General features: G+C 32.7%; 6 protein-coding genes, 4 long non-coding RNA genes and 1 pseudogene across 11 annotated transcripts; 4 read left to right on the forward strand and 7 right to left on the reverse strand.

The window, feature by feature from the left end:
• The first annotated feature begins 8,712 nt into the window (after window positions 1-8,712).
• LOC108484384 (molybdopterin synthase sulfur carrier subunit) lies at window positions 8,713-10,668 on the forward strand. The gene is made up of 2 exons (XM_017788155.2): window positions 8,713-8,916; window positions 9,782-10,668. The coding sequence occupies exon 2, from the start codon at window positions 9,833-9,835 to the stop codon at window positions 10,136-10,138; it is 306 nt and encodes a 101-aa protein (XP_017643644.1). The 5' UTR covers window positions 8,713-8,916; window positions 9,782-9,832; the 3' UTR covers window positions 10,139-10,668.
• Window positions 10,669-27,209: 16,541 nt separating this feature from the next.
• Window positions 27,210-29,793, reverse strand: LOC108484647 (uncharacterized). The gene is made up of 4 exons (XM_017788515.2): window positions 29,570-29,793; window positions 28,643-28,857; window positions 27,668-27,794; window positions 27,210-27,508 (listed from the first exon to the last, which is right to left on the reverse strand). The coding sequence occupies exons 2-4, from the start codon at window positions 28,834-28,836 to the stop codon at window positions 27,431-27,433; spliced, it is 399 nt and encodes a 132-aa protein (XP_017644004.1). The 5' UTR covers window positions 28,837-28,857; window positions 29,570-29,793; the 3' UTR covers window positions 27,210-27,430.
• A 6,467-nt stretch (window positions 29,794-36,260) lies between these two features.
• LOC128293925 (uncharacterized) lies at window positions 36,261-48,850 on the reverse strand. Its single transcript, XR_008284077.1, has 3 exons — window positions 48,737-48,850; window positions 37,123-37,205; window positions 36,261-36,427 (listed from the first exon to the last, which is right to left on the reverse strand). It is a non-coding gene; the product is annotated as an uncharacterized LOC128293925 (long non-coding RNA).
• LOC128293926 (uncharacterized) lies at window positions 39,040-47,995 on the forward strand. The gene is made up of 3 exons (XR_008284078.1): window positions 39,040-39,081; window positions 46,965-47,046; window positions 47,738-47,995. It is a non-coding gene; the product is annotated as an uncharacterized LOC128293926 (long non-coding RNA).
• Window positions 48,851-66,163: 17,313 nt separating the features above from the next.
• LOC108485053 (protein ENHANCED DISEASE RESISTANCE 2-like) lies at window positions 66,164-73,011 on the forward strand. Of its 2 annotated transcripts, none has more exons than XM_017788913.2 (21): window positions 66,164-66,679; window positions 67,521-67,595; window positions 67,701-67,754; window positions 67,985-68,050; window positions 68,136-68,197; window positions 68,474-68,604; window positions 68,679-68,725; window positions 68,812-68,912; window positions 69,029-69,124; window positions 69,193-69,257; window positions 69,351-69,422; window positions 69,674-69,820; window positions 69,916-70,229; window positions 70,392-70,455; window positions 70,545-70,720; window positions 71,100-71,201; window positions 71,347-71,397; window positions 71,488-71,631; window positions 72,003-72,098; window positions 72,243-72,344; window positions 72,609-73,011. In XM_017788913.2, exons 1-21 carry the CDS (start codon window positions 66,527-66,529, stop codon window positions 72,699-72,701), a joined length of 2,211 nt encoding a protein of 736 aa, XP_017644402.1. In that variant the 5' UTR covers window positions 66,164-66,526; the 3' UTR covers window positions 72,702-73,011. The 2 variants fall into 2 exon arrangements, with proteins under 2 accessions (XP_017644402.1, XP_052885865.1); XM_053029905.1 differs by having other exon boundaries at window positions 70,404-70,455.
• LOC128293958 (uncharacterized) lies at window positions 70,445-71,056 on the reverse strand. Its single transcript, XR_008284118.1, has 2 exons — window positions 70,920-71,056; window positions 70,445-70,702 (listed from the first exon to the last, which is right to left on the reverse strand). It is a non-coding gene; the product is annotated as an uncharacterized LOC128293958 (long non-coding RNA).
• Window positions 73,012-74,745: 1,734 nt separating the features above from the next.
• Window positions 74,746-75,215, reverse strand: LOC108485489 (ubiquitin-like protein 5). The gene has a single exon (XM_017789337.2). The coding sequence runs from the start codon at window positions 75,113-75,115 to the stop codon at window positions 74,894-74,896; it is 222 nt and encodes a 73-aa protein (XP_017644826.1). The 5' UTR covers window positions 75,116-75,215; the 3' UTR covers window positions 74,746-74,893.
• A 3,069-nt stretch (window positions 75,216-78,284) lies between these two features.
• Window positions 78,285-78,739, reverse strand: LOC108484561 (ubiquitin-like protein 5). Its single transcript, XM_017788381.2, has one exon. The coding sequence runs from the start codon at window positions 78,629-78,631 to the stop codon at window positions 78,410-78,412; it is 222 nt and encodes a 73-aa protein (XP_017643870.1). The 5' UTR covers window positions 78,632-78,739; the 3' UTR covers window positions 78,285-78,409.
• Window positions 78,740-79,793: 1,054 nt separating this feature from the next.
• Window positions 79,794-83,734, forward strand: LOC108485054 (uncharacterized). The gene is made up of 4 exons (XM_017788914.2): window positions 79,794-82,441; window positions 83,049-83,175; window positions 83,504-83,605; window positions 83,687-83,734. The coding sequence occupies exons 1-4, from the start codon at window positions 79,794-79,796 to the stop codon at window positions 83,732-83,734; spliced, it is 2,925 nt and encodes a 974-aa protein (XP_017644403.2).
• Window positions 83,735-84,043: 309 nt separating this feature from the next.
• Window positions 84,044-84,976, reverse strand: LOC108485875 (uncharacterized). Its single transcript, XR_001871372.2, has 2 exons — window positions 84,812-84,976; window positions 84,044-84,513 (listed from the first exon to the last, which is right to left on the reverse strand). It is a non-coding gene; the product is annotated as an uncharacterized LOC108485875 (long non-coding RNA).
• Window positions 84,977-98,982: 14,006 nt separating this feature from the next.
• The window catches only part of LOC108485186 (MLO-like protein 12), a 64,196-nt pseudogene continuing 18,999 nt past the window's right edge, over window positions 98,983-144,179 (reverse strand).

Here is a 144,179-nt window from a genome sequence, read left to right on the forward strand (position 1 = left end):
TACTCTATTTCATTGTCCCTGTTTTATAGTAATTCAGAAGCTCATTGGATTGGAAGCTTGGTAGAGATATCTCACATTATCCATCAGCTTATTTCGGTATAAATAGAAAATTAATTTTGGTTATAATGGCATGTATAGGTTAATTAGCCAATGTTGGAATGTAAATGTTTTGGTTGTATGTGGTAATATGTCATGTTTAAGACATGATTTTGGCTTGTTTTGAGTGCTTTGATATGGTTTGTGAATGTGCAAATTATTGTGTTAGGTTGATGCCAAATTTGGGTGAGAAATGTGGCTTGGAAATGACCTGTTTTCATCCACATGGGCAGAGACACCGAGTCGTGTGTGACACACGGCCTAGCACTTAGGCGTGTGTTTTATCCATGTGTCCCCTACATCATTTAAATTGCAAAAAAGAATACTCAAAATTTTTCACACGGCCTGGCACGCGGGCTTGTGGCTTGGTCGTGTGACCACTGCACCTATTTAATACAAGTCAATATGCTTACATGGCCTAGCACACGGGCGTGTGGCTTGGCTGTGTGACCCAAGTCAGAGAGTACCCTAATTTGGACACGGCTGAGACACAGTTGTGTGCCCCTATTTTGAATGCCCACATGGCCTGACTAGACAGGTGTGTGTCCCTTGCACATTGGAAAAATTTTGATATTTTACGAAAAATTCTTTGAGTACCCAGTTTAGTCTCGATTTGTTTCTAATTCATATTTTGGGCCTCGAGGGCTCATAAAAAGGACAATATGATTAATTATGATTAGTTTCTGATATGAAATTTAAAAGATATTAAATGTCTGCATTTGATCTGTAAATTTCGGTAATACTCTGTAACCCTGTTCCAGCGAAAGATATGGGTTGGGGGTATTACAAGTTCCTTTTAAAGTGTGCTTAAATGGTTTGAAAGTTTATGCATGAAATGGTCTGAAATGGCTTGGTTTTAGGTAAATTTTTAGGTTCACACGATCTGAGACATGGACGTGTGACTCAGCCGTGTGAGGCACACGATCTGGTGACACGACCGTATGTCATTTGGGATTTTCTTAAGGTTCAAGTCAGTAAGTTACACGATCCAATACACGGCCTGACACACGAGCATATGGGGCAACTCAGAGAGTTACTCGGCTTGGCACACCGTTTTTAAATCGATCACTCGAATTATTCAATATAATAATAGAAAGATGGTAATTATTAATACTTTTAGTTTTTGTGGGAACGATATTTTTGTTCACTGTTGCTATGCTATTAATTGATAAGTGCACTTGCCTTAGTCAAATTTTTAGTTAGTTTACGATGCATCGCCTGGCAACTAAGCATAACAACCATTATCGGTTAACTTGAAGATATTCAAACCTTAAGACCAGCAATCCATAAATATACAAAAACTTTTTGAGAATTCTTTATTATTCTCTTTCCTCTAATCCACAAGTACAGAGAGGCTTAGGGCTTACCAGCTTGTCGAATTCTCGGCTTCCTAGGCTTTGAACACCATATTTACCATCTCATGCAGAGCTTTCTTGAACCTCCTCTTCTCTTTCGAAACACCCAAAGAAGACATTGCAAATAAAAATGAGATTACCAACTAAATTCAGGAGAAATCTTTCCTCTCCACACACACATATATATAGCCAAAGTTTGCACAGTCTCCTTAATCCTTTATAACCAATAGCCAAAGTTTGCACAGTCTCCTTAATCCTTTATAGCCAATCACTACTAATTGTTTTGTCTCCCATTAAGGAGATAACTGGTTCCAAACTAACTAAACCAAAATTGTGATCCAACTATCCCAATTCGGTCACTAAAATTTCTAAAATTTCCAATGGAACCCAAAAATTCATCAATCTATTCAATTTAATCCTAATTTTCCTTCGATTTTGGGACTTAAAGATAATCGGGTGTGATAGGAAGAGAAGAGGAAGAAGGGAAAGAAAGGGAAAGCAAACAGGTGCTATTGTTAAGGTTTGTAACTAGCCATCAAGAGAAGAGAAAACATAAAAAGGAAGGGCATGGGAGGGGGCAGACGGCCCAAAGCCATTGCTTGACATCAAAATGGCTCACCTCAAGAAAACAAAATGAGAAAGAAAAGTATGTAGAGAAAAAATTATTTTTTTTAAACAAGTAGAAATTGGGAGTAAGCTCCCTTTCTATACTAAAATGATGGAACTTAAAAAGAATTATAATAATTATAAAGGGGTGTTTGGTTCACTGAATCTTAGATTACGTTTCATAATAAGATTATGAGAATGTAATATTAAGAGTGAAATGTGAAATTACCTTGTTCTGTTCTTTTAGCTAGAATATAAAATTCGAATGTTTAGACGTTGACGGATTGTAAGATTGTTTAAAAATAAGTTTTACTATATTTTGCACAGAATCATACCAACTAAAGAACTAGTTCTTACGTAATGCATACCAACTTTTCGGCCTAAATTATGGCAATCAAATAAAAAAAGGGTAAACTATTAAAATAATCACTTTTGTTTACCTCAGGTTTACGTTTTAATCACTTACGTTATCCCGTTGTAACATTTTAGTCACTGAGCCGTTAATTATCGTTAATAGTGTAATGGTAAGCTGACGTGGCACGTTAAATCATCATTTCAAATAAAAATTTTAGGTTAATTTATACAATCGGTCCCCATATTTTTTCATTTTGAGTAATTTAATTTTTTATTTTATTTCCTTTTAAATTTCTTTTATTTTCTTTATTTTTCATTCTCTTCTGCTTCTCCCTCTGTTTTCCTCCTTTCTCCATTTCTTTTAACATAGTTTTTCTATGTTTTCTGTTTGTTAAAACTAGTACCTATATTTTTATTTTTTTGAACAATTTAATTTTTTTCGAGTGAAGCGAGCTTATGGATTAGTTTTAACAAATGGAAAACATAGAAAAACTACGTTAAAAGAAATGAAGAAGAGAGGAAAATAGAGGGGAAGCATAATAGAATGGATAATAAAGAAAAAAGGAAAGTTAAAAAATATAAAATAAAAAAATTAAATTGCTCAAAATGAAAAAATATAAAGACAAATTGCATAATTTAACCTAAAATTTTCGTTTGAAATAATGATTTAACATGCCATACTAGCTTTTCATTACACCGTTAATGATAATTAACAGCTCAGTGACTAAAATGTTACAACATAATATTTTAAGTGACTAAAAGGTAACATTTCAAATATAAATAATTAAATCGTAACTTGAGACAAATAAAAATGACTATTTTAACAATTTGTCCAATAAAAAAACAGCACACTATTTTAGTCAATATACGACTTTTGAATGTTTCATCGAAATTATAAATTGATCTGCAAGATAGTTGTGCGTATATAAAAATGTTTTACCACCACTGAAATCAATTATCACAAATTTTTGTTTCACTAGAAATAGGGGAGTTACTTTGAGTAATGGCCGAAGCAGAAAGGAAAAGAAAAAGAGGGTGAATGTCTTAAAATTCAGATTCTGCACGTAATTTCAGATTATGTAAAAAAGATATTGTAGTGAGATTACATCCTATATTATAGTATGATTTTAATACGAGATTACTGGATGTCTAAAATTTTAAAATTCAAACACCATAATTTCATTCTAAAATGTAATATTCTAGTCCGTAATGTTATTTTCGATGAACCAAACACCCACTAATTAGTATGATTTTTACTCATGTTTCACATTGGGTTGATTTTTGGATTAAATTATAAAGTAACAAATTTAAATGTTACAAATTTATAATATGCATCAAGTTATTGTATTCTTTTTATATATTTGAAATTTAGTTTTCAAATTTTTATTTTTAAGAATTTAGTCCTCTAGTTTTAAATTTAAAAATTTAGGTCTAGTTGTTAACACCATTAAAATGTGTCTTTTAAATTCGTTGGTGTTAAATTTTGAAATTTAAAAAAAATACTTACTTGGTAGTTATGTGAAAAAATAGTATTGTAATAGACCTAAATTTAACAAAGAATTTTAATGATAGTAACAATTCTTAAAATTCAAATCAACATTTTAATTGGAATAAAGTATTTAGACTAACTAATGACATTGTAAAAGTTAAAGTACCAAATTATGTCAAAAATTAAAGTATAGAAATTAAATATCTAATTTGAGCATATTATAAGGACCAAATTTGAAATTTAACCATTATCTTATTATATTAAAAACACTTAGACATGTGTCATGTAAGGAAGACTTTAGGTAACAAGTTATAAACAATAAAGTGTTTGTTATATAAAAAGAAAGTATAAAGATAAAATTTTGAGTATATAATATAGGGATGAACACTAAAATTGATAATTTTTCTATTAGTTCTTGTATTTTTTGAGAGTTATAAATTTAGTTCCTATACTGTAATTTGATAAATTTTAGTTTTTATATTTTTCAAATTAGTCAATTTTAGCTCTTATACTTTTTGAATTGGTCAATTTTAGTCCTGACCTAAACATTAATGATTAAATTTAATTACTAGTCATGTTGTGTGTAAAATTGTATATTCAGTTCATATTCTCTAATTTAATCATTTTAAGTCTTTATATTTTTCAAAATTTGAAATTTTAGTTTTGACTCAAATGATAGCAGTTAATCCATTAACTTATTTTTTAGTAGGTAATATGAAGAAATAACAAGCTAACATGACATTACATATATAGTAATATATTTTCCGTATCATATTTTGGAAATTGCAATAATGATTAAATTTTATAGATAATAAACTTTGATTTGCTTTTCTTAAATCTAAATAAGAACAAAAAAACCTAAACTATTTGACTATTACGAATTATAATTAAATAAAATATTTACTAAAATATAAATTTTAAAATAAAATAAATAATAAATTCAAATATAGTACTAATTATTATCCATAAATATAATAATTAGAATACTTGAATTCAAATATTATCTAAATTTAAACTTATAAAAAATTAACATTCGCCGATATTTTAATTACTAAAATGGAAAATATAGTTTTTTTTTAAAATACTTTTAATCGGGTTAGTTGAAACGTAAATGAATGGGTTAATATTTTTAAAAAATCTACAAATAAAATATTAATAATAATAATAACTCAGTTTCATTATTAAAATATTCAATAAAATAATATATTTAAAAATAAAATAAATTTAAATCTATTAAATAAAAATAATAATTTACTACTCTTATTTAAAATTATGTTTGCTTTAAATTGATAAGAATTAGAACATATACTGTTAAAAGCAAACTTTGCAGTCAATTAAGAGAGATTAACATAAGCATTCACATCTTTAGCCGCCACTTACAAAATATCTTATTTTCTCTAGCAAAACCAAAACAGAATTCTTCATCAGCTTGCCGCAAAAGGAAACCACACAAGAAGTGCTGTCTACAGAGAAGGGATGACCACCGGGGGTCCGAACAAAAAGAGGCAAAAGATGGACGCTTGCATGATTCACAAGAAATATCCGATTGCATGCAGGTTTTTGAATCATCAAACATTTGATGATCAAGAACTGAATGGCATTCTTCAGTCTAGATGGAAATCTTTGAAGGATTATTGGCATCATAATCCACAAAATCTAACTGTTCCATTGAATTCATCGGACAAGGTTGAGTTTCTTAAACCGAGACAGGATCCTGTTAGGAAATTGGCAAGAAAAGACATGACCAGTAATTGTAGAAGTCGATCTATTGGCGACCCTGAACTGCCATCGAGCCAAGGAGCCTGCAAATGCAATTCATGTGGCAGCATTAAGTGTCAGTGAACTAAATCAGACCATGAATCAATGGGTGGAAAATCAGCTGCAGATGCCTCCAATTAACCGGATTTCCAACACAAATGCAGGGCAATAAGCGGGTATGATCGACATTGTGCTTCGGATAATGCTCGTCTCATCTCTCAACTTAAGATTGCTGCAACTGTAACAGATGAGACATCTGGTGAAGCCTTGATAACATTTCCTCATCCTACTATCCCCTTGCCAATGTCACGGAAGAAGGCTGATCGAGTGAAGAAGCAACATGAAAAGAAGTTGTTACGAAGATTGTGTAAAGAGGAGGCAAAGGTTCAAGATCTTATCCGAGCTATCGAAGCTGCTGAGAAAACAATACGGGATCGAGAAAGAGAAGCAGCTAGGATTGCATTGCAAAAGATGGGAAACACAGCCGGGATTGAATTGAATTTGGAGACGCAAAAGGAGCTCATGATTCTGTGTGGAGGCTCTCTTTCTGGTCCGAATCCACTGCATCGGCTAGGCTTGTTCCTCAAACACGACTACTAGGAAGACACTGATCTGTATGAGGATACTGAAGATCATATCCAAGCTGTGAAAACAATACGGGATCGAGGTAGAGAAGCAGCTAGGATTGCATTGCAAAAGATGAGAAACACAGCTGGGATTGAATTTGGAGACACAAAAGGAGCTCCTGATTCTGCGTGGAGGCTCTCTTTGGGGTCCGAGTCCGCTGCATCGGCTAGGCTTGTTCCTCAAACATGACTACAGGGAAGACGAAACCAAAGGCAATGACCTGTATGATGATATTGAAGAAGGAGAAATTGTGTCACAATTAAGCTTTGATTAAGAGATTTTTCGAGTTGACAGCAAGTCAGCAACTGTTATTCATTTTGTAAATGCGATATCTGACAAAAATCAGTATATATATAAATGAAGCATTATATATTGCATTTAATGAGAAAGAGAATTCAAGAAGAAGGAAGGAAGAATTGATTCAATCATATCTAGCTGAATAACCAGCTGCTGTGTTTATACAGAATTAAACAAGCTAACTGCTAACAACTAATTAACTGCTAACAGCTAATATTAACTACCAGTAATCATAACTATTTTCTTTATTCCTTAATATGCCTCCGGCTACTTGACCTCTGCTGGTGGTTCTTGTTTGGAAACAACTTTGAGACACGATCGAAATTTTGTAAACATAGGAGCAGACAAGGGCTTGGTGAAAATATCTGCTACTTGATCCTGAGCTGGGACATGCCCCACAGTTAACTGTCCAGCAGCAACCTTTTCCCTCCTTCCTCGACCTCTGCCTCGAGAAAATCTTCCATTACCTCTGTAAGATGGTCGAGACCCCCTATCACTTTTACTGGTGGTGTCATCAGTGCTACCACGCTGCTGAACAATATTAGCCTGAAAAGACACGTTTGAAACTAACTCTTGTTGTCGAGCTTCACAATCAGAGAGCATTTCTGCAAGAAGATCAAGGGAAACCCTCATTGGAGAAGCCACAATCCTAATCGACTCAAACTCCACAGGCAGACCAGCAAGAATAATACTAATCTGCTCTTGTTCAGAAACATTATTTCCTGCAGCTCTCAGAGTATCACACAAACTCTTAATCTTTGCCAAGTATTCTTTCACAGTTAATTGGCCCTTTTTCTGATAATACAAAGATTGTCTCAAGGTAGAGACTGTCTAAGTGGATTTCGAAACGAAACGACGGACAACAGTATTCCAAACATCAAAACTAGACCGAGCATCAGTGAGATGAACCAGGATCTCATCACAAATGGTAGATAGCAACCAAGAGGCTAACAGCTTGTCTTGCTGTTTATGAAATAAGAATTCAGGATTGGAAACAAGATTACCATCCTTATCAACAACTGATTGTGGAGGAACACTCACAGTACCAAGAACAAACTCATGCAGACCATATCCTTCAAGAATCAACAGAACTTGTTGCTTCCACAAAAGAAAATTATGCTCACCAAGTTTCACAGTATCATGCTTAGGAAACTGCTGAATCCTCCTCAAAGAAGCATTGCCAAGATCGTGTGAAGAACCATCTGCGTGAACAGCAGTATTAAACGACTGCCGATTCTCATCATCATTACCCGAAACAGCTTCAGTTGCCATGAGAAGAGAAAAGAGAAAAAAAAAATTATGGCTCAGATACCATAATGAGAAAGACAATTCAAGAAGAAGGAAGGAAGAATTGATTCAATCACAGCTGCTGTATTTATACAGAATTAAACAAGCTAAGTGCTAACAACTAATTAACTGCTAACAGCTAATATTAACTACCAGTAATCATAACTATTTTCTTTATTCCTTAATAGCATTTGAGAGATCAGATTATGGATTTTATTGCATGATTATTTCAGAATTGTTTATTAGCTCCAATATGCTTAAAAATACTTAAAACTCATAGAGAAATGATTATATAAATCTGTAATTCAACCTCAGATTTTTCCTTGTTGGAAAGAATAAAGGATGACGTAAAATCATAATTTCATACAATTTTCACTCTAAACTCATATTTTTGAATTTTAAAATTACTTATATTCTTTTAATTAATATATATTAATTTTTACATTTTTTTATTGATTAAATTTTTTTAATACTTAGTATTAACATTGTAGTATTATATATATATTATATATTTAATTTTCATGCATTTTAATTTATATAATATATAAAAATAGTATAATACTTACATAAAAAATAGGTCGAACTAAACTAGGATTAGGTTATTAAATATTTAAGCCTAAAATTGACTTGTATTTTAAATAAGCTATTTTTAGATCTAATTTTTTACTAAACTCGTAAATAAGTCTTGAACCGACTTAAAATAAATATATTATAAAATATATATTTAAAATAAATATATGGCTTAACCAACTTATATATTACTATAAAATATAAATAATTATAAAAATATAAAACATTAAATGGATTAAATTGATGGATTTAATTCTAAAATATTATCAATATAATCAAATAAACCCACTGTATAGCCTGGACGAACCCTTAAGAAATAACTTCCTCTCTTATCCTCTACCAATCAGTTCTCCAGTGTTAGCAGCAAACCTAAGACCATTGGTCAACATTTTAATTTCTAATTTACTGTTTAAAAACACTATCAAGTATCAATATTCGATCTGATTCTGAATCCTGTAATTTTCAGACTCCCTCCAGGTATCGATTTCTTTCTAATCTCCCAACTGCTCTTTTGTAATCTGAATTTACAATCTAATTTGAATTGAATCCTTGCATAATCGATTAATTCCTTAGAAACCCATTTCGGGTTTTAGTTTTCAGTAATCGCCTTCCTGCTAAATGAGTTCATAATCTAGAATCTTGAAAATTTATGTAAGTTTGGTGGATTGCGCTGAATTTTAGGTTATTTGGGGGGCGATTTGTGGTCTGATTGCTGTATAAAACCATCGACTTGTTAGTTCAAATCCCTGATATGTATTGTTCATCTGATTCTTTATGCAGACAAATGCTATTATTCCCAATACTTTAGGGATATTAGGACGAATGTACGATGATCTAACAGATTTAAATATAAATTGCGTAAAGAATAGAAATTGCTATACTTGTAGTATCATGTTTCAACCCATTAATTCAAATTTCTGATCTTTATTTTTCATCTGAATTATGTACTTGTAGTTCTGTTCAAGTATTTCATGAATCCTGCTTTCTAGTAGATATCGGTGCTGTACTTAATATTTGGATCAATAGTTGGTGTATTATTGGTGCTGATTTGCTGTTCCAACGGAATGCTGTTATCGTCTATTGATTTGAATGTAGATGGCAGAGAAACTGAATTCGTGTTTCGACCCCGTAATTTGAATTTCTGACATGTAGTGCTCACCTGATTTATGTACTTATGATTCTGTTCTAGTATTACATGAATCAAGGTTATTAACAGATATTTACTGCTGAACCAGTATCTGGCTTGGTCGTTGGTTTATGATCTGTGCTTGAAGATCAAGATTTGAATTTCCTTTTCCCCGAATACTAATGGTGGTTTAAAGTCAATTTTATTCTTTTGCAGCATCAACAGGTTCAATTTGTGATAAATCAAGTGCTGCGTCCCATTGTTAACATGAAAACTAAGGAGGATAATCTTCCTGCAGTGCAATCAGTTGTCAAAGATGAATCATTCGTTCAGATAAAGGTGCTGTTCTTCGCCAAAGCTCGAGATATAACAGGGTTGACCGAATTATCAATGGAGGTTTCATCTGGTAGCACTACTCAAGATTGTCTGAACAAGCTTGTTGCAAAGTTTCCTAACTTGGACGAGATTCGTCAGTGTATTGTTCTTGCTCTCAATGAAGAATACACAACCGAGTCAGCTGTTGTTAAAGACAAAGATGAATTGGCCATTATTCCTCCTATAAGTGGTGGGTAAGCATTTTCTGTTTCATATTTCTTAAAGGCACTCAAAGAATAAAGCACAAGCTTCATCTGTATAATGTTTGTTGGAGCACTCAAATTTGCAATATTTTGAGTCGTTAATGTTAATTCTGCATGGTACTGCATTCTATGTTACTCAAAATTTCATTTTCTTAAAATAAATTATGTTCGACATTTGTGTCTTACACCAATGTTACTTGAATTCGAGTGTGAGTGTTAGGTATGGTTATATGCCTGACTCTAGTATGTAGTAATATGCATTAGACACTGGTGTTGGGCACAAATACTTAGAGAAAAATGAAAAGTTGGACTAATATACTCCGACATAAACTCTAACAGGGATATGGGAGTCTCATCTTCTAAAATATTTAGGAAAAAGTAAGACTACTCATGTCGGACATATACTTGTATCTAGCATTTACTGCGAATTTGGGTAACATAGATTGCACTTTGTTCGTTGAGAGGATGAGGTTGGCGTTGTAAGTTCAAGTTGTGGAAAATACAGTAGTCATTTATGTTATAGAATCATCTCTCATTGATGGAGCACCTAAATTTGCAACATTTTGAGTCATTTATGTTAATGTTTCTATGCTACCGCAATTTATGTTATTCAGATTTTCATTTTTATTATATTTGATACATCTGAATATGGGTATGAGAAAATGACTTAATATTTAAAAATATTAACACAAATTTCAGGATACTTGTGTCGAATATACATGTATTCTACTGAGTAATATACATTGCAATTTGGTTGTTTGAAGGATGGTGTTGTAGGTTCAAATTTGTGGAAAATACAATAGTCATTAGGTCACAAAGTAGTCTCTACTAGACCTATTATAGGGTCAACTTTAAGAGTCTGCTCGAAACTTTAAAAGATTTAGATAAAAGTATTAGATTAGAATGATGTTTTTAAGAAAAAAATTTATTCAACATAAAATTTAGATTTAAATAATTATGTATGATATTAATATCATGCATAAATTCAGTACGAACTAAACTTGATTTGACTGACCATAATACACTTAAGCTTTCAAAAAGAATGGTACACTTTAATCGAGTAATGCCGATTGCAATTGTCTTGTAATACTATTGGGAACAAGCAACCTTGGTAATGGACGATATATGTATCCCTCCAAAAATAATTCAATGATCATGTCTAAGATCATTGAAGAAAATGAGGTTAAATTATTAATAGATAAAATAATTAAAATAAGATACAATAATTAATATAAAAATATAATATCTTTATCAATTTTGAATTATATAAAAAGTCATTTTAGTCTATTTTTATATTTTATTTAATTATTAATTTTTATTGTTTATCAAATTACTCATAATTGGTTGAAAGAATTTTCACTTTTCTCTAACTTCTTGTGGCAGTTCAAAACAATAATCAAAATTATGAAAATTAACACACAAAATTTCTTTTGCTTTGAACAAAAAAATTGAATCGATTATTGAGGTAAGGGGTTTGGCTTGAATGAATCAATTTTTATATTTATAATTTGTAAATAATTTTTTATTATATATTTTTCTAATTGTTTTACAATTTTTAATATTTTTAATAATTTTATTATTTGTATTTTTTATTTTTATAAGTTCTAATTTTTTGAGAAGTTCAATAATTTTTCAATTTTACAGTTTTTCAATTTTTATAATTTAATAATTTTAAATATTTTATGTTTTAATAATTTATTAAATTTTAATTAATTGTTAGTATAGTATATATGACAAAATAGTAACACATTAGCAGTGAATACATGTTAACTACCATGTAAAATAATATGTATATGCTTGGCTGCCACGTTAGTACCATTTATAGAAAACTTAAAACTTTTCCGCTATGAGTAATTTTACAAATGATAGAAGTTTACTGGTCTAGAAAAGTGTGAAGAAAAAAAAGGTAAAATGATTTTTTAAGGTAAAAAAGATTATTATTCTAAGAAAATATAAAAATGTGCAAAATACATACCATGAGAATTATTAATATGTAAACATTTATAATAAAAATATTTTAAAGCAGACTATGTCAAGAAAAAAGATAATATAAATATACTGAATTAATAGTATTATTACTACAATTACAAAAATATCCACCTTAACTTTTACAAAAACTTTCATATGGTAGGGACTAAATTAGTCTCTCTATTATTAAATGAGTCAATTTAGTTTTTATATTATTAAAAGAATCAAACAAGTCCCAATTGTTACAGAATTAATATTTATTATATAATAAATATCTTCAAAACTATTTTTTAATTGCAGTTAAATTATAAATAAAATATTTTATTTACAGAACTATAAAAACTTTAAACTATTAACTTTGTTAAAAATAAATATTAACTTTATTTAAATTTGACATTATTTGATTTTTTTAATAATACAAGGACTAAACTAAATCATTTAATAGTAAATGGACTAATTTTATCATGTTCCTATAATAGAGGACCTCTCAAATATATTCACCAAAAAATACATATAACAAATTATCAAGTCTATAACATTAGTGAGGAATAATTCTATCATATTTTCTCTTTTTACAAATTATTTTATTTATTATTTTATGGGTTAGTGACGGTATATTTTTTATTTCACAAACAATCTTTTTTTTTAAATATTTTACTGTACCTTTATTAATCCTTTAACCCTTTTGTAAAGTCTAAAATCTTTATTGATAGTGTATCAAATATTTCTTTTATTTTACATTAACTAAATTGAATCGAATAATCAAATCTAAACATCATTTAGAAAAATAATTGCAAGAAATTTTTACAAAATCATTTGCATACTATTTTATATCCTTTTAAGATTTTACTTTAGATTATAAAATTTTTCGATATATTCTTTACAAAATTTCTTAAGCAAAATTCTATCAGCTCTAAAAACAAGAGAACATATAGCAAAATGTTTAATTAAAATATTAAAATTTTAATATTGATATAATCATAGAAATTTTGATATAACGTTACGCATACAACAAAACTACATATCTTTTAATCGTTAAAACATTCCGACATATTCGAACAAAATCTTTTATATATTAATTTACGGGTTAATATTTGGTACATTGACTGTATATTTTTATATTTTACAGGTAACTTTCAAAAATTGTTATGTGTCTATCTTTTAATATTTTACAATACCATTAAAACCCTTGTTAATCTCTTATCCCTATTTATGTAGTCTAAAATTTCTATCGGTAGCGTATCAACTATTTTTCTTTATTTTACATTAATTAAGATAAATCGAATAATCAAATTTAAACATCAATTAAAAACCAATTGCAAGAAATTCTTTACAAAATCGTTTACATGTTATTTTATATCCTTTCTAAAACTTTATTTTAAATTATAAAATCTTTTATATATTCTTTACAAAATCTCTTTAAGTAAAATTCTATAGCTCTAATAAAAAGAGCATATAACAAAATAAATTTTAATATAATGTTACGTACAACAAAATTACATATCTCTTAATCATTAAAACATTCCAGCATATTCGGAGCAAAATCTTTTACATGCATGTTTGCATCCTTCATTTTCACGAACATCTTGAACGCACTTTGGATAGCAATTTTCTACACAATCACTTTGGGCAATCACAATCAAACCCAGAATCATTAACACTACCAAATAAATAGTTTTTTTGGTAACCATTTTTTATTTATTTTATTTATTTTTATTTTTTTAAATTTTCAATGATGTGAAAATAAGTGGGAAGAATTGGAATATTTATATGGGATTTTAGTTGATATATTTATTAAGTGGTTTTGAGTGAATCATGGAGTAAAATAAGGTTTGGGATTGGTTGCAAGTTTCGAATTTTCTTCAGCTTCGGTTAACCAATACTTAATTGTTTTTCTTTTATTTTTTACATTTACTATATTTTTTACTGGATTCAAAGTAAAGTAGGGTAAACTATATTTAAGGTTATTAAATTATTAATAAATTTTCGTTTTTGTTACTTAATTTTAGAAAGTTACAAAATAGTCATTGAATTATTTGAAAGTTTTTATTTATGTTACTGAGCTGTTAATATCGTTGTTGTATGTCATTTTCCGTTCACATCGCTTGTACCAATAAAAGTTTTTTTTTCTCCTTCTTTTCTACAATTTAATTTTTTTAAATAATTTTAAACGTCACGAATCTTCAAATCAAATCCAAGCAGTTTCATTCTTCAATCTCCGACAGGTTGTCAGATTAACTTGGATCTAGGGTATATATTTCTTAGGGGTGAATGCAAAAGGAGGAGGCAAGGGCCTTGTGCCTTTCGAAAATGAAAAATTACATTTTAGCCCCTTAAAATTATTAAATTATAAATTTTTTATATGGTAAAACTATACTTTAACCCCAAAATAAAAAAAAATATGTTTAATTCTTTTAAAAATGATAAAATCATAAATTAATTGCAGTAATTATATTTTATCTCAAGCCCATATTAAATTTGAATATCTAGTGTCTTTTATATTATTATTGGATAATGTGTTTTAATAATATTATTCCATATTGTTTTATTATTAAAATTATTTATTAATGAATTGATTGAGTATTAGTTCAATTGGCATGAATACTCTTACTAATATAAGAGAATGTGAGTTCGAGTTTGTTGCTTCTATTTATAAGTTGGGAATAGATTATGGGTATGTTAAAAATTAAAATAGGTAAAAGGTGATTTTTTTTTAAAAAGGTTACATGTTATTATTTTTATTGCTTTTTTTACAACAATTAATTTGAAACATTAATAAATTTTATTTAGATTAATAATTTTCTCTAAGAAATAGATTGAATTGTTGTTTTGGTATTTTTGAAGTGTGTAATTAATTTGATGAGAGCTTTGGGTTCTTCCCTTCCCCTATTTTAATGCTTTATTTTCTTTGATTGAGTTGATAAAATTTTTTATTTTAAAAAAATAAAATAAATATTAAGCAGACATTATTCTTGGTGTTACAAAATCATGAGCATCAGCATATAGTAAATTAAAAATTGCATAGGGTGGAAAGTAAAATAACGAAACATTGCAATGGTTGATCCTAAGCCATCAAAGCTAAGCCATCAACAAAGCTTATTGCCTTCCCTGTAGACGTGTTGTATCATCACCTCCCATTCCTTCTTCATGTACATATGTCCCATTCCTTCTTCATGTACATATGAGCTTCGCGACCCAAGTTATGCTTTCCAACCTTAGCACTATCAGTCAACATATTAACAACGTCAATATTATTCAATTCAAGAATAACTCTTCTCTATCTATTCCACCAGGCAACCTAAAGGTCTTCAACAACACCCCAAAGTTCCGCTTCCAATGCCGAACAGGAACCAATGAATCTAGAAAATTTGACAATCCATTTCCCGTTTCAATCCCGTATAACTCCTCCACAAGTGATCATGTAACACCCCGTACCCAAGACCGTTTCCGGAGTCGAACACGAGGTGTTAACGGACTTAATTCATTAATTAAACAGCTCATACAATTCATTTTAAAATTTCCAGACAAGCTGGCTAACTGCATCACAGTCGCTTTAAAAATCATATCTCGAGTTACAAAACTCGAAATCCAATTCCGTAAATTTTTCCTGAAACTAGACTCATATATATATCTACTAATTTTTTCTAGAATTTTGGTTGGGCCAATTAGTACAGTTTATTAGTTAAAGTCTCCCCTGTTTCAGGGTTCAACTACTCTGACCTCTGTATATTACGAATCAGATATCTCCCTGTACAGAGCTTCAATGACTATAACGTTTGTTTCTAATAAAACTAGACTCAATAAGAAATCTGTACATATAAAGCGTGACTTCTAATTATATTTGTAAAATTTATGGTGAATTTCCAAAGTCAGAACAGGGGATCCAGAAATCGCTCTGGCCCTGTTTTACAAAAATTTAAACATCTCATAAAATATAGCTCATATACCTGTTTCGCTTATTCCATATGAAAATAGACTCATCAAGCTTCGATTCCATAACTTATTCATTATTTAATTCCATTTCTACTATTTTTAGTGATTTTTCAAACTCACGTCACTGCTGCTGTCTGAATCTATTTTATGGTAAATTTTACCTATTTCATGGTTTCCATGGATTAGCTAGCAATTTGACATACATAATACCAAATATGATCATGATTAGCCATTCCAATGGCTAATCATTACCAAGCATTTCTATTTCCATACCACTCAATAACCATATCATAAGACCATATATACAAAATGATTATAATGCTATACATGCCATACTCAAAATATACAAGCCATTATGCCAAGATGGTATACGGATAGTGTGAGCGTGCCTCCGACCGTTTCCGATTTCGAGCTGGCTTGTCAACACTACAAGGAATGAAAAGGAGGGAGTAAGCATAAATGCTTAGTAAGCTCACATGCAAATAGCAAGTAACATAACCATATAAGCAAACATAAAACATCATTTGCATAATCATCACCAAGACATTCATATCACCTTTTCATTTATCATCTTACCAATACGTCTCTTTACATCTCGAAATTTTCCTCCATTTGAGTAGAACTTTACCCGTTGAACACATCGGAATATAATTCGGATACATGGAAAGTTTGCACATAAGTGCCACATATGTAGCCAAGCTACCATGTAACCCGCCCATAAGTGAACTCGGACTCAACTCAACGAGCTCGGGCGTTCGCATCCATAAGTGAACTCGGACTCAACTCAACGAGTTCGGATGCCTAGTTACATCTCACGAACTCGGACTCAACTCAACGAGTTCGGACATTCGCATCCATAAGTGAACTCGGACTCAACTCAACGAGTTCGGATGCCCAACCATCCTAGTGACATGTCACTTGTATCCTAATCTATTCCTAAGGTTCAAACGGGCTTTTTCCTCGAACACTTATCCTTGCCGTCTTCCGTAGAATGCCGAAATCAATACTCGGTAACAATTATATTTAACAAATAATACACTTAATTTGCATTTTATTCGAAAATAACCACAAAGCATATATTTCATGATAAAAATCAGCATATCATATATTTAACATCAATAACTTAAAAATAACCATTATGCTACATTATTTACACATGAACTTACCTCGTATGCGAAAATGGCTATTTTACCATTTAAATCCACAACTTGGTATTTTCCCCATTTTAGCCCAATTTCAGTTTTCCTTGCTCTATCATTTAAAATATAGTCTAATTAGGACTCACATTATTCAAATTGACCCAAAATCATATTTTGGAAAAATTACAATTTTGCCCCTAAACTTTTGCATATTTACACTTTTGCCCCAAAGCTCGTAAATTAAAATTCAGCCTATTTTCTTATGTTTTATGACATGCTGATCATTTTTCCTTCTATGGCAACATCAAATTCTCACTCTAACATGTACTAATGACTATTAGGTATTTTTACCGATTAAGCCATTTTGCTCGCTTTTACTTAAAACCGAGTAGCACAAGTTGTCTAACATAATTTAAAACCTCATATTCTATCATAAAACACCAAAATACACAAATTTCACCTATGGGTATTTTTCCAAATATAAACCTAGGTTAAATTATTGCTAGCATAAGCTAAATCGAGCTACGGACTCCAAAACGTAAAAATCATTAAAAACGAGGGTAGAACGGACTTACAATCGAGCTTGGAAGCTTGAAAACCCTAGCCATGGTTTCTCCTTGCTATATTCGGCCATGGGGTTGAAGATGAGCAAAATTGGCTTTTAATTTTGTATTTTAATTCATTTTACCCCTAAATGACCAAAATGCCCTTACTACTAAACTTTCCAAAATTCCATCCATGTCCAATTTTTGTCCATAGACTTAGAAATTGGTAAAATTACTCTTTAAGACCTCCTAATTAATATTTCAAAACAATTTCATACTAGAAACTTCTAGAATGCAAGTTTTGCAAATTATTCGATTTAGTCCCTAATTTCAATTTAAGCACTTTATGCATAAAATTTCTTCACGAAATTTTCACACAATCATGCAATCATATCATAGACCTTAAAATAATCATAAAATAATTATTTCTATCTCGTATTTTGTGGTCACGAAGCCACTATTCCGACTAGGCCCAAAATCAGGATATTACAGATCATATAATTGGTTTACGCGTACCATCAATATTCAACTTGTCCCATCCGAGAAAAGGGCTCTTTCAACTTTGCAGACTCCTTAAAACATTTGTAGTATTACCCTCAGGACACTCCATTGCAAAAGTGTATTGTTGCTGCATTCAATTGAGTTCATAAGTTAACTAGTTTATGTAACAATAAATGGAATTAAGGAGAAAATTATACTATTTTCGTAAATAATAATATTTTTGTATTCTTGAACATGAAACAAAAGTAAGTACTTATTTTACTGTCATTTGCATTCTATTGTCCTCAATTATTTTAAAGTGTTTGTTTCATTCTTAAGGTTATTTTTTTCTTAAATGTTTTACAATTTCATGTTGTGTTAATAGGTTTGGATGTAAATTTTTCATTTTGAGTACGTATTTCTCTCGTTGCAGTTTATGTATGTGTATTGAGGTGTTGAGTATTTGGTTTCCCATTGTTCTCCTCCTCAGTGTTCTTCCCGCAGCTCTCTTTGGTGTGACCAAAACGTCAATAATTGTAACATACTGTTGGTAAAGCCTCCGTATTCACATGTTTGGGTAATGGCGTCAATACTGATCAAGGACAATTGCAGTTCTAGCAAATCTTCCCCTATCGCTCATGGTGGTGCTCCCAACGAATGAGACCCTTAGTATAATTCTTGTATGGTAGATCTGGGAGTCAAATTTTCCAAGGTTGGGTTTCTTCCGTTGAAAAATCCTGGCTCCATGGCTTTACCACCAAATAATGCGCCCACAAACCATCAATGGTCCTCCCCCAAGAACTTCATCATAATCATGTTGCTTAGAAAATTTCACCAGAAAGTAATTGTTATCAAGATACGCTCAATTCCCATAAACTAGCGTTTCATCTTAACAAAGCCCTATACCCAATCGAACGACCAAGCATCAGATCACTAGGGTTTTGCTAATGCTCTGATCAATCCAGGAATGTAAATTCTCTTTCAGAAAAACAGATTTCAGGGTATTTCCCATCCAAAAACACTATCATCTAAAAAGGTATCCTCTTTGTCTTCCCCCACATCCTTAGCCATCAAAATATCCCTAAATGAAGTGCCCTCCCTATCCATACCATCTCCAGAAACACCGTGGAAACATCTTTACGTTTCACCTTTTTGGTTGCTCTCTCCAACTCCGCCGGCAGTGGAGAACCTAGCCACTCAAGGCTAGTGAGAGAGTGGCGAGAAGCCATCCTTAGTTAGATCAAAATTATTATTTGTTTACTTTATATATCCATTTAAATATTAAAAAAATCGAATTATATTTTTGTTACAAAAGGTTCTGAAGGGATTGTATGAAACTGTGATTCCACATCATTCATTTCACTTTCCAATAGGAGTATGACAAATAAAATTTTTTCTCCTAATTCCTCATTCTTCTATTGGAGGGATAGAGATGATATGGAATCATAGTTTCATTCAATCTTTTCTCTTAAAAGTTAGAGGCCTATTTTGATATCTATATATATATATATATATAAAGCACAAGTTTTAAAAATTATTATTTTACTAAATTGATATTATATAAAAATAATTTTTTAAATAATAAAGGTTTTATTCAACTATATTAGTTGAGTTGAAGTTGAATTTAACGTAATATTAATTAATTATTAATAATAGAAAGAAATCATATCAATAATATTTGTTTTATCATAATAATTTATTTGACATTTTAAATTTATGAAAAGAATTATTTTAGTTTCCTATTTATGTTTTTCGTTTCTTTTAGCTTTTGAATTTGAATAAGTTGCATTATTTTCACATCAGTCCAAAATGGATGGAAAAATTAATAAACTTAATTTTTTATTTAGCATCATGACAATCCACACGTATGTAATGTTAGCAATTAATTATTTTTAAAAATTAAAATATTTAAAAATAATTTGATATATTTTATAATTTTTAAATAATATGTCATATCAACAAAGTGAATAGACATTAATTATTTTCATCTATTTTGAGATGATTTGACAAATAACGAAAATTTAAAAGTTAAAATGGACAAAAATTAAATACATAATTAAAAAATTTTAAAAAATAAAACATCAAATAAATTATTATCTCTATGTTTTTCATAGAATTTATAAAGGCTAAACATAATATATATATATATATATATATATATAAATTTAAAGACTAATAGTAAATTCAAATTCCCAAACGTAACGCAACGTTAATTAGAAAAGGATGATACTTTATTTCCATAAAATAAAATTTTATTCAAAGCTAGCTATCCTTCCTTATTATAATTCACTCCAAAGAAAAATAAATAATTAATTATCATCTAAACGCAATTTAATTTTTTAACTTTTCACGAGTTTTTCTAGTAATTTCCTTTTAAATAATTTTATTATAGATTTTGATTATATTTGCTCATTCTAAAATAATGTCTAGAACTACTCCTAACCGCTCTATAATCCATAAATAGGAGGATAATACACTTCAATGTATTCGAACTAACGTCCTTCTATATTAACAACAATGCACATGTCAATCGATTTAAGACTCAATTGGCCTCTAGTAAAGTTAAAAGGAAAAAAAAATGCTATTGATTTATCTGATAATAATCCAAAAAGAATTTTAAAAAATGGAAAAACAAATCAATTCTTGGCTTGAACAAATTCCAGCCATTAAAATCATCACAAAAATCACCATTGTTGTCATATTTTTCTTGGAGGCCATCTCTTTTATATTGAATTTTAATTTTATTTTATTTTTGGTATTTTTGATGTAATATGTGAAAAATGTTTTGGATTAGAGTGTTTAAATAGGTTTACATGAAGGGATTTTTGGTGTAAAAAGACAATGGTTTTGAGTAAAAAATGGAGAAAGAACATGAGGTTTGGATGAAAAATGTTTAATTTTAGAGGGCTTCAACCTTTTTAATCAAATATATTTGGTTACCAAAATTAGATTAAAAATGGGATTTTATGATTTAATAAATAATTAATAATCATACTTCTTCTTCTTTTTTAATACAACTTACACACCTTTCGTTAGAGCAAATCACTACTTCACACACACCACGACTCAAATCCAAGACTTGAAATATGAGATGAATACCCATGACCAACCGGCCAAATATTGGGTTCAATAATTAAAGCTATTTAATTGTTTAACGATTTATCCTCTATTTTCTTAATTGATGCTAGAATCGTGATCCTTATTTAGGGTATGTTTGGAAAGCCACCTATTAATTGTATTTATGTGTAATTGCTTGTGTAACAGGTCAATTTTGTCTGGGCCAGAGAAAAAACAAAAAAAAAGATAAATTAAAAATGAACAAATCTTACAAGCCCAAACTAAGCCCAAAATATATCACCTAACCCAAAGCACACGATCTAAACTTTTCAGAAAACTAAAAAACCCTAGACCACCTATGCGCTGTTGATCCTGGCCACATCAGTGGATGCATCGCCCGAGGATGGCCTCCCCTGCCATCGTTGCATCGAAATGGCAAGGGTGCGACTCCCACCATCATTAACCACAAACACCTGCAAAGAGAAAAGAGAACAAGACAGATGATAAAAAAATCAAAAACAACAAAAGAAAGAAAAGAAAAATATTTGTGTAATCGGCTATAAAAGCCAGAGATTTGAGATGTATTGATTACAAGGAAGAAAATACAAAAGAAAAAAACAAAGGTGATTCTTTTATTTTTATTTTTTATTTCGAAAAAGTATAATAAATAAATAAATAAATCTATTTTACCTGAGTCGCTTCACCTCCCTCTATCGTCGGAGGTCTTCTCCGACAATGAAAACCCCAAAACCCTTTAGAGTTTGGCCTGGGCTTCAACAGAACAGGGCGTGAAAGGCGCGTCGGCTAGGTGAAAGAGCCTAAAGTTTTCTCTTTTGATTTTTGATTTTTGATTTTTTGATTTTTTGATTTTTTGATTTTTTATTTTTGCGAAAAGAAGGCTTTGCCTTCAGATCTAGGTCAAAAAGAGGCTACAAAGGCTTGTTTTTTGTAACTCCGACCACCGAAGGCGACGGTCGTTGTTTCCATCGCCAGTGACCAGTGGCCATGGCAGGCATTTGACGGCCCTATGGTCGGATCCAACGATGCGTTCAGAGAAAAAAGAAGGGGGAAAGGAGAGGTTTTTTTTTTTAAACACAGGAGAAGTGATTTTTTTTCTTGAAAATTTTGACTTATATAGAGCCTCGGTACGATGTCGTTTTGGCCTGGCTTTAGAAGCCCCAAAACAGCGTCGTTTTGAAGCAAGACCCAATTGCCCAACCCGAATCACCCCTAGGATCCCCATGTTTTTTTAGGGGGATATTTGTAGCTTTAGTCCTTCCACCTTTTAGATGCTTTTCAATAGGGTTCTATTTTTGACCTTTTTCCTTTTTAAAAATTATACCACTTAATTTATTTTTTTTATTTTGGTCCTCTGGTCATTTGGTCACTCTTGGAAACGGCACGTTTAATGGGGTTGAGAATAATTTCCCATTTGGTCCTTGTTCCTTTTTGTGCGTCATATTTTAAATTAGCTTGTAATTACACATGTATGACATGTTTAAGTGATCGTTGTAATTAGCAGGTCCTACTGAATTGAGTATAATTAAAGCATTACAATTACAATTTTAAATTCTTATAGGGAGCGTGTAATTACAAAGAATTACACTCAATTCTAATTACCATATGGCTTTCCAAACATATCCGTACATTATTTAAATTTAAGAAGTTATTTATATAATAGTAATAATATTTTAACTTTAGGATATATATTTTTATATATTTTATTTTTAAAAATATAATTATATGTTATTTTACTAATCTTGATTAAATGATCTAAAAAATTCATAGGCTAGAGATAATTTTCCATTAATATTAACCTATTAAATAATTAACTAAATTAAATAGTATTTATTATAAATAAATTATGCTAAATTTAATTAAATTAGTATTTATTATGAATTAATTATAATTGGTCAATGATCATGACAAGGAGTATATGTATAATGTTACAGAGAGAATAACCTAACAAATATAAAATGCCGTGCTAATTAGATAAAATTGTATACAATATTTATTTTTCTTGTTAATTTTATTAGAAGTTGTGTTGTCGAATATCTTTTTAGACTAACATATTGCATACATTGATTTGATTTTAAATTTTGTTACTTGTTCGAAATTTTTTTCTTTGGTATGATTAATCATTTTATGATAATTAATATTTTTATAAAACTAAAGTTATGTATTTTATAATTACAATTTATGTTATTAAACATGACATAAGAAACTACAATGTAATTATATTCGTCACCCAACACATTTAGAGAAATGGAATTTCTTCTAATTACAGCACCCTCATCCAATTACAGTATGGTGTCCAAGCACATTAGTATACAATAAATAAAATAGAAATAATAAATAAAAATATAAAGAAAATAAAGGTCTGTTTTTTTATTAAAATAAGCATAAAATAATGTTAAAATACTCTAAGTCTCTCCATTACATGGATCAGATCAAATTAGTCCATTTAGTATTAAATGGTTCAATTTAATTCATATACTATTTGAAAGTCAAATAAGTCCAAATTGAAATAAAGTTAACATTTACTATTTAAAAAATAACATGAAAATTATTTTTTTCACTTGCAATTTAAATCCAAACAAAATATTTCATCTATAAAATCATAAAAATCTTTTAAAATATACCTTTATTAAATAGTAAATGATATTTTTTTAAACAGTAAAAGTTAACTATATTAAAATTTAACCTTATTTGATTTTTGTAATAATACAAGGACTAAATTGATCAATTTATAGTATAAAGGTTAACTTAATCCGATCTCCATAATAGAGGGACCTACTAAGTGCATTCACTCATAAAATAATATCTAGGGTAGAAAGAAGAAATAATCTGTGGAACATGTGACTTTTTAACCCCGCCTATGAAGTTAAAATATCATTCCATTGATATATCAAATAATATTATATTGTATTCGTATTATTTATCTATATTTTTATTTAAAATTTTATATATCTGTATGGATTTTAGTAGGTAAAAGGCTCGATAATTGGCAAACCTAGTTCTTATCCTCCAAAGGTAAGCTCATATTAACAAAATATGATCGTTTATTATGGTGAATAGTTTGGAGGAGTGTCAAGCAAACATGTATTGTTGATTTTACTATGGAAGCTAAATATGTGGTTGCTTTAGAAGCAACTAAGGAAACATTTGACTTCGACCTCAAAATAATTCCTAATACGAGAAAAGTTATTACATTGTATTGTGATAACAATAAAACAATAGAGTAGACATTTTAAGAGGACTAAACACATCGATCATATTGTCAAAGAGATTGTTAAAGATGGAATAGTGAAAAGTTATTACATTGTATTGTGACAAAATATAAAACAATAGAGTAGGCATTTTAAGAGGACTAAACACATCGATCACATTGTCAAAGAGATTGTTAAATATGGAATAGTTGGTATAGTCAAAATAATATACTAAGACAACCTTACAAATTCATTTAACAAGCTCAGATTCACTTTTGATTTTAGGATCATCACTAACTTCAATTAATTTCAACAAAGTATCTCTTATTTTTGGAGCTTAAAATCTTATAGTTTTAAACTTTCAATACGACTTTCTCAATGTGTTGGTGACGATAATTTAAGAGTTAGGCTTGATATATGATTTTGTAAAATTTTTCATCTTTTCATTGAAGAAGAAAATAATGAATATATTCATTGTAATACTCCAAAAAAAAAAGATGCAGTTTTAGAACAAAAAGAAATCATATCATGAAATACTAAATTTAGACTATAACAACGGCATGGATTGTATAACTTCTAATTAGAAATCCATAAAAATTACTTTCATAAGCCTCATTAATGTTGACTTTTCGGCTTTTAATACTTCATTATATAGTTAATTATGACTATATATATATATATATATATATATATATATATATATTCAGGGCCTAAAGTAAAGGCTTTACTTGTTTTACTCTTAAGGCGTCTCTGAACGGAAAAATCAATTTGTTTCTTTATTTAATAGTATATGAGTTAATTTATTTATTTTTAATTAGAAAGAACAAAATATAATTTAATTCTTAGTACAAGAATCTCAATAATACTTTTACGGATAATTTTTTCCATATTCTAAAATGTAACACTTATGCTTAGAATAAATTTTCACATGTAATTGATGTATTTATGGCTTATGTTTCAGAGAAAATTTTACTGAATAGAATATGTAGTCTAAATACGATTCTCTTAAAGGATGATATAGTATTAAAAGGAAAAATAACGTATTTTCTACTAAGTAATAGATAGTCTTTATTTATTCATTATTTTCTCTTTTTCTATTGAAAAAGTTCTAAAAGGTAATTTTATTATGGAATATCGAAGGCATTTAAAATATTATATCACTGAAATTTTCAATTTTAGTTGATTTAAAATTTTTCAACGAGTTATCAAATAAGCTTTAATCTAAGATTAAATATTATTGTATATTTGAAATTATATATAAAAATATAGATTTCAAATTCACAAATATTTCAAATTTATAGAATTTTAAAATAACTGTAAACATTACATTTATATTTATATAACATAATTACAAATCTATAACTCTAAAATCAATCATAAATTCAGATTTCCAAACATAATCAAGTTTAATTGTGATTTATTCAAAGCTATCCTTTCCCTATTTTTATATCTCGATGCTCCATAAATAATGAAATAAAAATATTCACTTAAGTTTAAGTTACACTATTTACATTACTATTAGAGTTTTATCCTCTTCTTGTGTAACTCACTACCAATATACTCAAATGTCATGCATTTATTCACACATCGCACAAGTTCTAGGCTTGAACTAATTTCTAAAATCACCATTATTGATCTATTTTTCTTGGAGGCCATCTCTGTTTTATTGATTCTTTAATTGGTTTTTTTTTTTTTTGCTTATTTTTTGATGTAATATTATGAAAAAAAAAATTGGATTAGAGGCTTTTAATAGGCTTACATGAAGGGATTTCTTTTTTGTGTAAAGAAACAAGTGGTTTTGAGTAGGAAATGGTGAAAAAAATTAGGATTTGAATGTAATTGTTTAATTTTAGGTTTCTAACCTTTTTTTCATATATTTGATTACTAAAATTAGATTAAATAATGATTTTTTTATGATCCAGCAAATAATTACGAAATGCATTTCATCATTTCTATAATGAATAAAATAAATATAATAAATAAAAATATAAAAAATTATTTTGATTTAAAATATATATATATATAACCTCGAATTTAAAACAAGAAATCATCTTTATATAACTTTTGCATTTAAAAGAAGAAACCATCTTTTGATTTACAAATGATATATTTGTCTTTGATTTACAAGGCGGTGTGAATAGCAAAGAGGCACGATTCATCTTGTTTAGAACAAGGTAAAGAGTCACCAGGTTAGATAACTAGAGATAGTAAGAGAAAGGGAGAGTCGAAGTAGAAGTTGATCATGGTGGAAGGAGGGTGAGGAGGGATTGGCTTTGGTGATCGTCTTTGGGCCTTATATATTCTTAGCCTTGATCCTTAAGCATCATGTATTGACTCTTATAGGAGGGTCAGTGATAAGTAGCCAAGTGGTCTACCATTATAAATCTAGGTCCAATAATGCTATAATATGCTTTCAGTCACCTAGGATGGGACGTAATAAATGAAGTCTGATATGACAATTAATGTGTGGAACCCTCGATTGTTGATTCAGAGGATGTCTCTAAGAAGCTCGGGATTGCTTGAGAGGTCCTTTCGAGGGGAACTCCAAAGGGTTTGTCTAGGCCATTTGTAGGTTCACTGCTCGGTCCAAACAGTTTGAGTATATCAGATTTAAACCAAGAAAACATCCCGAGGTGTAGATTGTAAACTTGAACAACAAGAAAACCTTTTTTCCTGACTGATAACTGAGAAGATGCAAATTAAGTAAGTTGGAAATCAGCTTGCGTATCTCAAGGTGGTAAATATATGATGATTAATCTCAACTACCAAAATTGTGTTTTAAGTTTTCACAACAATCTACAACAACATGAGCAACATATTCTAAGCGGATTTGGATTAAACCTGGGTATTTATCAAGATGCAGCGACCACAATAAAAAAAAAAAAAAAAAAGCACTAAAATCCTAATATTACTGCAAGTTTGAAAGAAACCTTTGGGATTGAGAGCACAAAATATACTAGCCTGAGTTGCCTTCATTTGGCTTCGGAATTTTTTTGTAGTCATAGTTGTCTATATCAACCTTCTGTTGCAAAGCCTACAAAACAGAAGAAAAACCGTCTCACAAAGAGTCTTCATTTTCTCAAAGTACTTATGTTTGATATTCATGTTCGATGCACATTTAAACATGGGTATGGAGATATATCCGGTGATCAGAGCCAAGTTTGAATAACATAAGAATAAAAAAATTGTATACCTTTAATTCTTCCTCTAATGAAATCTTTTTTGGCTTATACGCATCAACGGGTCCTGTTCTTGATAATGCTTTCCTCGTCTCGATAATTTCCCATTCTTGATCATCTTTCACCTTTGCTATATCCTTGCTGAACTACGAAATAGTCTAAAATTTTAGAAGATCGAACGAAATGATGATGGTAAGTACTAACTATGGATTAGAGGTGTTGCAACAGTGATCGAAACAGATAATCATATTGAAAATAGAAGTCCACATAATGATCAGCAGTTTTCAATTGGAACATGCAAACCGAAAGTGTTCTTGTGAACTCTAGATAGACAAAAATGCAGCAGTGATAAGTACTCTTAGTTTAAGCAGTGGCACCTTTCATGGACATCGATCAAGCCCTCGAATTTTCAGTCAGAAAATCAGATAGAAGGTCATCTAACTCGACCAACTAAACTCAACCAAACCAAACTAATAGATGATCAAACTTGAACCTTATGCTCAACACTCAATCGATAAAGAGCCCAACCAAGAATCATACTAAAACATTTTCTTAAACTACTAATTTGGTTGTCTACCTGAAAACCGCAGAAAGATATGTACATACAAGTGAATGTGTGGGTGTAAGAATCATATAGTGCTAGATTAGTTCAAGTCAAACAAGAATGCAAAAATAGCCTTCTATTTCCAATCATATGATTACATCCTATTGTCATTGGAATTCTTTTCTCCAACTTTAAAAATTTACAACTATATACCACCATCAGAACTGACGGCCTAATACCATAGGTCCAACTCCGATCATGAGAAATACACCGTGAACAGAACTGAGCCAATTATTTACGCCATAACATGGTTTGCCCCTCAAAGTTAACATGACATATGCTGTTCTCTGCACAGCAGATATATTCACTGCCAGATGAAACATAGGTCTCATCCACTAAACTGGTTTGGAAAATCAATTTGCAAATCAAGTGTACCGAAACTAACCTGCCCTGCAAGAGATGACCAAGGCCAACTGCCCCAAACACTGTCAACGAAATCATTGGAAGCCCATATCTGATAAAAGGATACTTCCTACCCCACCTTCGGAATGATGATGATGAACTCTGAATCTTAGCAGTGTTAGCAGCCGGATTACTAGTTTTCCGAGGCTCAGCCGTATTTCCCTCAACAGATGTCATTTTCAGCAAATCATGAACAAACTGTATAAGAATGTCAGTTTCAATAGAATTCAAGCTATATTTACTTATCTATTGAGTTCTGATAGCCAAAAAGAACTCAAATGCACTATTCATTGCAAATCAGTCTGTTACTTAGGAGTTAGATACGGGTATGTGCTTGAAACTGGATATGATTGAAGGTCATATCCCATATCCAAGGGTCAGATACCGGTACTGAAGAAATATAAAGATTCGAAATAACATAGATAAGCTAAAACCCTTTGCAATTTATACAGATGAGTGACTTACTCAAGTAAAAGATAGAAGCCTTAAACATATATATCCCATGAAGCTCGAACTCTTCATTTTCCTATAGAATTTTTGTTTGACATTTTTCGCTATCTATTAACACAATATAACAAATTTTCCAAATTCAAACAAATTTAAGTTTCTTTTTTGTTTTAAATAATAATGTTGAATTGAACCCATTGTTTTGCTCAACTAAAATTACAGCTTAATAACCATAAATTCTTATTTTCCAGTAAAAACCCAAATAATTAAAAAAAAAATTCTTTTATTCAACTAATCTCAAAAGATTGTTTTTTTCCAGAAAATTTATTAAACAAATTTCCAGCATAACCTTTTCAATCTACACACAATTTGATACCCAAAATTGCAGTTTAAAGAGGAGAAGGGCAAAATTTAAACATAGTAAAGTAAAATAAAATAAAGGTATAGAAATCAATCTACATACCTTCTTGAGATGGGAATGTTCTGAATCTGCTTGAAAACTCTTCTTGAGATGGGAATGTTCTGAATCTGCTTGAAAATTACTTTGATTTCGGAAAAGGAATAAAAATTAAAATTTGAAAAAGTTTGAGTTGAGAGAAAACACAAGGAGAAAAAGGACGAAATGAATGATTGGGCAGGGACTGCAAGTTAAATTTAAAAGTAGAAGCCCAGAATTCAATACCCAGGTCGGTTCATATCTTAGGTATTCATGGGTAAAATCCAAGCCCAAAATTCAATACCCAGAATTACAAAATAATTTTTTAAATAATAGCGAGTAGAGTATGATAATTTTATTTTTTTTAAAATAAAAAGATTAATGGAGTTTTAAAAAATTAAAATTAAAGTCAAATTAAAAAAAGTAATAAAAAGTTGGGGGGAATCAATATGATAAAGTTGTAGTTAAAGCTAAAATTATCGTTTAATTCATGAGTTTGATCATTGATGAAAATATTATTTTCAATGTTCTTTAATAAACTAGTTATAGTTGTCGATGTCGGGCCTAGTAACCAATCTCTCCTTACTGTTTCGATAACCAAGGGACGGCTCGATTGAAATTATTTTTCTTATCAATAAGCTATCCTATAATTTTCACTTAGTGTTTAACTTAAAAATAGCATTAAAATCGAGATAAACATAATTCTAACCAACAAACACACACTAGTGGAGTCCATTTAAATTAGATTACATGTCTACACAATATAGGATGCATATATTGGTCTTACTCACCTATGATGTTCGTCATAAGTATTAGAATCAATTAAACAATTACAGATTTAGTAATTCTAATTGAGAAGGCAATTATTCTAAGCAATTGAATACATACCTTATATTCAATAAACCTGAATATTTGTAATTAAATAAGAAAAAATGCAAATACTAAATAACAAATAAAAGATTAAGAACAATTAGATCTCAACAACTATCTGAATCAAACTTCGAAATTCCTTTGAATAGAAAAGTGGATTTATCAATCCATAAAATAATAGCGCAAAAACGATAAGTCTGCAATAAGCTAAAAGTTCAATGCAATCAAAAGTTATATTACCCTCTTAAAAAATATTGTATTTATAAAGTTTATTGACCTAAATTAGGGCTACAATACTTTCTTAGACTTTAATATTTGAAAAAGAAAACAGTAGCCTCAAGTCAAAATGGCAAAGGAATCTTATGTCGCACAAGCTTGGTGCCGCAACTCAGTAGCACAATGCTAGGGCTCGCAGGATAATCACACTGAAGCACGGTCTAAGGTGCCGAAGCATACGAATAGTTGAGGTTGAGGCGCCGAATCTAGGCTAGGGTGTGGGTGTTTTGGGCCACAGCCCACTCGTCCTTCTTTGGGCCTCCTTGTAATTGTTCGATTTCACTCCTGATAATTTTGAATGTTGCATTCCAAGCTCATATGCACCTAAAGCTATCAAAAAAAGGTCCAAGTTCAAAAGCCAGTCCATGCTAATCTAAACTCGTAACAATCTAAATTCGAGAATTCGTGTCAAGGTGGAGATTGTTAGAGTTGTGTGATCCAAACCCTTGTTAAAGAAAATACAGTAGTAAAACAATGGGATCTATGTAAGGCTTTTCAACCTTTAAATAGATGTAGTTGAAACACCTCTTGTATCATTCAGTTTTCAACATTAGTGAATTTCTTCTCTTTTGCTTGCGGTTTTTTCCCGAAAGGGTTTCCACGTAAAATCTGTGTGTTTTATTTTTCTTTTCTTATTGTTTATCATTCAGTTTTCAACATTAGTGAATTTCTTCTTCTCTGCCTGTGGTTTTTTTTTCTGAAAGGGTTTCCACATAAAATCTATGTGTTTTATTTTACTTTTCTTATTGTTTTACGATCATTCTATATTGTCATTATTGGCATCTATTTTAACACTATTAATAGGGGTCAATCCACCCACTTGTAACAGTCCGTTTTTTTAGGGTTGATCGGAACAGTGGTTTCGGGGCCACCAAATCCGAACGAGTAGGTTGGTAAATATTATATTTAATATTTACGAGTTAATTGTGATTTTAAAAATGTTTTTGATATTGTGATTTTTATTTTATAAGCGATTTATTAAGTTCAAGTGGTATGACCCTAAGGTCAAGTGGGTTTAGAAAATGAGGTATCGGGACCTTGTTTCTATAAACTGAGTCGTAAATATTTTTATAAATATTTACGTAGTGGCAATAAGATGGTATTAAAGTTCGTTGAAAAATTTTATCGTTTCGATAGTTAATTAAACAAAAAGGACTAAATTGTGTAAAGTTCAAAAGTTGTGTTCTATAACCTAAAGGTATTAAATAGATATAGAACTTAAAAGTAGAAGTCCTTATTTGGTAATTAGCCCATTAAAGAGATAGTGGGATATGATGGCTTGGCATTTGGTGTAATAAATAAAGTGTATAAAGGTTAATATTGTAAATTGGTTAAAAATAATAATAAAATGAATATAATAAAAGAATCAAGGTGTCATCTTTTTCATTCTCTTTTTACCAGCCGAATATGGAGGCTTGAGAAGCCATGGAAGAAGCTTCCAACTTTCAGCTAATGCATGGTAGGCATTTCTAGTCCCGTTTTTAATTATTTTTATATTTTCGAGATCGTTGTTGCTTAATCTATCTAATGAGGGGACTATTTTGCAAAACCATTGAATAGTTTGATATTTTCCATTGATGAGTATAATAGGGCTTTGAAGTTTAATGGAAGAATATGAGTCCTTGTTGATAGTTAAACACTTTTTGTTAAGTGAATTTTTGTGAAATTGACAATTAAGGGCTAAATTGATAAATGTGAAAACTTTGAGGTTAAAATGTCAAATAAATGAAATGTGTGGGCTGATAGAGACACTAGTGATATTCGTCTATAGTATAATTTTACTCAATTTCATGAATTTGCATTTTTATGATATAGGGACTAAATTGTAAAGAAGTTGAAATATTAGGGGCAAAACTATAATTTTGCCATAAAGTGAATTATGGACTGTTTTGATACCATGAACATTTGGCTAAGCTTAATTATGGTTAAAATGGTTAATTTGCATGTTTTGAGCTCGGGGACTAAAATGAATAAAAGTAAAACTTTAGGGTAATTTTGTAAAAATGACAAAATGACCAAATTGATTGAAATGGGTGTTTTAATGTCTAAATTAATATACTGAATGAAATTATTAATTTAGATCAAGATCGGGGAAAATCGAGAAAATGAGAAAATTACCAAAATGCCCTCGAACTTTGGTATCTCTACAATTTAGCCGTGTAAGTTCGTATGCAATAAGCATTGTTAAATTGATGTTTCTAATGCTTTAATATTGTATAAATTGTATATCGTGAATATTTTAATGTCCGACGACATATCGACAAAATGTGGCACTTAGTGTAGGGCAATCAAATATGGTACTCAGTGTACGAAATATTGAGAATGGCACTTAGTGTGCGAGATATTGAGAATGACACTTAGTGTGCAAAATATTGAATGATTCAAAGGGATATTATAAATTGTGATTGAATGATTGAATGATTAAATAGAGCAAAGTAAACAAGTATACATGCTATATTATATGAATTGTTTATGAGACGACTTTATAATGGTGATATTTGGGCTTTGAGCCTAGCAAGCTTTAAGCTGGTGAATAATATTATCGAGTTTAAAACCTAGCAGGCTAAATGCCGGTGATTTGATAAAAGTCTAAGACTATGAGACCTTGTGTTAAATCGGCAATTGAATTTGTTTAATGCATTAAGTTGGCCAGGTATGTGATATATTCTTATGCATGTTAGATCGATTGGAATTGAATCATGAATGTGAAATGAGAAGCATAGGTGAAAATGCCTATGTCATATATGTGAGTAAGGGCAAAACCATCGTAAATTATCGATAAGGGTGGACTATGTGCGGAATCATCTTATAATTGCTAATTTGAATGGTTGTGTGCGAATCATTGAGCATGATGTATTGTATTGAGATTATGCTTGAGTGAAATTATAGATATGTGATGAAATTGATTAGTGATATACATGTTTAAATAATGTGAATGCAAAGAATGTGTGAAAGAGTAAATTTGTAATAAATCTGCTTGGAACAGCAGCAGTAATGTGATTTTGGAAAATCACCATAAATTGTTGGAGTTGAGTTAGAAGCTGAATAAATTATGTAATTAAAGCTTAATGAGTCTAGTTTCTTATAAAAGAAACCGTGTAAGCAAAAGAATTTCTGATAATGAGATATTTGAAGTGGCGTGGGATAGAGTCAAATGACTTCGGGGTCCCCTGTTCTGGTTTTAGAAAATCATTATAATTTGTACAAAAATGGTTATAAGATAAAATTTATATTCTTAGACTCCTTAATGAGTCTAGTTTCAAATGAAATCAAATAGAACATATTTTGAATTCTGTACAATGAGAAATTTGATTCGTAGTGAAGAGTGTTCAGATTAGTCAAACAGTGAAACAGGGGAAACTTTAAGAAAAATATGGTATTGATTGGTCAAACCTAAAATTCTTAAAATTTTATGGATGGAAGATATATGAGTCTATTTTCAGGGAAAATTAACGGCAATTGGTTTGGAGTTTTGTAACTCCAGTTATAAATAATTTAGTGACTATTGCTCAGGAAGACAACTTGTAGTGAATTTGTGATTATGTTGTAAACATTGATAAAACTTGTTAATGAGTTGCTTATTGTTTTCTTATGAACTTACTAAGAGTAAAGCTTACTCCCCTTTTCTTTCCCATATTCCCTAGGGTTGCCAGGTTAGCTCGGGTTGGAGGCCGTCAAAGATATTATCACATTGTCAAGTCTACGCTATCGGCGTAAGTAAATCTTAGTGTTTCGAGTCTATGGCATGTATAGGGTTGTAAAGTTGAGTAAGTAAATGATACAAGACTAAGACATAGGTAAATATTTAATAATGCATCATGAATATTTTGGGCCTTGTAAGCCCGATTAAAGGATAATATACGTGTGTATGAAAAGTTTAAAATTGATCAAAAATTTTTACGGTCTGGTTTTATATAAATGGATAAGTTTAAATCTGGTAGCACCTCGAACCCTGTTCCGGCGAGGGATACGGGCGAAGGGTGTTACACCACTCTTGTACATAGCATAAACCTTGTAATAAAGCATACGAGCATTTTAAACACTATTTTGCAAATACTCTTTCTTTGCCTACGTACGAGCATTCCAAACACCCTTTTGCAACCTTATTATCATTCCTTATTGATGATGCAACATTCATTGTAGAGTTAAATACATGTATGTGCTTGACACGGATAAGATTGAAGTTCATATCCCATATACATGTGTTAGACATTAGTACTCGAGAAAAATAAAGAATCTAAATAACATAGGCAAGCTAAAACCTTTTTCCTTGTTGTAATTTTGTAAAAATGATTGATTATTCAAGTAAAAAATAGAACCTTTTAACACACGCACGGCTTTTTCCTTGTTGCAATTTTGTTAAAATGAGTGATTATTCAAGTAAAGATAGAACCCTTTAACAAACACGCTTATATATCCTATGTTACCAAATTCTTCATTTTCCTATAGTATCTTTGTCTGACACTTGCACTACTATCTATTCAGACATGGGAATGGTGGTCTTTCTAGTTTTTTTTTATGTTGATGACATACTATTTTTTGGGAATGATGTAGAGACGTTATCATCGGTTAAATTGTGACTAATTCAATAGTTTAGCATGAAGAAGTTGGGTGAAGTTAACAATGCTCTGGGAATTTGAATCTTTAGGGATAAAAAAACAAAGTGATAACTTTAATACAAGCTTCATAAAATAGACAATATATTGGAACGTTTTGCCATGGCCGATTCGAATAAAGGTACACATCCTTTTGTATAGGGATTTAATCCTTATTTAGATGACTATATTAAGACAGCAAAAGAAAGAGAACATGCAAAAAAACTTCCTGAAAATTTGGTAGTTGGAAGTCTCATGTATGCGACGTTATGCACATGTCCAAATATTTGTTTTGCAGTAGGATTTGTGAGTCAATATGTAACGCCCCTTACCCGAGACCATTGCCGGAGTCGAGCACAAGGCACTACTAAACTTATTTGAGCACTTAACCAAATTTAGATAATTTATATCATACTTTTCAGACAAGCTGTCCAACTGCGTCATAGTTGCTAAATAATTCATATCTCGAGTTATAAAACACGAAATCCAAATCCGTAAATTTTCCCCGAATTTATACTCATATATCTAGTTACCAATTTTTTTCTAGAATTTTTGGTCAAGCCAATTAGTACAGTTTATTAGTTAAAATCTCCCCTGTTTCAGGGTTTGACTACTCTGACCTTTGTGTATTACGAATCAGATATCTCTCTGTACAGAGCTTCAATGACTATGCCGTTTGTCTCTAATAAAACTAGACTCAATAAGGAATTTGTACATATAAAGTATGACTTCTAATTATCTTTTTAAAATTTATGGTGAATTTCCAAAGTCAGAACAGGGGATCCAGAAATCGCTCTGGCCCTGTTTCACAAAAATTTAAACATCTCATAAAATATAGCTCATATACCTGTTTTTCTTCTTCCATATGAAAATAGACTCATCAAGATTCGATTCCATAACTTATTCATTATTTAATTCTATTTCTACTATTTTTAGTGATTTTTCAAATTCAAACTACTGCTACTTATCAAAAACTGTTTTAGTACAAATATTGTTAACTAGTTTATAACATCTTTACTTCAATTCATTCAAACTCTATACATGCCATATAAATCTTTAAACATAAAACAAAAACTACCGGAATTGATCTGAATAGTGTGCCCTGTTGTGTTGATCCGATCTACCCACTTCACTTCAAGTCAATCTACATAAAAATATTAAACACACACAAGTAAGCTTATTGAAGCTTAGTAAGCTCATAGGCATAAAAACACAAATCATATCAAATATCGTACACAATCATATATCTATTAGTTTAACTATTTCATCCTCCAAATCACAATTTCATTAATAACTCATTGGAATAATTTCCATATGGCTACTCACAATTTAACTCCCTTAGGCCCATTTCTCATTTACTTCATTGTCAAATTAGGGAATAATAAGGGAATTGAGTACTTCATTATCACATTGCCATAGTAAACTATGGACTTTCACATTGTTACGCATCACACACCGAAGCCATAGCCTTGCTATGGTCTTACACGGTTCACATATCATACCAAGCCATATCCTGCATATGGTCTTATACTAATCACATTATCACATTATACCGATGCCATAGCCCAGCGATGGTCTTATACGGAGTCATATTATCACATTGCACCGATGCCATAGCCCAGCTACGGTCTTAAATGGGCGCACTTATCACATATTTTTCGTCAATTCATCAGGGTCACAGAATAGAAGCACTCAAATCCATTGTTCCTACTAATTTGTACTTTTAGTTACACATTATTTATTAGTTAATGCAAATTGATAGTATTCATCAACAATAAAATACTTTAACAATCATAAGATTTTCATAACAAAACATTGAACTTTGCCATATGAACTTACCTGGACTAATTTGCAAAAGTCGTAGAAATTCAGGGACTATTCTTGAATTTTCTCCTTTCCACGATTCAGTTCGTTTTCTTGATCTATAATTATAAAATCATTCCTTCATTAGCATCCATTTCAATTCTATTTCACTTCACAATTTATGCTGTTCAAATTTCGAAATTGCACTTTTACCCCAAAATTACAGTTTTCACAATTTAGTCCCTGCTCAATTCACCCATCAATTGAACTAATTTTTCTTAATTAACACTTTATTTTATCATTATAAACTATTTTAAAACCTTTTATATTCTTAATTTCAACAGAAACCTTCAATTCACAACTTTTTCACAATTAGGTCCTAAATATCATTTCCTATCAAAATCACTTAATAAAACCACCTTAATATGAAATTAGAACTTAAATTTCATAATAATTCATCATAAAATTCCCTTATACATCCAGGGTAACTTCCAATTTCACCCATAAAATCAAAAACTAATGAATTCTACAAGTGGACCTAATTGTAAAAGTCATAAAAACATAAAAATTATCAAGAAAAGTAAGAATTAAACTCACATGATGTAAAAATATGAAAAACCAGCTTTCTCCAGACCTTATATGGCGTTTTGGCTGAGAAAATATGAAGAAATGTCTAGATTTTTCAATTACATCATTATTTAACTATTAACTTTTATGCTATTTCCAATTTTGCCCCTTGTTCACATTGTTTTCTTGCTTATTTCATACCCAAACCGTCCAGCCATTAACCTTTGGGTCTAATTGCTCTTTAAATCCATCTTTTAAATACTTAAGCTATTTACTCACAATTTAACAAATTTTGCGCTATTTTCAATTTAGTCCTTTTAATTAATTAGCCATCCAAACGTTAAAATTTTCTAACTGAAACTTTAATACTAACTCAATGACACTCCATAAATATTTATAAAAATATTTATAGCTCGATTTTCAACTTTGAGGTCTCGATACCTCATTTTTGACCCTTTTGACCTAATAAATTCTTTTAATTCACTAATTTCACCATTTCACAAATTCTTCTAAATTCTTACTTGACTCAGAAATATTAAATTACTATCTTGTTCAATCTTATTTGTCGAATTTAGTGATCTCAAATCACCATTTCCGACACCACTGAAAATTAGGCCGTTACAATATGTCATAACCATGTCATCCAAATTCCCAGACTCAACCAAAACAATATCTCCTGTTTGACATTTCAAGCTAATTCGTTTTTCTCGACAATTCACTACGCGTCATGTTTCATTAACCAGTCCATGCCCAAGATAATATCAAATTCACGAAAGGGTAGCAAAGATCAAATCAATGGGAAATCACAAATTCTTAACTTTCAAAGGATGTTATGACATATTGTAACGGCCAAATTTTCAAGTGGTGTCGAAATGGTGATTTGAGATCACTAAATTTGACAAATAAGATTGAACAAGATAGTAATTTAATATTTATGAGTCAAGTAAGAATTTAGAAGAATTTGTGAAATGGTGAAATTAGTGAATTAAAAGAATTTATTAGGTCAACGGTCAAAAATGAGGTATCGAGACCTCAAAGTTGAAAATCGAGCTATAAATATTTTTATAAATATTTATGGAGTGTCATTGAGTTAGTATTAAAGTTTCATAGAAAATTTTAACGCTTGGATGGCTAATTAATTGAAAAGGATTAAATTGAAAATAGCACAAAATTTGTTAAATTGTGAGTAAATAGCTTAAGTATTTAAAAGATGGATTTAAAGAGCAATTAGACCCAAAGGTTAATGGCTGGACGGTTTGGGTATGAAATAAGCAAGAAAACAATGTGAACAAGGGCAAAATTGAAATAGATAAAGTTAATAGTTAAATAATGATGTAATTGAAAAATCTAGACATTTTCTTCATAATTTCTCAGTCAAAACGCCATAGAAGGTCTGGAGAAAGCTGGTTTTTCATATTTTTACATCATGTGAGTCTAATTTTGCTTTTTCTTGATACTTTTATGTTTTATGACTTTTACAATTAGGTCCACTTGTAGAATTCATTAGTTTTTGATTTTATGGGTGAAATTGAAGTTACCCTGGATGGATAAGGAATTTTATGATGAATTATTATGAAATTTAAGTTCTAATTTCATATTAAGGTGGTTTTATTAAGTGATTTTGATAGGAAATGATATTTAGGACCTAATTGTGAAAAAGTTGTGAATTGAAGGTTGCTGTTGAAATTCAGAATATAAAAGGTTTTGAAATAGTTTATAATGATAAAATAAAGTGTTAATTGAGAAAATTAGTTCAATTGATGGGTGAATTGAGTAGGGACTAAATTGTGAAAATCAGAATTTTGGGGTAAAAGTGCAATTTCGAAATTTGAACAGCATAAATTGTGAAGTGAAATAGAAATCAAATAAATGCTAATGAGTAGAAATATTTTATATTATAGAGCAAGAATCCAAAGAAGAACGAGGAAAAGAAAAGTTATGAATAGTCCCAAAATTTCAATATCTTCTACAAATTAGCGGGTAAGTTCATATGGTTGAATTTAGATGTTTATTTGTGAATGATTGAAGTTTATAATGTGTTATTATATACGAATTTGTTGTGGGATTGTGTAGATTTTGTTAATGAAAGAATAAATGTGGAAATGCAAATTAGGAAAACGCAGGATTGAGTACGCTCAGATCGTGACGTGTGATGAATTGATTGGATAAGACCATGGTTGTTCCATGGCAAAGTGTGAAATGTAGGTATGGTATCATCCATACTGAGTTGTGAAATGTAGGTATGGTATTATCCATACTCGAAATGTGAAATGTAGGTATGGTATTATCAAATCCATACCGAGTTAAAAAATGTAGGTATGGCATTTCCCATACCGAGTTGAAAAATGTAGGTATGGTATTTCAATGAGGAAAACTATACTGAGTTGTGAATCGTGGCATTGAGCAACGACGTACTCAATTTCGTAAGCCGCTTCCTAATTTGATTATAAGAAATAAAGAGAAGTGATCCAAATGGAAGAGATTGAGTAGTTGTTCTTGTTGAGCTCAACTATGTGAATTATTATAACAATGGTTGTGAATCGCAGGAAACTTTAGTAAGTGTTTTGGTATTGTTTGGAAATATTATGTTTGGTAAGCATTACTTTTAACCTATGAACTTACTAAGCTTCAATAAGCTTACTTGTGTGTGTTTAATATTTTTATGTAGATTGACTTGAAGTGAAGTGGGTAGATCGGATCAACACAACAAAGCACACTATCCAGATCAATTCCGTAGCTTTTGTTTTAAGTTTGAAGATTTATATGGCATGTATAGAGTTTGAACGAATTGAAGTAAAGATGTTATAAACTAGTTAACAATATTTGTACTAAAACAGTTTTCGTAAGTAGCAGTAGTTTGACTTTGAAAATCACTAAAATAGTAGAAATGGAATTAAATAATAAATAAATTATATAATCGAATCTCGATGAGTCTATTTTCATATGGAAGAAGCAAAACAGGTATATGAGCTATATTTTATGAGATGTTTAAATTTTTGTGAAACAGGGCCAGAGCGATTTCTGGATCCCTGTTCTGACTTTGGAAATTCACCATAAATTTTACAAAGATAATTAGAAGTCATACTTTATATGTACAGATTCCTTATTGAGTCTAGTTTTATTAGAGACAAACTGCATAGTCATTGAAGCTCTGTACAGAGAGATATCTGATTCGTAATACACAAAGGTCAGAGTAGTCAAACCCTGAAACAGGGGAGATTTTAAATAATAAACTGTACTAATTGGCTTGACCAAAAATTCTAGAAAAAAATTGGTAAGTATATATATGAGTATAAATTCAGAGAAAATTTACGGATTTGGATTTCGAGTTTTGTAACTCGAGATATGATTTTTTTTGCATCTGTAACACAGTTGGACAGCTTATCTGGAAAGTGTGATATAAATTGTTTGAATTTGTTTAAGTGCTCAAATAAGTTTAGTAATGCCTCGTGCTCGACTCCGACGACGGTCTCGGGTAAAGGGGGCGTTACATTTATTGGTATCAGAGCCTGGTTTAGTCGATTCTCGGAACGAATTTGATGTGTAAAGTGTTTAAAAATACATGCCATATAAATCTGTGATAGTGTGATGTGAATGATCCGATCTAATTACTAATTTTTGTTATAGATTGTAAAGATGTCTGATAGACCCGATGGTGCTAGTCAGGAAGAGGAAGTTAATAGTAGAATTCAGACTTCTGAGCAGGGAACAAGTGGTAATGTCCCGATTTCTTTGATGAGAGAGGAAGAACTTAAAAATATGATTTACGGATTAATGAATCAGTGGTATCATGAAACAATACAAGGAAGAAGTCAGCACAACAACCTCCTCCTTCCCCATCTGTACCACCGATTATAACCGGTTGCTCCTCCTTTAATAGATGAATCTAGCAAAAGAACACCAATTGAAAAACTCAGAAAGTTTGGAGCTGAAGAATTTCGAGGGAGATCGGACGATGATCCGGTTAAAGCAGAGTATTGGTTAAAGAGTTTGGAGAGAGTTTTTAAACAGATGATGTGTTCTCCGGAGGACTATTTGGGATGTGCAGTTTCGCTATTGAAAGAAGAAGCGTATAATTGGTGGGAAACCATTGAGGCAAAGGGTACTGCAGATAAACTTACCTGGGAATTCTTCCAAAACGAATTTAAGAAGAAGTATGTGGGAAAGAGATATTTAGATAAGAAGAAGAGAGAATTTCTTGATCTTCGACAAGGGAATAAAACAGTGGCCGAATATGAAAGAGAATTTGTGTATCTCAAGAGATATGCTCGGGATGTTAAAACCGACAGAGGAAGAAATGTGCATTAGATTTGAAGAAGGGCTTAATGATGAAATCAAAATGATGATTGGAGGTACAGAGATTCGAGAATTTGTGATTTCGTCGATCGAGCTCAAAAGATGGAAGAAGTGTATATAATGAAAGATGCAAAGAGAAAGAAGAGGTAAAGAGGTATACAAAAGAAGTTTCTCTAGACCAACTTCGACTTTTTCGCCAAAAGTTCAGAAATGATTTCGTCGACCTGTTATAATCCGAACGATCGAATAACAAAGAAACGACTCAACAAGATGTCGGAGTAACTAAGAAACCAGCACTAGTGTTAGTAGTGTGCAAAATATTCCGAGACTTAGATGTAAAATTGTGATAGATTTCATATTGGTGAGTGTTGGGGAAGAGCCGAGCTTGCTATAAATGTGGTGGAACTGATCATTTTATTCGGACTGTCCTCAATTATTAAAAGAAGATAGAGAACAAGGGAGAAGCAAGCAAATACTCCTCGTAAAGGTAAACGTTCAGTCAAAGTAGTGCTACTGGACTGTTCATTCGGGAACGAGAGATACTGTGACCGATCGAGACAAGAGTACCTGCACGTACATATGCTATCCGGCAAGGAAGAAGCTTCGCTCCAAATGTGATAGCTAGTAATTTCTATCTTTTGATGATTCTCAGATATGCTTTAATTGATCCCGGATCTACACATTCATATATTTGCACCGCATTAGTGTCGTAAAAGAAAATGACCGTTGAGTCCATGACCTTGAATTGCAAGTCACTAATCCACTAGGGCAAAGTGTGTTGGTTAATTTAATATGTCGGAATTGTCCACTTTGAAAATACAAGGCTGTGAATTCTCTGCTGATTTAATGTTGTTACCTTCCAGAATTTGATGTTATTCTTGGAATGGATTGGTTGATTGAACACGATGCCATAGTGAATTGTAGAGAAAAACGGATTGATTTAAAATGTCGATGTGGAAATAGTTTCAGCTGAGTTTGGGGATAAAAAGAATGATGTCAGAATTATTTCAGCCTTTACAGCTCAAAAATTGATTCGGAAAGGTAATGAAGCATTTTTAGCTTATATTCTTGATACTCGGGGTTCTGAATTGAAGATGGAACAATTGTTAGTTGTTAATGAGTTTACTGATGTGTTTCCTGAGGAATTACCTGGTTTACCCCCAGATCGTGAGGTTGAATTCACAATTGATGTAATTCCGGGTACAGCTCCAATATCAATAACACCGTATAGAATGGCACCAGCTGAGTTAAAAGAGTTGAAGACACAGTTGCAAGAGTTATTGGATAAAGGGTTCATCAGACCGAGTACATCACCTTGGGGCGCGCCTGTCTTATTTGTGAAAAAGAAAGATGGTTCGTTGCGATTGTGTATTGATTACAGCGGTTGAATAAGGTAACAATTAAAATAAATATCCATTACCTCAGATCGATGATTTGTTTGATCAACTGAAAGGTGCTGCAGTTGTTCTCAAAAATAGATCTTAGATCCGGGTATTATCGGTGAAGGTTAAAGAGTGTAATGTGCCAAAGACGCTTTTGAACTCGGTATGGTCACTACGAATTTTTGGTAATGCCTTTTAGTTTAACGAATGCCCCTGCTGCATTTATGGATTTAATGAATCGAATTTTTCAGTCTTATTTGGATAGATTTGTGGTGGTATTTATTGATGACATATTGGTCTATTCAAAGACAGAATTCGAACATGCACAGCACTTGAGAATTGTACTACAGACTTTGAGAGAAAAACAGTTATATGCGAAATTTAGTAAATGTGAGTTTTGGCTTCATGAGGTTGGATTTCTGGGTCATATTATATCAGCTAAAGGAATTCGTGTGGATCCAAGTAAAGTTTCTAAGTGATGAATTGGAAAACACCAAGAACGAATCAAGTGCTAAGTTTTCGATTAGCAGGATACTATCGCCGTTTTGTAAAGAATTTTTCCATGATTGCTTCACCAATGACTCGTTTATTACGTAAGAATGTTGAGTTTATGTGGTCTCGATGAATGTCGCAGAGCTTTGATCGATTAAAGAAAATGTTAATGAAGCTCCATCTTAACTCAACCGTAATCGTATACCGTATGTTGTGTACAAGTGATGCATCTTTAAGTGGTTTGGGTTGTGTGTTAATGCAATCGGAAAGGTAGTGGCTTATGCTTCACGGCAATTAAAACCACATGAAAAGAATTACCCTACACATGATCTTGAGTTAATGCAATTGTTTTTGCCTTAAAAATTTGGAGACACTATTTATATGGTGAGAAGTGTTATATGTATACGGATCACAAAAGTTTGAAATACTTAATGACTCGTAGGAACCGAACTTAAGACAGAGACGGTGGTTAGAGTTTTTGAAAGACTATGATTTGGTTATTGACTATCATCCGTGGAAAGCTAATGTAGTTGCTTGATGCAATCGAGTCGAAAGTCATCCTTGTTTGCACTTGGCAATGAATGCTCATTTGGCTCTTAATGAAGAAGGTGTTGTATTAGTAGAATTGAAGGTAAAACCAATGTTTCTTCAACAATTCGAAGTGCAGAATGAAGATCCAAAATTGGTGCTGAAACGACAAATGGTTCGGGATAATTTAGATTCGAGTTCAAGATTGGTGATGAAGGTATATTGCGCTATCATAATAGGATTTGTGTTCTAATAATTTGATTTAAAGAATGATATTCTTTCTGAAGCACATAATAGTATGTATTCTATTCATCCGGTAGTACAAAAATGTATGGTGATCTGAAAAAGACATATTGGTGGCCTCGGTATGAAAAGAGAAATTTCGAATTTATTGCAAAATGTTTGATTTGCCGACAAGTTAAAGCAGAGCATCAAGTGCCAACGGGTTTATTACAACCCATTATGATTCCTGAATGGAAGTGGGAGCATATTTCAATGGATTTTGTGTCGATTGCTGTGACTCAGAAAGAAAGATTCGATATGGGTGATTGTTGATAGATTGACAAAGTCAAGACACTTTATTCCATCGTAATAGATTTTTCACTTAATAAGTTAGTAGAATTGTATGTGTCGAGATTGTGAGACTACATGGAGTTCCAATATCTATCATTTCAGCATCGGATCCGAGGTTTACTTCAAGATTTTGGAATAAATTGCAAGAAGCCTTAGGCACCAGATTGAATTTTAGTACAAGATTTCATCCTCAAACAGATGGACAATCGAGCGAGTGATTCAAATTTTAGAAGATATGTTAAGATGTTGTATACTCGAGTTTGGTGACAGTTGGGAAAGGTATTTACCGCTATTGAGTTTGCTTACAACAATAGCTATCAGCCTAGTATAAAATGACACCATTTGAGGCTCTTTATGGTAGAAAATGCAAGACTCCATTGTGTTGGTCTCGAATTGAGTGAATCAAAATAGTTGGGGTTGATTTGATTCGAGAAACCGGAGAGAAAGTCCGGATTATTCGAGATAGTCTAAAAGTCGCCTGATCGTCGAAGTCATATGCGGATTTAAAACGAAGAGACATAGAATATGCAGTGGGTGATCGAGTATTTTTAAAAGTTTCACCATGGAAAAGGGTGTTACGATTTGGTAAAAGGGAAAATTAAGTCCGAGATTCATAGGGCCATATGAAATTGTGGAAAGGGTTGGTCCTGTGGCTTATCGTTTGGCTTTACCTCCTAACTTGAGAAGATTCATAATGTGTTTCATGTGTCTATGCTAAGGCAAGATAGGTCGATCCTTCACACGTAATTCCCGAAATTGAGCTTCAATCGATATGACTTATTCAAGAACCGGTGAAGATTTTGGCTCGTGAAGTTAAGGAATTGCGGAACAAAAGAGTACCATTGGTTAAAGTATTATGGCATCGACATGGTATGGAGGAGGCAACCTGGGAAACAGAGGAGTCAATAAGATCACAAGATCCAAATCTATTTTCAGTAACAAATTTCAAGACGAAATTTTTAAAGGGGAGAGTTGTAACGACCTAATTTTCAATGGTGTCGGAAATGGTGATTTGAGATCACTAAATTCGACAAATAAGATTGAACAAGATAGTAATTTAATATTTATGAGTCAAGTAAGAATTTAGAAGAATTTGTGAAATGGTGAAATTAGTGAATTAAAAGAATTTATTAGGTCAACGGGTCAAAAATGAGGTATCGAGACCTCAAAGTTGAAAATCGAGCTATAAATATTTTTATAAATATTTATGGAGTGTCATTGAGTTAGTATTAAAGTTTAGTTAGAAAATTTTAACGCTTGGATGGCTAATTAATTGAAAAGGATTAAATTGAAAATAGCACAAAATTTGTTAAATTGTGAGTAAATAGCTTAAGTATTTAAAAGATGGATTTAAAGAGCAATTAGACCCAAAGGTTAATGGCTGGACGGTTTGGGTATGAAATAAGCAAGAAAACAATGTGAACAAGGGGCAAAATTGGAAATAGATAAAAGTTAATAGTTAAATAATGATGTAATTGAAAAATCTAGACATTTTCTTCATAATTTCTCAGTCAAAACGCCATAGAAGGTCTGGAGAAAGCTGGTTTTCATATTTTTACATCATGTGAGTCTAATTCTTGCTTTTCTTGATACTTTTATGTTTTATGACTTTTACAATTAGGTCCACTTGTAGAATTCATTAGTTTTTGATTTTATGGGTGAAATTGGAAGTTACCCTGGATGGATAAGGGAATTTTATGATGAATTATTATGAAATTTAAGTTCTAATTTCATATTAAGGTGGTTTTATTAAGTGATTTTGATAGGAAATGATATTTAGGACCTAATTGTGAAAAAGTTGTGAATTGAAGGTTGCTGTTGAAATTCAGAATATAAAAGGTTTTGAAATAGTTTATAATGATAAAATAAAGTGTTAATTGAGAAAATTAGTTCAATTGATGGGTGAATTGAGTAGGGACTAAATTGTGAAAATCGTAAATTTTGGGGTAAAAGTGCAATTTCGAAATTTGAACAGCATAAATTGTGAAGTGAAATAGAAATCAAATAAATGCTAATGAGTAGAAATATTTTATATTATAGATCAAGAATCCAAAGAAGAACGAGGAAAAGAAAAAGTTGCGGAATAGTCCCAAAATTTCAATATCTTCTACAAATTAGCCGGGTAAGTTCATATGGTTGAATTTAGATGTTTATTTGTGAATGATTGAAGTTTATAATGTGTTATTATATACGAATTTGTTGTGGGATTGTGTAGATTTTGTTAATGAAAGAATAAATGTGGAAATGCAAATTAGGAAAAACGCAGGATTGAGTAACGCTCAGATCGTGGACGTGTGATGAATTGATTGGATAAGACCATGGTTGTTCCATGGCAAAGTGTGAAATGTAGGTATGGTATCATCCATACTGAGTTGTGAAATGTAGGTATGGTATTATCCATACTGAGCTGTGAAATGTAGGTATGGTATTATCAAATCCATACTGAGTTAAAAAAATGTAGGTATGGCATTTCCCATACCGAGTTGAAAAATGTAGGTATGGTATTTCAATGAGGAAAACTATACTGAGTTGTGAATCGTGGCATTGAGCAACGACGTACTCAATTTCGTAAGCCGTTTCCTAATTTGATTATAAGAAATAAAAGAGAAGTGATCCAAATGGAAGAGATTGAGTAGTTGTTACTGTTGAGCTCAACTATGTGAATTATTATAACAATGGTTGTGAATCGCAGGAAACTTTAGTAAGTGTTTTGGTATTGTTTGGAAATATTATGTTTGGTAAGCATTACTTTTAACCTATGAACTTACTAAGCTTCAATAAGCTTACTTGTGTGTGTTTAATATTTTATGTAGATTGACTTGAAGTGAAGTGGGTAGATCGGATCAACACAACAAAGCACACTATCCAGATCAATTCGGTAGCTTTTGTTTTAAGTTTGAAGATTTATATGGCATGTATAGAGTTTGAACGAATTGAAGTAAAGATGTTATAAACTAGTTAACAATATTTGTACTAAAACAGTTTTCGGTAAGTAGCAGTAGTTTGACTTTGAAAAATCACTAAAAATAGTAGAAATGGAATTAAATAATGAATAAATTATAGAATCGAATCTCGATGAGTCTATTTTCATATGGAAGAAGCAAAACAGGTATATGAGCTATATTTTATGAGATGTTTAAATTTTTGTGAAACAGGGCCAGAGCGATTTCTGGATCCCTGTTCTGACTTTGGAAATTCACCATAAATTTTACAAAGATAATTAGAAGTCATACTTTATATGTACAGATTCCTTATTGAGTCTAGTTTTATTAGAGACAAACTGCATAGTCATTGAAGCTCTGTACAGAGAGATATCTGATTCGTAATACACAAAGGTCAGAGTAGTCAAACCCTGAAACAGGGGAGATTTTAAATAATAAACTGTACTAATTGGCTTGACCAAAAATTCTAGAAAAAAATTGGTAAGTATATATATGAGTATAAATTCAGAGAAAATTTACGGATTTGGATTTCGAGTTTTGTAACTCGAGATATGATTTTTTTTGCATCTGTAACACAGTTGGACAGCTTGTCTGGAAAGTGTGATATAAATTGTTTGAATTTGTTTAAGTGCTCAAATAAGTTTAGTAATGCCTCGTGCTCGACTCCGGCGACGGTCTCGGGTAAAGGGGGCGTTACACATATTAAATTAACTACCACACTTTGACCTAACGGATTTGTAACTTGTACATCATAATCAGTAGGCTCAACAAATAAGTTCTTTTCAGATGCTAACATAGTGCAAATATATGAATGAGTAGACCCAGGGTCTATTAAAGCATACACAGGAACATCATAAAGATAGAAAGTACCAGCAATTACATCTGGAGCTGTTGCTTCTTCTCTCGCTCGAATGGCATAAGTACGAGCAGGAGCCCTAACTTCTGATCGGCTAGCAGTATCTTTCATACCCGAACGAGTAGCCCTCAGTAATCGCTTCCCGACAGAGCGTCTTCCTTTTGAGGAAGAATTTTTGCTTTTCTCCTCTGCTCCACTTCTTCTACTTGTAATTGGGGACAATCACGAATAAAGTGATCAGTGGCCCCACATTTATAACAAGCCCCTAACTTACTTCTACATTCACCGGGGTGACTTCTTCCACAATGTTGACACTTAGGCCTTTGGGTATTTTGTACACTACCCACACTAACAGCAGGTCTGTCAGATGCTTTGTAATCGATTGTCTTGGCCTACTTTTTCCGATCTTTCCGTAGATCAAGTGGCTCGATTGAATTCCTCTTTAGATTTCTTCTTTGGTAAAGTCGAAAATGACTTAGATGCACTTCTTTTGAAAGATTCTTTACTTCTTCTATCTCGTTGCATCTTTTTATTATATACTTCTTCAAGCTTCTGAGCACGATCTGATAGAACAACAAATTCTCGTATCTCAATGCCCCCTATCATCATTTTAATCTCATCATTAAGCCCTTCTTCAAATCGATACACATTTCTTCTTCTCAGGGTACTATATCTCGAGCATATTTGCTCGGATAAACAAATTCTCTTTCATATTCAGCCACCGACTTGTTTCCTCGTCGCAAGTCGAGAAATTCTCTTTCTTCTTATCCGATATCTTCTACCGACATATTTATTCTTAAATTCATTTTGAAAAATTCCCAAGTGATCTTCTCAAATTGCATACAATGCCTTCTATTGTTTCCCACCGCTTATAAGCTTCTTCTTTCAATAATGACACGGCACATATTAAGTAATCATCTGGTGAGCACGCCATTTGCTTAAAACCCTCATTATACTTTGTAACCAATATTCAGCTTTTAACGGGTCATCATCTGTTCTTCCCAAATTCTTCACCCCATGTTTTCTGAGCTTTTCAAATGGAGAACGTTTGCCAGATTCAGTTGTCGGAGGAGGTGGAGGAGCAATCGGGGGTACTACAGATGTTGAGATAGGGGGAGGAGGTTGTGTAGTCTGATTTCTTTCTCGCACATTCTTATTATACCATTGATTCATGAATCCATAAATCATATTTTTGAGTTCTTGTTCTCGCATCAATGAAATCGGAGCTTCACTACTTGTTCCTTGTTCAGAGGTTTGTACTCTATTATTAACTTCTTCTTGCTCAGTTTGTCCTGGTCTATCTGACATGTAACGCCCCCACACCCGAGACCGTCGCCGGAGTCGAGTATGAGGTGTTACTAAGCTTAGTTTAACATTTTTAGAACTTTGAATTATTTGTTTCTACATTCATAGCTTTTAAGCTACTTGCGTCACAGTCACAAGAAAAATCATATCTCGAGTTACAAAACTCGAAATTAAGATCCGTAAATTTTCCCTAAATCTAGACTCATAAAACTATCTACTAATTTTTTTCTAGAATTTTTGGTTGGGCCAATTAGTACAGTTTATTAGTTAAAGTTACCCCTGTTTCAGGACTTGACTGGTCTGACCTCTGTTTACTACGAACCATATTTCTCTCTGTACAAACTTCATATGAATATGAGGTTTATTTCTCCTGAAACTAGACTCAATAAGAATTCTGAGAATATAAAACACACTACCTAATTATATCTTTAAAATTTATGGTGAATTTCTAAAGTTGGAACAGGGGATTCAGAAACTGCTATGACCCTGTTTCACTAAAATTATAATATCTTCTAACATATAATTCCTTTTCTTGTTTCATTTATTTCATGTGAAACTAGACATAATAAGATTCAATTTGATATGTATTCCATCACCAAATTCAATTTCTATGATTTTTAGTAAATTTTCAAACTCGCATCAGTGTTGCTGCAGTATCCTGTTTATGGCAAATTTCATCCCTTTTGATGAGTTTTTATACACTAAGTATCTTATTAATTTTCCTTATCATCAAACATAATCTAAACTAACCATTTTCATAATTTATCATTATCAAACATTTCCTCAACCATTCCATTACCATACCATAAGATCATTTACACAAAATAGATATATTGCTATACATGCCATACTTAAATTTACAAGCCTTTACCAAAAGTCTTAGGATAGTGTGATCGAGCCTTGACCTATCCCGACTCTCGAGCTGGCTTGGCCAAAACTACAATGAGTAAGAAGGAGGGAGTAAGCATAAATGCTTAGTAAGTTCATATGCAAATAATAAGTAACATAACAAACAGTCATACCAATCAACATTAGCATGCATCACTAAAACACATGTCACATTTCTAATAATTTTTCATCATCTTATTACCTTATCGTGGTTGTATCAATACTCAACCCGAGGGTTAAATACATACCTGTTCAAAATATCCATTTCACATCACTTACCAATACGTCTCTTTACATCTCGAAATTTTCCTCCATTTGAGTAGAACTTTACCCGTTGAACACATCGGAATATAATTCGGATACATGGATAACTTGCACATAAGTGCCACATATTCAATCAAGCAATCATGTAACCGCCCATAAGTTTAACTCGGACTCAACTCAACGAGCTCGGCGTCAGATCCATAAGTGAACTCGGACTCAACTCAACGAGTTCGATGCCTAGTTACATCTCACGAACTCGGACTCAACTCAACGAGTTCGGACATTCGCATCCATAAGTGAACTCGGACTCAACTCAACGAGTTCGGATGCTCAACCATCCTAGTGACATGTCATTTGTATCCTAATCTATTCCTAAGGTTCAAACGGGCTTTTCCTCTAACACTTATCCTTGCCGCCTTCCGTAGAATGCGAAATCAATACTCAGTAACAATTATATTTAACAAGTAGTTCACATAATTTACATATTATTTGAAATTAACCACAAAGCATACATTTCATAATAAAATTCAGCATAACACATAATTAATATCAATAACTTAAAATAACAATTATGCTACATTATTTACACATGAACTTACCTTGGTACCAAAATACAAAGATTTTGCAATTTAGTCCACAATCTTTTCTTTTCCTCGATTGAGGTCGATTCCACGTCTTTCTTGATCTAAAATAACACATTTAGCTTATTTAATACTCACATTATCAAATTAATCCTTAACTCAAATTTTGGAAAAATTACAATTTTACCCCTAAACTTTTGCATATTTACATTTTTGCCCCTAGGCTCTGGATTAAACTTTATTCCTTATTCTTATGTTTTACAACATGCTGATCACTTTTCTCTTCTATGGCAACATCAAATTCTCACTCTAACATGTACTTGTGACTATTAGGTATTTTTACCAATTAAGCCCTTTTACTCGCTTTTTGCTTAAAATCGAGTAGTACAAGTTGTCTAACATAATTTAAAACTTCATATTCTATCATAAAACATCAAAATACACAAATTTCACCTATGGGTATTTTTCCAAATATAAACCCTAGGTTAAATTATTGCTAACATAAGCTTTATCGAGTTACCGGGATCTCAAAAACGTAAAAATCATTAAAAACGGGGCTTGGAATCACTTACTATGGAGCTTGGAAGCTTGAAACAAACCCTAGCTATGGAGAACCCTTGAAATTTCGGCCTAATGAAGAAGATGGACAAAAATTGGCTTTTAATTTTGTTTTTAATTCATTTTAATAACTAAATGACCAAAATACCCTTACTACTAAACTTTCCAAAAATTCCTTCCATGTCCTAATTTTGTCCATGAACTTAAAATTGGTAAAATTTCTATTTAAGACCTCCTAATTAATATTTCAAAGTAATTTCATACTAAAAACTTCTAGAATGCAAATTTTGCAACTTATTCAATTTAATCCCTAACTTTAAATTAAACTCGTTATGCCCAAAATTTCTTCACGAAATATTCACACAATTATGTATTCATATCATAAACCTCAAAATAATTATAAAATAATTATTTTTATCTCGAATTTGTGGTCACGAAACCACTATTCCGATTAGGCCCTAATTCGGGATATTACAACTCTCCCCCCCTTTTAAAGATTTTCGTCCTCGAAAATCTTACCGGTAAACAGGTGTGGGTATTGGTTTCTCATAGTTTCTTCAGTTTCCCATGTAGTCTCTTCTACCCCATGCTTTTGCCACAACACTTTCACAAGTGCAACACTTTTATTTCTTAGTTGTTTGACTTCTCGAGCTAAAATCTTAATCGGTTCTTCTTCATAAGTCATATCAGGTCGCAGTTCAATTTCTGTCGGTGAAATTATATGTGAAGGATCTGAACGATACCGACGTAACATAGATACGTGAAACACATCATGAATCTTTTCTAATTCGGGTGGTAAAGCTAGCCGATATGCTACAGGTCCAACTTTTTCAATTATTTCATACGGTCCAATAAAACGCGGACTTAACTTGCCCTTTCGTCCAAATCTAAGGACTTTCTTCCATGGAGACACTTTCAAAAATACCTTATCACCAACTTGAAACTCAATGTCCTTTCGCTTTAGGTCTGCATAAGATTTCATCCATCCAAGCGACTTTCAAACAATCTCAATTATCTTCACTTTTCTTGATTTCTTTTATTAAATCAACTCCATAAATCTGATTTTCCTTGAGTTCAGTCCAATACAAAGGCGTTCGACACTTGCGACCATACAATGCTTCATAAGGTGCCATTTTCAAGCTCGTCTGATAGCTATTGTTGTAAGCAAATTCTACCAACGGCAAATATCTTTCCCAACTTCCTTGAAATTCCAATACACAACATCTGAGCATGTCTTCAAGAATCAATTACTCTCTCGATTGTCCATTAGTTTGTGGATGAAAAGCGATCGAAATTTAACCGTACCTAACGTATCTTGCAACTTTTGCCAAAACCGCGAGGTAAACCTTAGATCTCTATCTGAAATAATCGATAATGGTATTCCGTAATCTAACAATTTCTTTAATATACGATTCAGCCAACTTGTTAAGAGAATAATTCATACGCATCGGGATAAAATGAGCCGACTTAGTTAATCATCAACTATTACCCAGATGGCATCTTTCTTTCCTGAGTCAATGGCAATCCCGAAACAAAATCCATAGTAATCGATCCCATTTCCGCTCAGAACCATAATAGGTGGAGTAATCCTCAAGGTACTTGGTGTTCAGCTTTCACCTATTGACAAATTAAGCATTTGGACACAAACTCTGATATATCTCTTTTCATTCCATTCCACCAATACATTTTCTTCAAGTCATTATACATTTTCGTACTACCCAGATGAATCGAGAAATAACCACTATGTGCTTCCTGTAGGATCTTTTGAATCAATTCATCATTCTTCGGTACACAAATCCGATCTTTAAACATTAAGCACCTATCGAACCAATTTCAAATCGATCCCGTGTCGACTTCTTTCGCTTTCTTTTGGCTAGCAAATCTTGATCATTTTCCGAGTTTGAAATCTCTTGTAAAAACATTGGTTTTGCTCTTAACTCTGCTAGAATCGAACCATCATTTGACACTTTCAACTGAGTGTTCATAACTCTCAAAGCAAACAACAACTTTCTGCTCAAAGCATCAGCAACCACATTCGCTTTTCCCGGATGATAATCAATAACAAGCTCGTAATCTTTCAATAACTCCAACCATCTTCGCTGTCTTAAATTCAAGTCTTTTTGTGACATCAAGTACTTAAGACTTTTATGATCGGTATATACCTAGCACTTTTCACCATACAAATAATGTCGCCAAATTTTCAAAGCAAACACCACCGTAGCCAATTCCAAATCGTGAGTAGGATAATTCTCATGAGGTTTTAACTGCCTCGAAGCATATGCCACCACTTTTCCTTCTTGCATGAGCACACACCCCAAACCATTTAGAGAAGCATCACTATACACCACAAATTCTTTACCGATTAAATTTGTACTAACACCGGTGCCTCTGTTAATAACTTTTTCAATTCTTCAAAACTCGTTGACATTCTTCCGTCCATTCAAATTTAACATCCTTTCGAGTAATCTAGTTATAGGAGCAGCAATTATAGAAAATCCATTTACAAACCGCCGATAATACCCAGCTAGCCCCAAGAAACTTCTAACTTCGCCACGTTTTTCGGTGGTTTCCAATCAACAATGGCTGAAATTTTACTAGGATCAACCCGTATACCATCACCAAACAATATGACCCAAAAATCCAACTTCCTGAGCCAAAATTCACTTTTACTAAACTTAGCATACAATTGTTTATCTCTCAAAGTTTGCAAAACTATCCTCAAATGTTCAAAGATGCTCAGTATCATCTTTTGAATAAATTAAAATATCATCTATAAACACCACAACAAATTTGTCCAAATATGGTCGAAATATGTGATTCATTAAATCCATAAACACAGCAGGAGCATTTGTCAACCTGAATGGCATAACTAAAAATTCATAATGACCATACCTTGTTCTAAAAGCGTTTTAGGTACATCCGACTCCTTTACTGCAGCTTGGTAATACCGGATCTCAAGTCAATCTTTGAAAACCATGTCGCTCCTTTTAGTGATCAAACAAATCATCAATTCTTGGCAACGGATACTTGTTTTTGATTGTCACCTTGTTTAACTGGCGATAATCAACACACAACCTCATAGAACCATCCTTCTTTTCACAAATAACACGGAGCACCCCAAGGTGAAAACTCGGTCTCACAAAGCCTTTATCACCAACTCTTGCAATCGCGACTTTAATTCTTTCAACTCTGTTGGTGCCATTCTATATGGAGCAATCGAGATCGAGCTGTTCCGGATCAAATCAATACCAAATTCTACTTCCCCGACCGAGGCAAACCCGCAATTCTTCCGAAATACGTCCCAAATTCACACACAACCCAAGACTGATTCAACTTTCTTTTCAACTTCTTTTGTATTAATTACATACGCCAAATAAGCTTCATAACCCTTTCTCGAGATATCTTTGAGCCGACATTGAAGAAATCACACTAGGCAATGCCTCTCGATTTATCCGATTCAACCCGTAGAGTTTCACCATTTCCACACTTTAATTCTATAACCTTTTCTTTGCAATTTACTATAGCATCATGCAATGTCAACCAATCCATACCCAAAATAACATCAAATTCATCAAACGGCAACAACATCAAGTCGGCCGGAAAGTAATGATCCTGAATCATTAAAGGACATTTCTTACATACTTTATCAACAGTCACACATTTGCCTAACGGATTCGACACTCTAATCATAAATTTCAGATTCTCAACGGTATATTCATACTAGACACCAATTTCATGCACACATATGAATGAGTAGAACCGGGATCAATCAAAGCAATAACATTAACATTATAGAGAGAAAATGTACCGGTAATCACATCAGGTGAGGAAGCATCTTCACGCGCTTTAATAGCATAAGTTCTAGCCGGAGCCCTTCCTTCAGGTCTAACCGGTGCATCCCTGGCTACATTCTTACTGCTTACTTCGCTCCCAGCTTTTCTTGGATATCTTCCTCTCGAATCTATCCCACTTGTTTTTGTATTCTGAAATTTTTCTTTTTCAGCTCTCTCTGGGCAGTCTCTAATAAAATGATCCGGAGAACCACATCGAAAACATTCATTTGCTCTACACGGACCAAAATGATTTCTACCACACCGCTGGCACTCAGGTTTAACAAATCTCGAGTTCCCTACACTGGCTGCCGAAGTAGTCTGGGATTTAGGACCCACATTTTGCTTCTTAAAATTTCCATATGATTGCCCAGCTGAAACTTGGGAACGAGGATTCATATTTCTTGACTTTCCGGTTTGCTGTGAGGGTGCATTACTCATTGGTCTTTTCTTCCAATTTCGTGTTTCAAATTCTACCTTTTCTTTTCCTTCGAATTCTTCACCTTGCAAGCTCGATCGACAAGTACCACCATTTCTTTTAGTTCAAGGATCCCAACAAATACCTTAATGTCTTCGTTAAGCCCGTCTTCAAATCGTCGGCACATCTTGGCTTCAGAGGAACATATTCCCCGCATACTTACTTAATCGAACAAACTCTCTTTCATATTCGAGACTGTCATATTACCTTGCTTCACTCAAGAAACTCTTTACATTTCGATCAATAAATCTTTCACTAATATATTTCTTCCAAACTCTTCTTGAAAGAATTCTGTGTTACCCTCTCTTTCGGTACCACCGAAATCAAAGTCTTCCACCAATTATAGGCTGAATCTCTCAACAAAGATGTAGCACATTTCAAACATTCTTCGTGTACAAGATAATTCATCAAATACCGGATAGAATTTTCAAGCGAACTCGCTTTCCGCATCATCATCAATATTTGCTCTAAATTCTTCAGCCCCTTGTTTACGAATTCTATCAACGGGGGTTCTGTGAAATTTTATCATATCCACTCCTTGAGGCATTGGAGGCATAGGTTGAGGAATTGGGGGAGGTGGGGGAGGTCGTACATTTGGGTTCGTCTGAACGAACTCGATGTACCATGCACTCATCATTTGGAGAAAGGCTTCGATCCCTTTCCCTCCTCCCCGACCAACAGTGAGGGGTGGGTTTCAGTCGGCGCTGCTCCATCAGCGGAGCTGGCGCATTACTCTGTACTTCATCTGCCACAGCTGGATCGGGATCCATTTACTATATAAAAAAATTCATTTAAAAAGGTCAGAAGTCGTCACACTATCACAATTCATACATATGGCATGTATAGCAAAATCCGTACATACAACACGTAGTCCGAGAACCGACTAAACCTGCTCTGATACCACTAAATGTAACGCCCCCACACCCGAGACCGTCACCGGAGTCGAGTATGAGGTGTTACTAAGCTTAGTTTAACATTTTTAGAACTTTGAATTATTTGTTTCTACATTCACAGCTTTTAAGCTACTTGAGTCACAGTCACAAGAAAATCATATCTCGAGTTACAAAACTCGAAATTAAGATCCGTAAATTTTCCTGAATCTAGACTCATAAAACTATCTACTAATTTTTTCTAGAATTTTGGTTGGGCCAATTAGTACAGTTTATTAGTTAAAGTTACCCTGTTTCATTACTTGACTGGTCTGACCTCTGTTTACTACGAACCATATTTCTCTCTGTACAAACTTCATATGAATATGAGGTTTATTTCTCCTGAAACTAGACTCAATAAGAATTCTGAGAATATAAAACACACTACCTAATTATATCTTTAAAATTTATGGTGAATTTCTAAAGTTGGAACAGGGGATTCAGAAACTGCTATGACCCTGTTTCACTAAAATTATAATATCTTCTAACATATAATTCCTTTTCTTGTTTCATTTATTTCATGTGAAACTAGACATAATAAGATTCAATTTGATATGTATTCCATCACCAAATTCAATTTCTATGATTTTTAGTAAATTTTCAAACTCGCATCAGTGTTGCTGCAGTATCCTGTTTATGGCAAATTTCATCCCTTTTGATGAGTTTTTATACACTAAGTATCTTATTAATTTTTCCTTATCATCAAACATAATCTAAACTAACCATTTTCATAATTTATCATTATCAAACATTTCCTCAACCATTCCATTACCATACCATAAGATCATTTACACAAAATAGATATATTGCTATACATGCCATACTTAAATTTACAAGCCTTTACCAAAAGTCTTAGGATAGTGTGGTGAGCCTTGACCTATCCCGACTCTCGAGTGGCTTGGCCAAAACTACAATGAGTAAGAAGGAGGAGTAAGCATAAATGCTTAGTAAGTTCATATGCAAATAATAAGTAACATAACAAACAGTCATACCAATCAACATTAGCATGCATCACTAAAACACATGTCACATTTCTAATAATTTTCATCATCTTATTACCTTATCGTGGTTGTATCAATACTCAACCCGAGGGTTAAATACATACCTGTTCAAAATATCCATTTCACATCACTTACCAATACGTCTCTTTACATCTCGAAATTTTCCTCCATTTGAGTAGAACTTTACCCGTTGAACACATCGGAATATAATTCGGATACATGGATAACTTGCACATAAGTGCCACATATTCAATCAAGCAATCATGTAACCCGCCCATAAGCGAAATCGGACTCAACTCAACGAGCTCGGGCGTTCGCATCCATAAGTGAAATCGGACTCAACTCAACGAGTTCGGATGCCTAGTTACATCTCACGAACTCGGACTCAACTCAACGAGTTCGGACATTCGCATCCATAAGTGAACTCGGACTCAACTCAACGAGTTCGGATGCTCAACCATCCTAGTGACATGTCACTTGTATCCTAATCTATTCCTAAGGTTCAAACGGGCTTTTCCTCGAACACTTATCCTTGCCGTCTTCCGTAGAATGCCAAATCAATACTCGGTAACAATTATATTTAACAAGTAGTTCACATAATTTACATATTATTTGAAATTAACCACAAAGCATACATTTCATAATAAAATTCAGCATAACACATAATTAATATCAATAACTTAAAAATAACAATTATGCTACATTATTTACACATGAACTTACCTTGGTACCAAAATACAAAGATTTTGCAATTTAGTCCACAATCTTTTCTTTTCCTCGATTGAGGTCGATTCCACGTCTTTCTTGATCTAAAATAACACATTTAGCTTATTTAATACTCACATTATCAAATTAATCCTTAACTCAAATTTTGGCAAAATTACAATTTTACCCTAAACTTTTGCATATTTACATTTTTGCCCCTAGGCTCTGGATTAAACTTTATTCCTTATTCTTATGTTTTACAACATGCTGATCACTTTTCTCTTCTATGGCAACATCAAATTCTCACTTTAACATGTACTTGTGACTATTAGGTATTTTTACCGATTAAGCTCTTTTACTCGTTTTTGCTTAAAATCGAGTAGTACAAGTTGTCTAACATAATTTAAAACTTCATATTCTATCATAAAACATCAAAATACACAAATTTCACCTATGGGTATTTTTCCAAATATAAACCCTAGGTTAAATTATTGCTAACATAAGCTTTATCGAGTTAGGGATCTCAAAATGTAAAAATCATTAAAAGCGGGACTTGGAATCACTTACTATGGAGCTTGGAAGCTTGAAACAAACCCTAGCTATGGAGAACCCTTGAAATTTCGGCCTAATGAAGAAGATGGACAAAAATTGGCTTTTAATTTTGTTTTAATTCATTTTAATAACTAAATGACCAAAATACCCTTACTACTAAACTTTCTAAAAATTCCTTCCATGTCCTAATTTTGTCCATGAACTTAAAATTGGTAAAATTTCTATTTAAGACCTCCTAATTAATATTTCAAAGTAATTTCATACTAAAAACTTCTAGAATGCAAATTTTGCAACTTATTCAATTTAATCCCTAACTTTAAATTAAACTCGTTATGCCCAAAATTTCTTCACGGAATCTTCACACAATTATGTATTCATATCATAAACCTCAAAATAATTATAAAATAATTATTTCTATCTCGGATTTGTGGTCACGAAACCACTATTCCGATTAGGCCCTAATTCGGGATATTACATGACATCTTTTCAAATCGTAGATAATCTATAATAAAAACAAGGATTAGATCGGATCATACACAGCACACTATCACAGATTTATATGGCATGTAATTCTAGACACTTTTCACATCATACATATTCCGAGAATCGGCTAAACCGAAGCTCTGATACCAATAAATGTAACGCCCCTTACCCAAGATCGTTGCCGAAGTCGAGCACAAGGCACTACTAAACTTATTTGAGCACTTAACCAAATTTAGATAATTTATATCATACTTTTCAGACAAGCTGTCCAACTGCGTCATAGTTGCTAAATAATTCATATCTCGAGTTATAAAACACGAAATCCAAATCCGTAAATTTTCCCCGAATTTATACTCATATATCTAGTTACCAATTTTTTTCTAGAATTTTTGGTCAAGCCAATTAGTACAGTTTATTAGTTAAAATCTCCCCTGTTTCAGGGTTTGACTACTCTGACCTTTGTGTATTACGAATCAGATATCTCTCTGTACAGAGCTTCAATGACTATGCCGTTTGTCTCTAATAAAACTAGACTCAATAAGGAATCTGTACATATAAAGTATGACTTCTAATTATCTTTTAAAATTTATGGTGAATTTCCAAAGTCAGAACAGGGATCCAGAAATCGCTCTGGCCCTGTTTCACAAAAATTTAAACATCTCATAAAATATAGCTCATATACCTGTTTTTCTTCTTCCATATGAAAATAGACTCATCAAGATTCGATTCCATAACTTATTCATTATTTAATTCTATTTCTACTATTTTAGTGATTTTCAAATTCAAACTACTGCTACTTATCAAAAACTGTTTTAGTACAAATATTGTTAACTAGTTTATAACATCTTTACTTCAATTCATTCAAACTCTATACATGCCATATAAATCTTTAAACATAAAACAAAACTACCGAATTGATCTGAATAGTGTGCCCTGTTGTGTTGATCCGATCTACCCACTTCACTTCAAGTCAATCTACATAAAAATATTAAACACACACAAGTAAGCTTATTGAAGCTTAGTAAGCTCATAGGCATAAAACACAAATCATATCAAATATCGTACACAATCATATATCTATTAGTTTAACTATTTCATCCTCCAAATCACAATTTCATTAATAACTCATTGGAATAATTTCCATATGGCTACTCACAATTTAACTCCCTTAGGCCCATTTCTCATTTACTTCATTGTCAAATTAGGGAATAATAAGGGAATTGAGTACTTCATTATCACATTGCCATAGTAAACTATGGACTTTCACATTGTTACGCATCACACACCGAAGCCATAGCCTTGCTATGGTCTTACACGGTTCACATATCATACCGAAGCCATATCCCAGACATGGTCTTATACGGAATCACATTATCACATTATACCGATGCCATAGCCCAGCGATGGTCTTATACGGAGTCATATTATCACATTGCACCGATGCCATAGCCCAGCTATGGTCTTAAACGGGCGCACTTATCACATATTTTTCGTCAATTCATCAGGGTCACAGAATAGAAGCACTCAAATCCATTGTTCCTACTAATTTGTACTTTTAGTTACACATTATTTATTAGTTAATGCAAATTGATAGTATTCATAAACAATAAAATACTTTAACAATCATAAGATTTTCATAACAAAACATTGAACTTTGCCATATGAACTTACCTGGACTAATTTGCAAAAGTCGAGAAATTGGGGACTATTCTTGAATTTTCTCCTTTCCACGATTCGATTCGTTTTCTTGATCTATAATTATAAAATCATTCCTTCATTAGCATCCATTTCAATTCTATTTCACTTCACAATTTATGCTGTTCAAATTTCGAAATTGCACTTTTACCCCAAAATTATAGTTTTCACAATTTAGTCCCTGCTCAATTCACCCATCAATTTAACTAATTTTTCTTAATTAACACTTTATTTTATCATTATAAACTATTTTAAAACCTTTTATATTCTTAATTTCAACAGAAACCTTCAATTCACAACTTTTTACAATTAGGTCCTAAATATCATTTCCTATCAAAATCACTTAATAAAACCACCTTAATATGAAATTAGAACTTAAATTTCATAATAATTCATCATAAAATTCCCTTATACATCCAGGGTAACTTCCAATTTCACCCATAAAATCAAAAACTAATGAATTCTACAAGTGGACCTAATTGTAAAAGTCATAAAACATAAAATTATCAAGAAAAGTAAGAATTAAACTCACATGATGTAAAAATATGAAAAACCAGCTTTCTCCAGACCTTATATGGCGTTTTTGCTGAGAAAATATGAAGAAATGTCTAGATTTTTCAATTACATCATTATTTAACTATTAACTTTTATGCTATTTCCAATTTTGCCCCTTGTTCACATTGTTTTCTTGCTTATTTCATACCCAAACCGTCCAGACATTAACCTTTGGGTCTAATTGCTCTTTAAATTCATCTTTTTAAATACTTAAGCTATTTACTCACAATTTAACAAATTTTGCGCTATTTTCAATTTAGTCCTTTTTAATTAATTAGCCATCCAAACGTTAAAATTTTCTAACGAAACTTTAATACTAACTCAATGACACTCCATAAATATTTATAAAAATATTTATAGCTCGATTTTCAACTTTGAGGTCTCGATACCTCATTTTTGACCCTTTTGACCTAATAAATTCTTTTAATTCACTAATTTCACCATTTCACAAATTCTTCTAAACTCTTACTTGACTCATAAATATTAAATTACTATCTTGTTCAATCTTATTTGTCGAATTTAGTGATCTCAAATCACCATTTCCGACACCACTGAAAATTAGGCCGTTACACAATATCAACAAGTCTTGATCATAGATACTGGCAAATAATTAAGCATATACTCAAATATTTACAAAAAAATGAGAGATTATATACTAATATATTCCTGAGGGGACTTAACTCTCATCAGATATACTGATTTTGACTTCCAAACATGATGGATTTAAGGAAATCAACATTGAATTGTGTTTTCGTATTAGATGGAGGCTCCATAATGTGGAGAAGTGTTAAGTAGAGTTGTATTGCTAACTCCACTAGGGAGGCCGACTACTTAACTACTTCTAAGACAACAAAAGAAATGGAATTAGCAAGTTGTTTAAAAATATAGTATAGTAATTAAAATTTATTTTATTTAATTTTACTATAATTTAATATAATAATTAAATTGTTTGGGAGAGACTGACTTTTTCTAAAAAAAAGTTTTCGAAGTGTTGCCCGTTTAGAGTTGATGAAAATAGGGTTTGAACTCAAACCATAGTGGCTTATATCTTATAGGTTGGGGCTCCACTTCAAACTTGCAAATGACCATTATTTCTTTTGGTAGATGTTTGTGCACTCCGCACGATCCAACTTGACAAAACGCTATAACTTTATGAACCTACATCTCAAGCAACCTTTTTAAACACTTCGGCTCTTTGCAGAGTTGAGAGACAAACTCCAACATAACATGGGGACAATGCCAACTTATTGAAGGATCGATTAGTTCAAATTCTACCATAGGCAAATGGTCACCATTTCCTTTGATAGGTAAATGCCAACTTATTGAAGGATCTATTAGTTCAAATTCTACCATAGGCAAATGGTCACCATTTCCTTTGATAGGTAATCATGTGCCACGCACGATTTGACTCGGTAAGACACTCTCACTTTATGAACCTACATCCTAAACCTTTTAGGAACATGTATAAATTTAACATATGCATGTTACTATTTATCATGTTTTGTTATCACATAAATTTAAACTTTTACCATATAAATTTTACATTTCTTTAAAATATTATATTATTATGTTACTACTTATTAAAATTTTAAAATAATAAAAAGTAAACTTCAACTTTTATCTCCAAAATCTTCAACTTTTATCTCCAAAATGTCATCAACATATTCTTTCAACCATTAATTTGATTTCAATTGATCTTTTCTACTTTCACATTTCATTTTCAATAAATATGATAAAAATTATTAATATAATGTTTAACCTAAAAGGTACAGAATAAAAATAATTATTTTATTAATAATATTAATAAGAATAATATATGAAAAATTACTTTTATATAATTCTACAACATTAAAAAATTAAAAATTCTTTTATCGAATAAAAATTCATTGAACAAAAAGTTATCTTGAATAGATAACTCAACATGTTTACATAATAATCAATATTATTATTATGGATTTTAATACCTATAATTTAATTCTACTTTTTTCCACAATTTTTTCAGAAAATATGATAAAATATTATTAATATAATTTTTAAACCAAAAATCATAATTATATTTATTTTATTAATAATATTAATTGAGACAAGATAATAATTTATTTTAGATATAATTGCTACGAAACAAAAATATTATTAATAAATAAACAATTTTCTCATTGAATAAAAAATTATCTTAAATATATGGGATAAATATCAAAACTGTACATAAACTTTGATTGAATGTGCGATTGTCATGAGGTTAGAAATTTGTGGCCAATGACACAATGCTATACATGAACTTTGATTGAACGTGCAATTGTCACGAGGTTAGAAATCCGTGGCCCGGGACACAATGCTATACATAAACCTTGGTTTTGTATACTTTTATACATGAAATATTAATTTAATTCAATTGCACAAATTACTAATACAATTATCGATATAACACTATTTTCAGTATACATATTTGTAATACAAAATAATTATATATATCTAATATAAAATACACAAATGCATTTATTCCTTTAAATATGTATAATTGAATTCAAATTAAAGTTTAATGTATACATTTGAACAACAATTGTAGTTTCGTATGTATAATTGCATCAAATCAAAGTTCATATATCGAATTATACATCGAATAAAAATCCATGTATAATTTTGAGATTTATCCCTAAATAGATAACTAAAAGTGTTTACACAATAAATATTTTTATGAAGCATTATTAATATTTTTTATTATTAAAAGTAAATGCATATAATCTAATTTTCCACTTTCATGTTAATTGAGTCTTAGTTCGACTGGAATGAAAATTGTTGTCAATGCATGTGCGCTGAAGTGTATTATCCTCCTATTTATGAGTTCGAAATGGGCTATAAGTAATTCTAAACATTGTGTCACAAAGAACAAATGTAATTAGAATCTATAATGATATTGTTCAAATAAATTTTACTTTTTATATTTTTTCCATAAATATAATAAAATATTAATAATACAATATTTGAGTTAAAATTAATTGTAATTATTTTATGAATAATATTATAAAAACAGTATATTAAAAATTACTTTAGATATGCTTTTATCAAAGTAAAAATATTACTTAACACTTAAATATACATATTATAAATTTTAAAAATATATATACATATTATTTATTTTTATAACTCAAAACAATAATATTATTTAATGCATTTGTAATATAATTAATGTATTTACAATGACTTTTAGAGATTAAAACAATAAAGATTGAATAATAAAATATATATTGATATGTTTGGTCTGTTTTACGATTTATATTCGGAGTTTACGATTGTCTCTTTCAACAATGTCATCTTTAAGATTTAAACCTCTATTGTCCCCGTAAAAGTATAATCGAACCACTTGTTGGTATAACATGTTTATATTTTAAATATTTATATATTTTCCATTAATTATATATTTTATTAAAAGTAAAAATAATTAAATTTATATGAATATACAAAATTAACTATTAAAAATTATCAGGTTTGCTATTTAAAAGTTTAAACCGATTTTCTATTAATTTTAAAATATTTTTAAGTTGTTTTTATAAATATATATATATATATATTTAATTAGTTATATAATTAGTGTTAATATGTCAAAATCTAATGATTATGAGGAAATAAAATACAGGAAAATCAGTGGGATAAAAGCCGTCATCTTCTGTTTATATTCTAAAAACAGAGTTTCAATATTGAAGGGAAAAACTCAAAATAAAACAAACAAAACAGAAACAAAAAATTTAAAAATAAAGAGGAGGAGGAAAGGATAAATTGCTCTGCAAATTTCGAAAGCCTCACTGGTTTTCCCTAATTTGATTCTCTGATTCCATTAGCTGGGATCAGAGGATCAACCCCTCAAAATCTTCATTCAAAACCCAAAGCAAATTAATAAATAAATGATATCCAGTGCCATGCAATAAACGTTCTTCATTGAAGTTGAAGAAATAAAGCTTTGGTTTCTGAGTGATTTTAAAGCAATGGGTGTTTCTCAAAATGAAGCTAAAATGGAAGGCTGGTTATATACAATACGTTCTAATCGTATTGGCTTACAGTTCTCTCGCAAATGTTACTTCATTCTTCATAACAATGTTCTCAAAAGCTATAAAGCCACCCCCATTTCTGAAGAAGAGGTAAACACTTTGTTTCTTTTAATTCCTTTTTTTTTTGAACTTGAACTATGGATCTTTTATATGTTTTTGGAAAGAAAGAACCCCATATTGGAAAATGGAAATGAGAATGCTATGTTCTTTTCTTGCTGGTATTATGACATGTTCTTGTTTTGATGACAAGCATTTTATTTAATGAGGCAAATGCATGTTTGTTTGTTTTTTATTTTTTTATTTTACCTAGAAATATGCAATGAGTTAGGGATGTCTGAGATTCGAAATTCACCTTTGAGACTGCATAAACCAACTAAGTTAAGCCCCATGTTCATTTGATCATGTTTATATATGCATGTTTGTATGTATGCATAAATAACTTTCTGGATTTCAACTTTAAGTGATACTTTAAACCCTATGTTCATTTGATCATGTTTATACATATGTGTGTGGATGTTTGTATATATAGTTTTCTGGATTTCATTTTTGTTTAAGCGGTTGGTTTTTTACATTGATAGCCAATAGTTTCATTAATGTTTCTGCCTATTATCAAATTTCCATTCTAGTAGTTGAAGAAAAAAAAAAAAGAGAATCCAATTTTATACCATATGTCTGGTTTCTTGATAACTTAATTTGAAATTCTGCTTAAGGCTTTAAATAAATCCTCTGCTCTGTAATTGAAGAGTTATTGTAGGATTCGCAATTTCGTTTTTAAAAATCTTGGTGATGTCTTTTATGGTTATGAGCTTTAAAGTTTTTAGTGAACCGGTCTTCTGTAATTGAAATGCAAGAAATCTACCAATTACAGTCCCGTTTAATTTGTAACACCAGCTGAATCAAAGTATAATAATCTGAAACTCTCTTTTTTCAGGAGCCTGTTAGAAGTGCTATAATTGATTCATGCATTCGGGTCAAAGATGACGGAAGGGCAAGCATAAACAAGAAGGTTTGATTATTAAATCCCTTTTTTTTATTTTCCGGGACTTTGGATGTTTCCTTTCGGTGCTGCAATGTCAATATTTAATGCTTATGAAGTGTTCACCTCATGCAGGTCTTCTTCATTTTCACCATTTACAGCACTTCAGTTGATAATGAGCAGCTTAAGGTGTATATACTAATACTGTGAACTGTGTTTATTTTTTATACTAACACCCATGTCTGGAACATATCTGGATGAGGGTATGAGGATACGGCCCTCCAAGGACCTACCAAATACATAGGAAAACATAGAACGGATTGAGCATACCCATGTTGGAGTCTATACCTGACATTCATCCTTGAGTCCCAGTAACCTAACTTATTAGCAAGCAATCTTCTAATATTGAAACATTACAGTTAGGCGCGACTAGCTCAGAGGACGCAGCAAGGTGGATTCGTTGCTTGAAGGATTCAGCGTTAAAGGTTTAATACTATGAACTTAAAAATCTGTGAGTTTAATGGTTATTCTTGCGATGGAAGCCTTACATTTTATAATTTTCTTTTTCAGGAATCTCCATGTCTTGCAAAGAATATTTCAGCTTCTCCTAAGAAGATATGGTCATCTTTGAGGTATTATATTTTATACTCTCCCGATTTGTTTTATTAGTTTAGTTGTAAGAAAAGGCTGAAATGCTTGTTTCATTAGTAACCTATGTTGTTCCGACTCTTCTCTTTCTTGAGGTACCCATATTAGACACATTTTCAGATATGGATAGGGGTATATAACCCTCCACTTACATGTATGAAGTATGCAATTACCTCGTATTTGCCTTATTTAGCTATATTATTAGGACTTGGGTGTTAGTGTTTGTATATATTTTAAATGGCTTATTCCTCTACAAACAGATTGACTAATTCAAAGAGAACACACAGCAAGGACTCTGTCCATTGGCCTTTCCACTCATCTGTTCATTCCGAGGCAATGACATCCGATGTTGTTGCACCCTCACCTTGGAAAATATTTGGTTGTCAGAACGGTACGAAATTAAGTTCAAACCATGTTTCAAGTTCATAAACGCGACACATCATTGACATTGTGTTTCTAACACAGGGTTACGGCTTTTCAAAGAATCAAAAGACAAGAATACTCGTGGATGGGTAGGTTGCTCTTGGGACATTAATCATGAATGCTATTCTCAATCTTTTTTTGTTTTTGTTTGGCTGAAGAAACTTCTTGTTCTCAGCATTGGAATGATATTCCAGCAATAATGGCTGTCGGTGTGGTTGATGGGACCTCAGAGGCAATTTTCCGTGTTGTCATGTCTCTTGGTCCCTCAAGATCAGAGTATGATTGCTGCAAATTTACTTTCCATTCAAGTTCCATCATCATGAATATATACATTCGTATATATATATATATATATATATGAACCAGATGTTAAATATTCGATTGTCTTGCAGATGGGATTTCTGCCTCTACCATGGCAGTGTGGTCGAGCACGTTGATGGTCATACGGATATCATTCACAAGAAGTTATATAGCGACTGGCTACCATGGTTAGATTCTATGCCTTCTTTGAACCTAATTCACATTTTAGATTTCTTATTGATCAGAGTTGTTGCAGGGGAATGAAACGAAGAGATTTATTACTTCAACGCTATTGGAGACGAGAGGATGATGGCACATACGGTACTATAGTCTAACCAAAACGCATGAAGTTTTGGAAATATTATTCTCAAGCTTTAACATCCCATATCTTTTTTTTTTTTTTTTTTGTTGCAGTGATTCTTTACCACTCCGCGTCTCACAAGAAGTGTCCACCTCAAAATGGCTATGTCCGTGCTCGTCTAAAAAGTAATGCATGTTTTACATTAGGAACTTAGAAGTTCATTCTCCTCTAATTAATGCCTTTGAATAAGTTTTCCTATCGAACCTACAGAATCACCATTTGAATGATAAAACAATATAAACCTCCACATGCATTTTTCCACTCATTGCCCTGATTTCATTATATCCCTCTCTGAATTCCTTGTTCCAAAACATGACTCTACTTATATGGTTTGCATATTTACTCGAATTTTAAATTTTTCCTTATAAATACATAGGTGGGGGATATGTTATCACTCCGGTGAACAACGGAAAACAGTCACTTGTGAAACACATGCTTGCTATAGATTGGAAGTTCTGGAAATTTTATCTCCGAACTCCGGCTGCTAGATCTTTGACGATTCGTATGCTTGAGAGAGTTGCAGGTGCCTCTTTGCTCATTAATAATAATTCAATTTCATTCCAGCTAGTTTCCTTTTTCACTGATGTAAAATATTTTATTGAACTTACTGATTTGCAGCCTTACGGGAGCTGTTCAAAGCAAAACAAGGAAATTATCCTCCTGAATGCTTGTCCATGGAGTGGACGAGTGATGCACACTTGCCTCAATTAGAAAAAGAGGATATTAAGATTGATACTCAAAGCCCCGAAGAGACAATAAAGATTGAGGAGGATGTTCTAATGGAGGTTGAGGCAGCAAAACCACCATCCGGGCGTGTAAGTCTATTGCGTCTGAATCAAGAACCGGATGAGTTCTTTGATGTTCCTGAAGCAGATGAATTCTTGGATTATGATCGCTTGGAGAGTGACTGGTCTCCTGAATCAAGTTCTCCGGTACTTTGATCCCCGATTTATCTTTGTTTTTCAAGTAATTGTTATGAATCATGTGGCGAAGGAATTTTATATCGAAGAGACATTTCCGATCTTTGGATTTGTATTGAGTTCATACAATTTATTAACTGTGTTTTTAGCTTTTTCTCATAATCTAACATGCAGAAAATACCACAGCCAAAAATAACATCAGCAGCCGGTCTAGTGAGAAAATTGCATGGTCTTGCAAGTGAGTTCGATTATGCTAACCAAAGTTATTGAGATAATTGATGGATCGAATGCATCTTAGCTGTTTCTAATCTATTATTCATGCTGCAGCTCAAAAGAAAGGTTACACAGAATTACAAGAGGTGGCTCGGGAAGACAGCGTAGTCTTCTCCTACGGAACCTCTCTCCAAAAGGACCCGACCTTTACTTCACCATGCAGTTGGTCAGCCGGAGACCCTTCTTCATTTTTGATACGCAGTAAAACTTACCTGAAAGACAACAGAAAGGTATCCATTCACTTCAATTTCATTTTCAAAATGTATACAGGTTATTTAAAATTTCCATGCTCGACAGCATACATTTTTACATGCATATGATATGCCAGCATGCATGCATTTATACATATATGCATACATGTTACCGACTCTTCATTTTTCTTGAAGTTTCCAAATGCATTAAATAAAACTTGGAAAACATTCAACATACCTGTGTCGGACGAATATATAGCTCAACCGTTCAGCCTGCATTACTCAGCTTGTAAAGTTAGAATTTAAAGCTATTCATAATACATTCAATGGCTTCGAAAGTTATGGTTACTTGCTTTTCAAATCCATGAAATGTAAATTAGCTTCAATCTATGTTCTAAATTTGTATTCTTTGTGGTAGATTAAAGCAAATGGAACGTCGATGCAAATGGTTGGGGCAGACTGGCTAATATCTGACAAACGAGAAGATGATTTAGGCAGTCGAGTTGGTGGTATTGTTCAGGTTTGGACTATAATTTTGTGCTTTACGTTCCGATTTATAAAATCTGATCCATGTTACTACTCATCTATGCAAAACAAAGAAAAACTATGCATTAGATACAAATCATTGATCGAAAAATAAACTTCATTGATATACATTCATGCAGAAATACGCTGAACGCGGTGGACCAGAATTTTTCTTTATCATCAATATGCAGGTGTGTTACGTTTTATACATTTCTTTATTATTTCTATGGTTTTTTTTTTGTCAATAATCACATTAGATACTCTCAATTATTATGAGTCAGATTCCTGGTTCACCGACATATACATTAGCACTGTACTACATGATAAAAACTCCCATTGAAGATCACCCATTGCTGTACAAGTTCGTCAATGGAGATGATGCCTATAGAAACTCAAGATTTAAGCTCATACCATACATTTCTAAGGTATGCAAATCTATAGCAGGCATTTTTCCTTTTTGAAGTATAATCGAGCTGAGCCCAAATCAAACTATAAGAAGCGCAAGCTTTACTCAAAATCGAGGCTCCTTTCCCGACTTAAACTCAGGCGAGAAACAGATTGAATTGCTTGAGCTTGCTCAATTAGGCTCATTTGTTTAGTAAAGATGAGTTTGATTCTCATCCTTGACTTTGAGCTCGATTAAGTGTTCTCAAGTTGAAGCTTGAATTGAAAGTTTTCAATATTAACTTGATTAGGCTTGAGAATTACTCGACTCGAGCATTAGAACACTTCTCAAACTTTATGTTGAGCTCAAGCTCATTTACACTATGTTTTACCAAATAATCCATTTCTTCAGGGATCATGGATAGTCAAACAAAGTGTTGGAAAGAAAGCTTGCTTACTCGGTCAAGCTCTCAATACTCATTATTTCCGTGGGAAAAATTACTTGGAGGTAGATTCTCGAATCCTCAAAACCAAGTACAATTGCGAATGATGATTGTGTTATGATTGACTTTCTGATATTTTCATTTTCGTGATTTTTTGATTCATTATCGTGTTACTATATGCTGATCACTGAAACGAGTTTAAATTTCAGGCTGACATAGATGTTGGGTCTTCGACGGTGGCTCAGGGTGTAGCTAATCTTGTCCTCGGATATCTCAACAATTTGGTCGTAGAAATGGCATTTATAATACAGGTAAGACTTCTCTTAAAGTGTCAAAAATGTTAACTTTCCTTGAGTTGCAAGCAACGAAAGAGAAACGAGAAAATTAACTTGCATCATGTTATTATTTTAAGTAAGTTGCTTCTATGTTTGCTCCGATTCTTCATTTTTAATGAAGTTAGAAAAAAGTTGAACATACTTGAGTTAAACACATACTCGTATCTAACACTTATACTGAAGTCCGAGTACAATATATTTGCTTAATGACTTTGGTTATGATCCAAACTACTACTTCAGGGTAATACACAAGAGGAGTTACCGGAAACCCTCCTCGGAACATGCCGTCTTAATCATCTCGATCAATCGAAAGCTCACATAGCAATGCCATGAGCAAGAAAAGAAACCAGAAAATCATCGAATCAAACTGGCTTAGTCATCCCAATCTATTGGAAGCTCACATACCATTACCATGAACTATTGAGAGGTTGAATCGAATACCAAATCATGTATAGGTCCCCTTTTTTGTTGTTAATTTTCTTTCCTTACCATCCAATCAAAATGAAATTAAAAATATGAGTCCATTTTTTTATTGTTTGGTAGGGTTTCATGTATTAAGCTACAATGCAATTCTCATCCTTTATTATGTAAAGAAAATTGGTGAGTATTTGGTATATTTTATTCTATAAGTAATTTTTAAAAATTGACATGTTTTATTATATTTTTATAGGATACTCGTCAATCTTCTAATTTGGCTTGTAAAGTCTAAACTCGACTAATATTCTGTCAGTAAAAAGTATTTTTATTGACAATAATTTCTTTGATAATTATACCCTTTTGGCTACCACACGGATAAGAAACGGATGGCGATAAGAAACGGATGGCTATCTTACAAAACTGAAGTGACAGTGGCCCTTACCAACGGATATTCCGTAGCTACCACAACCTATACATGTCCAATGTATTTACAATCGACCTTCGTCAATAGAATGACGCACATTAAATGTATAAAAACTAAACGATTTGAAAAAATATCTAAATTTTACAAAGATTATTTTTACCATTTGGTGTTCCATAATGTTCTATGTCTTTTTAAAAAAAGTGAAAGTTTAATAATAGTTCATTTATACTATATTCATATAATGTAATTCGAAAAAATAAAAATTAAGGTGAGCAAAACTCGATTCAATTTGAAAAATTAAAAGAAAATTTAAATTTTGAGTTAATCGAATAGTGTTATTCGATTTATTCAAGTTAACTTGAATAACTTGATTCGAGTTCAAGTTGAGTTAAATTTTACAATTCGAATAATTTGAATAACAAACTAGTGTAAATACCCTTTTAGTTTCAGTCAATTTTGAAAATAAACAAATTAATCTCGCTCAACAAAATTACAAAAAATTTAAAATATTTATAAAATTTCAAATTTTATATATTTTTAAAATTTAAAAATTAAAAATATATATATAATTTTTCTAAAATAATAATTTTGAAGACCTAAATAAATAACTGATTCAAGTTTATCATATAAAAAGCTCTAATATAAAATTAATTATACTGTAATAAAATTTTAATTTAACATTTCAAATCAAATTAAAATAATAAAATAAAACTTGTGAACTCGGTCATCTCAAAAATTTTCACTCCATATTGCATTTAATATGTAGTGTATAAATTTATACTAAAATCATATAAAACACCTTAGTAACAAACAAATTGTTTGTATTATCACATTTAATTATTTAGTATTATATTAATATCGTGTAATTGTATCGGGTTGATAATAATAATAATAATAATAATATATTTAAAATCCAATGTCTGATATATCCATTAACGTAGGATAATTTTGAACATAACATGAAAAATAACACAAATATGTCCCAATAATTGAATTTTTCTCCAGAATCTAATCTTTGAATGAAAATAATATATTCAAAAAATAACTATTCCGTACAAAATTTTCTCTGTTGATGAAAAACGAAGAATACATGTTCCATTCTAAATGAGAATCAAATTCCAATTATCAAAGAATCAAATTCTATTCTAATTATCATATTTGAGAATTAAATTCCAAACATTAAAGAATCAAATCCTATTCTAATGATCATATTCTCAGAATCAAATTCCATTTTAAATATCATATTCTAAGATCCTCTTTCAGCAATTCAGTAGTCATCAATTTCATATTTTTAATTATTTTAAATATATTCATATTTTATAATATATAAGGCAGTTGAATATATTTTTCATTATTTTAAATAAATCAGTTCACCGGTTTGATTATTCCATGTGATGATCGGTTAAATTGATTAAGTTAAGAAGAACCGATCGAATTAACGGTTTGCTCTTCTCTAATCCCTAATTATGCCCATTTTTCCATAATCCATAACCAAAGGTGAAAATATAAGGTACAACATAAGTGAATTTAACACTATTTTGAACATCCAAATCTATGAACTTATTTTCTTCTATTGATAATCCTTAGAAAAGTAAATACCATCATCCACAATTATATTACATTCATATATAAAATTTAGAGCTTGTTCAAACAAAGACCGCACGGATTACATAAATAAATTTTTTTAATTGTAGTAAAGTTCGAGACCCATACCGTCGTGGATTTCGTAATCTTTGAGGGTAATATGATCCTTGTAAACCGTGTACCACTTCTGGATACGGATCTTGTCTGCTCGAGTTCCAGTTTGGGCCGCGACCAGCTTCTTAAGGTCTCCGATCGTGTCGTCGTCGTTGCACTTCACGCGCACTTTCTTTCCTAGCCGATCGTTCAACACCACCTCGATCATCTTCGATTTTTTTTCAAAAGACTATTTCAGAGAAAACCCTAATCCCCAAATTTGTTAACCCTGGAAATAAGAGAAAATTGAAGCGTGGGGGGCATTTTAAAGCCAAAGATTACCCGTTGACTACTTTTGCCTTTTTGTTTCTTTAAACGATGCCGTATCACCGATTTTATTAATTTGTCCTTTTTAAAACAAGAACAAATTTATTATTTATTATTAAAGAAAGAGTTTGTCTTTCTTTTACTTTGTTTTTTTTGTTAAGTCTCGTATAATTCCGGTTGAGGAGCATGGATGCTTCTTTTCCGGAAGCTTGCAATAGTGGAGAATCGTTTAAAGGATTTCTTAGAGAGGAGTCAATTGGTTGTGTTTTTTTTTTTTTAGTTCCATGGCATATATGAAAGAATAGGAATACCTACATTTTTTAGAAAGTACCGTGGAGTGTAGAATAAATTATCAAAGGTTCATATAGCTGGGCAAAACAGTATTTTTCTATTCACAAGTTGCGAGGCAAGTTGTGAGGGGGGAGTCCATTTGGACAGGTAGTTCAATACGAATAAGATTTGATAATGCTGTTAAGGTGGATTTAGGGTATGCTACTGTAGGAAGAATTTTGAAGGGTCAGCATGGAGAGTGAATTCTTGGTTTTAACCGACGTTCGGGAAAATATTTAATTTTCGATGTTGAATTATGAGATATTTTAGATCGCTTGACACTGTTGCACAACAGACATTGCGATAGAGTGTTGGTGCAGACGAAAAACATGGAAGTTATTGTGGCTATTCAAGAATCTATTTTGAAGACTTCAAGCTCGGTGTTAATCAGTCGAATACATCAACTCCCAAGAATGTGAGGAATTGGATGCTAGAACATGTCCCTAGACAAGAAAATAGAGAAGTTGACCAAATAGCCAAAATAGTTTTTGACAGGGAAGAAGGATTGCAATTGTTTGGAGAGATTCCTTTTGTTTAATTTAGTTGGTTCTAAGTCAATTAAATCTTAACTCAATTAGCATGGACATTGTTGTCAATACAAGATGATGTGAGTTCGAATACACTAAAGCATATTATTTTCTTACTTAAGGGTTGGGCAGGGACTATGAGTAGTTTAAAGCATTATGTCCAAAAATAACAAATATAACCAGAACCTATAATGAAATTATTTAAAAAAAAAAAGTTAATTCTAATCCTTTTGTTTGTTTTTCAAAAAAAAAAATTAATATTTGTACTTTCTAAAAATAAATTTTAAATAATAATTCAAAGGCCAAGTCAGCTGAGCAAGGAGTTTAACCCTTGCTTAGATATTTTATCGAAGCCCAAAAAATTTTGAAACCCAGCCCATTTTGGTAGGGTAGGCCGAAAGTGAATATTCTACGATGTACATGGACTGGATTTATCAAGCTTGTTGACTAATTCCATCCTTGAATAGGTTTTAGAAAAATAAATTATTGGTCTAATAAAAAATTAGTTCATTGTGAATAATAATAAATAAAAAATCAACTGTATAAATATTAAAATTAATTGTAGAAATTAAAAAGAAAACATGTATTATCACTTTGAAAGAAAATCTAAATTTGCAGATATTATTTTCACCATCTGGCGCTCCATAATGTAATTTTAAATGCCTAAAAATTTAATGTTCATTTACACTTCAAGAATTTTGGAAAAGCATTATTATTTGATTCAGGTAAATAATAATGGAACAATTCAACCATCAAACCGATTTTATATACTCAAACACACTTGATTTAATGCCTTCCTAATTGTTGCAATAATAATAATGTCAATTAAATTACGATAAAATCAATTAGATTTGAAAATTCTATTCATAAAATTTTACATTTTAAATCTTATTTTAAAACAAATATTTACATAAATTTGACTTGTATAACAAGTAATTGTATTGTGTCAAAAACAACTGTATCGATTTGACCGGGAAAAAAAAGTATCTAATCAGATGCATTATGGGAAACACTTCAACAAAGAGACATTGTCTGTATATGAATTTGAATCACATAAGAACACCTTAGCAATAAACAATTTGTTTGCACGTACTCTCAAATTTTTCAATAGAGTTTTAGTTTTTCTTTTCTTTTTTAATACTAATTGTATCCTGTTGAAAATAATAGATAGAATAATAACGTTTGGTCTTCAAACCTTGAAAGTCCAAGTTTATGTGAAACAAGCTAAAAAATATAGGCATGATAAAATTTTTTTGATCAATCTCATTAGATATGCTGATCATATCTGCTTTTTTTTTTCTGACACAATGCTTAGAATTACCCGTAGTCCCTCCCCAACTCATAAATAGAAGAATAATGTACTTCAGCGTACTCAAACCCCATGTCCTCCTACATAGACAACAATAACCATACCGATTGAGCTAAACTCAATTAGCTCTAAGAACAATAATTTTTGACATAACATGAAAGAAAAATAAAAAATAACACAGAATGAAAAAACATGTTCCAATATCATAACTTTTTATATTTTTGAAGTTACAACTCAGTAACTATATCCACAGCTTTAATTAGAATCAATAATTATAATCACTAAACTAAATAACTTGATTCAAACTAACTCAACTAATTCCTGAACATAATTTTCATATGGACTCAAAGCTTTTGCTTTTGTCAACAATGCCAACAATTCATTAACAATTATGTTATATATAATATAATTGAATAAAAGTAATATATGTTAAAAGTAACCATTCCATACAATTTCTTCTTGAATTTTTTCCCAGTGATGAAATAACTGAGAATACATGAACAAGCACCAAATTCTAAACATTAAAGAATAAAATTCCGTTCTACATATCATATTCTAAGATACTCTTTCATATGAATGGAATTGATGCAAATTTCTTTTTGAATTTCAGATTTTCTTTATGAAAGTTTTACTACAACAAATACAGTAACACTCACAAGTAGAAACACAAATATACAAGGTAAATTCAAACTAATACAAAACATAATGGATGATGAAATCCAAACCCAAGTACTCAAATACCCAAGGCTTCCACCTTAGCCAACAATACCGATTTCAATTTCCCCCCTCAAACATTGTGCCCAATTTTCCATAATCCATAACCAAAGGGGTGTGTATTATATACACATAGATATATATTAAAACATAAGAATTCATGAATTTAACACTATTAAAAAGAGCCAAGCGAATCCAAGACTTATTTTCCTCCATTAATATTCTTTTTTAACCATTATCCACGATTATATTACATTCATACATAAAATTTAAAGCTTGTTCAAACAAAGACCACGCAGCTTACATAAATTAAATTTTAATTGTAGTAAAGCTCGAGGCCCATACCGTCGTGGATCTCGTAATCTTTGAGGGTAATATGATCCTTGTAAACCGTATACCACTTCTGGATACGGATCTTGTCGGCCCGAGTTCCAGTTTGGGCCGCGACCAGCTTCTTAAGATCTCCGATCGTGTCGTCGTCGTTGCACTTCACGCGCACCTTCTTCCCTAGCCGGTCGTTCAATACCACCTCGATCATCTTCGATTTTTTTTTCTTTTAATATTTCAGAGAAAAACCCTAATTCGCGAATTCGCTCACGTTGGAACAAGTGAGACAATCGAAACGCGGGAGGGATTTTATTTGGGAATCCGGTTAAAACCGATATTACCCTGGAAAGCATAAACGGTGTCGTATGATCTTTTTACTAATTTATCTCTTTTTTAAAGGGTAAAACACCTAGTTAGTCATCCAACTTTTAGAGAGCTTTCATTTTGGTCACTTAAAATGAAATCCTTGCAATTTGGTCACCCAACTTTTAGGGCGATTTCATTTTATTCACCCAAGCATTAAATCTCTAATAACGCTTAACTATACATGCCAAATCATGTTTATACTTTTATTTTGGTCACCCAACTTTTATGTCACTTTCATTTTGGTCATCCAAAAAATATCTTTTTTAAGTATTGATTGGAGTAAAAAAAAAAATCAAGTATTAAAGTGACAAAGTGGTAGAAACTAAAATAATACACAAAATTTTCAATTTGTACTTGTTTATTCCATTGTTGAGAATTCTAATTTTTTAATATTGACATTTTAAATTTTATTATTATATGTATTTTTAAATATTTATGTATTTTTATATATTTCTTTAAATTTTTAGAATAATGATTAAATTGACACGATTTGTAAATTTTGAGTGTTAAAATTTTAAAATTATGACTAAATTGATATAATATGTAAAAGTTAATAGCTAAATTTGTTATTATACCGATTTTTTTAACTGCTACATCAGTTTGGCTTTTAACAGGAGTGAGCACCAAGCTACACCTGGGGCGGTAAACACTCTGGACTATCGAGTCATCACATGAGGTTTAATTTTAAGTGATTTTTTTTTATTATATTAGATGATAGAATTGTTGAATCAAATCTTATATAATCCCCTTCCTATGGAAAAGGATTATGTGAATAACTAAAATTTAGAACTAACATTTAAATAGGGTAAATATAAAAATCCGATTCACTAACTTTATATATATTTTTAATAATTGAAGTCATAAAAAGAAATATAATTCCTTTCAAAACAATCTTTTGCATGTATCTAACAAATCCCATAATCAACTTCTTATTCTACTGAGTTCTGTTAGATTTTCCCGAGAATAAACGAATACTTGAATTTTCCAGGAAAATTTTGTATGCTCAAATGGAGCAAATTTTGAATCTGATCGAAGTGGATAGTGCAAATAGTAATATCAAAGTTTCCATAACCGAGTCAACAATGATGCAGATTCTTCACAAATCAATGGACAAAGCATACCGGAAAGTTAAATCAAAAACCGGTGTAATCGAACGTTTGAATGAAATATCGAAATTCTACCAACTCGCGGTGATTCAATTAGAAGGTTGTTTGAAATTCGTTCAACAAGAAAGAGGTAATTACGATCTAGAAACTAGCCAGGAATTATTGCTTGACGACTTGACAGAGATCAAGGATCGGCTTCAAGGTCGACTTAAGGAAGTCGAATCCGCGATTTCTGATAAGGATAAAGAGTTATCGGAGAGATTAGGGAATGAATTGAAGCTTAAAAAGGCATTGGAGAGGAGTGAAAAGAAAAGGGATTCATTGTATGCTGATCTTGAAGAACATAGGAAAAATGAGGGCATTGATGAGTTGTTTCTTGGGAGTCAAGCAAGCATCGAAGCCGGGGATCGAGAAGGCGAATTTTGTGAGTTGAAGCATTCGGTTGATCAGCAGGTGTGGAACATTCAACAACAGCTCGAGCCGAATTATCAGATTCAAGATGAAGAAAGAAATCAAGGGATCGACAATAAGAAAATCGAGCAGATGGGGTCAGATATCGGGATTTTGAAGGGGACTTTAGATCTTGCCTTTTGTAAGATGCAGAATGCAATTTTTTTATCCGAACTCGGGCCGATCGAGCATCAATGGATGTGGAACATTGAGAGATCTATATCTGCAGTTGTGATTAAAGATCTGTTGAAAGGTTTCCGAGAGAATTTTGAAGACGAAGTGAAGAAACAAGAGTTGCAGGCCTCGTTAGGCTTGCGGAAACATTTATCCAAGGTGATTCGAGAGATTAATGTCCTTATCCACGAGCTTCGGTTTGTTAGTAATCCGGATGAGGCTCAAGTCAAGAAACCGAAGGAAATTCTGAAAGCTAGACGTTTTTTGGAGGGTCAAGATCTCGGGAAATTGGGTATAATCAAGCAACACGGAGAAGAGGATTCCGGAAATGATCATGGAAGCCATGTTGTAAAGATGATAAAGAATCATGAGTCTATAATCCGGGGAAAGAGTGAGGAGCTCGATTTGTTGACACGGGAACTTCTTGGAGAAAAATCAAGTCCACCAACATGGAAAGAAAAGGATTCCGTCAATCCGAAACAACGAATTCAAGAACTTATGGTGAGATTGGAGAGTTTAATCAACTCGAGTCCTGAAATAGATGATGTTTTTTTTGATAATAAGTATGATTGTGAACTGCAAAAGCCTCTCAAGACAAGGCCGTTTACAGATGACAGAACCGATATCAAGGAATGCGGTGCTCACAGTATGGAAGAAATATGGGAACAAGTGAACAAAAGCTCAGTTCCTGAAACAAGAAATGAAGCTCATTGTAGCGAAATAAAGCTTGTGAAACAAGAAATGGAGGATTCAAATCTTCAAACCCGGCTAATGGAAGACATTCAATTAACTCTTTTCAAAAGTTTGGTGGATGAATTTCATGTTGAGATGCTTAATCATCACATGCATTTCCTAATTAAAGAAGGTATGTACGAAAACTTTATCCAGGAAATGAAAACCGAGTGGAACAAGGAAATGGGAAGTGCGAAATACGATACCTTGTTCCCCAAGGCAACGGCGCGTGAAAGTCACCAAGCAAATAGCGGATTAGATCATTCGGAGGGTACGGTGCCGTTACTCTATTCTGAAAACACGAACCTAGAGGAGTTAATTCACCCTGATTACTTCTTTAGAGAACTTTGGCACGACATTTACACGTTCCTCCTGCGGGAAATACTCCGGGAATGGAATGAATATATAGAAACTTTCGAGTCTGTAAGTTGTTTAAGTGAGGAAATTTGCTTGCTTGTCTTTGGTGAGATCTTTAGAGACATTATAAACACTTCCAATTCCTCATTAAACAAACTACGAGAGATCAAAGCCAATGATAACTTCTTCGAAACTGTGGCAATGTCGATCAAGGACGACGTTCTGAAGGTTTTCCTAGCAGATATAATCAAGGAATTACATATGAAAATATATGCATTTAGCCTCGAGAGTCTCATAAGGGAAGATGTTTTTCAATTGGTCATTGTTGAGGCAGTGAAACAAGGTTGCATTGTAAAGGAAACCGATGACCGGAGGAATCGAGACCAAAGTCCGAACAACTCGATCTCTGCCGACAATTTGAGACATACATTAGATAAACTAGTCAAGTTTTTCGAAGACGAAGAATCTCTAATCCTAACCGCCTGTTCCGAAACAAAGCAACAGAAGATCCGCCTTCAACACGTCATGTCCAGATTCAATTTCGACCAACATGAGCATTGTCCCGGGTTTTTAACCTATGATGGAAACAGTACTAATTCAGCAGATATCAAGCTTGAGAAAGCTTTACTACAATTGGATTATGGCAAGGCATCATTGAATGAGTTAGGGTCCCAGTTAGGCATAACAATAAATAATTTAGATCCAATTATTACCACTAGAAATTGCAGGAATCCCTCCATTGATGAATATCTTGAAACCTTCTTCCAGGATATAGCGCAAATGTTGAAGAGTTTCGAGTTCGAATCATGTATGGAATTAGGAAGGCATTCTTTGAGGTACTTAAATTTGCCTATGAACTGCAATTATTTGCTATGTGTCCTATCTTTTAGATCAAAAATCTTCCTGATCTTTGATTATTATCACTTGAGTATAGAGTATAATTAACTGATCACTGCATACTGAGATAGTATGTTGTTTGGAATCCGATAAGTATCGGATACGGATATATATCTTTTACGATATGTTGAATTTTTATGTTTTTATGTATTTGGAAGGTCCTTTGAGGATCATATCATATGAAAATACATCTGATTAGATACGAGTATAAATATTTTAAGAAAAATGAAGCGTTTAAGATCATGATCTTTCAAGATTTTGTTTATTGATATAATTTTAGTATGAGATTAATATAATAATTTTTTTACGTTTTCCATATACGGATTTAGGTCAAAAATAGATTAAAGTATACTATGTTATCCGAATTTAGGTCGGAGTGAGTGTTAGATGTAAATATTTCAGTGATAAAAGTATACTTTTAAGAACTCTTTACATACTTAAAAATTTTAGAAAAATAAAAAATTAAACATACACGAATTAAACTCATACATATATTTAAATGTCACACGCAAATCCAAATAACATAGATGTGTTCGGATTTTGCAGGTTAGAAGAAATGGAGGGTGAGGTAAATTTAGTTGCTAAGCTCATTGCCTCACTCATCCAAAAGGAATCACTTTACAGGAAAGCTTTCATAAGGAGATGTGAGAATCTACAAATGGCTGAAGCTGAGGTGCTTTTTAACGTCTTCTTCTTCTTCCTTATTATCTGATCAAGTATCGAGTTATTTTTCAGAATTCGAGTGCCCGTGTTATATTGGAAAGGGTTTGAACAAATTACTAAACCTAAGACGGAACTTAATTTGGTCCAGTTTATGGATACCTTTACCTAGAACAATTTGTTCATAACTATCTTGATTGGTTTCAAATTTCAATCATTGATTAAGAATTCGGACCGAAAGTTAAATCAATGAAATCTACTTTGATTGAAAACACAAATTAATACCCTAAAACCTTTTCTAATAAGTATTTTTATTTATTTATTTAATGTTTGAGAAATAGGTGGACCTTCTTGGAGATCAAGTGGAGCAACTTACAGAACTACTTAAGAAGATATATGCAAAACTACATCAACATTCTCCACTTTTGCACCACTATTTTGAGGTTATTTTTATTATTATTTAATTTCATTTTTCAATTTTTTTTTACTTTTTGTTTTATCTTTTTATCTTTATTTTTCAACAGGTTTCAGAAATGTTGAAGCTAATAGAGAAAGAAATAGGAGAAAGATGATAATAAGGCCATTACAAACTGTAAAATAAAATGTATATATTTGGAAGGTTATCGATCTTTTATTATTTTCAAAATAAAAAATTAAATTTATGTTTTAGTCACTTAACTTTAAAAAGTTATAAAATGGTCACCGAACTATTCAAAAGTTTTTAAATCATTGGACTGTTGAAATCGTTGTTGATAGCATTTTCTGTTCACACCGCCTGCACCAAACGAAAGCTTTCATTACCTTCTCTTCTATAGTTTTTAACGTTTCTTTTCATAAAACAATTTTGAATGTCACAGATCTGTAAATTAAAAACCAAAAACTTTCTTCTTCATTCTCCAACATTGATTGTTGAAACCATTTTTAAAAAAAACAAGGATCGACTTTGTAGTAGCCCATTTCTGCCCGGGCTTTAAAACCAAGAATAATAAATAAATAAATAAATGTTTATTTATTATAGTCCATGTACAAAGCCCAAATTTCATTTACAGCCCATTACAATTTATTGACCCATTTAGCTTAAACCCAGCAGACCCGTTACTACCCAAAACCCGGTTACACCCAAGCTCGAATACCCGAGCCAGACCCAAACCAGTGAGGCCCAGTGCTTAAACTAAATCTGGAAACCCTAGGGTTTCCAGAAGCTTCGCGCCGCAATCAGTCCAAGAGTCACGCCCCTTCGACTCGTGTCTGTTCGTCTCGCATTGACCCGAATCAACGCCGTGACTCCGGCCAAGTATCACGCTGTGATCGACGGCCGAATCAACGCTGGTGGCCTCCTTTCCTCGATTGCCTGCAAAAAGAGAAAGAAAATACAACAGAAAAGGAAAACGGATAGGGAAAAGAAATCAAAGATTTCTTTCTAAATGTAAACAGTTCATAGAAGGCTATAAAAGCCTCTTTACAAATCTGTACAAAGGACCGGATTTTTACAGAATAAAAAGATACTTACACATATTCATAAAAGAGAAGTTCAAGCAGTTTCTTATAAAAAGGTGATTCGAGTTTTTTTTTTTTTGTTATTTATTCAACAAGTATACAAATCGATCTATTGCAAAAACTGATAATATTATGAAAAAGGAAGAGGTTACCTGCGATTTTCTTGAAAGAATGAGGTTTTTTAACCCTCTGACCACTATGTGTGGTAGCGCGTGAGCGCGTGAGAAGACCGGGGACGGAGGCTTGACAGAACCCCTAGGCTGGAACCCCAGATCCTCTTTCAGAGGATTTCTTTCCTTTTTTTAAAAAAACCTGGCTAAAATGATTTTAAAAGCTGAAAACGGGGTTTATATAACCCTACCAAAATGGTGTCGTTTTGCTTAATTCAATAAGCACTAAAACGACACCGTATTATGCAGAGGATCCGCGTGTTGACGCGGTTACTCGGGGAGGATCCGCGTGTTTTTGTAAAATGGGTTAATTGCCCAATTGGTCCTCTCGCAATTTTAATCTTTATAATTTCATTTTATTTATTTTTTAATTTAGCCCTAGTATTTTAATTGTGATACAATTTGGTCCTCATAGTGGCTTTAGAACTGAATTCGTGGAAACAGTGCCGTTTTGAGATTAGGGTAAATTGCCCAATGAGTCCCTCGGTTTTAATGCGTTTTTAAATAGGCCTAAATTTTTCTTTATTTTTTAATTTTGCCCAAAATTTTTAATTGCTTTTAATTTTAGTCCCCTTACACTTATAAATTTATTTATTTTGAATTTTATTATTTATTTAATATATATTATTATTTTATATTAAAATTGTATGTTATATTATTATTAAATATGGAAAATCCATTATATTATATATTATTATATTATTTTATATGGCATATGTATTATTTATATTGTATTAATTAAAATATTTTTTTAAAAACATATGTATTATATATATTTTTTAAAATGTTAATTATGTATAAAAATAATAAATTTTTTATTTATGTATATTATATTATTATATATGTTTCTTATAAATCTTATATACATTTTATATATTTCACTATATTTATATATTATTTGTTTTCATATTATTTTATTACATATTATATTTTACTCCATATGATATTTTTATATATTATATACATTTTATCATATATATTTTTATTTTATTTATCATATGATTTATATTGTTTGTAAATTATATTATACACTATATATTTTATCATATTTCTTTACATTATCTTTATTTTATTATAAAATATACACTATTTTTATTATTTATTAATTATGTACATTGTTAAATTATTTTTATAAGTATAATAGCAATATTTAGTACATTATTTTTCTTACATATTAAGTTATTATATTTTATAAGTATAATCTATATATGTATATATCATTTTAAAAAAAGGGTTCTCTTTATTATCCTTATATTATTTAGTATATTTCCAAATAGCTTATTTTTATTCAACTTATATTTTATACATTTTAATTTGCTTAGTTTTTGGTTTTCTTTTGTTGCTTAATAGGTTAAATTTTACATATCATTTGTTTTATCTTTAATTGAATATTTTATATTGTTATTTTAAGAGTAGATCTGCATGAAATATTATTATGTATGTTTAATTTGCATTGATTTATTTTGCCATTTTGTATATTGCATGTAACGATAATGCATGTGTATATATGTCATATATGGCCATGCATAAGGTGATAACGATATTGTGTAATTTATGTTATTATTTATTATTCCCTATACTATATTTGCATAAAATGATAAAGCATGCCTTATGTAGCTAGGTTTATTTAATGTTAATTTTCTTTTTGTAAAATACATCATCATTTTCAAAAACAAAAAAATATCTCATTTCAAAAGGTTTTTTTTTAAAAAAAAGGTAAGACAATGTTTCGATATTTAGGAATTCGAGAAGTAGTGTCCTAACATGCTGGGTTGCGATTTCTCGTTTGTCTAAATATCTAAAATATCATTCTTAACGAATTTTTTACAAATCACAAGATGATTTCAGTTACGAAAGTTTAAAGATATCGTATCCAATCATGCTGAATGTGATGTTTGTACTCTTTTGAAGCAAATGAATCTTGATACTTTTAATTTAAAATATTACGGTTTTAAGGAAATCTCATTTCTAAATTCTTTCAAATTTCTGACATTAAGACAAAATTATTCAATTTGGTACCAATTTTGGGCGTTACGAGGGTGCTAATCCTTCCTCGAACGTAACCGACTCCCGAACCTGTTTTCTTGTAATTTCGTAGAACAAAACATTTTATAAAGTGATCCAATCACACTTTAAAAGATTGGTGGCGACTCCCGTTTTTATTTTTCAAAAGTCGATCCCCGTTTTTCGAACATCCTTTTAAAAAATGGTTTCGACAGACTTTATATTTTGAAAAGAAAACGAAAATTGGGAGTCGCCACCAATCCTTTTTGTTTAGGTGTGATCGGATCACCTAGAAATTTGGTTATTTTAATAAAACATTTTGATTTACTAAAACAACGATTTTGGTCTACGAAATTTGAGTAAACGGGTTAGGGAGTCGGTTACGTATGAGGAAGGATTAGCACCCTCGTAACGCCCAAAATTGATACCTAATTGATTAATTAATGTCTTAATGTCGAAATTTAAAAACTCGAAAAGAATTTAGAACACGATCCCTCTTTTATGTTGATCTATGTGAAGAATTTACTTGAGTAAATCGAAATGGATTCCAAAAACCTCATTGTCCCGAAGTAATAAAATGCCACATCCAGCACGTTAAGATGCGACATTTCAAACCTGTCGAAACCATTTTTTTGAAAATGCATGAATCGACTTTGGTTTGAAAATGATAATTAAAACGGGAGTCGCCACTGATCTTTATTTGGTTTGATCGGATCACCTTTGTTTTAGATAAAAAATTTTAGTTTATTAAAACGACATTTTGGTCTACGAAATTCAAGAGAACAAGTTCGGGAGTCGGTTACGCGCGAGGAAGGGTTACCATCCTCGACACGCCCAAAAATTGGTACTGGATTATTAGTTAGTGTCTTAATGTCGGAAATTGAAGATCGAGAACGAATTTAAAATACGATCCTTTTTTATTAGCGTTGATTTTTAAGAAAAAAAACACTTGAATTAGCTCAAAACGATCGTTAAAGATTTCCTCGTCTCGAGATATCAGAGTATCACATCCCGTAAGTTAGGAAACGTTACCATGAATTCCCGAGCACAGGTTTGTCTTTAATTCCAATTGAAATTCCGTGTATTTTAAACTCAAAAGGATATTTAGCTATTTAGAATCAACGAGAGAACCAAAACGCCGTAAGTTAGGGCACAATTCTTCGATGTTCCAAAACGCGAAATATTGCCTTATTTTGAAATTTTTGTTTTTGAATAGTAGCGAATACGACATTTAAACGACGTATGTTATTTGTTTAGGTTAAAATAAAACGATTTATTGGATAAATGCAACGAGGCTTGATTCACAAGGTGATGATATGAAAATATAGTAATGAATATGAGACAAATATAAATGGACACAACATTATACAAATGAATAACAACAATGTAAAATTTCGAAATAAACGAATCAAAATTCACACAATGGTAATAATCACACAAGGTACATTATTTAAATGTTAACCTCAACAATTAAAGACAAATGAATTTAATAATAATTTAAAAGTTATAAAGCAAATAAAATGAATAAGATGTAAAACCATTTTAAAATGACAATAAATGGGATTAAAATAATGTGAAAAAAGAGATTTAAAATCGAAAATATACAAACCAATTTAAAATAGATGATATATATATAATATTAAAATAAGTATATATATATAATAAATACTATGTCAAAAAAAAAACTAAAATGAACAATAATAAAACAATTTTAAACAAATAAGAGAGTTTAAAATAAGTTGTATAAGACAATTTTAAATAAATATACGTAAAGACAAGTTTAGAATAATATATAAAGAAATTTAAAATAAATATTAAGAGGCTCAAAGTAATAATATGTAAAAGAAATTTAAAATAAATAATATATAAAATTTAAAGTAAATAACATATAAAACAGTTTAAATTAAATATTACACATGAAAATTTAGAATAGGACATATATAAAATAATCTAAAGTAAAGAATATCTTAAAATAAATAATATATGGGAAATTAAAAAAGATGAATTTTAAACGATTAGAATAGTGTAACTAAATAAAGTATGAAAAGAAACTCAAAATGGAAAATACATATATAATAGTTTAAAACAAATAACGTATAAAATATTTCAAAATAAGTAATATGTATAGGGTTAAAACAAATAATATATGTAAAAATATTTAAAACCAATAACAATTTACAATACATAAGACATAAAAGGATTACAATAATTAATAATAATGTAACGCCCCAATTTTCGGGAAGTCTGTGAATGTTGGCATAGGTTTAATTATGTTAGTGGGCCTCTAGAAAGCCCAAACTTAAGATAGAACCCGACAATTTTAGTTAATTTTTGTTCCATAAGAAAAAGGGGGTGAAATTATAAAATAGGTCCTATGTGAAAATGTTTGAAAATGCTATAGGCTAAATTGAAGTGGCCAAATAAATAGGAGTGCAAAATAGGAGGATTTGCATGACAAACCTCCCATTTTACTTGAAGTGGCCAGCCATCATGTTGTTGTAGACAAAATGTACACTTGATATCCATAATTTATGGTACAAATTGATACAAATTGATAATAGGTTAGGTAAATGTTCCATGATAATGGGTTAAGTAAATGTTTCATGATAATAGGTTAGGTAAATGTTCCATGATAATGGGTTAGGTAAATGTTTCATGATAATGGGTTAGGTAAATGTTTCATGATAAGAATATCATGTCTTTTGTATTAAAGAATTAAATGGATGAAATATGAAGTTTTATTAAAAGAAAAAGGGGTGAAAAGAACAAAGTTTTGTCTATCTTTGTTCATCATAGCTGAAAGTTAGAGAAGAGAAAGGAGAGGAGAAAGCTCTTGAGTATTCGGTCATTAGGAGGGGGAAAATTGAAGGTAAGTTCTTGGTACCTTGCTTCTATTTTGAGGTTCATGAGTTCTTCTTGATTCTACCTTAACTCTTGAAGTATATTTTGATTTTTAGTTGTGTTGTGAGCATTTGGTCATGAATTAAAATGAAGGAAATGGTTGTTGTTTCATGTTCTTTTGATGAAAAATGGAAGATATGTGAAGTTGAGCCAAACAAATGAGCATGCATGTGCCATAGATGCTAAAGGGAAAAATCGGCTAACATGTTGTGCTTTGAAATGATGAAATGGAGATTATTCTTAAGTAAAATCATAGATATGTGATGATTGATTGGTGATATACATGTTTAAATAACATGCATGCAAGATAGGTGTATGAAAGAGTGATTTGGTAATAAATCTGCTTGGGACAGCAGCAGTAACGTGACTTTGGAAAATCACCATAAATTGTGGGAGATGAATTAGAAGCTGGATAAATTATGTAATTAAAGCTTATTGAGTCTAGTTTCTAATGAAATAAACGAGAACATATTTTGAATTCTGTACAATGAGAAATTTGATTCGTAATGAAGGGTGGTCAGATTAGTCAAACAGTAAAACATGGGAAACTTTGAGAAAATTCTGGTATTGATTGGCTAAACCAAAAATTCTGAAAATTTTATGGATAGAAGATATATGAGTCTATTTTCAGGGAAAATTAACAGAACTTGATTTGGAGTTTCGTAGCTCCAGTTATAAATGATTTAGTGACTGTTGCTCAGGAAGACAGCTTGCAGTAAAATTATGATTATGTGGTAAACATTGACAAAAATTTGTTAATGAGTTGCTTATTGTTTTCTTATAAGCTTACTATGATCTGTAGGTGTGGTTAGCTGAATATTGTAAGGGGTTAATACGTAGTTTGTATTTGAATAGTTAGATTAACGTGTTAGTAATCCAATTGTAGGCGGTTCGTGTGTGGATCTCGTCAGCATATCGTCGCAAACAGGTGTGTAACTAACACCCTCTTTCTTAGTCTAGATCGGCAAAAGTCGAAAAGCCGAAATGCCGAAAACCGGTATTTTGTAGATTTGCGGGTGTGCGAATGCTCGTGAGGTAAATCGATTAATGTTTTTGGTAAGCTGCAAAATTTGGATTGCAAAGTGCATGATTTCTGTGCCCTCGATATTTTTGGGCTTAATGGGCCAACGGGCCCAATTCGGTAAGAACCCTCGGTACGTGATTTTGTTAGTACGTGAAAAGTAGGAATATGCATGAAAAACCCTAAAAGCAGCTAAATTACTATAATACCCCTATGTATGGAAAATTACTGTTATACCCCTAGGTGCAAAATTACCGAAATACCCCTAGGGTTAAATTGACCTAAATGCATGTTTGATCGTTGTTATTTATCGCATGCCATGTTGTTATTATCGATGCATGGGATTGGGATATTGACGGAGGAAGTACTGAAAGTGGCTTGTCCACGATCTTGGAGGCTTTGCCTCAATTTATCGTTAATCGAGCAAAGAAGGCCATGAATCGTGGAGTGTTAATGGGTGGGTTGAGCTATTCCCCACATGGAGTGTATGGCTGGTACGGGTGGAGTGTAGTGGTTGGTGGGTTGATTAGTCTCCCAAATGGGCTTGCATATGTTTCTTGATGTTGCATGTATTTTGAAATGGGCCTATGGGCCATACCGTTATCTGAATAAGGGCTAAGGCCCGCTTTATTGTAATCTGAAAAGGGCTCGCCCAAGACCACTGTTACCCAAATGGGCTTGCATATGTTATTGATGTTGCATGTATTTTGAAATGGGCCTATGGGCCATCTTGTTATGTGAATAAGGGCTAAGGCCCGCTTTATTGTAATCAAAAGGGCTCGCCCAGACCACTGTTACTTGAATGGGCTTAGGCCCAATGGGCTTGAGTGACTTGGACTTTGAATGGGTATTCCTTACACACCGAGTTTCCCCAAACTCACCCCTTTTATTTTCATCCACGCAGAAATCCCCAACCATAGTGGGCTTGGAGTCGTGAGGGAATTCGGAGTGGCCACCCGCTCGAAAGTTTGATTTTCTTCCGTGAACTAGACATCCTTTTAATTACGTTTGAGGTTTTGGGCTTTTAAATGTAATAAGGCCGCTTATTTATTTTTGATGGTTTTATATGTTTTATTAAGATAGATAATATTTATTTTAACTGTTGAAATTGGATAGCTTTAGTAGCGTTTTCAAAAACAACAGTTGATTTCAAAATAACACGACAACAAGCAAAGCTTCCGCAATGAAAGTATTTTCCAAAATTAATTACTTTTCTTAAAAATGACTTAATCAAATCGGTTTCCTAGAAATATCCATGACGTTAAGGTGTGGCAATGGCGGTATGCATGTCTAGGATTGGATCCGAAGGGAGCTTGGTACTTAAGCAGTCCGATGGACTCACCACCTCTTTTCCGGTTTCCTACCCGGTGCATGACTTCCTTTCACTTTAACCCTTAATGAATTAATCTTTTGAACATCAAGTACGATTTTTCGGACTTAGAATGGAAATTTTTTTACGTTTTGATGTGGCATGCCGGATCCGGCCATAACTTCTGGGCCGGGTTTGGGGTGCTACAAATAAAATGGTCTAATATAAATAATATAAGATAAACAAACTTAAAATAACTAACAGTAAAATAGCTCCTAAAAATTGAAATAATAAATAAATGAACAAATTAAATAGATTAGGACTAAGTTAAAATTTAATTAAGATTTAAGGTGCAAATTGTAAATAAAAAAAAGAAAAGGGGGCACTAAGGATCAAGTGAAATACGATAAAGAACGAGGACTGATTGGGAAAATATTCCCACCCCTATGCGAGTGTTTCAAAGGACCAAAGTAACCCAAGCGAAATCGAGAGCTAAATTAAAAAACAAAAGAAAATGTAAACTGGGCCCGATCGAATGAAGTTGCAAAGGAGAAGGACCAATCTCGCAAATTCCCATTTAGGAGAATGCACACCCCCACTCCACCAAACGGCGCCCTTTCATCATCATCATTTAAACAACAAAAAACCTTTCTTTTCTAATTTCATTTCCATTTAATTTTAAAAAAAAAAGAAAACATTTGCTTTCTCTCCTTTCCTATTTCTCTCCGTCGATCATGTTCTCCACCGCTCTTGCAGTACCACCACCGTACCGGTGGTCGCATTAAGCACCGAGATGGGCTTCTTAGCCTAGTTTTGAGGCACATTCGAAGGCCATGCCTTCTCAACCCTAAAGAAATAGAAAGAAAGGTCCCCCCTCTCCCTAGTTCGACTTTGGAGAAGAGATCTTCAGCGATGAGTCCATGGGAAGATCAAGGTGAGGTTACCTTTATCTTTACCTTTTCGTTTATTTTCGTACATGAAAAAGAAAAAAGAACTAAAGCACGAAAAAAAAATGAAATCAAAACCAAGAACTAGATGAAAGAAACTATTGTAAAAACCAAAAATCACCTTAAAATCTCTTTTAGATTAATAGTTTCTGCCTTTTGTTTGTGGCTAAAAAAAATACAAAGATAAATTTCGGGTTTTTATAACCGATTCACATGACTTGTTTACTTCTATTTTTTTTGTCGTTTCTGCTTGTTCCTTTATTGTTGCGTGTAGGTTTTGGTTCTCTGCTGCTTCTTTTTTCTCTGCTTGCAGCGATGGAGCAGGAGCAGGTGGTGGTGCTGCCATGGCAGCTAATGGCAGAGGTTAAGGGCGGCACTAGGTTTTATTAATTGGTTATTTATTGTTTTATTCTTGTGCCCGGGTCAAAATTGGCCATTACAAGACCTTCGGGAATAAGTTGGTCTTTTGATTTTCAAAACTCACGTGTTTTAATTTTAAAAGGTTATTCGGTCATTTGGATCAAACAAGAAAAATCGAAACCCAGCACGTTAGGGCACGATCTCTCAAATTTCCAAATACAGAACATTGCTTTACTTTGAAAATTTTTAATTTCTTAAAATTTTTTATCAAACATAAGTTTAAAACGACATGGGTTATTTTGAAGCATAATACAAAGATAATCAATCATATTTAAACATAGTGCATATGGTAATAATAATACAATAATACAAAAATAATTATATGTGTAATGCCCCAATTTTCAGGAATTCTGTAAATGTTGGCAAAATTTCAAGCTTTAATTTTGTCATTTGTGAGTGAAATTATGAAATAGGACCTATGTGAAAATGTTTGAAAATGCTATAGGCTAAATTGAAGTGACCAAATAAATAGGAGTGCAAAATAGGAGGATTTGCATGACAAACCTCCCATTTTACATGAAGTGGCCAGCCATCATGTTGTTGTAGACAAAATGTACACTTGATATCCATAATTTATGGTACAAATTGATACAAATTGATAATAGGTTAGGTAAATGTTCCATGATAATGGGTTAGGTAAATGTTTCATGATAATGGGTTAGGTAAATGTTTCATGATAAGAATTTCATGTGTTTTGTATTAAAGAATTAAATGGATGAAATATGAAGTTTTATTAAAAGAAAAAGGGGTGAAAAGAACAAAGTTTTGTCCATCTTTGTTCATCATAGCTGAAAGTTAGAGAAGAGAAAGGAGAGGAGAAAGCTCTTGAGTGTTCGGTCACTTGGGGAAGAAAATTGAAGGTAAGTTCATGGTAGTTGGCTTCTATCTTGATGTTCATGAGTTCTTCTTGATTCTACCTTAACTCTTGAAGCATATTTTGGTTTTAGTTGTGTTGTGAGCATTTAGTCATGAATTAAAATGAAGGAAATGGTTATTGTTTCATGTTCTTTTGATGAAAAAAATGGAAGATAGGTGAAGTTGAGCCAAACAAATGAGCATGCATGTGCCTTAGATGTTAAAGGGAAAAAAATCAGCTAACATGTTGTGCTTTAAAATGATGAAATGGAGATTATTCTTAAGTAAAATCATAGATATGTGATGATTGATTGGTGATATACATGTTTAAATAACATGCATGCAAGGTATGTGTGAAAGAGTGATTTGGTAATAAATCTGCTTGGGACAGCAGCAGTAACGTGACTTTGGAAAATCACCATAAATTGTGGGAGATGAATTAGAAGCTGAATAAATTATGTAATTAAATCTTATTGAGTCTAGTTTCTAATGAAATAAACAAGAACATATTTTGAATTCTGTACAATGAGAAATTTGATTCGTAATGAAGAGTGGTCAGATTAGTCAAACAGTGAAACATGGGAAACTTTGAGAAAAATATGGTATTGATTGGCTAAACCAAAAATTCTTAAAATTTTATGGATATAAGATATATGAGTCTATTTTCAGGGAAAATTAACGGAACTTGATTTGGAGTTTCGTAGCTCTAGTTATAAATAATTTAGTGACTGTTGCTCAGGAAGACAGCTTGCAGTGAAATTATGATTATGTGGTAAACATTGACAAAAATTTGTTAATGAGTTGCTTATTGATTTCTTATAAGCTTACTATGATCTGTAGGTGTGGTTGGCCGAATATTGTGAGGGATTAATACGTAGTTTGTATTTGAATAGTTAGATTAACGTGTTAGTAATCCAATTGTAGGCGGTTCGTGTGTGGATCTCGTCAGCATATCGTCGCAAACAGGTGTGTAACTAATACCCTCTTTCTTAGTCTAGATCAGCAAAAGTCGAAAAGCCGAAATGCCGAAAACCGGTATTTTGTAGATTTTCGAGTGTGCGAATGCTCGTGAGGTAAATCGATTAATGTTTTTGGTAAGCTGCAATGTTTGGACCGCAAAGTGCATGATTTACGTGCCCTCGATATTTTTGGGCTTAATGGGCCAAAATTGGAATGATGGGCCAATCAGCCCAATTCAGTAAGAACCCTCAGTAGTGATTCGTTAGTACGTGAAAGATAGGAATATGCATGAAAAACCCTAAAATAGATAAATTACTGAAATACCTTTAAAAGTGGAAAATTTATAGTTTTACCCTAGGAGATAAATTACCAAATACCCCTAGGGTTAAATTGACCTAAATGCATGTTTGACTGTTGTTATTTACTGCATGCCATGTTGTTATTATCTGATGCATGGGATTGGGATATTGACGGAGGAAGTACTGAAAGTGGCTTGTCCACATACTAGAAGCCTTGCCTCAATTTATCGTTAATCGAGCAACAAGGTCAAGAATGTGGAGTGTTAAATTTGGGTGGGTTGAGCTATTCCCCACATGGAGTGTATGGTCGGTACGGGTAGAGTGTAGTGGTTGGTGGGTTGAGTAGTCTCCCAAATGGGCTTGCATATGTTATTGATGTTGCATGTATTTTGAAATGGGCCTATGGGCCATATCATCATCTGAATAAGGGCTAAGGCCCGCTTTATTGTAATCTGAAAGGGCTCGCCCAATACCACTCATTACTGAATGGGCTTAGGCCCAATAGGCTTGAGTGACTTGGGCTTTGAATGAGTTTTCCTTATACATCGAGTTTCCCCAAACTCACCCCTTTTATTTTCATCCACGCAGAAATCCCCAACCATAGTGGGCTTGGAGTCGTGAGGAATTTGGAGTGGCCACCCGCTCGAAAGTTTGATTTTCTTCCGTGAACTGGACATCCTTTTATTTACGTTTGAAGTTTTGGGTTTTTAAATGTAATAAGGCCGCTTAATTATTTTTAATAGTTTTAATATGTATTACTAAGATAGGTATTACTTATTTTAACTGTTGAAATTGGATAGCTTTAGGGCGCATTTTCAAAAACAACAGTTGATTTTAAAATAACACGACAACAAGCAAAGCTTCCGCAATGAAAGTATTTTCCAAAATTAATCACTTTTCCTAAAATGACTTAATCAAATCGGTTTCCTAGAAATATCCATGACGTTAAGGTGTGGCAATGGCGGTATGCATGTCTAGGATTGGATCCGAAGGGAGCTTGGTACTTAAGCAGTCCGATGGACTCACCACCTCTTTTCCGGTTTCCTACCGGTGCACTGACTTCCATTCACTTTAACCTATAATGAAATTATCTTTTAAAACACTAAGTAGGTTTTTCGGATCAACAATGTAAAATGTTTTTAACGCTCGATGTGGCATGTCGGATCCAGCCATAACGTTTGGGCCGGGTTTGGGGTGCTACAATATGAGTCAAGTATATATGATAAGTAAATGAACGTTATAACAGCACTAATGTACTATAATAATAGCAATGTTAGCCAACTAATCCTAACAACAAAACATACAAAATGAATGAATAATAGCAATGGCAATATTAACAAAATAATAGACAAATAAAAATATAAATATAAGAAAAGGTTTGTAAAAATATTGGCGCTAAAACATAAATAAAATTGATGGCCCTATTTATATTAAAGCATATATAAAAGAATGTGATAATAATAATAATAATTCATAATAATGGTAGGAATAATATATACATGTATTTATATAAGTAAAAAATGTCTAATTTTAATGACATGAAAGAGGTGATAAACAAGTAGATGAATAAATTAATAATAATAGAATAATAACAGATAAAAGATAATAATAATAACAAAGGCGTAAATAAAATATATATATATATATATATATATATATATATATAGCAAACAAACAAACAAACAAATGAAATGAAATATAAGCAAGGAAATAAATAAACAAATAAAGAATAAAATAAAATCCTTGAAGGGCTGAAATTAAAATAAATAAAGGACCAAATCGGGATTAAAATGAAATTTCGAAATTTAAATTATAATAAACAGATAATATAAAAAAAGGACTAATTCGAGACTAAAAATGAAATTAACAGGGGTGAACTGCAAAATAAAAATAAACAAATGAATAAATAAATAAAGGACCAAACGCGAACGCACGAGAAATGGGAGGGATCAAAGGGAAATTACTCCCTGATCCTTCCAAATGCAGCGTTCCAGGAAGCCTCAAAAAATGGAGGATCAAAATGAAAACAGAATAAAATCTAATGGTAAAAATTAAAAAAGAAAGGAATAGGATTGAAGCACGCTGAAAAGAGGAGGGACTAAAAAGGTAAATATACCCTTAGTCCAAAACACGCGGATCCTCTGTAAGATCCGGGTTGGTTCGGGCGATTTCTCCCTGAACGACACCGTTTTGAGGCATGTGGGGGAACAGCAAAACGTTGTCGTTTTGCATGGCTATTAAAGCCACTTTTTTTCTTAAAAATTTTCATTTTCTTTCTCTTTTCAGAAACAAAGAGCAGTCCGTAGGTGGTGATCGGGGTCGTGCAACAGGGGGTTTTTGACCTCGATTTTGGAGCGCCCGAAGGCCATATTCCCTTAGCCCGTGAACCCAAGAGAAAAGACACCCTTTTTCTTTGGGAGTCAGCTTCAACGACGGAGCAGGAACTCCGATGACCCAACTTCAAGGTTGGGGTAAGTCTCTTTTTTTCTTTTCTTTTTTTTTGTTTAAACAAATTTGAAAACAGAAAATAAAAATAAGAAAACAGAAAACAAGAAATAAAATAAAAAAGAAGACGAGATTCAACCTTTTGTTTTTTTTTATTGCTTAAATTGTGTGTTTGTAAAAAAAAAATATTGTTTGTTCGAGGCTCTCTTATAGCTGAATACAAAGATTTAGTCTACTGTTTGTTACTGTTTTGCTTTGTTTTTGCTTCTTTGCTTTCTTTTCTGTTTCTGTTTTGTAGGCTTAGGGGGTCAACGGGCAAAAGCTTGCCATTTTGGTGCAAGCGGTGTTAGGGGAGCCGTCCCTCGAGCAGAGCGCGCGCCGAAGGCGCACATGAAGGCTGCGGCGCCTAAGGTTTCCTTGGCTGAGAGTGTTCAAGCTACGGGTTGTTCTTTGGGCTAGGATTTTTTAGTTTTGGGCCTACAAAATTTGGACCTTTTAATGTAAATGGACTGTTAATAAATCTTGGATTTTTACTCATTTGGTTTATTTTTATAAATCGAGCCAGACCAAAATTGGCCTATTACATTGATCATTAGATTGATTTAAATCTAAGGTATGTTCTTCTATTCGTCGATGGGTATTGATCCACAAAACTGATCGTTAAATCGTTGCTTGGAGCTTTTTAGTTGAACTTTCTTTTAGAAAAAAAAAACTTTAATAGCTTAATGATTTAAATAAAAACTTTCGATAATTAAATGACCATTTTGTAATTTTTTGAGGTTGAGTAGCCAAAACCTTAATAATCCTATCAAAATTATATTTATATTTATATTTACATCCATACTATATTTAAGATTTTGGTTAAACTAGGATCAATCGGGTCCTAACTCATTTATAATTTGACCAAAAACCCTTTAACCCAATTTAACCCAAAAATCTCTTTGTCGTCGATATTCAGAATTGTTTAACCCAATTTAAATCCTTGGTTTCGATCATCTTTTCGTAAAGGATAAATTCGACAAACTAATATCGATTTCGTGTTGTGTTCGAGGTATCTGAGGTGACATTGATGCCATTTCCAAAGCTCTAGATTCTTGAACCATCACGTTCGCTACTTCCCTCCTTTCCAATTGCAGTCCACCACTACTAACATCAGGAACATAGATATCACGGTGACTTGAAGAGTTGGCGAACATATCTACCGGATCCCATCGGTCATTCTCAAAGTTTGAATGCGTCACAGACGTATGATCGCTTTCCTCACTTTTTCGAGGATAGCCATGTAGAAGATGGATAGGAGACATCCCATATGTTGGAGTTGCGGGCTTGCTTGAAAATGGTGTTGTATTATTCGAATGCTTGCCGTGTTTAGTATTTTTCTTTGCTGTGCGATACGAATTTTTAAGCGATTCTGCTATTCTTTGATTGAAGATTGTTGATCTCTGTACAAGCCCAATTTTGGGCCCAAAATCCTTAAAACCTATCTAGCCCAAAACCCACAACCCACTAAACCTAATGAAGCCCAAACAACCAAAACCTACCCAAAACTAATCCCAATCACCTAACTAGCCCAAAAATTTAGGGTTGGATCCGCGTGTTTTGTAGGCATGGTCTAATTGCTAATTTCGCATGCGGTCCTTTCGGGTTTTATACATTTTGCAATCAAGTTTTCGTTTCTTTTAAATTAGCCCTGAAGTTCACCACGGTTTGCGATCTAGTCCTTTCCTCAGCGATGTCGTTTTAAGGGTTCGGGTAAATTTCCTTTTTGGCCCCCGTATGTTGTTCGCGTATTCAAATAGGTGCCCCTCTTTATATTTCCTTTCGAATTGGCCTCAAAATTCTGTTTTAGTTTCGAATTTGGTCCCTTCTTTGAGATTTAATCTGATTTTTTTTTTATTTTTTTACTTTATTTTTATATTATTATTATTTTTTTTTTTAGCATTATTTTAATGTTGTTATTATTATTATTATCATATTTATTAACATATTATTATTATTTTGCTATACTATTGTTATTATTATATATACATACCTTTTATTATTTTTATGTATATTTTAAATATTATTATCGTTATTATTATTATCACCTATATGGTTATTATTATTACTATTAATATATATTTTACTGCATATGTACGTATATACATTTTCTATATGTATAGTATTTTAATATTACTATCACATTATATTTACTTTTTACATTTTAACATTATTATTATTATCACTATTATCATTATATATTAGTGTACACTTATATATGTACATATACACATTTATATATGTAGTTTTTTATATATATATATATATTATTACTTTAATACTTATATTGCTTTTTCTTTTGTATTTCTATTATAATTACATAGTAGTATGTATTTTCATTATTTATGTATATGTATATATATGTTATATAGCATTATTATTAATAGCTTAATATTATTGTTTTTAGGTATTTGTATGTCACATATATTTTCATTAAATACATATACATTATATTCTCTATTACGCACATATCTTAATATTATATTACGTACATTTTACATACATATATATATTTTATGTATACCTTGTCTATACTTTTAATGTATTACATATATTTCTATGTATATACATATCATTAATATCGCATTTTATATATTTTAATACTACGTACACATTTTATTTTTATTACTTATAAGTTTTAACACATATATTTATAAGTTTATATATCGTTATTATTAGTCTTTTATTATTATTACTATTTTTAATAAATATTGCATATATATTTGTAATCTGGTATTATATGTTTTACATATATCTGCTCCCTACTACTTCATATTCACATTATTTTTAAATACCATGCATTATTGTCGTTTCGCACTATTGTTATTTACATTATTATTTTCGTTTTCATTTTCGTTTTCGTTTTCGTTTTCGTTATCATTGTCATCTTTATTTTTTGCCATGTTCAACATTTGTTCATACTTGCATACTATTAGCCTTGATATTACTTCACCTTTTATGGTTGCTCATGTTATTGTTTTGACACCGTCGCACTATTATTATATTCTTATACATGTCAACGCTATATTTTGTTTTTACATTTTACTATAAATCGCGTTACTTTTTGCTCAATATATATTAAAACAATTCTTTCATAAAAGCAAAATCCGTTTTTAGGTAATTCGAGATAATCGTGCCCTAACTTACTGGGTTTCGACTTTTCTCATTTAACCTAAACAACGGAATATTCTTTTTTAAATCACAACACGAGTCTAAAAAATGCTTATTTTTGGAGTTTCGAGGTGTAGTGCCCTAACTTACCGGGTATGACATTTTGATACCTCGGGATAAGATTTTTTGCAAATAAAGGCAATGTTCGGTGTTCGAAAATTCGAGGAAACGTGCCCTAACTTACTGGGTTTCGATTTTCCTCGTCCACCCTAACTAATCGAATAATCCTTTTAAAAGAAGTTAAAATACATCGATTTTAAATAAAAGGCAAGCTCTTTCTCAAAAGTTCGAGATGTCGTATCCTAACTCACTGGATATGATGTATCGTTACCTCGAGACGAGAATGTCTTTAACATTTTAATGTTTATTTTACAAAAGGAGGGATCGTATTTCAAAGTCTTTCAAGTTCTCAATTTTCGGCAATTAAGACACTAATTAATCAACTAGGTATCGATTTTGGGCGTATCGGGGGTGTTAATCCTTCCTCGTGCGTAACCGACTCCCGAACCTATTTTCTTGATTTGCGTAGACCAAAATTGTTATTTAAATAAATCAAGTTATTTATTAAAAACAACCATTTTAACGAGGTGACCCGATAACACCTAGTCAAAAAGGATCGGTGGCGACTCCCGTTCTTTTATTTTTAAAATCCAAGTCGATTCCCCTTTTTTTCGAAAAATGGTTACGACAGCTTGGCGACTCCACTGGGGACACGAACGAGAGAGTCAAGCCACAAGTTGATTAACTCTTGTCTTTTTATCGAAAATTGAAAATTTGGTTTTGAAATACGATCCTTTCATTACATTTCATCAGCTATTTTTGTACAATACCTGCTGCGTTGTTTCGAGTCTTTAAATAGTTTTGCATATTGCATTGCATGGCCGCTGTGGTCACACCCCTTTAAGTGGGAGTGAGAAACTAATCCTTCGTGAGGTTTTCACCTCCGTGCAGGATAGTGGATCACTTTCGGGATACATCCGTACCTATGTCTTCATGAGATTTTCATCTCCGTGTAGCCATAGGGAAATGTATTCCCCTGAACTAAACTCGGTCTGTATGAGCCTATAATGGGTGAAGATCGAGGAATCTGCTGGTTCAGGTACCCTTACTCTAGAACTAAACCCCATGTAGCGAGCCTTAAGAACCCACCCTAAGTAGAGCCACTCTAAAACCCTAGTGATCTCTTGAGCAAGTGCTATATTTATTATTCTTTGTTTGCTTTGTTTTACTTTGATTGTATTTGCATGGCATTTTTATTGTAAAAGGTGTTGATTCGCATTCGGTTCCTAAATAGATAGCTTATCATGGAAAAAGGGTTTTTTGATAAAGTAGAAGACAACGCGGCTGTCCGGATATGGGCTGAGACAACACAACAAGAGAAATGTGACAGTCTTACCGAGGGGTACGTGTTAAAATTGTGGAATTTTACTCGGATCAGCGTAACTCAGAATAATCTTCAAGACATGAAAGAAATTTGGGGTCAGTGGGATGATAAGGTCAAACAGCTATTCTATTGTCATTACGGTGATTTACCTTATCTGCTCGATGTCAAGGTTGATGAACACCTATTTCGAGCCCTTGCCCAATATTGGAATTCTACTTACAGTTGCTTCACCTTCGGAAAAGTAGATTTGGTACCTACTATAGAAGAATACACGACCTTGCTCCATTGCCCAAAGATTCAGGTTGACAAAATTTATGCCAAACCTACTAACGTCCCAGCATTTTCAAAAAAGCTAATGAACCTCACAGGGGTGAGCGAACAGTGGGTGACAACCCGGATCAAACAAAAAGGAAATTGTAAATGCATTCCTTTGAGGAACCTAAGGGATCTAGTCTTAGCGCACCTCGACGTGAAGAAAAGGGTAGATGTCTTCGCCTTGAGCATTAATGGACTGGTCATCTTCCCCAAGGCTTTGGGGCATGTAGACGAGGCTATTGCCGACCTTTTCAACAGGCTTGGTAAAGGAACCACACTGCATTCGCAATCTTGATTGAAACTTTCAGATCATTAAATGTTTGTAGAAGAGCGGGCGAAGGGAGATTTATTTGATGTGCACAACTCTTGTTATCCTGGTTCCACAGCCATTTTTGGAAAGTGAAAAAGGTCTCATATCGCATCTTCTCTGAAAATTACTCTCCGCTGAAAGAGTTAGTGGCTACACCGAGGCGAGATGATGTGACAGAAGAAAATTGGATAACGGTGCTCCAGAATCTGCAAGAAGAAGATGTTGAATGGAGAGCCCCGTGGATGGTTCCTAATGAAATATTATACCGATGCGGAGACTTTGATTGGGTTCCCTTGTTAGGAGTATGGGGGGCCGTCGGGTATGCTCCTCTACTTGCATTGCGACAATACAGATCCAGATAGTTTACACCACCAACATACGGGTTAGCCCATTGCGAGTTCGTGTTCATAGGGAATAATTACAAAAAGAAAGTTCGTGAGATATCAAATGCTTGGAACCAGACTCGTAGAATGAAGAAGTTTGCTGCCAATCCCATGACTACTTCTGAGTACGACCGATGGTGGAATTAGATGATTAACGACAACATCCCTACATCAGATCAAGGGAATCCTCAGTCGATAGAAGAGCGCTTGAAAGTAATCCCATCTGAGCTAGAAATCATCACGCAAGATTTCGAGAGAAAGAGTCTGGAGCTAGAAAAAAGGATCGAGCAATTGGAAGAAGAAAAGATGCAGTTAGGGTTAGATGTCGATATCCAGAAACTAGAAGCTGAAAAACTCAGAAAAGGGAAAAACAAGGCTGAAGAGGACTTAGACAGTTTGAAAACGGACTATAAGAAGTTGCGCAGATCAATGAGAACCGCTGGGTTAGGAAAAACATCCAAACAATGGCGACATGAAGTTAAAGAAGAACAAAGCAAAGCCAACTAGTGGGAGGAAAAATTTTGCGATGCTCAAGCTCGAGAAGGTGCTCTGAAAAGAAGTTTGGTAGAAAGCCAGAATGAGAAAGAAGGGTTAAAGATCCGCGTATCAGAGTTAGAAAGGTCATTGTATCAGTATCGCTCGCGTAACTCTGCAATCGAGTTGAAAGCTAGTCAGAACAGAATCGAAGAATTAAAAGAGAATATAGAAGAACTCAAAACAGCGCTGCAAAATCGTGAACTTCAGATAGAACTCCTCGAGGTAAATAACGAGCGATGGAAGGAGCAACTTCATCAATCTCAAGACCAAGTCAGGAGCAGGGACTACGTCATGAGCGAAGCTTTGACTCAAGTGCGAGAAGTGGCTGATCACTTGCAAACATTAGCAGTACAAGTCGATGTGCTGAGTTTAAAATAGGAGTCAGAATCGGACCGAGGACAAAAACTAGCTTGGCTTCTTAGGCAGGTCAAGGTCTTAAGCATTAGGGCCAAGTCTTATATGTAATCTATTTTATGTAAAGAAACTTGTTTTCTAGAAAAGTTACTCTAATGAAATAGAATTGGAATCAATGTTTTTTTTTGCATTCATCGCATTCACTGCATTCATGCATCAGCATTGCATCACATGCACTAAAACTCACAAGAAGCCCTAAAAATCATGGCAGTTACCTTGGAACATCGTTACGGTACAAGGGAAAAAACAAGGGCAATGGACCAAAGGTTAGAGAGATTGGAACAAATGCAAAAAGAGATGCAGGATCAATTACAAGCACGTATGCAAGAACAGCTTGCCAAAATTCAGCAAGATATGAGGGACCACATGTTGGAGTCCCAGAAAAGCATGATGGACCAATTAACTCGTCTATTGGCTGGCGGATTAGAAAAAGGGAAAAGCCCTTTGGTCAATGCGGAAGAAGATAATGAAGATCCTACCTACCTCGGGTTTTGCCCAATGGACATTCAGACACAACCTGACATGTACCCAAGAAGGCCATCGGTCACGATTAGGCCCCAACCATTTCAAGCCGGTGCTTCGGCACCGATGAATTATCAGGCCGGCTCAGGCTCTAATCTGGGGGACAATCCAACCAACCTTGTGGTCCTCAATCTCGATGAAGTAATAGAAGCAGAAAAGACAAGGGTAGAACTCCCGAGAGAGCTTGAAGAAAGGTGTAGATGGTTGGAAGAAAAATTTAAAGAAATGGAAAATACTGACTATCGTGGTGGAATCGACGCTAAGGAATTAAGTTTGGTTCCGGACCTGGTACTCCCTCCCAAGTTTAAAACTCCGGAATTTGAGAAATACAATAGGACTAGCTGTCCCGAAGCTCACATCACTATGTTCTACAGACGAATGACAGGCCATGTCAACAATGACCAGCTATTAATTCACTGCTTCCAAGAAAGTCTAGAAGGGGCCGCTTCTAGATGGTACAACCAGCTGAGTCGCGCCCAGATCAGTTCATGGAAAGATTTAGCACAAGCCTCCATAAAGCAGTACGGTCATGTGGCAGACATAGCCCCTGATAGAATCACTTTACAGAATATGGAGAAGAAGCATAATGAGAGCTTTAGGTAGTACGCCCAGCGATGGAGAGAAGTGGCCACACAGGTCCAACCCCCTCTGTTGGAAAAGGAAACCACTATGCTCTTCATCAATACCCTGAAGGCACCTTTTATTAACCACATGCTGGGTAGCGCAACCAAGAGTTTTTCGGACATAGTAATGTCTGGAAAAATGATAGAAAACGGCATAAGATGTGGGAAAATAGAAGCTGGGGAAAATGCTAAGAGGACAGCGCCGAGAAAGAAAGAGCACGAGGTAAATAATGTGAACTCATATTCAAAATCGATCACCGTAAGCCAACCAAGGTCGACAACTACCGGACAGCAAAGCCCACTCCGACAAGAGCCCAACACAAAACAAAATAGGGAGAAACTTCAATTTACGCCCATTCCAATGACGTACAAGGAGTTATACCAGAGTTTATTTGATGCACATGTCGTATCTCCCTTTTATCTAAAGCCAATGCAACCTCCATACCCCAAATGGTATGACGCAAATGCCCAATGCAAATACCATGCAGGAGCCACAGGACACTCGATAGAAAACTGTACCACTTTCAAGAAATTGGTTGAGAGACTCATCAATATGGGGGTTGTGAAATTTGATGATACATCCAGTGCAGAGAATCTATTACCTAACCATGGGGATAAGGGATAAATATGATAATCCAGAGTTCGGGGAAAGAAATTAAGATGAATGTTGCAGAAGTGAATACCCCGTTGAAAGAAGTATGGAAGAAAATGGTGGAAAGAGGTTTGATGGCACAGAATTCGGGGGTCAGGCCTCGAGAAGTGAAGAATTATTGTGAGTTCCACGATCAAGAGGACCATGAGATTCAGAAATGCAGCCAATTCAGGGCTTTAGTACAAGGATTGATGGATAATAAGGAGCTGGAATTCTTCGAATATGTCAGAAACCAGGAAGAAGCAGATGTGTGTGCCTCCGAAGAGAGGTCGACGAAGGATGTTTACAAAGTCAACCACCCAGTGGTTATCATATCACATCCGAGAATGAATGAAGCTGGGGCACGAGTTGCGCCAAAGGTAGTGATCCAAAAGCCCGTTGCTTTTCCTTATAAAGATAGCAAAAGGGTACCGTGGAACTATAACTGCAATGTGACATTCCCGGGAGAGGAGACCTCGATTAATGCGTCAGAAGAAGTTCGAGACGAAGGTTTTTATACGCGCAGCGGAAGGCGTTATACCCCAAATACAAAAGTCAAGCAGGTTAAAGAAAAATCATTAGCAATTGAGCAAAAGAACGAGAAGCCGTTGAGGCATGAACCAACTGTTAATGAATCAGTGACTGAAAAAGAAGCCAAGGAATTCTTAAAATTCCTAAAGCACAGCGAATATAGTGTCGTAGAACAGTTACACAAACAACCCGGTAGCATATATCAGATCGGCCTTACTTTTAAGTTCAAACTCATCGCAGCAGTATTGATGAAGGTCTGAATGAAACTTATGTTGCTAACGATATCTCGTAAACAAACTAGACCGCTTAGTCAACAATATAAGCGCCGACAACTTCATATTCTTCAATGACGATGAGGTACCGCCAGGGGGCCGAGGATCATCTAAAGCTTTGCACATCACGACTTGCTGTAAAGGGTACACGTTTACGGGGTATTGATTGACAATGGTCTCAGATCTTGAATGTCCTACCCCTATCTACGCTGAGTAGGTTGCCAGTGGATAGTTCTCATATGAAGACATGCCAAAGTGTAGTGAGAGCATTTGATGGCACGGAAAGGAGGGTAATGGGGAGAATTGAAGTACCCCTCTTAATCGGGCCGAGCACATACGAGGTAGATTTCTTGGTCATGGACATTAAGCCTTCGTACAATTGCCTATTGGGGAGGCCATGGATACACTCAGCGGGGGCAGTCCCTTCGTCGCTGCATCAAAAGTTGAAATTAGTGACCGAAGGTCGGTTAGTAACAATCAATGCTGAAGAGGAAATCATCGCGGCAATAACCAGTGATGCCCCATATCTGGAGATAAATGATGAAGCGATCGAGTGCTCTTTTCGATCTTTGGAGTTTGTGAACGTGACGTTCATCATCAAAAGAAATAAGATTCCAATACCCAGGTTATTTGAGACTACAAGAATGGGACTACGATTAACTGTTGGAAAGGGGGCTCTACCCGGAAGAGGACTCGGGAGATACCTTCAGGGAAGGATTAATGTACCAATGATGAAGGACAAACAAGACCGTTTTGGGTTAGGGTTTAAGCCGGACATGAAACAAAGAAAGAAGGAACTTGAAAAGAAGCAAGAAAGAAGGAGAGCGCGGTTGAGCGGGGGAGAAATCGAATGGGAACCAATGATCTTCCCCCATATATCGAAGACTTTTGTGTTTGGAGGGGTCATTCACTCCGAGTGGAAAACATCGAGAAAGGAAATCTTGGAAGGAATGATGGAGAGTTTGGATATCAACGCCACATATGAAGAAGGGACGGAGGTAGAGAATTTGTCAGGCATTAACCCCTATGAGCCGGGAAGTGTTCTGAATAATTGGACTGCGGAAGAGATTCCTGTAGTCTTTAGAACTAACTCAGAGTAATGTCTAAAACACACTTATTGCTCTAGGCCTAGGAGTAACAAGTGTCATTTTGTGAAATAGGCTTATGTTCGAAATTGTTATTTCAATGAAATGCATCCTTTTGACTTATTCCGTGCAAATATTCTTTTATTCTTTCATTCATGATCATACCAAACATATCATTGTTCTTAGATTCTCTTGTTCTTTGCATCTTCCTTCACACCTACAACAGGTCTCCAGATATCAATGATGCGAGTGACGTTGCTACTAATTCAGAATCTCCTTTTGAGCGAGATATGTGTCTAGAGGGATCCCAAGACTTTGAGGATGACGGAGACTGTAACTTATCCCCTGATTTGTTAAGAATGGTAGAACATGAGGAGAAACAGATTCTACCCCACAAAGAGACCGTAGAAGTCGTAAACTTAGGAGATGAACTAGAAATGAGAGAAGTAAAGATCGGAGCTTGCATCACCACAGAGACAAAGCGGGACCTTATTGAGTTACTCTAAGAGTTCAAAGATGTCTTTGCATGGTCATATCAGGATATGACTGGGCTAAGTACTGACATCGTGGTACACAGGCTCCCCATCAAAGATGAATGCAAGCCAGTTCAGCAAAAGCTTCAAAGGATGCGGCCCGATGTTCTGTTGAAGATAAAAGAGGAGGTCAAGAAGCAATTTGATGCTGGTTTCTTACAAGTAGTTAAGTACTGAATGGGTAGCCAACATCGCCCCCGTCCTAAAAAAGATGGAAAGGTACGGATATGTGTAGACTACAGAGACTTAAACAAGGCCAGCCCGAAAGATAATTTCCCGTTGCCTCATATCGACACCTTAGTGGACAACACGACAGGTTACTCACTTTTCTCCTTCATGGATGGTTTCTCGGGGTACAATTAGATCAAGATGCATTCTGAAGACATGAATAAAACCACATTTGTGACCATGTGGGGAACCTTTTTGCTATAAAGTAATGCCATTCGGATTGAAAAATGCGGGAGCAACATATCAGAGAGCCATGGTAACCCAATTTCATGATATGATGCATAAAGAAATTGAAGTCTATGTCGACGACATGATCGCCAAATCTCGGACAGAAGAAGAGCATGTGCAAGTCTTGAGGAAATTATTTTTGAGGTTGAGAAAATTCCAGTTGAAACTCAATCCCGTAAAATGTACCTTCGGAGCCAGGTCAGGAAAACTACTAGGATTCGTGGTCAGTGGAAAAGGGATTGAGATTGACCTAGACAAAGTCAAAGCCATACAAGAGTTACCTCCACCACGCACTCAGAAGGAAGTTCGAGGATTCCTAGGAAGACTAAATTACATCGCTCGGTTTATTTCATAACTAACAGAAAAATGTGACCCCATATTCCGTCTCCTTAAGAAACACAACCCTGGTGGTTAGGACGAGGAATGCCAGAAGGCTTTCGACAAAGTTAAGCAATATTTGTCTAATGCCCTAGTGTTGACACCACCTAATCCAGATAAGCCACTGATACTGTATTTGATGGTATTTGAAAATTCTATGGGATGCATGCTTGGCCAGCATGATGAATCGAGAAGGAAAGAAAAAGCGATATATTACCTCAGTAAGAAGTTTACTGAGTATACTCATTCATTGAAAAGTTGTGCTGTGCTTTGATCTGGACAACCCGAAGACTGAGACAATACATGTTGTACCATACAACTTGGCTGATCTCTAAAATGGATCCTCTGAAATACTTGATGGAGTCGACTGCCTTGAACTGGAGAATGACCCGATGGCAAATTTTACTTTCTAAATTCGATATAGTCTATGTGAACCAGAAGGCCGTAAAAGGGAGTGCGATAGCAGATTTCTTAGCCAGCAGAGCCCTAGAGGACTACGAGCCTCTGAACTTTGATTTCCCAAATGAAGATCTAATGTGCATAGCAACCACTGAAGAAGACCCTCAAGAAGGTCACCTTTGGAAGCTAAACTTTGACGGAGCATCAAATGCTGTGGGTAACGGAATCGGGGCAGTTTTGGTGTCCCCGAACGGAGATCATTATCCATTCACTAGTAAATTGAATTTTGACTGCACGAACAATATGGCAGAATATGAAGCATGCATCATGGGAATACGTGCGGCCATGGAACGTAAAATCAAGGTGTTAGAGGTATATGGAGATTCTGCCCTAGTGATTTATCAACTCAAAGGTGAATGGGAGACAAGAGACCCCAAATTGATCAATTAGCGGAGGTTGATCCTTGAGTTAATTAAAGAGTTTGATGATATTATCTTCTACTACCTCCCACGAGAAGAAAATCAGATGGCTGACGCCCTAGCAACTTTAGCTTCTATGATTAAGGTGAACCAACCAGAGGATGTGAAACCAATCCAAATGAGCATTTACGAGGCTCCGGCTCATTGTTACAACCTCGAAGAAGAAGAGGAAAATGATGATCACCCTTGGTACCACGATATCCTACGATATGTGAAGAATCCTGAGTACCCCGATCAAGCTACTGAGAACGACAAGAGAACGTTGAGAAGACTGGCCAGTGACTATGTCTTAAACGGGGAGATCCTGTACAAAAGAAGGAAGGATCAGGTACTATTAAGATGTGTAGACGCCATTGAGGCTAATAAAATCTTAGAAGAAGTCCATGAGGGCGTCTGTGGGACACATGCTAATGGTTTTACAATGGCTAGGCAAATTATGAGGTTCAGTTATTATTGGTCCACCATGGAAGGAGACTGTATTAACTACGCCAAAAGATGTCATAAGTGCCAAACCTATGGAGACAAGATTAATGTACCTCCCTCACCTCTGCATGTCATGACTTTGCCATGGCCTTTCTCGACGTGGGGCATGGATGTGATTGGGCCAATTTCACCAAAAGCTTCAAATGGGCATCGTTTCATCTTTGTGGTCATCGATTATTTCACCAAATGGGTGGAGGCCGCTTCATATGCCAATGTCACTAAATTAGCAGTTAGCAAGTTCCTGAAAAAGGAAATCATCTTTCGATATGGAATGCCGGAAAGGATCATATCTGACAACGCATTGAATTTGAACAATAACACGATAGTGGATGTCTGCAGTCAGTTCAAAATCAAACACCACAACTTATCATCGTATCGCCCGAAGATGAACGGTGCAGTCGAAGTAGCCAATAAGAACATCAAGAAGATTATAGGAAAGATGACAGAAACTTATAAAGATTGGCATGAGAAGCTACCATTCGCCCTCTATGCTTATCGAACGTCTATCAGAACTTCTACTGGGGCAACGCCTTTCTCATTAGTCTATGAAATGGAGGCAGTTTTACCTATCAAGGTCGAGATTCCTTCCCTCAGAGTTTTGTCAGAAGTAAAGTTGGATGAAGCAGAATGGATCCAGTCCTGATACGATCAGTTGAATTTGATTGAAGAAAAGAGGCTACGGGCTATTCGCCATGGTCAGATGTACCAAAAGCGAATGATGCGAGATTACAACAAAAAGGTTCGTCCCAGAGAGTTCCACGAGGGAGACCTAGTACTGAAAAAGATCCTTCCTATACAAAAGGACTTCAGAGGAAAATGGATGCCAAATTGGGAAGGGCCTTATGTGGTGAAGAAAGCCTTTTCTGGCGGAGCATTAATATTGGCTGAAATGGATGGCAAGACCTTATTCAATCCCGTGAATTTAGATTCGGTTAAAAAATACTTCGCCTAAAAAAAAAAGAGAGAAAAAAGAGGAGAGGCCAGGGTGAAAACTCGCAAAGAGCACCTTGAGACCAAAAGGATTTTGAATTGAAAACCCGTAAAGGGTGATTCAAATTTTGATCAAAGGTGGGGCACGCGATGGTCTTATGGTACCTAAATTAACAAGGAGGAGAGATGTTACATCTTGGGACATCTGCAAGAGTACTCTAGATCCCCTAAACACATATTGGGCAAAAAATAAGTCTTCAAGAAGTCAGTACAGAGAAACTCACGCTGCGATATCTAGGGCACCTATTTCCTTTATTCATTTTGTATTCTAGCAATGTTTGTTGACTGTGATTAATCTATTCCCTTCAAATGTTGTTTATGATAAATTTCAGTTTTGTCATTGTTATGATCTTTTTCAAGCATTTTGCATTGAAATGATGATTAATGGACTAAAGCCATTTTCGCAAAAAGAGTTCTGCATATTACTCTGAAAGTTTCTAAATAGTACAGGAACCTGAAACAGGACTATTTTTTAGAACTAACCAAACTCAAAGATTGGAAGCATCTGAGAAGGAAAAGTTTAAATTGGGACTACCTCTTCGGGTTTTCTGTTCAAAATTTGAGCTGAACAAGAAGACAGGGTACCATTTCAGTGAAGGAACCTTGATGAAAAAAGAGCAATGGCAACCTAAATAGGGATTCACACTCACAACATGCTGCATTCATACATTCATAGATCATTCATAATGCATCTAATTAGGAGCATTTGATTCACTTTAATCATAGCATCCTAATTCTTTGGCATAAGCATAAATACATAGAATTGATTCTACAGGTCATGTCCCTAGAATCAGTGAATTCACCAAGCCTTAAACCCCTAAGCAGTAGGGTAACAGGCTAAATTTACAGATCTTAAACCCCTAAGCAATAGGGTAACAGGTTGAATTCAAAGGGCTTTAACCCCTAGATCGAATCGAAGAGGGTTTCAAGCTGAATTGGAATAGATCTTATCACCCTAAGCAGTAGGGAAACAGATCAATAATGATAGACCTTAACCCCCTAAGCAGTAGGGTAATAGGCTGAAAATTACAGATCTTGTCTCCCTGAAGTTGTAATGGAACAGATCAAATACATCAAATGAGTCTCATCTCCACCAAGTCGCAAGAGGGAAGCGATGAATTTATAGATCTTAACCCCTTAAGCAGTAGGGAAATAGATCGAAGATAATGGGCTTAACCCCCTAAGCAGTAGGGTAACAAACCAAACTTACAGACCTTGAATCCCTAAATAGTAAGGCAACAGGTTGAATATACGGATCTAAACCCCTAAAGTAGGGAAACAGATCAAATGTAATGGGTCTGAAACACCTATACCGTAGGGTAACAGGCTAGAAATTACAAATCTCTTCTTCTTGAAATGGCACTGGAGAGGTTAGAAGCCACAACAGATCTCCTCGAAGTTTCAACGGAGTAGATTGAAGTCACATGTCTCACCTCCTTGAAACTGCAGTGGAGCAGACTGAAGCTAGCGAATCTTATCTCCTTGAAGTTGCGGAGGAATTGATTGAGACTACAAATCACAAGTCTTGTTTCTCAGAAGTTGCAATGGAGTGGAGTAAAGTGACGAGCCGTAGTAGACTGGAATGAAGCTACCTGAAGAATAAGAGCACCAAAGAAGTCAAGACTCTATGAATGACCGGGCAAAATTGGTCTTTCTTAAGTCTTTGCTTTGTTCTCGTTACACGACAACAAGCAAAGAGGGCAACAGACAAGCCCAATTTTGGGCCCAAAATCCTTAAAACCTACCTAGCCCAAAACCCACAACCCACTAAACCTAATGAAGCCCAAACAACCAAAACCTACCCAAAACTAATCCCAATCAATTAACTAGCCCAAAATTTAGGGTTTCAAAATTTGAAACCCTAAATCACCTATCCCACCGCCCCTAGTCACATCTCCGCAAGTGGCCTCTGCTCCACCGCCTCTTCACCGCAAGCATTAAACGAGAGTGGATGAAAGCAAATGGCATGTAAATGGCTATTTAAAGCCAAATCTAAAACCTTTGTACATTCTAACAAAAGAGAAATGAAAAAGGAAGCATTTTGATTTTGAAACAAAATCGATGATTCAAAAAACACAAAGCAGCCAATCGAAGAAAAAAACTAAATCGGGAAACAAATACCAAGAATCGGATACCTAAAGAACTAAGGTGATTATATCCCGTGCGTTTTTGATTCGTTTCTTTTTTTCTTTTCCATTTTCCGAATTTTTTACTTGCATATATATATACCTATATTATAAACACTTAAAACAAAGAAAAAATAATAAAAAAAGGGAGATTTTCACCTCCGACCGCCGTGTACAGTGGTCGCCAGCACCGGAGACGCGGCGGAGGAAGGTGGTAGACCTCCGGAGCGCTGACCGAGCTCGAACCTGCAGAGAAAACAAAGAAAAACGCTTAGTTTTTTTTGAAACAAACAACAAAAATGATTTCAAAGACAAAATTTTGGCTTATATAGATGATACAAAACGGCGCCGTTTTGGTTGGCACCCATAAGCCCAAAACGACGCTGTTTAGCCACCCTGACCTGAGAACCGGCTCCGACCCACCTCAGGATCCTCGCGTTTTCATATGATGGTCTAATTTCGCGCGCAGTCCTTTCGCTTTTCACACGTTTTGCAATTAGTTTTTTATTTCTTTCAAATTGGCCTCAAAATTCATCACGTTTTGTGATTTAATCCTCCCTCCTGCGACGTCGTTTTAAAGGGTTCGAGTAAATTCCCCTTTTGACCCCTGTATGTTATTCGCGTATTCAAATAGGTGCCTCTTTTTATATTTCCTTTCGAATTGGCCCCAAAATTCTGTTTTTGTTTCGAATCTGGTCCCTTCTTTGAGATTTAATCTGATTTTTATATTATTTTTACTCTTTTTTATTTTTAGCATTATTTTAACTATTGTTATTATTATTATTACCATATTCATTAACATATTATTATTATTTTTGCTATACCATTGTTATTATTATATATACATACCTTTTATTATTTTTATATATATTCTAAATATCATTATCGTTATTATTAATATCACCTATATGGTTATTATTATTACTATTAATATATATTTTGCTGCATATGTACGTACATACATTTTCTATATGTATAGTATTATTTTAATTACTTTATTTTAATATTACTATCATATTATATTTACTTTTGCATTTTAACATTATTGTTATTATTACTATTATCATTATATATTAGTATACATTTTATATGTACATATACACATTTACATATGTAGTTTTTATATATGTATATTATTACTTTAATTTAATACTTTTACTTTTGTATTTCTATTATTATTACATAGTAGCATGTATTTTCATTATATATGTATATATATATGTTATATAGCATTATTAATAGCTTAATATTATTTTTTAGGTATTTGTGTGTCACATATGTTTTCACTAAATATATATACATTATATTCCTATTACGCATACATATCTTATACTATGTACATTTTACATACATATATATATTTTTACGTACACCTGTCTATACTTTTAATATATTACACATATTTTGTGTGTATATATGTCATTAATATCGCATTTTTATATATTTTAATACTACGTACTCATTTTATTATTACTTATAAGTTTTAATACATACATTTATATGTTTATATATCGTTATTATTAGTCTTTTATTATTATTACTGCTTTTAATAAATATTGCATATATATTTGTAATCTGGTATTATATGTTTTACATACATATGCTCCCTACTACTTCATGTTCACATTATTACTATCATGTTTAAATACCATGCGTTATTATCGTTTCGCACTATTGTTATTTACATTATTATTATTTTCGTTTTCGTTTTCGTTTTCGTTATCATTGTCATTTTTATTTTTGCCATGTTTAACATTTGTTTATATTTGCATACTATTAGCCTTGATATTACTTCACCTTTTACGGTTGCTCATGTTATTGTTTTGACACCGTCGCACTATTATTATATTCTTATATACGTCAATACTACATTTTGCTTTTACATTTTACTATAAATCGCGTTACTTTTTGCTCAATATATTAAAACAATTCTTTCATAAAAGCAAAATCCGTTATTAGGTAATTCGAGATAATCGTGCCCTAACTTACTGGGTTTCGACTTTTCTCATTTAACCTAAATAACGAAATATTCTTTTTAAATCACGATACAAGTCTTAAAAATGCTTATTTTCGGAGATACGAAGCGTGGTGCCCTAACTTACCGGGTATGACACTTTGAAACTTCGAAACAAGATCTTTTACAAGTAAAGGCAATGTTCGGTGTTCGGGAATTCGAGGAAGCGTGCCCTAACTTACTGGGTCTCAATCTTCCTTGTTCACCCTAACTAACCGAATATCCTTTTAAAAGAGGTCAAAATATATTTTAAACACAAGGCACGCTCATCCTCAAAGGTTCGAGATGCCATATCCTAACTCACTGGATATAACATGTCGTTGCCTTGAGACGAGAATGTCTTTGACATTTCAATGTTCACTTTACAAAAAAGGATCGTATCTTAAATTCTTTCAAGTTTTCAATCTTTGACACTAAGACACTAATTAATCAACTAGGTACTAGTTTTGGGCGCATCGAGGGTGCTAATCCTTCCTCGTGCGTAACCGACTCCCGAACCTGTTTTCTTGATTTGCGTAGACCAAAATTGTTGTTTAAATAAATCAAGTTATTTATTAAAAACAACCACTTTAACGAGGTGACCCGATCACACCTAGTCAAAAAGGATCGGTGGCGACTCCCGTTTTTTGTGTTCATTTTCAAAATCCAAGTCGATTCCCGTTTTTCAAAAAAATAGTTACGACAATCTCATCTTTGTTCCCATCTGTACACAAAATTTAAAAAAATTATAAATTAACATATATTTTTCCTTCAAAAAAATTTAAGGATCGAATTATTTATTTTTACTGATAAATTAACTCGATTTAGATGAATTGACGTGCTTGGTCTGACCAATTCAACCTATTTAAGTTTAAAATATTTATTTTTTAACTCTGTAAAAATAATAGACGTGTTTATGTGTTAGGTCTAATAACTACTCATTTTATAAATTCTTATAATTAGATTTAAAGATTATTATTAAACAGTAATTAGGACTATATCAAATTAAATTTATTAAAATTTCATCTAAAATTTGGAGAAATTATTTTATGAACTCTCTTACCACTTAATCCATGATCTTTTTCCAATTATTTAATGATATTTCAGCAATTCTTTCCATGTCATTCATACATTGAATCCTGAATCCTAAACATTGAATCCCAAACCTTGAATCTTAAAACTCAAATCTTAAATCATGAACCCAAAAGGTTTAAAGTCCAAGTTGAGATTTCAAGATTTACGATTTTGGGTTTGGGGTGCAAAGAAAAAAAAATACCAAAATTATGTATCAATTTTATGAAAAATTATTGAAATATCATTAAATAATTAGAAAAAAATCATAAATAATGTAATAAAAAGAGTCCATAAAATACTTTTTCCAAAATTCGACTCTTACCTGATTCACTAAAGCATAGAGTGGAAGAGTGACGTAGCTGCAGAGAACTTGTATAATGACCCTGAAAATTACAATATATATTATCAGTATTTTGTTTTTCAAATCATTAATATTTATTTTATGATCTGAGCCAAAAAGATGATTTTTTATCCGTAATTTTTTATTAAAAAAAACTCACCCCATAGAGATTCTGATGATGATATCTTCAATTTTCTCATGGTAGCAAGAATTTATGGTAAATTCATACTAAAAAGGATTGAGAAAGAAGGGGAAAGAATTGTTAGATAAGCTAATCGAACATTTTCTCGGGAAACAAACACAGGGTTTAGGTTTTGCTTACCGTGCTCCACACGAAAAAGGCCAGTTGAAATGCATTCTACACAATGAAATCATATTTAGATAAATTCAAATCTGTCCACAAAAGTTAATCCATGTATTTATATCATATTCGGATTTAATTAAATTTATATTTATATTGCATAAAATTTTAATATATACATAAATTCATATTATATCGATTAAGTTTGAAGTAAAAATTATTACCGTAAAAAGAATGATGTGAATGAGAATAAGAAGGAATTGAGGACGATTGAACCAGAAGTGTTCATCACCTGGTTCAACCACTAGTGCACCCTTCGCCACACCTCCTCTTTCTTTAGTCCTTAATCCCATTTTTGTTATGATGATTTGCAGCTTGGTTCCAACCATTAGAATTATCTGAAATAAGCAAATGTTACCGATATCTGAGTCTAAATATTATCTTAATTTATTACGTAAAAAGCAAAAAGGATATCCATAAATAGATGAATCCATAAAAGCAATTACATAATATATGAAAAATGTATTGTACTTACAATTAAGGGGATAAAAGGAAGCCAAAAATAAGATCTCCACCTTGTCCATAAAGGGCAAATTATTTATTAACATTAACCACAATGGTAAAAGCATTACAAAAAACAGACTTTTAGCGGCCTTTTTTTATTTCCTTTAGCGGTATTTTTAAGCGCCCCTAATACTTTTAGCTAGCGCGCCGCAAAAAAGGCGCTATATGTAACACCGCTAAAATTAACGGTGTTTGTTTGAAAAAAGCCCAGTTTTGCAATATGTATTTTTGCACCTATATCCAACCCTCCTGCAAGAAATTCAACCAAAAACAACAAATATGCCATGAAATCCAACCAAAACCCGCAAATTTAAATAATACAAAATTATACGAAAAATATATTATATAAATTGTAAATGAATATTCAAAATTTTTTTACAATAATGTTAAAAGTTACAAGAAAATAAATGTCTAAGATGGCGGATTTTAAAATTGCTGGAACATAGTCATCATAGACTGAATCTGTAGCTGGAGTTCATTGTATTTTCTGTTCTGCTCCGCCTCCCTCGCTGCTGCCTCCGCCTCCCGCGTTGCTGCCTCCGCTCTAAGTTGAGAAATTTGCTCATCTGTGGTAGCTTGTATTTGAACTATCTGATCTTTTAGCCTCTGAACTTCAGCTTGACTTTGACTCTGTGAAGGCATGTATTGGTGCGAGGTGGATCCAAAATATTGGGTCAAGTTAACACGGATCCTTGAAATCTAACCCGACCATACCTTTCAGACCCAAAACTTCATTAATAATTCATTATCAATATCATCAAAATTAACAGAACTATCGATCAAGCAGCTTGCTTCATACTCGCCTTCTTATCTTTTAGTTTCTCCTAATAAATCACCAAAGAGTTAGAACCGAAATATACAATAAAAGGAATACAACATAACATTATTTAAATTAAACTAATAAAACGCATTTAATTAAAACATTATAATTAAATATTATAAATATTTATAATGAATCAAATTTTATTAAGTAAATATACCATAATTTCGCAACCTCGGATGTCATCGAATTCCATCCTTTTTCTCGTGCGTAATGTCAAAAAGTCAAGGCGCCCAACTTTTTGACCAGACGAGGCTTCCTACAATATAGTAGCAAAAATATTATTTAATAGTAAAAAGTCATTAATACTTGATAGAATTAATAAATCCATAGTACCGCATCCTGAGCTACACAAGCAAAACTTCTCGACCCTGGCGTGTGCGTAAATTTTTGTTTTTGCCTGCTGCTTGTTCCAACTCGCTCACGGTCCTACATAATGAAATTATTATTACGAATATAGTAAATACTATAAACCAAAAAATTTATAAGAGTTTGCAAGTACATAATACCTCTCCTTTCTTCGAATTCCAAAATCGAATCGCATCTTCCCATTGGTACCTCAGCATTCCCGGTGGGACAATTTGCAATTTTTCTTCAAGGCTTATGGGTTTTTTAAAATATTCTTTTTTCAAACTGCTTTTATGGTCTCTCTATTTTTTACCCAATGCCTTCTTGATATAGGCATCAGAGACCTCTAAAGCAAACCTCTCCTAAAAAACACAAGTTTAGGAATTAAATATAAATGAAACTTAAACCAAAGTATTATAAATTACATTAACGTTTTGTTACCTTAATATTAGAGAGAGCTTGATTTTTATTGCTATCAGACATGTTATGCCATGATTCGTAGTTGATGGGCAACATATTGGCATTTCGTGCTATAATGCCTAAATAGCCTGCTAAAAGTCGAGCTTCTTGTTCAACAGGCTGACCATGGCTGTTTCTAGTTACTTTGACACGCTCGACAGAATTTAAGTTATATAAATCTGTTAGGAGCGCACGTCCTCGACCTCTGCGCGTCCCACCATTTTTAGCTGAAAAATAATATATTATTACTATATTGAAATTTAAAAATAAATCAGTAATAAAATTTAATACAATTTGTAAAATAAACTTAACATTACTTTGAAATTCCATAGACTCGTCAAGTGTCTCCGGCACGCTTGAAGATCCAACAACTGTCTGCTGTTCAGCACTTACTTCTTCCGAATTTGTAGTATTCTGTACAATACTAAGATCTCTTAATCTTCTTCTAGGCATTTTTCCTGCAACACATAAAATAGTTAAAATTTTAGTAAGAAATAACAACAATAGTAAATATAAAATAGTTAAATTATATAACATGACCAATGTTAAAATTATAACATTACATATAAATAAAAAATCATAAAATCTTACCTCATCATAAATTGTAAATATCTTCGTCCATATCCTGACGAACCCATTGAAATTGTGTACTAGTACTAGGGATATTTTCATTTAAGTTTTGTTCTGGAAAAGGCAAAGTTTCTGATCTTTCAACGATGTCATCTCTACTTCCATTCCCCATGTCAAACAAGGCTCTAGTGGTGTTTCGGAGTACAACGTACTAACCCTCATCAATTGGATCTTTCGAGTAAAAAACTTGTTTAACTTGAGAAGAAAATACATACGGCTCGTCTATCAAATGTTCTCCAGTGTGAATTAATCGAGAGAAATTCACCATTGTAAAACCAAACTGATCATTTTTAATTCCGCGAGCAGTATTAGCAGCAGCCCAATCACATCGAAATAAGACAACTTTCCATGCTAAAGAATCTGCAGGATGCCTTAATAATCCATCACCCGTTTGTTGATCATGATGCCACGTCATAAACTCTGCTGTCTTTGACGACATAAATAGCCTTTGAAGCCTTGGGATTAGCGGGAAATATCGCAAAATCTTGTTCGACTTCCTTATTGACTGTGGCCCATATTCATCCTCATTAACATCTTCTGCATCTCTATTCATCCAACGAGATTTACCGCAAACATGACAAGACTGTTGATTTCTCTGATCACCCCAATACAACATGCAATCATTTGGGCAACTATGAATTTTGTTGTACCCAAGGCCTAAATCTTTTATCACTTTCTTCATGTCTTTACATGATTGAGGGATTTTTGCAAACGGGAACATTTCTCTCAAAAGCTCTAACAGCATTGTCAAAGAGTTTCTGGTCCACCCTCCCAAACATTTTAAGTGGAAAAGGCGAATACAGAATGTCATTTTTGAAAATTTTGATCCCTCATAAAGTTCTTCATTCATTTCACCAAGTAACGTGTAGAACTTTGCCACTTCTTCATTCGGTTGTTCATCCGGTACACTTCTTCTCGTTTCCATAAAAGTATTCCCACCGATATTATAATCATCGGATGCAACATAGTTTGGTGGAAATGATTGGAAACCTTCACTCCGCATATTAAATGCATCCCGCATCATACCTTCCATGTCATCTTCTCTAACATACTGATGGTAACCACTATAAGGATAACCCGGATTAATCGTAGAAGAGGCTCCACTAGGTGTACACTCTCCATAGAAAATCCATTTTTTATACCCCCGAATGAAGCCATCAACAATTAGATGTTCGTAGAAACTTCACGATAATGCCAATAGATATTGCCACACTTCTTACACGGGCAAAGAATCATATTCTCTTGGCTTGAATTGTGAAATGCAAAATCTAAAAAAGATTGCACTCCATTTTGATACTCGTTGCTTGCCCTTGAGAAATTCATCCAAGTCCTATCCATTTCGTAGTTGTTGAAGTCTAAAGTTGGCAATAAGTTACACGGGTAAGTTGTTTATTATGTAAGTCTTGATATGATATATTTTTATGTTTTATGTAAGTTATGTAGATTATGTAAGTTATGAAATTTGAACTTTAAACTATATGCTTTTAAGAAAATTATTAGATTAAACTACATGTATTAGTTAAGTTATGTAAGTTGTTATGTACGTTATGTGAGTTATCTAAATTATGTAAGTTATGTGAGTTATGTAAGTTGTTATGTAAATTATGTAACTTTAAACTATATGATATATGCTTTTTCCAAGTCTTTTTGAATTTTTTAAGATTCATCATACGTGGCGTTGTTACACCTAGGCAGGATCCATTATATCTTACAGCTCGATATAAGGCAACCCGTCAGGTTTCCAGCCTATATACTTTGAATCTTTAAAATATTTAAAATAAGGTTGGAGAGAAGGTCAGCTATTGTTGTAATTTTAATGGACAAGCAAGCTACATGGTAATAAAATTAATTCATACTTATTCATACTTAAGTTGAATCAAATAATAATTAAGTTGAACCAAATATAAAAACTTATTCATACTTATTCATACTTCAAATAATAATTAAGCTACAAGAATCAGGTCTGGTTCAAGTTTATTTAAAAGGCTGCAATTCATACAGTTAAAGGGCTGCAATTCATACATTTGATTAATGTTATGAAATAAACGGTGTGCTTGTTTTTCTATCCCATAAAGGATATCCCACATGCATATTATCGTAAGTTGAACTATACCTCATGGTTAAGTAAGCAAAATTGTACATACACGACAAGCATATCTAAATAACCAAATTTCACTTGCAACATAACCAATTCATACATTGCTCACTTGACTAACATTAATCATTTTCATGTCATTTAGCCAAATCAAAACATGTCAATTTCATATGCTATAAATCATGCTGAAATTTCATATACACAAGTAAATCAATTTATATATATTCGGTCATTTAATATGACTTCAATATAACAGTTAAAACATATTCATTCTTGCCATCGTAAACCAAACATAAATAGTCAAATATCATAGCCGAACATACAATAACACATATATATATAACAATTTGACCTTTACATCCCAAATCACGAAAATTCATGACATAAGTACATATGTATTCATTTATCTATCATCAACCAAATATAACAGCTCATCACTGCCATTTCCCAAACTAATAAATAAACAAATTACAGTCAAAATGTAATTCAATAATAAACCATACCCAAAACACATCCAACAACCATACTTAATTCACTTGAGCCGAATTATAACAACCACAAATGCATATTTGTTAAGTAATTTAAAGTGAAAAATGCATAGAAATAAGGAAAAAAAATTTAGCAACGAAACCTGTACCTAGAACAGATGTCAATGGCTGTGGTGTATTTAGTTGCACCAAATATTAATTCAGGTGCTCGATAGTACCTAGAACAGATGTAAGATTATAAGAGTAGCACCAAATATATTTCAGTTTAAGCAAATATAAAAACTTTATCTATAGCAGTACCAAATATTAATTCGAAGATTAAATGATAGCTTCAGTTGAACCAATAGTTGCAGGAGGAGCAGGAAGCAATAACTGAAATACGTACAACATTAATTCACTAATACAGACACATGGAACTATATCCTAAAAGTCAAAACACAAGGAATTAAAGTATATATATCATATTTAGTATACAATATAATTTTACTTCATATATATTACTTCATATAATTATTATAGTAATAATTAAATTTATTAACAATCATCATAGTACAAAAATAGGGAAGAAAAAATTAGGTTTGGTTAAAAGTAGTCAAAAAAATATTTTTGTACAAAATTAATTCAAATACTATGATATATTAATTTGGTAACAGGTACTCGGTATCATGAAGTTTAGTACATTAGTTAATATTGTAAAATAGAACATTTTCTAAGTAAATCTTGACAGAATAACCCAAACAAGAAGGAATTATATAACCAACCTGCAGTGTGCAAGAAGTAACAGATAGGCATTTGATACTTGATAAGGATGCTAACAAACTGATACAAAAATTATCAATCTGAATGGTGATCATTTTTCAATTGCTCCCGTGAATGCATTGATTTATCAAATTAGATTCAATACACGAACATAAATGTAAAAGTAATTAAGTAAAAACTTACTTGTGTCTCGTAAAGCATACGTAAGAATGACCCTGAAAAAGTTTAAAAATTAAATGTCAGCAAAATCCAACTGATTTGTACCAAAATAGATCATCTTCAAACTACAACCATCTAAATTGAAAATTGATATAAGGCATAATATGAGTAATCCAGTCAATGTTCAAGATCAAGTGATGGAGAATTGAAAGACAATGGCATTTCCTTAGTAAAACTTCATGTCAGTTTTGTGATATAATTCAGTCAAAATAAACTTCTCAGCCCAAAAATATGCAGCGGTTGTTGCAAATGTTTTGCTGTAGTGTGCACTGATAATACATCAAAGCATAAATTTATAAAATTAACTTAAAATATTTTGATTTCAAGTAACTTCATTCCCTTGCTTGATTATAAAAAGCAAAACTTAAAATAAATATTTTTTTTGACATATTACCAGTACAATCATGTTTAGAACTAAAAGCACATTCAAATAATTATAATCAAAATATAAATCATTACAAAATACAATTAAATTGATAATCAAAACATAATCAAACCTAAATCCTAAAATCTAAACTATCGTCAACAAAATAAATGATTTTTTCCCATTTGAAGGAGAAATAAATACCATTAATTGTCTATGTTGTGAAAATCGGACCTAACCAGCTGATCAATAAATTGGGTCAGAAATGGTATAGTATACCGATCCAAAGTAAGGAAAGAACTCAGAGACCCCAAACCCGCCCGAAGTTATGGCCGGATCCGACATGCCACATCAAAATGTAAAAAAAATTTCCATTCTAAGTCCGTAAAATCGTATTTGATGTTCAAAAGATTAATTCATTAGGGGTTGAAGTGAATGGAAGTCGTGCACCGTAGGAAACCTAAAAGAGGTGGTTAGTCCATCGGATCGCTAATACCAAGCTCCTTCGGATCCAATCCTAGACATGCATACCGCCATTGCCACACCTTAACGTCATGGATATTTCTAGGAAACCCATTTGATTAAGTCATTTTTAGGAAAAGTGATTAATTTTGGAAAAATACTTTCATTACGGAAGCTTTGCTTATTGTCGTGTTATTTTGAAATCAACTGCTGTTTTTGAAAACGCGCCCTAAAGCTATCCAATTTCAACAGTTAAAATAAGTATTACCTATCTTAATAATACATATTAAAACCATCAAAAAATAATTAAGCGGCCTTATTACATTTAAAAGCCCAAAAACTTCAAACGTAAATAAAAGGATGTCCAGTTCACCAGAAAAAAATCAAACTTTCAGAACGGGTGGCCACTCCGAATTCCCTCACAGCTCCAAGCCCACTATGGTTGGGGATTTCTTGCGTGGATGAAAATAAAAGGGGTGAGTTTGGGAAACTCAGTGTGTAAAGAAAACCCATTCAAAGCCCAAGTCACTCAAGCCTATTGGGCCTAAGCCCATTCAGTAATAAAGTGGTATCGGGCGAGCCCTTTTCAGACATAATAAACCGGGCCTTAGCCCCTTATTCAGATAACAATATGGCCCATAGGCCCATTTCGAATACATGCAACATCGGTAAACATATGGAAGCCCATTTGGGAGACTACTCAACCCACCAACCACTACACTCCACCCGTATTCAGCCATACACTCCATGTGGGGAATAGCTCAACCCACCTAACCCAACACTCCACAGCTTGCGCCTTTGTCACTCGATTATCAAAGAATTGAGGCAAAGCCTCCAAGATGTGGACAAGCCACTTTCAAGACTTCCTCCGTCAATATCCCAATCCCATGCATCGATAATAACAACATGGCATGCAATAAATAACAACAATCAAACATGCATTTAGGTCAATTTAACCCTATGGGTATTTCGGTAATTTATCTCCTAGGGGTAAAGCTATAAATTTTTCACTTTTAAAGGTATTTCAAGAATTTATCTATTTTAGGGTTTTCATCATATTCCTACTTTTCACGTACTAATGTAATCACGCATCGAGGGTTCTTACCGAATTGGGCTGTTGGCCCATCATTCCAATTTTGGCCCATTAAGCCCAAAAATATCGAGGGCACGTAAATCATACACTTTCCAAATCAAATTTTGCAGTTTACCAAAAACATTAATCGATTTACCTCACGAGCATTCAGACACTCGCAAATCTACAAAATACCGCTTTTCAGCATTTTCGCTTTTCGACTTTTTTCGATCCAGACTAAGAAAGAGGGTGTTAGTTACACACATTTTATGCACGATATGTCGATTGAGATCCACACACTAACTGCCTACAATTGGATTACTAACACATTAATCTAACTATTCAAATACGAACTACGATTAACCCTTACAATATTCGCCAACCACACCTACAGATCATAGTAAGCTTATAAGAAAACAATAAGCAACTCATTAACAAATTTTTGTCAATGTTTACCACATAATCATAATTTCACTGCAAGCTGTCTTCCTGAGCAACAGTCACTAAATCATTTATAACTGGAGCTACGAAACTCCAAATCAAGTTCCGTTAATTTTCCTTGAAAATAGACTCATATATCTTCTATCCATAAAATTTTCAGAATTTTTGGTTTAGCCAATCAATACCAGATTTTTCTCAAAGTTTCCCATGTTTCACTGTTTGACTAATCTGACCACTCTTCATTACGAATAAAATTTCTTATTGTACAGAATTCAAAATATGTTCTTGTTTATTTCATTAGAAACTAGACTCAATAAGCTTTAATTACATAATTTATTCAGCTTCTAATTCATCTCCCACAATTTATGGTGATTTTCCAAAGTCACGTTACTGCTGTTGTCCCAAGCAGATTTATTACCAAATCACTCTTTCATACACCTATCTTGCATGCATGTTATTTAAACATGTATATCACCAATCAATCATCACATATCTATGATTTTTACTTAAGCATAATCTCCATTTCATCATTTTAAAGCACAACATGTTAGCCGATTTTTCCCTTTAGCATCTAAGGCACATGCATGCTCATTTGTTTGGCTCAACTTCACATATCTTCCATTTTTCATCAAAAGAACATGAAACAACAACCATTTCCTTCATTTTAATTCATGACCAAATGCTCACAACACAACTAAAAATCAAAATATACTTCAAGAGTTAAGGTAGAATCAAGAAGAACTCATGAACCTCAAAATAGAAGCAAGGTACCAAGAACTTACCTTCAATTTTCCTCCTCCTAATGACCAAATACTCAAGAGCTTTCTCCTCTCCTTTCTCTTCTCTAACTTTCAGCTATGATGAACAAAGATGGACAAAACTTTGTTCTTTTCACCCCTTTTTCTTTTAATAAAACTTCATATTTCATCCATTTAATTCTTTAATACAAAAGACATGAAATTCTTATCATGAAACATTTACCTAACCCATTATCATAAAACATTTACCTAACCCATTATCATGGAACATTTACCTAACCTATTATCATTGAACATTTACCTAACCTATTATCAATTTGTATCAATTTGTACTATAAATTATGGATATCAAGTGTACATTTTGTCTACAACAACATGATGGCTGGCCACTTCATGTAAAATGGGAGGTTTGTTATGCAAATCCTCCTATTTTGCACTCCTATTTATTTGGCCACTTCAATTTAGCCTATAGCATTTTCAAACATTTTCACATAGGTCCTATTTCATAATTTCACCCCCCTTTTTCTTATGGAACAAAAATTAACTAAAATTATTGGCTTCTATCTTAAGTTTGGGCTTTCTAGAGGCCCACTAACATAATTAAACCTATGCCAACATTCACAGAATTCCCGAAAATTGGGGCGTTACAGAACCCATATGAATTGGGATAAAATTTGATTGGTTGATGATTGAACCAGATTTTATAAATTTTTAAAATTTATAGAATTATAACAAATTATTTAATTGAAAATAAATTGACAGTTCGATCGATCGAACTAATAATAGATGACTGTGACCATTTTGACCACCAATTTGAGTACAAAAACATTTTTTATTGTTCAAAATTCAATTTTATCGTTAAACTAAAATTATAAAGCAAGATTTTTGGAATTGAATAAGAGGGAAAGATATAAAACAAGTACTGAAAGTTACCGATTGGTTGTGGCAGAGAAGAGCGAAAGTGACGGTCGCAGTAGAGGAGACGGCGATGCAGCAGGTCATCCACTCGGAGTCTTCAACAGCAGAAGGATATTTCGATTTTGATTTGGGGAAATATTTAGGGATTAGGGGAAAAGTTAGGGATTTGGGGAAATTTGGGTAGGGGAAAACTAAGTTATTTTGGGTTTAGGGTTATGGATATACTAGATGGAAAAAAAACGATGATGTTTTTGTAAAACTGAATCAATTTGCGGCGTTTATAATAAAACGCCACTAAAAACAAATAACGAAACACAGACGTTTTGTAAACATTTAACTCATATTTGTGGCGCTTCCGGATAAAACGCCGATAATATATAGCTTATTGCGGCGTTTGGAACCAAGCACCACTAATAACATTGCCAAAACGGCGTCGTCTACTGAAACCTGAATACAATTTTGCGGCTTTTTATATAAAGCACCACTAAAAACAAAGAATAAAAAGCGTTTTTGTCAAAGCGCCACCAATAACAAGGATAAACGGTGTCGTTTTTTCAACTCGTAATACATTTTTGTGGTGTTTGTAAAAAGCGCCACTAAAAACAAAAATAGAACTGTGTCGTTTTGCTGCTAATGTATGACCTATTGCGGCGTTTTGGAAAAACGCCACTAAAAACAAGGATAATACGACGTCGTTTTTTGGACTCGTGATACACATTTGTGGCGTTTTTATTCAAAATGCCACAAATGCCTAACATTTTGCGGCGTTTTGTAGAAAACGCCACTAATTACACAGCATTAAACGGTAGCGTTCTAATATCTTTTTAATGCATATTAGTGGCATTTTTAATAAAAAAGCCACTATTGTTTAACTTAATTAAAATTTGATTCACGTTATACCCTAATCTAGATAGCCAAATTTTAATGCCCAAAGCTAACAACTAAAATGACAGAAGAAAATGATTGTTAAGACACTTGTTATTCGATTTCAAAGAACTAAATTAGAATATTGCTAACCATAATTTAAGAGAGATAATTATGAATTCCAAAATAATTTTTTTCATAAATCTAAAAGTAAACATGAAATATATGTTGAATTGAAAAGGAGATCAATTAACATTTTGATATATTAGTCATCCATTTGTGAAATGCATCATTTTGCCATTTCACTTTTTTTCCTCTTTTATTGTTTGTGAAATTTATTTTAAGGGTTTACAAATTTAGGGTTTATAATTTTGTGTATAAGGGTTTAAGGATTTAGTTTTTAGAGTTTGGATCAATTTTAAGGTTTAAAAGGTTTATAGGTCATGGGTTATGATTTAGGGGGTTAGGCTTTATATTTTAGGGTTTAAGGTAGTTTAAGGTTTTAGGATATTGCTTTAGAGTTTAGGGTTTAAAAGGTTTATAGTTTAGATCATGGGTTATGATTTAGGGGTTAGGCGGTCATGGGTTTATGATTTAAGGGTTAGGCTTCACGTTTTAGGGTTTAAAGTAGTTTAAGGTTTTGGGATTAGCATTTAGGGGCAAAAATTCAGTTGTAAGTGAAAATGCAATCTAATGATCATTTTCATATTGGAACAGTATAAGTCCCCATAATTTTCCATTTATAATTTATTTTTAGGGTTTAGAGTTTTAATGTTTATGTAGGGTTTAATTAGACCCTTATAAGGATTTAGTCTGTGTATGGTAGGGTTTAAATGAAAAAAATTTCATTTTAGAGGGGCCGAAATCCTTTCAACCCCGTAGTTATGTCCCTAATTTAATATGATTCAATTGAGATTGTAAAAACTCGAATTCAAGTTGAATTTGTAATTTGAGACGTAAAATTTTAATATTTAAGTTGGATTAAATTTTATAAGATTCAAAATAAAAATCAATGCATTAAAAAGTAGTTGATTAAGTTTGATTTTGGGGAGGGGGAACTAATTTTGGAAAAATACTAAGGCATTTCGGGGATAACAAAATAGAGTAGTTAAAATAATAAATATTAGCGGCGCTTTTACAAAACCGCCACTATAGCTCAACCTTTTGTGGCATTTGGAACAAAAGCGCCACTATATCTCAATTTTTTGCGGCGTTTTGAAAAAAAGGCTACTATTGCTCAGTTTTTAGCGGCGTTTTGGATAAAAACGCCACTATTGCTCAGTTTTTAGTGGCGTTTTGTTTCAAACGCCGCTAATGTATAATTTTTGCAGCGTTTTTCATTAAAACGCCACTAAAAACGCTGCTAAATGTCTGTTTTCTTATAGTGAAGATGAAAATCCCGCTGATTGAGTTATATCTCGATTGATATGGGTATTATTGTTAATGTATAAAGACGTGGGTTTGAGTGTATTGAAATGTATTATCCTCCTATTTATGAGTTAAGAAAGGGCTATGTGTAATTTTAGACATTATATAAAAAAAGATAGATATAATCAGAATCTATGATGAAATTATTAAAAAAAAAAATTAAAAATCCTTACCATGTGTATAGGCAAGCAAGAATAGGACCACAATGAACCATATGTGTGGACTGCAATTTCATACAACATTATATATATATATCAAACCCAACGTATATTTATATTTGGTACTTGTACTCGAATTTAACTTAGAAAGTACACTAACCTGATTCCAACTACAACTTTAAAATCTTCTTCTAATGATCTCTCGATGTTATTCTGAAAATCGAATTGTGTTTCCTTTTTAGGTGGCAAATGTGCCTAAAAACGTAGCAGGCAAAGGAACTCATAAATTTTGTGGTTTTCTTAGCTAAACAATTGTAATTAGAGGTTCTCATAGGTCGGGTTGAGTCAAGTTTAAGTATTTTATACTTGTCTAAATTCACTCATATTTGTAAAAGACTAACTAAGCCCATTTCAGGTCCGCCCATATTATATTTTTGAGCTTAATATTTTTATCCAAACCCTCCCAAATTTTGAACGAATCTTCAGACCTAACAAATAACCCGATCCATGAACAAATCTAATTGTAATACACAAATATTAACTGTAATAGCCAATTTTGGCCCTGACCCCAAACAAAATAAATCCCAAATAAACAATTAAAAAGTCCAATTTTCTAAGTCCATTTACAACATATGTGTAGCCCAAAATTTAAAACCCAAATAACCCAATCAATTAAGACCCAACAAGCCTAAACTAAACCCTAGCCCAATTACACAAAACATTTCAGCAACCCTAGCCTCTTCAAGCTTCAGCCGCCGCTCACCCCACGCATGTTGAGCCACCACGTGCGCCACCTCGCCTCCTCACGAGCCAACCACCGCTCATCTACGCCTCTAACACCTGCAAAACGAAGGTTCACACGCAAGACAGAGGCAAATAATGGAGAAAACGACAAAAAAATAGGATTTAATCGTTTGTAAACGACTTTAAAAGCCACAATTTCATCCTTGTATTTTTTGTTTTACGAACATTAAGCAATCGAAAAAGAAAAAACAAGCAAAAGGTTGATTTTTGTTTCCATATCTCGTTTTCCTTTTGTTCTTTTATTTTCCTTTTTATTTTCTATCTTTTTATATTTTATTGTAAATCTGTTTTAAACAAAAAATGTAAAAAGAGGAGGAAACTTAGCTGAACCCCGCGGCCGTGACATCGGAGAGCCTTTCTCCTTCGCTGAAATAGGGCCCAAAAGGGGCTGGGAGTCTCCTCCCTTCGACATTTTCGAGTTTTGGAGGTAGGGCCTTTAGAGGTGCTCTAAAACGAGGCTAAACAAGCCCATCTTCTCGCATCGTCAGCCACCAGGAACGGTGGTGGTACGGCGGTCACGACGGCGGCAACGATGGGTTTTCTAATCCTAGCAGAGAAGAAATAAAGGAGGGGGTGTTTAAAAGTTTTTTTTTAAAGAGCACTAAAAATGAATTTAAAAAAAAAAATTGACCTAAGTAATAAGAAGCAAACGGCGCCGTTTTGGTGATTGGGTTCAGAGACCAAAACGACGTCGTTTTGGGCCTTTAACCTGCGCGACCCGACCCCCCTAAGGGGATCCGCGCTTTTTCAATAAATGGGCTATTTACGCCCCCAGTCCTCCCGTATTTTTTATTCTTTTAATTTAATCCTTTTTATTTTCCTTTTATTTTTAAATTTAACCGCGTAATTTTACCTCTGTTTCAACTTGGTCCTCAGACCATTTGAAGAGGCAGACGGGTGAAACGCAGCGTATAAGGGCTGGGAATATTTTCCCAATCGATCCCTCAATTTTCAAGCGCATTTCAAATCCGTCCTCTGCCCTTTTTTTATCCAAATTTCCCCTTTTAATTTTATTTAAATTTTGATTTAGTCCTTTCTATATATTGCATTTATTTTATTCAAATTTGGACCCTAAAGTTTCATTTTATTTACAATCTAACCCTTTTTCATGTAAATTTTGACTCTTTGATTTTTATTTTTTCATTTATTTTAAACTATTTTATCTATTTTAAATTTTATATGATGAACTGTTTTAAATTGTTTTGGATGCATTATTCTAAATTATTTCATATATTATATACTTTGAATTGCTTTATATATATTTCTAAACTTGTTTTTATGTATAATTGTTTTATTACTTGTTTTAAATTGTTATCTTATGTTAAATTCTTTTTATTTATTTAAAATAGTTTTATTATTATTTACTTTAAGTTTTATATATACTTTTGTGTATGTATATATATATTATCTATTTTAAAATTATTCATATGAATCCTTTTTTAATTTGCTTTGTGTAATATAGATTTTAAAATTCTTTTACATCATTTATTTTAAACTCGCTTTTGTATTATTCATTTTAAATTGTTTTATTATTTACTTTAAAATTTTATATATATTATCAATTTCAAATCGTTATATCTATTTTATATATATATATATATATATATATATATATACTAGTTATTTCTTAGATGTATTGTATATTACCTATTTTAAGTTTCTTTTAATCTTAATATTTATTTTAAACTCATTTATATATATTATTTATCTTAAATTATTTTACATATAATTCATTTTAAACTCTTTCCGTATATTATTTATTTCAAACTTTCGCCTATATTACCTATTTTAAAATTTCTTACACATATATTCTATTTTTAAATTGTTTTGTCCATTGTTGATATTAAATTTCCTTTTTCACATTATTTATTTTAAATTCATTTCTTATCATTTTAAAATTTGTTTTATGTTTTATTCATTTTAATTTGCTTTATCATTTTTTTTAAATTGTTATATTATTTAATTCATTTTTCTTTGATTATTAATGATTAGTATTTAAATAATGTATGTTGTGTAATTATTGCCATTGCATGTATTTTAATTTGTTTATTTTATATTTTTGCATTATTGTTATTCATTCGTATAATGTTGTGTTCATGTATCCTTGCTCTAGGCTCATTACTATATTTATATTTCATATCATCGCCTCATGAATCAAGCCTCGTTGCATTTATCCAATAAATCGTTTTATTTTAATCCAAAAAAATAATACACGTCGTTTAAATATCGTACTCGTTATGGTTCAAAAACAAAATTTTCCAAATAAGGCAATGTTTTGCGTTTTGGAACATCGAGGAATTGTGCCCTAACTTACAGGGTTTCGATTTTCTTGTTGATTCTAAATAGCCAAATATCCTTTTCGAGTTCTAAAACACACGAAATCCTAATTAAAATTAAAGACAAACTTGCGTTCGGGAGTTCATGGGATCGTGTCCTAACTTACGGGATGTGATATTCCGATATCTCGAGACGAGGAAATCTTTAGCAATCGTTTTGATCTAATTCAAATGTTTTTTAAAATCGATGTTAATAAAAAAGGATCGTATCTTAAATCTGTTCCCAGTTTTCAATTTTCGATATTAAGACACTAACTAATCGATTCGGTACCAATTTTGGGCGTGACGAGGGTGCTAATCCTTCCTCGCACATAACTGACTCCCGAACCCGTTTTTTCAAGTTTCGTAGACCAAAAAACACCGTTTTAGTAAACTAAAATGTTTTATTAAAACAAAAGTGATCCGATCACACCTAATAAAGATCGGTAGCGACTCCCGTTTTAATCTTCGCTTTCAAACAAAGTCGATTCCCGTTTTCAAAAAAATAGTTTCGACATTAACCTTTATCATCAAGGACATTTATAGTTGATATTTTGGTTATGTAACAACAAAAAATTAATCCCAAATTGTAATTTAAAATCCAAAATCCTCAGCCTTTAGCTTACCATAATAAATCCATGTCTTAATGTCAAGTAATCAACCTTTGTAACTGAACCATAGAATTGTCTAAAGAAACACACCTGATAGCAAATAAAGAATAAAATTCCAACTCAAATATTAATTATTAAAAGTTTCAAATATTTTTTAACTAAATAATTAAAAATTTGATTATACTTACAATCCAAACAGATAAAGGTACTCCAAAAGTTCAAATGTCTACGTCCAAATGAAGTGTCCCTTGCAAATCTGAACCTCTCAGGATCTACATTATCAAAAACAAGAAAAAAATACTCTTTATTTATTAATAAAATTATTTTTTATTCAATTTTAATTTTAAAATAAAAAATACTTTTCTAAGTAGATAAATAAGTCTGGAGGCAGTGGCATTGGACCTTCAAAATGGTAAATTGATTATATAGTACTTTCAAATTTTATGAAATAACAAGTTAAATTAAAAAAAAGGAAAATTTCATGATAAAATACCATTGTAATATTGAGCAGTCTTGGTTTCATTTTCCCAAGTCTTCCATGTCTTCATCTGCGGTCCAAAAAATTTATTTAAAAATCCGTAGGTAAGATAAAGATAATGTTAAATAATTTTATATGAAATAGTTAAAAAGTAAATAATTAAAAATACCTTATAACTTCCCAAAACATAGGTGATAATGCAATACAGAATATGAAAGATTGCCAACACAAAGATGAATATATGAGGCTGGTGGATTCCATATGACGATACAAATGCTACTTCTCCATGAAATTTCAAATTTTAATTCAGAATTAATTAAATTCGAATCTCATTTTTATAAATTTTAATGGTATAATAATTAAATTAGCCTTCAATATTTACATGTTATGTTCGTTTGGCACTTTTTTTTAGCTAAATTTGATTATTAATCTTTTCAAAAGAGTCAATTTGATTTTCTTTGATGAAAATGATGACTAAAACATTAATTTTTAACGATTTTAGCATGCCAACCCGCATGACAATCTAAAAGGGTGAAGCCAAAAATTTTTTGAGAGGGGGGTCGGTCGGAATTGAATTGTATATTTTTGCGAAAGCAAAATAATTTCACCATTTTAATACCCTATATTTTATAGATTTTAAAGGATTAATCAAAATTTTCTTTTGAGGGGGCAAAGCGTAGTTTTACTATATATTAATTTAAAATTTTATAAATTATAAAAAGACTAAAGGTAAAAATTTCCATGTTAGAGAACTCAGGGACTCTACTAACCCCATGGCTCCGCCTTTAACAATCTGTGTGCAACGTGCAAACATAAAACTATTTGTTTTATATGTTACGTAAATAAACAATTTTAAAATATGAAAAAATTCATATAAAAAATCAAAACTCAAACAAAATTATAAATAAATTATAAATAAATAAAAAGCATGAAGCATGCGTGGATTGCCATATGGATTGTTATATTTAAAATTTTAACATTTTAATGAATATTTTATTAAAAAATCCTTTTTCTAAAGGACGATGATTAAATTGAACTTTTTCTAAAAAGTTCAAGCCAAATTTAGTTAAAAATAATAAGAAATAAATTCAAAAAGAAATTTTAAATTCGTTTATTTTAATTTTTAATTTTTAAAATTATTATCTAAATCTAATTTTAATAATTTCAATGTCTAAAATTAATACGTGTTAATTTTAAATAAGATGGGAGTAATTGAAAAAATTAAGAAATAAAAGGGCATACCTTTTTCGGTATTTGTCTGTTTCTTTAGAAGGGTATTTAGCCTTAGAATTCTTATCACAAGGATGCCACGTGTCCGATACTGTTTCTGATATACAAATGTCAGCTATACGGTCTTTAAGTACTGTTAGCAGGAATGATATAAATCCCATCAGCATCAGCTCTGCAATACACAAATACAAAAGTGTTCATATTATCATATATATATATATATATATGGGTTTTTTTACCTATATGGTATAAAATAATAATAAAAATACTAAAATAGTACTAAGGCCAAGTTATTGACAAAAACGGTATGGGTAGGGTGGTGCCGCCTATGGCAGAGGCGTGACCACCCTGCCACCTGACAGAAACAGTTGAAAATAGTTGAAAAAAGTAAAAAAAAAATTAAATCTGAAAAAAAATTGAAAAAAATAATAAAATACTGGTCTTGCCTCTATCAGAAGTGGCACTAGTCTTGCCTCTGCCAGAGGCGACACCAGTTGATGACGTGGCAAAGGCGGCACCGACACCCCAATCCCCTATTTAAACCCCTCAGTGTTAAAACGAAGCACACAGCAGTGAAAAAAAACTTGCAGAAGAAGAGATGGAGAGAGAAGAAAAGAAAAAAAGAAAGAAGGAAAAAAATTTCAATAAAAAAAAGATTACAGAAGAGAAGAGAGGGAGAAAGAAGAGAAGAAATAATATCTATCTTTTTTTTTCTTTTTTAAATAGAACAGATTACGATAAGAAAAAATTATTTTGTTAGTATTAATATAGTTTGTTTAGTGTTATTTTTATGTTTTGTTTTAAAAGTTATTTTGTTTATTGTGATTGTTTAGTAAGTTTTGTATTTAGATTAATTATGTGCTTATTGTGAATGTTATGTTTTATTTTAATATATTTAAAATTGCATATTGATTAATTAATTTTTTATTTAAGTAATTTATTTGCTATTCAAAATTGTTTTGAGAAATTTTGTTTATTTTTTAACAGATTGAGTATTGAAGATGGATAATCAGTTTTTCGTATGCGTTTATTTATATGGAATCATCTTGACAACAACTGTTGGATGCATATTTGAATGTCGGCAACAAATAGCAATGAGATTTAATAGAAATGTCTCGTTGGATGATATGAAGGGAATAATTAACGCAAAAATTGTTAGATGTTGTGGGAGAAGGATCTCGAAACTTTTTTACAAGTTTCCAATTTCGACAGATCCCATCAAATTCACCGAAATGGAACTTGTAGATGAAGAAGACGTGGAGACAATGATCGCTCTTTACTGTGGGAATGGGAGTAACAAAAATGCATCGATTCACTTATTTGCTGAGTTAGCCAGTATGGAGCAAAATGATGATCTCAATGCATATGATGAAGAACACGGAGCTCAAGAATCGTGCATGGTGGCTCCAATATCGTACGTTGATAGTGAATCGACTATACATGGGATCGATATCGATCTTAATGTTACACTCAATATTGATGTGGTTGGTGATGATAGTTATGATAGTAGTGATCCTTGTGATCAAGAGGTCGATAGTGATACTGATCCCGATAGTGATACTGATCAAGAGGTCGATAGCAAAAACACACTCGATATTGATGTGGTTGGTGATGATAGATACAATGATATTGATGATGAAGACGTGAATGACGATGGAAACATTAACGAGTCATCGGTTGGGAACCAGATGTGAAGCATTGTGATACACAATAATCCTGGGCCACATATGTCGCTCATAGACCCCGACGCGGCGCATGTAGCTGAGTTCCCGGAGTACCCTGAAATACTTCCTTTCAATTTGGCCGTAAGTTCTAACCCGAGGAGTTGTTCAGAGGCGTAGATTTAAAAGTAAAGAAGAGTGTGTTTTGCTATTAAGCGGTATAGCATGAATATATCAGTGGATTACAAAGTTGCAGTGTCTAAAACGGCATTATATATTGGGGAATGTTGGAAGTTGGCGGAAGGCTGCAATTGGCGGGTACGAGTTGCATTTATTCAAAATTCACAAATGTGGGAGATACGTAAATTTGTTGGGCCTCAGACATGCACATCAAGACGTATATCAGAAGATCATCGAAAAATTGATTCCAAAACTATCTGTACGTGTATCATGCCAATGGTGAAGGACATGCCGACAATTAAAGTTTCAGTACTGATAGCTGAAATGCAGGCACGATTGCAGTATCGAGTATCATATCAAAAGGTGTGGATAGCTAAACAGATGGCAATGGAGCAATTGTATGGGGATTTCAATGCGTCGTATAACGAGCTACAGGGATGGATAGCCGCTATGTGAGAGTACGTTCCGGAGACTATAATTGAGTTACAGACACGACCTTATTACGGCCCGGATGACCAATTACAGTCGGGAAAAAGAATTTTTCATCGGATGTTCTGGACTTTTGATCCATGTGTGCGCGCATTTCCCCACTGCAAGCCGTTTGTGCAAGTGGATGAGACCTGCCTATATGGAAAATATACACAAATCTTACTTCTTGCGGTTGCTTAAGACGGCAACAGGAACGTGCTCCCAACAGCATTTGCCATCGTAGATAAGGAGAACATGGAATCATGAGAATTTTTCTTTACCAACCTGCGGTGGTATGTTATTAGCAACTATAATATTTGCATCATCTCCGATAGAGGGAAAAGATTAATTGCTACCATTAGACGTTCCAGTGTACCATGGAGATCCGTTTACTGCATTCGACATATCGCGGCTAACTTCCATTGAGATAATAAGAATGCAAACTGGAAGAGAGAAGTTTTGAAAATGGGTAAATGATTACCTTATATTTTCAATATAAGTTTTAATGTTTTAGGGCAATACTATAACTTATCTTTTTTTTATACATATACAGCGCATGATTGCGAAGTATATTTTTGCGGAGGTCGACGTTCAAGTTGTGGGTGATTGCGACGACCAACATCTTCTTCAGTCGTAGGTGAGGGTGTCTGATACATAGAAGAAAAATCATATGGCTCGAATGGCATCGATGAACTTGAGCCGGGAGGAGTGCCATGCTGCGGTGGATACAACCCAATAAGAGTGGAGTACTGCAGCGGATAGGGGCCGGGGGTAATTCTATAATGCGGTGGATATGGGCCGGGAGAAGTGCTGTGCTGCGGTGGGCACGACCCAAATATATCAAACCCGTAATGGTATTTTCCCCCTGACTAGCTTGGGAAATAGTAATTGCCCGAAAAATCCGAATGATAAGAAGTATCGGCCAAATGTGAATGCGATGACGAGCCTGGTAAATAGTTATTGTTCTAGAAATCCGGATGATAAGAAGTATTAGTCGAATGTGAATACGATTGCTCAGACTCGGCCTCCGGCTCTGGCTCAAGCTCGGGATCTGGCTGTGGATCGAGCTCTATAGCGGCCACTGACTCATATGCCCCAGATCACTACACGTGTGGGGGGATTATAGTCGACTGCCCACCAAGTAAATATGGCTTCCCCATACTAGAGTACCATTGTATGTACTCTAATGATGGTCGCAAATCGAAAGAAATATCCATCTGAGGTTTTCGAGCCATCCGATTCTCCCACACCGCAACAAATCTCCGGCGCGTAACCCCCAAATACTGTCTATGTTTCCCTCTCTTGTTGATGCCGTGAACCTCCCCCACCTGCATTGGCGGATCCGGGATATATTGGATGTAACCAAACTGTCGTAGTACTCGATCCCCGTCTTACCACTAGACTACATTGAAACTGATAATTAGTACGTTAGTACACTACAATTGAGAATCAACGTAGGCAGACGAGGGTATAATAGCTGCAATTTTTGGTCTACGATATGGCATCCATATAAACTGCATGATTAATACCATGGTTAAAATTTAACACCGTTAAATAAGATATACAAAGCAATTACATGTCACGAATATTTGAATAGTTTACCACTTCCTCGGCATGTTGTTCAATCAGTAGATGATATATCGGGACAGTGTATGACCTCCTGATACCCGGATAAATACTCCATCTACGAAAATAATTTTCAAGTAAATATAGTATTGTTAGAATAGTACCATTATAAAGAAATTGTCAATTGCTAAAAAGTTAAATTTTATCACCTGTTAACTAGTGGAAATACGTATGGTTGGTGACTAACCGATGCCAAGAATGGCATCCGATAAAGAGCCCATGATTGCAACAATACAAGGCATCCACCAATGTCTACGGCATCAGGCTTTGTCGTCCGACAAAGTTACGTACAACATAGCCAGAACTGTGGAACCCCAACTATACGAGCGAACATTACGCAAATCAGCTAACTGAGGTAAATACTGGAGATAAACCTTGTTGTTGTTGGAATTGGGCATCAGTACACCCCCTATGATATGCATAATGTACGCTCGAGCTGCGCACACAAACTCTTCTTTAGTGGCATTAACTGATAAATGCTGAAAATTGGCTTTTAGCCATGTAAATTTCAACTCCGAAAAAGTAGAATCAACATCGCCGGGCGAGACTCCTAGTAGGCTATAATAGAGTGCAGCCGGCTCAGCTATTGCACTTACGCCAGTGACGGCATCCCCGTCGATTGGGAGCCCAAAGTGCAATGCAACATCCTCCAGAGTGACAGTGCACTCCCCACACGGCAAATGAAAAGTGTGAGTCTCTGGTCGCCAACGCTCGACCAATGCGGATATTAAATCATACCGCAAATCGAATGTCCGGGTCAATGCTGCTGACTCGAATCCAGCTAGCTCCAAGTAGGGCATTAGTCATGCATCTGGGGAATATCCTAAACCATTCATCCGACCCCTTAATACGCGGTATGAGTCCTGACAGTGTTAAATTACAGAAAATAGTTATAATAACATAATATATTTCCTTAAATTACGTAAATCTTTTTTTAATGGAACCCGTGATTAACAAATAACAATATTTTACCATATTATTAACTGTGTCACATATGTGAGGAACATCCTTCTTGATCAATGAAGCCATTGCGATGCCTGCAATTTCAAAATAAATTTCGATTATTAATTTTAATGTGTGATGGATTTTAAATATTTATTAGAATAACTAAAATTTATATATTGCTTTTAATTACAAAAAATAGCAAACAGCTTTTTTCAACAACATATTTTTGCTATACTACATTAAAAAATAAATATATCCAACTCAAATACAAATATTTTTATTATAATTTAAAATATATAAAATAAGTAAAATATTTTGGTTTAAATATAATATATTTAATACACCCGCATGTAGTTCAATATATTTTAATTTAATTTATTGGAAAATAAAAATTTTCGTATTTCTAAAATTTTAAAGTTTTGATTCTATTTTTAAAATATACTATTTTCAGTATTTTATTTTTTATCTTATTTTAGTACATAATGTTTCAAATATATTATTTTAGTGTTTTTAAAATAACCTTGATTTTGTCCCTTTGTTTATATTTCTAAAATATTCGGATTTTATTTTTAAAATATACTATTTTCGTATTTTATTTTTTATCTTATTTTAGTACATAATGTTTCAAATGTATTATTTTAGTATTTTTAAAATAACCCTGATTTTGTCCATTTGTTTGTATTTCTAAAATATTCAGATTTTATTTTTAAAATATACTATTTTCAGTATTTTATTTTTTATCTTATTTTAGTACACAATGTTTCAAATGTATTATTTTAGTGTTTTCTAAATAACCCTAATTTTGTCCCTTTGTTTGTATTTCTAAAATATTCGGATTTTATTTTTAAAATATACTATTTTCGTATTTTATTTTTTATCTTATTTCAAGATATAATGTTTCAAATATATTATTTTAGTGTTTTTAAATAACCCTAATTTTGTCCCTTTGTTTGTATTTTTGGATTTTATTTTTTAAAATATACTATTTTCGTATTTTATTTTTTATCTTATTTTAATACATAATATTTCAAATGTATTATTTTAGTGTTTTTAAATAACCATAAATTTGTCCCTTTGTTTATATTTTTAAAATTTTCAGATTTTATTTTTAAAATATACTATTTTTGTATTTCATTTTTATATTATTTTTATACTATTTTTCGTATTTTATTGTATTTTTCATATTCTATTTCTTTTCGTATTTTATTTTTTCACTAAGATATTTTTTCATATTTTCTTTTTATACTATTTTTGTAAAATAGTATAAAAACCACATCACATAAAAATAAAAAATTAAAATAATCAGAATATAACCCAAAGGAATTTTATAAAAATATATCTAATCAACTGAAACACACTTAACAAATAAGTTACATAAAATAATAATAATAAAACGTTCTTTACACATAACATACATAAGCTTTTTTACTTCAATAAAAATTAAAAATAAATTAGGAATGAATGAATAAAAATATAAAATAAATACAAACATACCTTAATATCTCTTTTTAATCAAATAACACCTTGCAAAAAATAAATTTATAAATTATATCTAAATTAAATCAAATTCAAATCAACAATAATAATAGTGCAGTGTCTAAAATACTTGCTTAAAAAAAATTACCCTTTTTTTCCTTCTTTTTCCTTCCCTCCCTCTTCTTCTCCTTCTCTTTTTTTTTCTTTTTCTTTTTTCTTCCCTTCCCTCACATCTGGTTGCTCCTTCTTCTTCTCTTCTTTCTTTCTTTTCTCTCATTTCATTTCTCTTCTTTCTTCCCCAAATGAGCTAGGGGACCATAATATATGGTCCCAAACATAGAAGAAGACAAAACCCATGTGATTGAAAAGTCACATCCGATGGCAGTGGAGCAGCGGTGCCGCCACTGGCACTGGCACCATCGGTGCGGCCTATGGCAAGCCCACCACCGGTATATGCAGCCTTTTTTTTGTTTCAGCTTTTTTTTTTCGTTTCAGCTTTTTTTTTAACAGTTTTGTGTCAGAGACCAAGGTGGTGCCGCCTCTGGCGGTGGCATGACCACCCTGGTCATACCATTTTCATATATAAATTTAAAATTGTATTATTCAAGTTTTTTTTAATACCATATAGGTAAAAAAACCCTATATATATATTTTTTAAATTTTAATTTAATTTTAATTTTAATTTTAATTTCATATTATATATCAAATATAAATATTTAAAAACAAAAATATTAATTAATTACCTGTTTTAACCTTCTCGAGTGCTTCATAAAGAGCTGGTTTATGCTTTTTCTTCAATCACTGTACGTAAAAAGTACATGCAAAACAATGACATATATTATATAATCTCCAACAAAATATATATTTGAAAAGACTTAATTTTCCCATAAAAATATCATGAATAAAATTAATCAAATAATTAATGTTATAGGCCTATTTTGGCCCAGTTACATTTTTACAAACCTTAACCCATAACCTAATTTAACCCATTTACAAAATAACCCAAATCCATTGACCCATTTACAACTATTACCCCTAACCCATTTACAACACAACTAATTAACTAAACCCAACTTTAACCCACAACCTAATTACAAATAAATTTAAACCCAAAACCATCAAACCCAACAACCCAATACCCTAACCCTAAGCTAGCCCAACCAAAACCCTAGCCCCTAAATTTGGCCGACTCAACCACTTGCCCACCTGCCCTCTGACAGCACCACTCCCTGCACCACCGGTCACCTCCATCATTTGCCCATTCCTTGCAATCAGACAAGATAGAAGCAATATAAAAAACAGTTGTAAAAGGGTTATAAAACCCGAATGAGATGCTGTAAAAAAAAGGGGTTGAATTTTGTATCAATACCAAGGATATTCTAATATACAAGCAGATTCAAAAAAAATATATAAGGAAAACACAAGAATAGTATCAATCCAGTAACCAAACACAAGCATCAAACATTAAGGTGATTGTTTTTTCTATTTTTAATTTTATTTTCAGACCTTTTTTTCACCTATATATATATATATTAGAACATATTAACATAAAAAAATTTCAAAAAAAAATTTACCTTTTGAACTTCCGGAGACCGCGTGCGGTGGCCGGCGCCGGCGACGCACGGTGGTCCGGTGACCCACCGGTGGCCGGTAGCCCCCCTCTCTCCTTTCCCCTGTCCCACCTCTCTCTTCCTCTCCCTTCTTCTCTCTTTTTTTTTTTACTTTTCTCCCTTCACAAATGAATTTTTTTTTCTGAAAATAGGCCTATTTATAACCCTC

This window comes from Gossypium arboreum, chromosome 6 (genome assembly GCF_025698485.1).
Source record: "Gossypium arboreum isolate Shixiya-1 chromosome 6, ASM2569848v2, whole genome shotgun sequence".
Classification (NCBI taxonomy): domain Eukaryota; kingdom Viridiplantae; phylum Streptophyta; class Magnoliopsida; order Malvales; family Malvaceae; genus Gossypium; species Gossypium arboreum.

Bases quoted from the DNA above. Each gene is read 5' to 3' on its own strand.
- LOC108485489 (XM_017789337.2), bottom strand. From the start codon at position 75,115: ATGATCGAGGTGGTGTTGAACGATCGGCTAGGAAAGAAAGTGCGCGTG.
- LOC108484561 (XM_017788381.2), bottom strand. From the start codon at position 78,631: ATGATCGAGGTGGTATTGAACGACCGGCTAGGGAAGAAGGTGCGCGTG.
- LOC108485054 (XM_017788914.2), top strand. From the start codon at position 79,794: ATGGAGCAAATTTTGAATCTGATCGAAGTGGATAGTGCAAATAGTAAT. The intron at 82,442-83,048 runs GTACTTAAATTT...CGGATTTTGCAG, and splicing joins TTAGGAAGGCATTCTTTGAG to GTTAGAAGAAATGGAGGGTG. The intron at 83,606-83,686 runs GTTATTTTTATT...ATTTTTCAACAG, and splicing joins TTTTGCACCACTATTTTGAG to GTTTCAGAAATGTTGAAGCT.
- LOC108484647 (XM_017788515.2), bottom strand. From the start codon at position 28,836: ATGACATCTGTTGAGGGAAATACGGCTGAGCCTCGGAAAACTAGTAAT. The intron at 27,795-28,642 runs GTTAGTTTCGGT...TTCGTAGTTCAG, and splicing joins GGTCATCTCTTGCAGGGCAG to CAAGGATATAGCAAAGGTGA. The intron at 27,509-27,667 runs GTATACAATTTT...TCTGTTTTGTAG, and splicing joins CATTAGAGGAAGAATTAAAG to GCTTTGCAACAGAAGGTTGA.
- LOC108484384 (XM_017788155.2), top strand. From the start codon at position 9,833: ATGAAAACTAAGGAGGATAATCTTCCTGCAGTGCAATCAGTTGTCAAA.
- LOC108485053 (XM_017788913.2), top strand. From the start codon at position 66,527: ATGGGTGTTTCTCAAAATGAAGCTAAAATGGAAGGCTGGTTATATACA. The intron at 68,198-68,473 runs GTATTATATTTT...CTCTACAAACAG, and splicing joins AAGATATGGTCATCTTTGAG to ATTGACTAATTCAAAGAGAA. The intron at 68,726-68,811 runs GTAGGTTGCTCT...TCTTGTTCTCAG, and splicing joins ACAAGAATACTCGTGGATGG to CATTGGAATGATATTCCAGC.